The 129076-nt window shown below is 42.2% G+C and overlaps 1 protein-coding gene, 1 long non-coding RNA gene and 1 other non-coding gene across 5 annotated transcripts; 1 reads left to right on the plus strand and 2 right to left on the minus strand.

Moving 5' to 3' along the window:
* Positions 1-5853: 5853 nt before the first annotated feature.
* etaa1b (ETAA1 activator of ATR kinase b) lies at positions 5854-16880 on the minus strand. The gene is made up of 6 exons (XM_077614001.1): positions 16475-16880; positions 12356-12478; positions 12234-12298; positions 12054-12163; positions 11179-11963; positions 5854-6221 (listed from the first exon to the last, which is right to left on the minus strand). Exons 1-6 carry the CDS (start codon positions 16611-16613, stop codon positions 6109-6111), a joined length of 1335 nt encoding a protein of 444 aa, XP_077470127.1. The 5' UTR covers positions 16614-16880; the 3' UTR covers positions 5854-6108.
* LOC144085039 (uncharacterized) lies at positions 16379-64839 on the plus strand. 3 transcript variants are annotated; one of them, XR_013303996.1, is made up of 6 exons: positions 16379-16614; positions 18143-18948; positions 19036-19125; positions 21340-21457; positions 56301-56347; positions 64767-64839. It is a non-coding gene; the product is annotated as an uncharacterized LOC144085039 (long non-coding RNA). The 3 variants fall into 3 exon arrangements; XR_013303995.1 differs by lacking the exons at positions 56301-56347; positions 64767-64839 and adding an exon at positions 47457-47665 and having other exon boundaries at positions 16379-16946; XR_013303994.1 differs by lacking the exons at positions 56301-56347; positions 64767-64839 and adding an exon at positions 47457-47665.
* On the minus strand, positions 51648-51719 carry trnaw-cca (transfer RNA tryptophan (anticodon CCA)). Its single transcript has one exon. It is a non-coding gene; the product is annotated as a tRNA-Trp (tRNA).
* Positions 64840-129076: the final 64237 nt, after the last annotated feature.

The raw sequence follows: 129076 nt of genomic DNA on the forward strand, positions 1-129076 counted from the left end.
CTATCGATGACATTTTTGCCTTGTCTTGGAGGCACAGATAGGAAGACTGTTTGGAGTATTCTGCACATTGAAGCAAAAGTGAAAGACAAACAGTTTAAATATTCATATAATGTAGTAATTATGTAAATACTGTGTTTGTATAGGTGACAATACAAGCAATTTGTTTCAATGTCGAAAAATGATTGGGGAACAAAGTAATCAATTAATACTGTTTTCATGTCTCAAATCTTCTTTATTCATTAGTACTACTAATATAATGAACCAGAAATAACCTGTATTTATATATTTTACTAATTTAGAATGGTAATAATCATAAGAGAAATGTTGGAGGATTAAGTAAAAAAAAGACAAATCCATTAGTTTTGGAAATCTGGTTTGAAAAATGTTGAATATGGAAAGAAATTGTAAATTTAGACATTGTGTAAATTAGCTTTGTAAATTTCCTGAATGAGGAAAGCTTGAAGTTGCAATGCAAATTTGAAAGGCCTGCTATGGAAAATTGTGATTTTGGTGGTGTGAAATCGTTGGAATATGTCATGTATGATACATGAATAAAAAAAACTAGGATTTAAATTTTGGGGAAAAAAAATCTCAATTTATTTTTTATGATTTTGTTCTAGAGCTGGATTATTTATATATATATATATATATACATGTACATATACATATACATATATACATATACATATATACATATATATACATATATATATATATATATATATATATATATATATACATATATACATATACATATATACATATACATATATACATATACATATATACATATACATATATACATATATATATATATATATATATATATATATATATATATATATATCAGTAGCGGGCCGTGCACTTCACACATAGGCCTTCAGTAGTGCTACGTGTGAATCAATCCAATTCAATAAGTATTTTATAGCTATAAAACCTTTACTGCAGCTACAGCTGCGACACATAAAAATAATCAATAATAACCTGAAAAATTGAAATATTATTTAGGAAAATAGACATTTTACTCTCCAAAATTTATTTTTATTTATACACAAAATCCATCCTCCTTTCTTTTCTCAAGAAGATTTCAATTACTCTGTTGTACAGATTACCCATGCGTTTCAGGTCCATCAAGAAGTCTTTTTCTTTCGCCATCAAAGCTAATGCTGGAAGTCAAGTCTGTCCTGTTGTATTTCTGGCATAAGTTTTGATTCTATTTAGGGCTGAAAATGCCCGTTCGACAGAAGCAGTGGACAGGGGGATAGTCACTGCCAAACACAGTGTACAGCCGCCCCATGCTCTCACTCAAAGTTTTCTGCTGAAGGAAGTCAAGGAGATCAGTTGGAGATTTTCCTGCAAAATCATTCATGGCATACGTTACAATCAGTTCTGTCCTTAGCCGAGGCAAATCGAAAAGTGCTCCGTGGCTCTGCGTTAAGATGGAGAAGGCTGCATGTGGGAACGTTTTCTGGTATTCCCTAAACTTCGGTGGGTCGAAGAGAGAGAGAAACATCAGTCTTTCGTGGTCTTGAAATCTGGTCCGCGTCTGGCAAATAATATTGTCCAGAATCCTGTCGTGGAGTTGGTGGTAGTGCGCGCGAGAATCTTGCGCTTGACCTCTTCGTGCGCTTGGAGCACCCGCACTGCGTTCATTGGCCTTATAGATTTCCTCATATCGCCTCCTCTCGCGTTCAACTGTGTCACAAAACTCCTTTACTCTTGCAGGACAAAACTGTACATCCAGTTTGTTGTTGTAGTATTGGAAAAAGCACATCTGAATGCTCAGAAATGCCATTAAATGTGTGAAGCAAAAAACTAAATTCAAAATCATCTAGATGTGCTTTAAATCCATCAGCACACTGCACTCCTCGTCATGATGGTCCAGGATGTGATGAAACTGTTCCTTTAGAGCACTCTCTTCTCAAATACTGTATTGACCACTCTGGATGTGTAGTGCCACGTTGGTGCCACACGAGGCAGACGCCATTGGCAGATTTCGTCCAGCAGCTGTGTGCGTCGAGGTGATCTCGAAAAAAATACAGCAAAGCCATTAAGCTGAGAAAAAATATCTATCTACTATTGTGTCCTCGAAATGAAAGTTCCTGCTTGCCCCCCCAAAAATGACACAGTCTATCGAACTTTTTAAGATTTCCCTATTTTTCTTTATCTTTTCGTTGTGGCGCTCGGTTTCCCTGCGCACTTGCTCGCTGAAATGTAACTCCACTTAGGTTTCCCCAAAAGTTTTGGAGAGCACCGTTGCTTGTAAGTGTCCGGCAGTGCTTTGGTGTCTCGTTGCTGCTTTGGTTAAACAAGTCAAATTTGCAAATCCAGTGTGGCTCCAAACACCATGTCGATCTGTGGCAAATAACAAGCACTCCCAGCAATATAATTTGCAGTGTTCCTCGGAGCCTGTGAGCCGGGGATAGCGCTCGTAGTTATCGAACTGAAAGTGGCAGACAAACCCTTTTTCCGGTTGTAACGGACTTGCTAGCTTCGAAGTTGACCGCCCTTTCTTAATGATCTCAATTTTTTCTGGAAAAGTCCGTCTGGAAAATGGCTTTGTCAGCAAATCTTCAACACAGTCCATTTGTTTTCCTCTGTCGGTCACTGTGGGTGGAGTTTGCGAGCTCTGGCTTGCACACTCTGGCTTTGGCCCGCCTACTCTATTACTAGCCAATCATAGTTTGTGTAAGCGATGGCGTATCTCTACGCCTATGGCAAGGCTTTGGTGTCACCAAATCGAAATCTGATTTGTTAAAGCAACAGTTTTATCGACACTTGCTTTATGCAGCAGAGCCTGCAGAACTGATTGTGAAGGCCTTGAGGCAGATTTCTGACCCTGGCAACAAATAATGGCTGAAATGTGATTGGTTAAATGCTGCAATATGAAAACACACATCTGGAAGCAGTGCAACCAGGGGGAAAGCAATGAAAGGAAGCTAACAGACAATTTGGAATTATTTAATAAGTATTCATGGCTAAAATATAATTAGCATCAGTCTGTGATTCAGATATTTCTTAGGCCAGCAGAGAAGGCCCTGACGGCACACCACTGATATATATATACACTCACACACACATCGTAAAACCCCTATTTCAACGGCATGCCGCTCTATATTTCAAACTTTCCCCTGTTGTGCCGTTCAATTATCGGGTGCCGCTCTATTTTTGGACCAGCTGGTCAGAATTTTGAAAAGATGCGGTAAATTTTATGGCTGAAAAGGCACAAATACAAGTCGATTACTGATAAGTACAAATCCACTGCTGAAAATCAAGTGACACGTCGCTGTTGTAGCAGTCCTCGTCATTCACATCACCGTCCGCATCAGCGTTGAGTTTCTGAGTGAGTTCACGTTAATCGTCGCCAGCATTGGGTCGCGCTTGCTGGAGAAGTTGCAAACCAGTCTGTATCGGGCTGTCTGACATGAAACAATGGATCTGGCAATCCTTCGAGCTGACAAGAGCGTTGGTCAGTCCACATCCCTTGAACGACTTGATGATTAGATCCTTCGGCAGATGATCCCAAGCATCGGCAATCCATTTCAAATAAACTTCCATTGTTGGTGCTCGCATGTTGCCGGATTTGGTGTAGCTCTTCTCACTGTGCAACATCCAGTTCTCGTAGAACTGTCGGACTTTGGCCTTGAAGGCCAGAAGACGTCGGGGGCCTTTATGAATTTGGTGGAGCCTCCCGGAATCACGGCCACATCACTTCTTCAATCGCTTCTTGGTGGCATCGCTAATGTGACAACGGTATGAATCCCAGGCAAGAAGGCGCTTGCCAAACAGAAGAACCGATGATCCGTAAAACCTCTATTTCACTGGCATGCCGCTCTATTTTTCAAACTTTCCCCCGTAGTGACATTCAATTAGAGGGTGCCGTTCTATTTTTCAATTCTTCCCCCAAAGTGCCGTTTTATCAGAGGTGCCATTCAAATAGAGGTGCCGCTCAAAGAGGTTTTACGATGTATGTATATATATATATATATATATATATATATATATATATATATATATATATATACACACACATATATATACATATATATGTGTGTGTGTTTATACAGTAATACCACGAATATCACGGTTAATGTGAACCAGAGATGGCTGCGATAATTGAAAAAGGGTCACCCCTATTGAAAAAAAGTACAAATTTTCTTCAGTGCTGAGTCCTTCTGGTTACAAGTTTCAGCGTGGATTTTCATATTTTCTCATCTCATCTCATTTTCTGAACCGTTGTAGTTCGAGGACATCGTAACCAGAGGACTTATTGTATGTAAATAGGACAAAAATGCCTCTATTCATCAAAGTGATTAAGATCAGAGTCACCCCCTCCAAAAATTTCAAAGGTAGGAGTAGGGGGAATTTTGCAAAGGAGTGTTGTCATACCTGGGAGCCCGTGAATGAAGCCCCCAGGTGAAGCACTGTTGAAACAAATCTGAAGCTGCCTAATGTCACGCACTCTGAAAGCCGTCACAGGTCATTTAACAGCACTGACAGCTTGCTGCCTGCATGAACGTGTGTCTTTGAGTGTGCAAAACACGAGGATGGACTGACTTGAACTACAAAAAAAGATAAAGGGTATTTCGGCAAATGATGGTTATCAGCCCTCCTAGTCCAAATGGAGAGGATGTTCATCACCGTCAGCATTGAAAAAAAAAAAGTTCAAGTCAAGCCAATAATGTCACTGATGACCTGCTGCTGAATGACAATTTATGTCCCATCCACACACCTGTTCCCTACATCAGATAATGGAAATGAATCCGAGTAAAGCATAATGGTGTTCATAAAACTGAAAGTCTTTTGATGATGCGGCAAATGTCTCCACGTTGGGATTTACGGAAGATTTAATAGCCTAAAAACACCTGGTAAGAAGACTAAGGAGGCCTGTAGTAGGGCTCACAAAAGCGAACACTGTGATACGTCAAATTAAAATGATTCCCCATGTTTCACCAACTGACTATTCGGGTCTATCAAATGGTGCCTGAATAAAACAGGTGTCAGCGTGGACTCGGAAACACCTGCACTTGAGTGAAATCCACGTTTTGGGGAAAATTACATTAAGGAAGCATAAGATACAAGTGGAAAAAGTAAACCAACATGTGAGTTTTTGTGTTTATGAACAGAATGTTAAACTGAATCCTCAATGTAGTGAAAATCTTAATGTGAGAATACAATGTTCAAGTGTGAAAAGTCAAACGACATCCAAGTAGAGGCAAAAATAAAGATTTTCAGAACATTTGTGGAAATCTAAAGCAGTTTCCCAATTGTTTTTGAGCTGCGGCACACTGAAAAAATCTCAAGCTACACCACCGCATTGAAATTGAGTGGAGCATGTCCTGTGCCTCTGTTGCCAAGGCGGAAAATTGGCGCTGTGGCTGCAAGGTGATCGGTGCCTGTCGTGGCGGCAACCCCAGAACCCGCTGGTGGACACCGGCGGTAAGAGATGCCGGTGAAGAAGTCCTATTGGACTTTTTTGACCTGCGGGACTCTGGAGGCAGCTGCCAGGTCCTGGTTAGCCAAGTGGCACGAAGCTCTGGTAGTCGCTAAAGCAAAAACCCACACATGGGAGGAGTCCGGTGAGGCCATGGAGCCGACCCATGACACGCTAGGGGAGACTATGTCTCCTGGCTGGCGCGGAAATGCTTTGGAATACTCCCAGAAGAGCTGGATGAGGTGGCTTGGGAGAGGAAAGTGTGGGCTTCCCTGCTGAAGCTGCTGCCCCCACACCTGACCTCGGATAAGCAGTAGTTGAAACTTTACACACCCAATTCCCCGAAATAAACAAAAACGCACAAAAAAGAAATCCTTAGTAGTAAAAAACAAAGCATCATACATAAAAAAAGACGTACGTGTCGGCCACATCCATTTATTATCAAGACTCCAAAGTGTAAACAGAACAAATGAAAATGTTGCACTGGCACAAAATGTACATAGTATCGCTTAAATGTATAACATTATTTCTTGTACTGTACAGATAACAAAAGATTTGTGAAACCGTTAAACTCAAAATTTGTAAACATAGCTGAGAGAAATCAAACAAATGTCTTATAATGGTGACCTCTGTGACTTTGACATTAGCAACATGATGGAGTCTTTGCATGTTTTCTATAGTTTCTGTGTGTTCTGCATCCTCTGGCGTCTCCTGGCTAACGCTTCTTGCTTCTTGCGTTCGATTTCGATTGCAGAGCATTTGGCCGCCATCTGGTTGGTGACTAACGCTGCATCGGCAAAAAACAAAATAAATACATTAAGGGACGAATGTTCACATTTCTCGTTTTTATATTCATCAACAATAAGCAATAAACTATCAAAGGACTGATTAGGTTATCTTACAAATCAACCCTATCAAAAACAATTACAATAGTTAGGCATTATATTTGAAATATGTTTACTAAAACAAATGTCCCCACAATTACAAGACATACAGTCGTACCTCTTCTTAGGAAATTAATTTGTTCCAGAACTTTTTTCACAACTTGAAAATTTCGTAAGTAGAGGTGTACTTTATATGTAAATTCTCTAGTTCGTTCCAGGGTCCTCACACAACTACCAACTAAACCCTTTAAAGTTGGCCAAAGTGTCCCAATTTTGTATGAAAGATGTGAGGAAACACAAAAGTGAGAGAAAATTATAAGGAAATGATTTATTAATGTCTTAAAATAAATAAAGCATGTGAAAAGGTGCCCTCCACCGCTGAAATAGTTCCCTCCGGGGCCGTTATTAATACTCGTGTTTGTCCGATGGCGGCAAGAGCCCATTCTCCCAGGGCCGAAAACCGTCCACTTTGTACTTCATTTTAGACTTTTACGTGTGCAGTGTGTGTGTGTGAGAAAATATGCACCGCGTTGCATTTGGACGGTTTTAAATCGTTTAATAAGGGGAATTGCTATCATTAATAAGGGGAGCGTTTAGCTGAGGTGGAAGGGTATGTAAGAGAGAATCTTGAAACATGGATAATGGTTCTTGAGAGACAGCCAATTGAATTGAATTGAATGCTTTTATTGTCATATGCGATAGAATGAAAGCGATGAAATGAGAGCCCAGTAGAGGGTAGCGATGTTCTAAAGTGAGAATCAATGCATCTGTGACAATATTTTCAAAACAAAATAACGGATACGGAAAGGCATTTACTTCTTGGGGGATTTCAGAACTTGGATCTTTTTCGTATCTCGAGTCACTCGTTTCTTTGTAAAAAATTTGTGACCTGAAAATTTCATACCTAGAGGCATTCGTAAGTCGAGGTATGACTATAAGAAATAAATACTAACCCCAAAAATGACATTAAAATTTCAATTGAACTGAATTTCAACTGTTTTTCAATTGAATTTGAAATTCAATTTGGTATTCTGGGCAGGGTGGGACAAGAGAACATTTGGATTCTCAGGGGTAGTTCAGATTCATATTTTAATCTAAAAAAATATTTTCAAGGCTGGCCCCCTCGTGTAGGAGTCCACTCGCCACTCCAAATTTAAGCATTAGCAGCGGACAACTTGACAGGAAGCTGTGAGATCGTTTATTTTAGGCTAGAGCAGGCAAAAGAGAAAGGAGAGGCACGGCTGCATCTGAGCCGAAATAACCCAGTCTTAAATTGATTTCTTCAAACGAGCCATTTAAATTAAAAACAGACCGATACCAAAATACAGTCTCGTACCTCTTCTTAAGAAATTAATTTTTTACAGAACTTTTTTCGGCAGTTGAACATTTCGGTAGTAGAGCAGTACTTTATATGTAAATTCTCAAATTCATCCCATGGTCCTCACAAAACTACCAACTAAACCCTTTAAAATTTATCAAAGTGTTCCAATTTTGCAGGAGAGATGTGTGCAGACAAAAAAGAGAGAAAATGATAATATTATTTAATAAGCCATTAAAATCAATAATAAACATGCAAAATCTATTCGTGTTGAAGCGCAGGTGCACAAGTGTCAGGAAGGTTAACGTTAGACAACAGAGACAGAGAGCACACGAACACATCTAACAAACAAGTTAAGAATTCAAAACAGCATTCCATTGAACATTTAATCTTTTTCAATAACGTTTTATGATTTCTTTGCCATAATTTTTTTTAAATCAATTTTATTGATCGCCACTGCTTGTTGATGGACGTTTAGAGAAACATCGATCTGGAGACAATAGCCTTTGACGACTTTTAATAATATTTCCAAAACGCACAAGACACATGTCGTAAAAGTGGGCAATCGCACGTCTCATGACCACTTTTTCAGGATGTTTTTTCCATGAAGTCGGAAAGTTTTCTCTGTTGCCAGACAGCCAATGCGAGCCCAGCAGAGTGTAGTGAAATTGTCAAGCAAGAAGCAATGCATCCGTGACAATTTCAAAATAAAATAATGGATACAGGAAACTTATTGACGTTTTTGTAACTTGGACCTTGTTGTCGTATCTTGAGGCACTCATTTGCATCTCAAAAGGTTTCGTAACAGGAAAATTTCGTACCTAGAGGCATTCGTAAGTAGAGGTACGACTGTACATCAAATGTCTAAATATCGGTGCCGATAATCGGTTGATCTATACCAGGGGTCCCCAAACTTTTTCCTGTGAGGGCCACATAACTTTTCCCTTCTCTGATGGGGGGCCGGTGTCAGTTTGTAACAGAAAAAGTGTGACGATCGTAGAGGAGCTTAAATTTTTTATTGTTTTCCAGAAAGCCACACATAACCAAATAACCCTTTCCAGGTTTTTTACAGAAAAAAAGTCAGGAAACAAATAATAACACTATTAATCAAATAAATAATAACTAAATAACCCTCTCTGAGTTCTTCACAGAAAAAAACTGGAAATAAATAACACTATTTATGAAATAAATAATAACTAAATAACTCTCTCTGGGTTCTTCATAGAAAAAAAAAAGCCATGGAACATGAACTTTCTGTTGTGCCATGCACAATCTTCTCCCTTTGCTCTGAAGTTTATGCACGACACCACAACCGTCATTACAGAATCCCACGTCAACATTTTGCAGCACAGTGCTTGGTGGTGAATTCGGCAGTAGACTCGTAGCGGGGCGGTGAGACCCCTTTTTTCCAACTCCCGGTTCATGCGTCCCATTATTAGACCGCGAGTTTTGGCCACCATGCTAGGAGCCCCGTCAGTCGTGATGCTAGCTAGCTTTGACCAGTCCAGGTCCAACTTCTCCATGGTTTGGCACACTTTGTCAAAAATATCCTCTCCCGTTGTAGTCCCTTTGAGACTTTGGAGGGCTGCCAGATCCTCGCAAATCTCAAAGTTTGCGCTAACTCCACGAATAAAAATGAGCAGTTGCGCTGTGTCTTGCACGTCCGTGCTTTCATCCAGTGCTAATGAAAAAAAAGTCAAATTATTTCGTCTTCTCCTGCAGCTGGGCATATACAGACGCTCCCCTACTACAAACGAGTTAGGTTCCGAGTGATTGTTCATAAGTTGAATTTGTTTGTAAGTTGATTCAGTGCTATATTTTGTATTATAATTTATGTTTAAGGCCTATATAAGTATATTGAAGCCTATATAAGTATATTGAAGGTTTATATAAGTGCATTTGTATGTTTAAGGCTTGTATAAGTAACACGCATTGGTTTGTACTGAAAAAAACATTTAATAAAATGGAGAGAATATGTACAGTACTGTATAGAGAGAGAGAGAGAGATTTATGTATTAGAAACTGGCCGAAAGAAGCGATCTAACGACGATTGCAGTTTTCTTCTTTTTTTCATCATAAATGATGCGGTAGCACTGAATGGCATCATTCAATTGATTTGCAAACTTTGTGCAACGTTCAATATTTGGGTCCTGCTGCTCGATCTTTCTGTTTATAAATGGTACTGACGGTCGAACGATTCAAGTTGTATGCCCGTGAAACGCTCGCCACTCTCACGCGCATCAAGCTTCGTTATTATTGCCACTCGTTTCAAATGAAATGGCTTGCCTCTTCCTTGCAACTCCCTCAATAGAAGCCTTTCGCTTTTTACCAACCTTATTCAATAACGGATGCACGGGATATTTAATGATACAAATGAAAAAGGTTCTTTGCGCACTGGAGATACGTTCACGCACTTCCGCATTGCAACGAAGAAGGTAGATGCTGGGTGAGCTGAGCCCTCACAGCGCCAGGCGTATTAGCGGCGGAAAGAAGCACTACTCGGAAAAAAATACAAAATCGAAATTACGAACATTTTTCGACATAAACGCAATTTGCAGACATGTTCGTATGTACCGTTGTTCGTAAGTCGTATGTTCGTAAGTAGGGGAGCGTCTGTACATTACTCCTGATTTCTTCAACGCGTCTGGTCATTGTACTCACCGACAGACTTATGGCATTAAATGCATCTTTCTTCTCGGGACACACCTCCTCCGCAACAGTATCCATACATTTCTTAACAAACTCTCTGTCAGTGAAAGGCTTACCGCTGCTTGCTATCAATTTAGCAACCCGAAAGCTGGCCCAAACGGATGCCTGGTTCTGCTGAGATAGTAGTCCACTTTTTCGCTTTGAGAGTTTGTGTGCTCGTATTTGGCCTTGCAATCTATTGTACTTGTCTTTGTGACGGGATTCATAGTGTCGACAAAGATTGTATTCTTTGAATACCGCCACCGTCTCTTGACAAATGAGACAAACAGCCTTTTCTTTGCATTGAACAAAAAAAATAATCGTTTGTCCACTCCAGGTTAAATACCCTGCATTCTGAATCAATTTTTCTCTTACCTAACTTGTTCGCCATTATTCCGTTCTCAAACAGGTTGCACCATTTTTATATGCTTGAATAGTCCGCGATGGTTCCAGGGCTCCGCCCTCACCTGCGATCGTCCAGATGTCTCGGTAACACTGCTCGTGCATGCAACGGTGGACGTGCCCGCATGCATCAAAGGGAAACACTCTCCCCGCGCGTGTCACCAAAGAAGCAATGCGAAGCCCCGCTTCACTGGGATGATTTGTGGGCTCAGCAGGGGTGCAATGAACCAAACACAAGATTAAAACGTCCCAGTCTTCAAGGCCAAATAGGAAAAAAATCCGATAGCGTCTCTGGTATTGTTCAGAGGGCCGGTCCAAATGTGCCGGCGGGCCGTATCCGGCCCGCGGGCCGTAGTTTGGTGACCCCTGATCTATACTAAGGATCAATCAATTTATTTTGTAAAATGTCTTCCAGTTGTTTATTGTCAAGCAGTGGTAATTACCAAACATACCTTTTCTGTTCTTGTCCCTTGTATTGCCCACGCTCCTCTTGAAGGCCACCTGCGATGATTCAGCAGCTGGGAGACTCGTAGACATCGGATGGTCCCACTCTTGGTGGGTCTTCACAGTTTTCCCCGGCAATGAATTGGAACGAATAAAACCACGCGGTGACTTCCTGATAGCGGGCGACATTTGGCGGATAGGCAGAGGTGTGGTGCTGCTTTCAGCCGTTTGTGAGAGACTCTCCAAATTGTCGCACGCCTGGTAAAAGAGCACATCGTCGGCACAGTCATCCCATTCGGAAATGTCTATTTTGGGGGACTGTAAATGAGGCTTGGGGTTCAACTTGAAAGTGCTTCTGAGAGCGGGCTTGACTTTTGGACACATTTCCCGCAGGCTGCCCCGAGCAGAACGCCGAACCGGACCAGCGCCTCGGTCGGGATTATGTATCAGGGCCAGCAAAGAAGGATCGTCGAGCATGTCATCATTCTCCCAGTCGTCGTCAAAGTCGTCATTGATATTCTTGGGACCGGAAGTGAGCCTGCTGACCTGACTTGGATCCTGAGAGGATTTGGAGGAAGTCGGGCTGAGGCCTCCGCTGACTTTCTGAGTGGATGAGTCAAAAAGGGGTTGCAGCGCAGCCTCAGTTTGGTTTAGTGAAGACGACGTTTCTGCTGGGGTTTTGTTGATTTCATGGTTATCATTTTCACTCGGCTGCATCGACGCCTCCTTGTCCTGCTCCATGTACTTGTCAAACTTCCGCGCCAATTTTATGAGGTCGTCCACACCGTTCTGCCTGGAGAACTCACTATTAACTGACTGTATGCCATTGAGACCGGGCCCTGGACCGAAAGTCTATCGCTGCCTGCGTCGGTTAGGGACTCACCGAATGGACTTCTTTCTCAGTCCGGTTTTGGGTCTCTCAGGTGTCAATGATGTGGGACTGTCACCGATCCACTGCCACAGAGCTGACCGTGACCCTTGTGTTTTTGTCTCCTGTGAAATAAAAAAAGGTGACTATGCATGAAAACTTAACAACCATTTTTTAAACAGAATAAGAGGTAACCTTTGGCGCAATGCGATTGACAATGTCTGCTATTTCTATGTGTTGGACATTTTTCAGCAGTCCCCCTGAAAGAAAGATGATTTACACAAAAGTAGACATTCTGGTAATAAATGATGATTTACCTGGATGTGTGGGTGACGTGGAGTCCCAGACAATGTCTTGGGACGGGTCCACATCACCTGGAGAATACCCATGATTCAGTTCAAAAGGTCTGCTGTAACCTCGGTGAGGAGGACTCTGCAATTCTTAAGAGAAACCAAATGTTAAATACAAATCAACATCATATACAGCACAGTCAGGGTGTCACAAATGATTGTTTGTGATGAGTCGATTAATCGGCTCCTATACTGTAAATGACATTACTTTTATATTACACTCAGTTTTACATTTTAGATAGAAATGTGCAAAACCTCAGTGACGACAGTTAGACTATAACTGTTGTGACTATGCACAAGTGTATCATTGTATTCAAAAGTAAAAAAAAACCATTTTTTATGAATGTAAAATTTGTATTTATTGCAACGATAACTAGCGGTTTTCATAGAAGACAGCAAAAGTCAGCAGATATTTACTGATTTCCCCATCTTTTTTTGTGTTTAACTGTATTTTATTGTCAAAAAACAAATAATAAAAGTATAAATATTTTCTAGTCCAGGCGTGGCAAAATCTGGTCCTCGAGAGCCGCTATCTACTCTGTTTTCCATCTCTCCCTCAACCAACACACCTGATTCAAATAATCGGGATCAGTATCAAGCTTCTGGACAACTTGCTGATGAGTTGATCATTTGATTCAGGTGTGGTAGTGGAGAGAAATATGGAAAACAGACTGGATAGCGGCTCTCGAGGACTGGAGTTGGCCACCCGCGTGCTAGTCACAGGCTCCAAAAAGAGGATTTGTGCAATATTTCTGGTTAAGAATTTTTCCATCTATGGACTACAGTAATACCTTGACATGCAAGCAATGTTCCCTCTAAACTGCGCACGTGCGCAATTGCGCACTACTCTTGTCTTCTCTGCGCACAAAATCATATGGAGCGCACAAAATAAAATCCCTTTTTTTTAGCTGTGAGGCCGACGCGCGAACCACTCATCTGCCGGTCCGCCCATTCATAGATATTAATCATTACATTTTATTATTACTAAATCATTTATGTGTAGTAGACATGCACCTGCTTATGGCAGGTGTGATACTGGTGTGTGCCCATAGCGAGCAATGATGATGTTGCTCACACCAGTACTCAGTGTGCTCAGGGAGGTTGTCTTTCTGCCCAGACAAACAAAACATTAGAGGGAACATTGCATACAAGTGCCCCAACATACGAGAAATTTGAGATACGAGAAAAATTCCGATCAAATATTTGCCTTGAGATACGAGACAAATTTGAGATACAAGCATATGAGACAGCCTGGTGGCCGTGTACGCGGGAGACTGCTTATGATAACAGCGCACTGTCTTTCTCGACGCATCTCCCTCGCGTGAAGATACCTATGAGCACCAGGCCGTACGGGTTGCAATTTTTACTGGAGATGGTGTGGCCGAGTCGACAATCTGCGAAAAAGCCAGTGGAATCTATCTGAGATAGATCTGAGTAGGTGGTGAATTAGAACCAATAAAAAGATGTTTTTCCATTGTAATATCCTGTTTTTGGTGTTTTTTCAGAGGGTGGGAACGAATTCATTTGTAATAAGTTCATTTCTATGGGAAAAATTTATTTGAGATACGAGTAAATTGACATACAACTTTGGTACCGGAACGCATTAAGCTTGTATCTCAAGGTATTACTGTATATGCCACTGAGATCTGACCACATTTCCTTGTCATGCTTGACCACTGGTGTTTCTCTCTCGAGCAAAAGTAGTGTAGTAGCGTAGTGTATACGTGTTTGCACTCAGTACTCAATGTACCTGTCTGAAAGATGTGTATCTAATAATTCAAAAAATTCCTCCACATCATCTCCGAAGAACACAAAGAGTTGAAACTGTCAAATTACAGTCAGAAATATCAAGGTAGCATTCATATTTGTGTTTGGTAAGCTTTACCTACTAGTCGTTGGTGGCAACTAACATTCATGCAAAGTTATTTGTCTGTGTTTTTCTAAAATGATATACATTCAATTGTAATGTTATAGTTTAGTTTCAAACAAGGACTCGGGTGTTGTCATTATTTATGTCCATATCCATAAAGTGTTAGCGGACATTCTATCATTAATTAATCGGACATTAATGAATCAACTATGTGTAAATAATGATATCAAATGTGAAAGTTATATAAAACAACAAATCTGTCTCTCTCATGCAGGTCGACATAAAATATTAGGACCAATCACTGTTCATAGCTAGAGATTGTTTAAAAACAAGCAAAACAAAGCTGTTTGTGTATGAACACTGGAAATAGTTCTCTGTAGAACAGTGCTCTCATTTCATCTCATTTTCTGAACCGCTTTATCCTCATTAGGGTCGTGGGGGGTGCTGGAACGAATCCCAACTGTCTCCGGGCCAGAGGAGACAGAACTACCATGCACACACCCATACCTAGGGGCAATTTAGAGTGTCCAATCAACCTACCATGCATGTTTTTGGAATGTGGTGAGGCAGACATGCTAACCTCTCGTCCCATCGGGTAGAACAGTGGTCTCCAAACTACAGTGGTACCGCTACATATGAGCAGCTCTACCTACGACGAAAATTTCGAGCAAATAATTCGCTGTAGATACGAGACAAAATTTCGAGATGCGATAAAGCCAGGTGCCCATGACATGAGAGGCTGTTTTTGCCGCATCTCTTTCGTGTATAACAGATATCTACGAGCACCGAACGATTTATTCACACGAGTTTCTCCTACACATGGACCAGAAAACGGCATGCGCGTGCAAAAATAGGGCTTTCTGGGTAATAAAGTATACTCGTGCACACAACACCGATAGCCAATGGCACCCTTTCTCAGAATAAAACTTCATTACCCACAATCAATACGTGGGTAGGCTGAGCTGTTGCATTTCCTGTTATTTCTACCTTAGCCTGTTAGCTCCCGCGATCGCTCATTCTAAACTACATCTCGTTGGCAAGTGGTCGTGCGTTATCCTATTGTAAGGACATATGTGCGCATCATTTTCAGAATATTTTGAAGGGAATACAACAGCAAACAGGCCATCGATAGCGAACGGGAGGGTGGAGGCGTGGCAAACAGCCAACCCGGCCAGAACGAAGGTAAAAAAAATAAAAACAAAATTAGAATTCAGTTTTGTGTAAAGTTACATTAAACATATGTTTGAGTGTGTCTGTATATATTAATCCAAGTTAATTTAAATTTGTTTGTTCGGTTACGGTTGCATTGCCGTGGATAAAATCCCCCCGAACCAATCCCCCCTACCCCCGCTGCTTCTATGTGCGCCTGTGTATCCTCCGCGAAATGTGTCTAATTTTAGTTATATTAAACACATTTTATTACTACTAAACCACTAGTTATGTGTTACTTTGTTAATAGATTAATTATAATTAGAAGAAATAAAACATTTTTTTCCAATCCAATAACCTGTTTTTGGTGTTTTTTCAGAGGGTTGGAACGAATTAATTAGTTTTTAGTTCAATTCAATGGGAAACGTTCGCTCGAGTTACGAGAATATCGACATACGAGCTCAGTCCCGGAACGAATTAAGCTCGTATGTAGAGGTACCACTGTATTACACAAAGGGCTGCAGTAGGTGTGGGTTTTCATTCCAACCCATAAAGAGGACACCTTTTTACCAATCTGGTATCCTACAAGTGCAATCAGTGGATTGCAGTCAGGTGCTTATTGTTTTCTGCTGTAGAATTTACCCAATTAATTGCCTATCAAGTGCTGTTGATTACACTGATAATCGATAAACCTCAATTTGTCGTGGCAGCCCTACAACAATGTTAATCTTAGCCTTCATAATGTTTAACGCATTTTTTAGTTAGTTAGTTAAAGAGACAGCACATTTCTTTACATGGCTTCTGTTGCAGTTATAATATGCTGGAGAATAACAGGGGATTCTGTATCAAATTGAAATCCTAAAACGAGAACAAACAAAGGAAGAACTAGTATTTTTTTATTAGTTTGTTATTTGTTAAAATGTGTTTTTAAGGAAATTGAAAAAGTAGAAAAAACTGATATGCAAGGAAAGAGCATTGTTGTTAAATAATCCCATGTCGTGGACTCTTCTGCCCACGTTATTCAAAAAGTTTGTGAAACAAACAAGAAACAAGTTGTCAGTGTTCACCTTTGCAAGACGTCGTTGACGGAGCGTCGAGGTTCTTCTTTTCCTGACATTTTCTGTGACCAATTTTAGACGGAGACCCATTAGTGTCGAGGACTGATGATGAAGCGGTAACGGTGGACAGCACCCTCGGGTCGGACATGGTGGGTTAAACTGATTAGATCGACCTTAATCCTGATCAACATTTCTGTTATTTGTCGATTTGACACGATTCTAATGGGCGACGACACTTTTTTGCAGTGAAATTTTCCTCCTCAGTCGTTTGATTTCACGCGCGCCGCCATGTTTAGTTGTGATGTTGTACGGAAGTTGGGAGGTTCAAAACAAAGCGAACGGAAAAGTAAGAAGTGTAATGATCGATAAATCAGTTATTTTAGTATTCTCCTATTTTTTCCCCATTGGTGTTTCGAGAGAAACCTCAGCTTCAACGTTTTAAAAGATAATTGTATTTGGTATGCCCAAGCGTATGGACGTGGTAAGCCCTTCTACGATTGTCAATATATTGTATATTGTCAATTGCTGTGAATTCACACTATAACATTGAAAACGTCAGACTGTTATATAATAAAAAAGTGAAAGCAGTCAAAAAATATTTAAACTGCCCCATTATGAAATGAAAAATAAATAAGTTTGGTAGCGTTTTTATTCGTATTTTATTTTTTAAGAAAAAGGAATTTTAAAGAAGTGTAAAAATGTAATCAGGCAATAACACTATTGATGAAATTAGAGTTGAATAAAAATATTTAAATAACATGGTAAAACTTTAGTCTTTAATATAAAAAGGACATAGATAACATTCATTCATTCATTCATTGTGTACTGTATGTATGGAAGATGAATGAATGATTCATCTTCCATACATAGCGCATCCTCGAAAGGGTTGCATGGGTTGCTGGAGCCTAACCCAGCTGACTTCAGCAGACTACACCCTAGACCAGGGGTGCGCAAACCGGTCCTCAAGGGCCGCTGTGGGTGCAGGTTTTTGTTGCAACCGATCCAGCAAAGGCACTTTAACCAATGAGATTTCTGCAGAAAACAAGAAGCACCTGACTGCAATCCACTGATTGCACTTACAGGACACCAGATTGGCGAAAAGGTGGAATCTTTATGGGTTGGAATTAAAACCTGTGCCCACTGCGACCCTTTGTGGAATAGTTTGCCCACCCCTGCCCTAGACTGGTCACCAGCCAGCCGTAGGGCACACAGAGAGACAGACGACCACTCACTCTCACAATCACACTGCCACCGAAAGGGAATCAAACCCAGACTGCCGACCCCAAAGTCAGGCGTAGGAACCACTGCACTATCGGCTATGCTTTTAACCATAAACCATATGCACTCACAATCATACCACCACCAGTGGGAATCGAGCCTGTGCCTGCCTGCACCGGATTCAGGCGAGTGAACCTCTACACCTTTTTTTTCCTCATCATAATAATAATAATTGTTTTGTGCGTAGCAGTCACGCCTATAAAACCTTCTGGGGGCGCCTCTTCCCACCCGTTTTTGGCACACACATCTTCTGCATGACTCCTCAGCGATTCACTGTGAGGCCTGTGCGGCTTTTGGGTCTTTTCCAGCGACTCTCTTGTGTCTCTACCACCTTCAGTGACGCCTGGCTTGTTTATAGCCAATTAAGAAGCTAATTGTGCAAAATTTCTTTACGCGCAGGCTTTGCGTCGCTCCCCCAAAAAGTCAAGAATGCGTGGCTACTTGCCCGACCAGCTGCTGGTGTTTATGACGAGTTAAATTGGGGACCTGATCGTCGGGGGATCAGGACAAGTGTAGGTCTGGAAGAGGAGCGTGTTGGGTGAACGCCAGTTTTCCAAGAAGATAAGTAAACAAATAATAACTCCTGTGAAGCCTCGAAGCAATGCATCTCTAAGGTGTCAATCATAACTCATTCATCGCCCTTGTTATAGTAGAGATTAGAGCTGCCATAATAAATCACCTAATTGCTTATTAAATTACTCAACAATTATTTGGATAACTGAAGAATCATTTTGAGACATTGGTAACCTCAAAATGTTCCAAATGCTTATTTTCATTGTCTGATATATGAGCCGATTATTCGACAAAAACAATCATGATCAATCAAGTATCAAAAAATTGTAGCAGTTATAGTTTGAATGCCATCATCTCCTGCTTTCTGGGTTTGATCATTTATTTACTGTATACCGCTTGGAGATCTGAACTGGATCGTATCCCCCTGATAAAGCCAATGCTGTCTCCATCTCATAGTGTGCCAACAGCCTCAGGCTAATGGGTGACGGCTAAAATGTGGCTTCTCTGAAGAGGAGAACTTCGTGCCAAGTCAGTCTCCGAGCTGGGATTCTTCCCCAAGCTTCCCATCAGACGGAACGGATGGATGGCTATCAAGCAGAATCCTGGTGGACGTTTCACTGGCAAAGGAAGCGCTAAAGGCCTTAGATGAGGGAAAACCAAAGCACAAGTGTGACAAACAAAAGTCAACAATGGTGACTATTCAACATGTAGAGGGGTTTGGACCCCAAACCTCTAACTGGTGAGGCAGATATGATAACCACTGTTGTACCATTTTGCAGTTCGTGAACCAAAAACATCTTTGTGAAGAACGAGAGAAGCCCTTTTCATTGGACGCCTGCTTTATTGTGTTTATAATAGCACAGCTGATGGTAAATGTCCCGTAGAGTGCTCACATGATCAAATATTCAGATCCCCGCCTCTGTTGCGCCCCACCACCCTCATCACATCCCCACCTCCTTCATTTGCTTGGTTGAGGAAAAGCCATAAATTCCCATGTGGAGCGACAGTCATGTCATATTTTTATGAATATGCAAGAGCATGGCTGGCACATTAAGATGAATTTGGCACATATGCACTTTTAGGCACTTGAGATGCATGTGTGTTGGGTTGGGTGAGAAGGAGGTTTGGTCACGTGATCAGACAGATCATTAGGTACACGCCCATTCATGCACACACGTAAATGCGAGCAAGCACGTATGCACACACTATTTTGTCTGTTTGAATTCTGAGAGCTAGATAGAAGGGAAAACACTTTGCCATCACCATGATTTGTATAACTTTTTGGATGTTTTTCTGCCGTTTTGCCAAAAGCGTGAAATGTCACTTTATAATTTGATCAAGGTAAAGTTTTAATGTGATAATATTCACATCCTGTGGAAGTCAAAGTTACTATATATTAGATTAGATTAGATTAAATTTTATTTATCCCGTACTCGAGAAATTCACTGTTGCAGTAGCAAGAAGGTGAAAACACAGACACAGGAAAAGAAATTGAAGACTTATAAATAAATAAAAAATAATAGATGAGTAAATAAATAAATATGCAGTTTGTTTTGTGAGAAATTGTGAGAAATTTCAAATTTTAACGTTATGTTTTTCTCGGTCTACTTTGGTACAAACTTTGCAATGTAAAGTGATGAGTCTTACATGAAGTGAGTTTCATATTTGCATTTTCCTTGGTTGTGCTAGACCAGGGGTAGGGAACCTATGGCTTGGGAGCCATATGTGGCTCTTCTGATGGGTGCATGTGGCTCTTTGCTAACCTGTGAGGTAAACTATGTATTTAAACTGCTGGTGACAGAGCCGAGTCCTGAATGCACCAATAGGAGCGTCACGTCGGCACTATGGCGCTCCCACTTCCTCTAACATCAATCATCTTTTTTTTTTCATTAGACTTTTCTGCATGCATATTTTCATTGATTAGCAACTGGGTAACAGTGTTGTCAAAAGAATTCATTTATAGTACTTTAAAAGTGGTAAAATTACTCCCCCCCCCCCAAAATCACATCTCATTTTCACAGTTTTACTCTTTAATTTTGAGTATGGCTCTCAAGGAATAAAATTTGAAAATAGGAATTGTTTATGGCTCTCTGTGTCAAAAAGGTTCCCGACCCCTATGCTAGACCCTACACACTTAGTTGGTTGCCAGCCAATCGCAGGGCACAGGAGATGAACAAACATTCATGCTCACACTCATATCTAGGAAGAAGTTAGAGTGCTCAACCAGCCTACTGTGCAAGATTTTGGGATGTGGGAGGAAACCCAGGCAGGCACTGTGATAACTTGCACACTCCACACAGGAAGTGAGACGGATGTGGTAACCACTCGACCACAGTACCAAATGTTTCGTAGTGTAACATTAAATTTACTACTACGTTATAATGCAAAATATAACACAGAAAATGTATAGTGTTTATCACCTCAGGTCATCTTTATCATGTTTAAACGCTTGTGACATCATAACACGTAATTTATTTGAATTTATAAATAACAAAAATTTGCTACGTTAAATAAGTAGATTTACTATGTTTAAGGGTAAATATCACATTTAAAAAGAGAAACTTCCTACATAAAAATGTGAAATTCCCATTTTACTTTGTCCTTTTTAATTAATTTTACACTTGAAATTTACTACATTAAAATGATTACTTCACCATGCTTACGTGAAATTCATCACATTTAAATATAAACACTATTATGTATATTTACATTTAACTATTGTTATGTTGTACTCCGGTTTCCTTCCACGTTCTAAAAACATGCATGGTAGGCTGATTGGACACTTTAAATTGCCCCTAGATATGGGTGTGAGTGTGAGTGGTTGTCCTCCGTCTCGTTGTGCCCTTACGATTGGCTGGCCAACGTTTCAGGGTGTCCCCCGCCTCTGGCCCGGAGACAGCTGGGATTGTCTCCAGCACCCCCCGCGACCCTAATGAGGATAAAGCAGTTCAGAAAACGAGATGAGATGAGACGATAATTTTGTTACGAAATCAATAACAAACATTTTTCTACTTGCTTTGATATTCCAAAGAGAGAATAATTAAAACTTTTATATTTGGTCGTTTCTTTTTCTGTGTATGTAGGCTTCCCCCACAGATCCAACCCCTCCTGGTTTAATAATGACAGAAAGCGGGCCAGATGGCAGGGGCGCGCGACCTCCTCTCGGGAGAGTCGGCAGCTGAAGAGGATGAAAGATGCCAGGTGAGTGTTAACAGTGATACATACACTACGACAGGGGTCTCGAACTCAATTTACCTGGGGGCCGCTAGAGGCCGAGTCTGGGTGAGACTGGGCCGCATCAGGATTTCCACAAGAAAAGCACTGATAAAACTTTCCAACATTATCAAATATCTTTATTTTTTAACAAAAAATAATGAATTAAATAAATTAACTTAAAGATGAATAAAAATAAATCAATCAGTAATATAAAACCAAATAATACTAATGAGCATACAGTAGATATACACTGGCTGGCTAAGTAGAGAAAATGAATTATTTTTATTCCGTTTCAAATGTCTGTATTAACAGCTCTTTAACCTTTAACTTTCTGAACTTGAATGGAACATTGAACATGAAATATTCTGAACACGGCTTCTTTTGCCTACTCCTTGCTGCTAGAGACCTGGCAGCGCTTCTTCTCACATAGTCACATTTGGCTTGAGGGAGGAAGCAGTGGAGACCCTCAGTAGAGCTTGAAGATGCTCATCAGTAAGTCTGGACCTGTACTTGGACTTATTGAAGTTCAAGGTGGAGAAGAGCTTCTCACACAAGTATGTGCTCCCAAAAAGGCACATGTTCCGCTTGAACCTTCGGGAAAGTTCAGGGAAGCTATGGGTCAACTCTCTCAAAAATTGCCCAAGCTTGTCTGCTTCTCCACTCACCTCCCTGAACTTGGCTTTGAGTGCAGAGTTGCACTGCAGGTCAATGAGCTCCATTTGAAGCTCAGGAGGGGCATTTTGCACATCAAAGGAGAAGGGGTCCGCAAAAATTTGAAATGTGGCTTTGTGTGTCTTGAAGTCTGCAAATCTGTGATCAAATTCCTCCTGTAGCTTCGAAATGGCCTCAACATACTTCTCACCATTGAATGGTGTGCCTGCATCCACGAGAGCCTTGCATGCTGGGAAATGGCAAAGGTTTGTCTGAGAGAGCTGGGCTTTCCATAACACAAGTTTAGTGCAGAATGCTCTCACGTTGTCATAGGCAGCACTGACAAGTTGCCCCTGGCCTTGTAGCTTCTTGTTCAGTACATTAAGCTCATGTGTGATATCAACAAGAAAAGCCAAGTCCATGAGCCATTTGGGATCACTTAGCACAGGATCAATCAACTCACAAACGGCGTAGCTAGCTTTGACTGCTGCATTACTGTCTTTGGTAGCCTTCTTGAAGAGATCCTGTTGCCTCAGAAGACGTGTTTTAAGACTGCCAACCTGGTTGGCTCTCTCATCTCCCTGGTATTTTTCGTACTCCTCAGCATGTCTCATAGTACAATTACGTTTCAAATTGTATTCCTTGTGCACCGCAACTTTTTCAGTGTAAATGAGACACGTCGGGGTGCCCCTGTGTTCAACAAAGAAATATTGCACTCCCCACTTTTCTTGAAACTGTCTGTGCTCATCACCGACCTTTCTCTTCACGGCAGGCTTTGAAAGAGACATCTCTGGGGCTCTGTAATATGTTTTTCCACTTGGAATGAGTCTCGGGTTGATCTTTCACATTCAGTCGCGCGGGTTTGTGGCGCATGTGCACTTTCGCTCTCCGTTTCAATCGTGGAGATGGCTACAGACACTGACACAGGCTGGATCACGGATCATAGCGCCTCATTCAGTTCTATGCTGAGAGCAGCGGAGGAGTGTGCGCGCCGAGCGGAGGGATCGGCCTCACGGCTTCTCCTCCGCCCAGCTAATTGGAGGAATGAATGAGTGAGTGAGCGAGGCACTGGACAGCCCGGCCGATGTCCCGCCCTCCAGAGCCGTATACCTCACCGTGATTGGTTCATTCAGCTCCGAACCAAAGTTCCCTCTAATTTTTTGTTGGTCTGAGCAGAAAGACAACCTCCCTGAGCGCACTGAGTACCAGTGTGAGCGACATCATCGGTACTCGGATGATTCGCCTAAAGACGTTTCGCCGACGGCCGTTTGACAGACGGGCAGGTCGCCGAATGGACGTTCCACCGAACATTCATTCGGCCGAACGGAGGTTTCGCCGAAACGGGATTCGAACGCTCGCCCCGCCGGATCGTGTGTGTACAAGTTTTTCAACCTCAAAATGCTCTCAAATTCGGTCAAATCCAGCTGAAAACAGTGTTTAATGATTAAATACAAATACTAGTATTTGTATTTAATCATTAAACTAACAAATACTAGTACGACCTGTCCGTCTGTCAAACGTCCGTTGGCGAAACGTCTTTAGGCGAATCATCCGGTCACGACATCATCATTGCTCGCTATCGGCACACCAGTATCACACCTGCCACAAGCAGGTGCATGTCAATGTTCCCTCTAATTTTTCATGTAAAGCATGCTGTAAAACAAGAAAAACATGAGTGGACAGAGCTACTGCCACTGTCTGCCACTTAAACGGCGCCATCATGGGGAAAGGGGTAAAAAAAAAAAAAAAAAAAAAAAAAAAAAAAAAAAAACATCGATCTTTCATATTAAGACGGGGGCCGCAAATTATCGTCCCGCGGGCCGCAGTTGGCCCGCGGGCCGCAAGTTTGAGACCCCTGCACTACGAGCTTTGATTTACGCTCACATTTTTTTGTTTTTGTTTTTACCACTCCCCCTGCTCAATTCCATTTTATACTTAGTCTGTCATATATGTACTTGATAATGATGACTATTTACAACTTGATATGTGCATTACACTTCCTTCAGTCAGTCCAAAATTTGCAATTTGACACACTCATTCACACCACTCGAGGATGTGTGTGTTTCTCACACAGCCACACACCCAAACATCAAAATGTTAATTTGCATTAACATTTTGCCAAATTCATACTAGTTCTATATTTATTTACAGTACATGTGACTCGGAAAGCACCCGACATCAACGGCATCTAAATTGCTTCATGAAAATAAATTATATGTCACAATTATTAGCATGAACACACACACACACACACACACACACACACACACACACACACACACACACGCACGGTCTTGTCCATCCACTTTGTGTTTGATCTAAATTTGGCTCTAGTAGCAGAAGTCTTGTACCCACCGTGATGTTCATATTTTCATTGGCGTCTTTGATGGAAGGCCTTGCACAGGTTTTTTTTATCCTCCTGGCAAGCATATGGCACACTCCCCGCACTGGGAAAATCCACTTTTAACGTAATTCTTGGGGTAACCATGACGACAACAACCATCTCTGTCTCAATTTATGAAGCAAAACCAATATGGTGACTTATGTGGTGGTCCTTGTAGTACTCATTAGGAGGAATCACCTCTCTGTGAATCAGGCAAAAATTGCAATTATCAGTGCAGCGCTGTCAGATATATGTAATCTACACAGGAATTTAAAACATAAGCAAACTGTGGTTTTGATTTGCCTTAACTTTAAATGATCCATGTGTAAGATTGCACTTTGATTATGAATTAAATGTCCCATATATTCCCTTAGGCTTAGACATTAAATGGACGTGTTTTATTGCAAATAGTTCCAACCTGGTTCTCAATGATAAAGTCTTGATTTTCCCATTTGCAAAGTTACAAAGGATTGTTTTGATTTTACGTTTATGACCGATATGCCCTCCTCCAGCAATTAGCCAATTACAAATCAGTTCTGTGTATGCATCCAGGTAACGCTCATATATGGTAAACTGACATATGGGATATAAACAAATTTTGCATGCTTGAACTACTACATGCTTAACATGTGGATCTATCTACTGGAGCAAAGAAATGCATTGGGTACATACAAGTGGTTAGTAATTGAAATTAAAATGGGTTGATGCATAATATCGTCTTTGTTGCGACTATAAATGCATTACGAAGTGAAAAATTTGGCAGTGTGCCTTTTATGTTGAGAAAAGTAGTTCCAAATGTATTTCCACCTTTATACCTCCCTTCCATCTTCCCTCCTGGCCAGTTCTTTTATATTTGTGTATACTGTTGACACTTTGGTTTGGTGAGGTTCATTTTCACATTGCAATTCATGCAAGAACCCAGGACTTGACAAGAAACCCACACATGTCCAAACATTGTTCAATGATTGGGCAAAACAGTCTGGGAGGAGAAAATATGGAAGTAAAAAAAATTACAGATGCTAGCAAAACAACATTTCCCATTATGCCTGTGGCTAAGGAAGCCTATTTCATGCCAAAAGGTGTGTGATTTCAGAACTTGTTTGCACCACTGTGCAGACGCAAACCAAGACCACCCAAACACTGAGGTCTTGGACCAGCTGTGTTCTCTGCATCAGAGTTCACTGGTTTGTATTCACATCAGCGGCCTTGCTAGGTTAGCAATGTGGGTGTGAATATGCTCTTGACCTACCTTGATGAAAAAATACTTATGTTTGCATCAAACAATCAAACATTTACTCATATATTACCTGGCCCCTAAATTATTAACTTACAAATTTCAAAAAATAATCTCAACAACTAACAAAATAAGTACAACTGAACTTTTATCGAAGCCACTCGATGGTCCAGTGGTTCTTCCGCCTGACTTTGGTGCAGAAGGTCTGGGTTCTATTCCCACTCAGTAGCAGTCTGAGTGGTTGTCGGTCTCTCTGTGTGCCCTACGACTGACAGACGACCAATCTAGGGTGTAGTCTGCCTTTTGCCCGATGTCAACTGGGTTTGGCTCCAGCAACCCCTGCAGCCCTTTCGAGGAGGGGCGGTATGGAAGATGAACACATGATGAACTGGTGAACTGTTTTCACAAAGTTCCGTGTTCTTCTGCTGCTTTTTCAAGCAAGGAAAGGTTGTTCACTGGTCTCTCCAGTATACTGGTCTTGGTCTTTATCCTGACTCTCCGCACGACACGTCTCAAATCTGGTAGAGCCTCAACCACTCTTCCAAGGAACCAGTAGTCATGCAGGGAAGTGTTCTCCACAAGTAGCCCGATTTTACCTTCTGTGAACTTCCGTCTCGTCTGTGAGCACTTCTGGCATTCTTGCAGGAGGGAAAGATACTCACGAGTTCATCTGGTCCAAAACAAAGCTGGCAAGTACTGGACTTGCCTCCATTTGCTTCTGTTTTAGTTAGGGTCTTTCATGAAGGTCCCTAGTGGTATTTTGGGTTGTGACTTAACAACAGGTGGTTTGCATACCTGTCAGCCTCTGCCAATTGCTTCTCTTATTAATGATTGCAATTCCCCTTATTAAGCGATAATAAACCGTACAAACACAACACGGCACATATTTAATCAAAAGGGGTGCACTTCAGAGTCTAAAATTTTCCCCAAATTGGCCGGGAGGCCCAATCAGTCGGTGCGTCTTTTTATATGCACTAAATTCAAGATTCTGTAGCTGTCGCTGTATGATGCTGACGGATTGACTGTCAGGGTACATTGCTTGCTGAGACGATCCAGATCAGAGCCGAAATGGGTAAAACGAGATCGGTACCAAAGTTGTTATACTGCGTACACCATTTGAAATGATCAAAAACTTATAAAATACCGGAAAAACGTATAAGTTGACAGGTATGGGTTTGGTGTAAGACGCTCGAGGTCATTCACATCATCTTAGCTGATGATAAGCGGTCTCGAATTAATGATGCTTTACACTTCACACAGCAGTGTCTAGATCAGGTGTCTCAAACCGATTCCGGCGAGGGCCGCAGTGGGTCCTGGTTTTTGTTCAAACCGATCCAGTGGCAACATTTTAACCAATCAGGTGTCTTCTAAAATAAGTAGCACCTGGCTGCAATCAACTGAGTAACTGATTACACTTGCAAAAGGTATCCTCTTGTTGAGTTGGAATGAAAACCTGCACCCACTGCAGCCCTTTGAGGACCGGTTTGAGACCACTGGTCTAGATGCAGTCGTCGCTCATAACTTATTCCTTAACCAGAGCACTTATGTTCTATGTTAGGGAACATTTAAAGTGTGAACAGATAGAATGCGTTTGTGTCCACTACCTCGAATGTATCAGTCTTAAAATATCACTATTTCCACAAATGTCAATAACTCCCATTGGTATGTATATAGATCTCCATCCGCTTCTAATGCATTGTATGTAGAGCTTCGGACCCTACTTGGGGAATCTGACACAAGAAATGAAGTTTACTTGTTTGGAGATTTAAATATTAATTGGCTCGACAAATCAAATAAGAAACAGTTCAAATCACTGTTAACTAATTTTAACTTTACACAACTAATCAAAGGTTCCGCTAGAGCAGGGGTCACCAAACTACGGCCCGCGGGCCGGATACGGCCCGCCGGCACATTTGGACCGGCCCTCTGAACAATACCAGAGACGCTATCAGATTTTTTTTCCTATTTGGGCTTGAAGACTGGGACGTTTTAATCTTGTGTTTGGTTCATTGCACCCCTGCTGAGTCCACAAATCATCCCAGTGAAGCGGGCCTTCGCATTGCTTCTTTGGTGACATGCGCGGGGAGAGTGTTTCCCTTTGATGCATGGGGCACTTCCACCGTTGCATGCGCGAGCAGAGTGTTAGCGAGACATCTGGACGATCGCAGGTGAGGGCGGAGCCCTGGGGCCATCACTATTGCGATGCTATTCAAGCATATAAAAACTGTGCAACCTGAACTTGTTTGAGAACGGAATAATGGCGAAAAGGTTAGTTAAGAGAAAAATTGATTCAGAATGCAGGGTATTTAACCTGCAGTGGACAAACGATTATTATTTTTTTCAATGCAAAGAAAAGGCTGTTTGTCTCATCTGTCAAGAGACGGTGGCAGTATTCAAAGAATACAATCTTCGCCGGCACTATGAATCCCGTCACAAAGACAAGTACGATAGCGTGCAAGGCCAAATACGAGCAGACAAACTCTCAAAGCTAAAAGTTGGACTATTATCTCAGCAGACTACATTTCTACGCCAAGCTCAGCTGAACCAGGCATCCGTTTGGGCCAGCTTTCGGGTTGCTAAACTGATAGCAAGCAACGGTAAGCCTTTCACTGACGGAGAGTTTTTTAAGAAATGTATGGATGTTGTCGTGGAGGAAGTGTGTCCCGAGAAGAAAGATGCATTTAATGCCGTAAGTCTGTCGGTGAGTACAATGACCAGACGCGTTGAAGAAATCGGGAGTAATGTATATGCCCAGCTGCAGCAGAAGATGAAAGAATTTGACTTTTTTTCATTAGCACTGGATGAAAGCACGGACGTGCAAGACACAGCGCAACTGCTCATTTTTATTCGTGGAGTTAGTGCAAACTTTGAGATTTGCTAGGATCTGGCAGCCCTCCAAAGTCTCAAAGGGACTACAACAGGAGAGGATATTTTTGACAGTGTGCCAAACCATGGAGAAGTTGGACCTGGACTGGTCAAAGCTAGCTAGCATCACGACTGACGGGGCTCCTAGCATGGTGGCCGAAACTCGCGGTCTAATAATGGGACGCATGAACCGGGAGTTGGAAAAAAGGGGTCTCACCGCCCCGCTACGAGTACACTGCCGAATCCACCAGCAAGCACTGTGCTGCAAAATGTTGACGTGGGATTCTGTAATGACGGTTGTGGTGTCGTGCATAAACTTCAGAGCAAAGGGAGAAGATTGTGCATGGCACAACAGAAAGTTAATGTTCCATGGCTTTTTTTTTCTATGAAGAACCCAGAGAGAGTTATTTAGTTATTATTTATTTCATAAATTGTGTTATTTATTTCCTGTTTTTTCTGTGAAGAACTCAGAGAGGGTTATTTAGTTATTATTCATTTCATTAATAGTGTTATTATTTGTTTCCTGACTTTTTTTCTGTAAAGAACCTGGAAAGGGTTATTTGGTTATGTGTGGCTTTCTGGAAAACAATAAAAATTTTAAGCTCCCCTACGATCGTCACACTTTTTCTGTTACAAACTGACACCGGCCCCACATCAGAGAAGGGAAAAGTAATGTGGCTCTCACAGGAAAAAGTTTGGGGACCCCTGCGCTAGAGTCTAGCGGCTAGACTAACTGTTTCTTCTAAAACATGCATAGCTCATTCCACATGACTCTTCATTATTTGAGAACTTCTCTCTACAAAGGGAACAGTCAGCCAATCATTCCCCATTGGCAGAGAATGCAAATGATTCACTCCAAGAAACGTTACATTTTCCTCACTACACTCAAATTCATCAGTGTCCATTAAAAACAAATAATAAATTATTATATTTAAAAAAATAGGGCGACCTGGTGGAGAGAGTGGTTAGCACTGGGTTCAAGTCCAGGTCAGTCTAGCTGTGTGGAGTTTGCATGTTCTCTCAAGGCCTGCATGGGTTTCCTCCGGGTACTCCGGTTTCCTCCCACATTCCAAAAATAATGGTAAGCTGATTGGACAGTCTAAATTCCCCCTAGGGATTTTTGAAAAAGCTCCAGGCAGCCACTTGGGCCGCATTAAAGAGTTGCATGCTACTCTAGAACCCGCAGAACTCTGGCTTTCTTTGTAATACAAAACAAACAAGCGCGAAAACAGTTTTAAAGTGCACAATTTTAAAAAACGGATTTTAATTTCAGATGGTAAATTATTAGTTTTTCAATCACCATCCTTGCTTCTAGAGTCAAGGGTTGTAAATATAAGATGTTTACCATTCAGTAGATCCAATTTTAATGGAGTTCAATTTTTTTCCGTGTCGAGCTCTCCTCTTTCTCTCAATCATGGGGATTGTGTTATGGTGTTTCAGCCTCCAATATGAATTTGTACACTAAAGTCTCATGTTCTTCGGGACTTACTTCCTACTCTGACTCACTTTCTAGTTCGTATTTCAACACGTCGCATGATAAAGACACGGAATACCGTATTTTCACGACTATACGGCACATCGTATTTTTAGCCGCAGTGTCAATAACGAGTGCTATTTCTGTATTTTACACACACAAAGGACGCACCGTTTTTATAGACGCAGCCAGGCATGGCAAAACATATACCAGCTTAAACATACACGCTACACCCACACGCTAAAAAGGCAACGGAAGCAAAACTGAGTTCGGTTGTACTTTATTTAGGCATTTTACAATGTACTCACGTCATCATCACCCACAAATCCATCAAAGTCCTCATTTTCAGTGTCCGAATTGAACAATTGTCCAAATGAGTCATCGAAAACGCTGAGTTTTATACGTTCGTCCAGGCGGCCATAATCCATTTGCAAATAGTAGCTAGCTAGTAGCTAGCGTAACATTTCCAACACTGCTTTCCTTGCTTCCTAAGGCTGTGTTGATGTCGATCCGGATACGGCCCGCCGGCACATTTGGACCGGCCCTCTGAACAATACCAGAGACGCTATCAGATTTTTTTCCTATTTGGGCTTGAAGACTGGGACGTTTTAATCTTGTGTTTGGTTCATTGCACCCCTGCTGAGTCCACAAATCATCCCAGTGAAGCGGGCCTTCGCATTGCTTCTTTGGTGACATGCGCGGGGAGAGTGTTTCCCTTTGATGCATGGGGCACTTCCACCGTTGCATGCGCGAGCAGAGTGTTAGCGAGACATCTGGACGATCGCAGGTGAGGGCGGAGCCCTGGGGCCATCACTATTGCGATGCTATTCAAGCATATAAAAACTGTGCAACCTGAACTTGTTTGAGAACGGAATAATGGCGAAAAGGTTAGTTAAGAGAAAAATTGATTCAGAATGCAGGGTATTTAACCTGCAGTGGACAAACGATTATTATTTTTTTCAATGCAAAGAAAAGGCTGTTTGTCTCATCTGTCAAGAGACGGTGGCAGTATTCAAAGAATACAATCTTCGCCGGCACTATGAATCCCGTCACAAAGACAAGTACGATAGCGTGCAAGGCCAAATACGAGCAGACAAACTCTCAAAGCTAAAAGTTGGACTATTATCTCAGCAGACTACATTTCTACGCCAAGCTCAGCTGAACCAGGCATCCGTTTGGGCCAGCTTTCGGGTTGCTAAACTGATAGCAAGCAACGGTAAGCCTTTCACTGACGGAGAGTTTTTTAAGAAATGTATGGATGTTGTCGTGGAGGAAGTGTGTCCCGAGAAGAAAGATGCATTTAATGCCGTAAGTCTGTCGGTGAGTACAATGACCAGACGCGTTGAAGAAATCGGGAGTAATGTATATGCCCAGCTGCAGCAGAAGATGAAAGAATTTGACTTTTTTTCATTAGCACTGGATGAAAGCACGGACGTGCAAGACACAGCGCAACTGCTCATTTTTATTCGTGGAGTTAGTGCAAACTTTGAGATTTGCTAGGATCTGGCAGCCCTCCAAAGTCTCAAAGGGACTACAACAGGAGAGGATATTTTTGACAGTGTGCCAAACCATGGAGAAGTTGGACCTGGACTGGTCAAAGCTAGCTAGCATCACGACTGACGGGGCTCCTAGCATGGTGGCCGAAACTCGCGGTCTAATAATGGGACGCATGAACCGGGAGTTGGAAAAAAGGGGTCTCACCGCCCCGCTACGAGTACACTGCCGAATCCACCAGCAAGCACTGTGCTGCAAAATGTTGACGTGGGATTCTGTAATGACGGTTGTGGTGTCGTGCATAAACTTCAGAGCAAAGGGAGAAGATTGTGCATGGCACAACAGAAAGTTAATGTTCCATGGCTTTTTTTTTCTATGAAGAACCCAGAGAGAGTTATTTAGTTATTATTTATTTCATAAATTGTGTTATTTATTTCCTGTTTTTTCTGTGAAGAACTCAGAGAGGGTTATTTAGTTATTATTCATTTCATTAATAGTGTTATTATTTGTTTCCTGACTTTTTTTCTGTAAAGAACCTGGAAAGGGTTATTTGGTTATGTGTGGCTTTCTGGAAAACAATAAAAATTTTAAGCTCCCCTACGATCGTCACACTTTTTCTGTTACAAACTGACACCGGCCCCACATCAGAGAAGGGAAAAGTAATGTGGCTCTCACAGGAAAAAGTTTGGGGACCCCTGCGCTAGAGTCTAGCGGCTAGACTAACTGTTTCTTCTAAAACATGCATAGCTCATTCCACATGACTCTTCATTATTTGAGAACTTCTCTCTACAAAGGGAACAGTCAGCCAATCATTCCCCATTGGCAGAGAATGCAAATGATTCACTCCAAGAAACGTTACATTTTCCTCACTACACTCAAATTCATCAGTGTCCATTAAAAACAAATAATAAATTATTATATTTAAAAAAATAGGGCGACCTGGTGGAGAGAGTGGTTAGCACTGGGTTCAAGTCCAGGTCAGTCTAGCTGTGTGGAGTTTGCATGTTCTCTCAAGGCCTGCATGGGTTTCCTCCGGGTACTCCGGTTTCCTCCCACATTCCAAAAATAATGGTAAGCTGATTGGACAGTCTAAATTCCCCCTAGGGATTTTTGAAAAAGCTCCAGGCAGCCACTTGGGCCGCATTAAAGAGTTGCATGCTACTCTAGAACCCGCAGAACTCTGGCTTTCTTTGTAATACAAAACAAACAAGCGCGAAAACAGTTTTAAAGTGCACAATTTTAAAAAACGGATTTTAATTTCAGATGGTAAATTATTAGTTTTTCAATCACCATCCTTGCTTCTAGAGTCAAGGGTTGTAAATATAAGATGTTTACCATTCAGTAGATCCAATTTTAATGGAGTTCAATTTTTTTCCGTGTCGAGCTCTCCTCTTTCTCTCAATCATGGGGATTGTGTTATGGTGTTTCAGCCTCCAATATGAATTTGTACACTAAAGTTTCATGTTCTTCGGGACTTACTTCCTACTCTGACTCACTTTCTAGTTCGTATTTCAACACGTCGCATGATAAAGACACGGAATACCGTATTTTCACGACTATACGGCACATCGTATTTTTAGCCGCAGTGTCAATAACGAGTGCTATTTCTGTATTTTACACACACAAAGGACGCACCGTTTTTATAGACGCAGCCAGGCATGGCAAAACATATACCAGCTTAAACATACACGCTACACCCACACGCTAAAAAGGCAACGGAAGCAAAACTGAGTTCGGTTGTACTTTATTTAGGCATTTTACAATGTACTCACGTCATCATCACCCACAAATCCATCAAAGTCCTCATTTTCAGTGTCCGAATTGAACAATTGTCCAAATGAGTCATCGAAAACGCTGAGTTTTATACGTTCGTCCAGGCGGCCATAATCCATTTGCAAATAGTAGCTAGCTAGTAGCTAGCGTAACATTTCCAACACTGCTTTCCTTGCTTCCTAAGGCTGTGTTGATGTCGATCCGGATACGGCCCGCCGGCACATTTGGACCGGCCCTCTGAACAATACCAGAGACGCTATCAGATTTTTTTCCTATTTGGGCTTGAAGACTGGGACGTTTTAATCTTGTGTTTGGTTCATTGCACCCCTGCTGAGTCCACAAATCATCCCAGTGAAGCGGGCCTTCGCATTGCTTCTTTGGTGACATGCGCGGGGAGAGTGTTTCCCTTTGATGCATGGGGCACTTCCACCGTTGCATGCGCGAGCAGAGTGTTAGCGAGACATCTGGACGATCGCAGGTGAGGGCGGAGCCCTGGGGCCATCACTATTGCGATGCTATTCAAGCATATAAAAACTGTGCAACCTGAACTTGTTTGAGAACGGAATAATGGCGAAAAGGTTAGTTAAGAGAAAAATTGATTCAGAATGCAGGGTATTTAACCTGCAGTGGACAAACGATTATTATTTTTTTCAATGCAAAGAAAAGGCTGTTTGTCTCATCTGTCAAGAGACGGTGGCAGTATTCAAAGAATACAATCTTCGCCGGCACTATGAATCCCGTCACAAAGACAAGTACGATAGCGTGCAAGGCCAAATACGAGCAGACAAACTCTCAAAGCTAAAAGTTGGACTATTATCTCAGCAGACTACATTTCTACGCCAAGCTCAGCTGAACCAGGCATCCGTTTGGGCCAGCTTTCGGGTTGCTAAACTGATAGCAAGCAACGGTAAGCCTTTCACTGACGGAGAGTTTTTTAAGAAATGTATGGATGTTGTCGTGGAGGAAGTGTGTCCCGAGAAGAAAGATGCATTTAATGCCGTAAGTCTGTCGGTGAGTACAATGACCAGACGCGTTGAAGAAATCGGGAGTAATGTATATGCCCAGCTGCAGCAGAAGATGAAAGAATTTGACTTTTTTTCATTAGCACTGGATGAAAGCACGGACGTGCAAGACACAGCGCAACTGCTCATTTTTATTCGTGGAGTTAGTGCAAACTTTGAGATTTGCTAGGATCTGGCAGCCCTCCAAAGTCTCAAAGGGACTACAACAGGAGAGGATATTTTTGACAGTGTGCCAAACCATGGAGAAGTTGGACCTGGACTGGTCAAAGCTAGCTAGCATCACGACTGACGGGGCTCCTAGCATGGTGGCCGAAACTCGCGGTCTAATAATGGGACGCATGAACCGGGAGTTGGAAAAAAGGGGTCTCACCGCCCCGCTACGAGTACACTGCCGAATCCACCAGCAAGCACTGTGCTGCAAAATGTTGACGTGGGATTCTGTAATGACGGTTGTGGTGTCGTGCATAAACTTCAGAGCAAAGGGAGAAGATTGTGCATGGCACAACAGAAAGTTAATGTTCCATGGCTTTTTTTTTCTATGAAGAACCCAGAGAGAGTTATTTAGTTATTATTTATTTCATAAATTGTGTTATTTATTTCCTGTTTTTTCTGTGAAGAACTCAGAGAGGGTTATTTAGTTATTATTCATTTCATTAATAGTGTTATTATTTGTTTCCTGACTTTTTTTCTGTAAAGAACCTGGAAAGGGTTATTTGGTTATGTGTGGCTTTCTGGAAAACAATAAAAATTTTAAGCTCCCCTACGATCGTCACACTTTTTCTGTTACAAACTGACACCGGCCCCACATCAGAGAAGGGAAAAGTAATGTGGCTCTCACAGGAAAAAGTTTGGGGACCCCTGCGCTAGAGTCTAGCGGCTAGACTAACTGTTTCTTCTAAAACATGCATAGCTCATTCCACATGACTCTTCATTATTTGAGAACTTCTCTCTACAAAGGGAACAGTCAGCCAATCATTCCCCATTGGCAGAGAATGCAAATGATTCACTCCAAGAAACGTTACATTTTCCTCACTACACTCAAATTCATCAGTGTCCATTAAAAACAAATAATAAATTATTATATTTAAAAAAATAGGGCGACCTGGTGGAGAGAGTGGTTAGCACTGGGTTCAAGTCCAGGTCAGTCTAGCTGTGTGGAGTTTGCATGTTCTCTCAAGGCCTGCATGGGTTTCCTCCGGGTACTCCGGTTTCCTCCCACATTCCAAAAATAATGGTAAGCTGATTGGACAGTCTAAATTCCCCCTAGGGATTTTTGAAAAAGCTCCAGGCAGCCACTTGGGCCGCATTAAAGAGTTGCATGCTACTCTAGAACCCGCAGAACTCTGGCTTTCTTTGTAATACAAAACAAACAAGCGCGAAAACAGTTTTAAAGTGCACAATTTTAAAAAACGGATTTTAATTTCAGATGGTAAATTATTAGTTTTTCAATCACCATCCTTGCTTCTAGAGTCAAGGGTTGTAAATATAAGATGTTTACCATTCAGTAGATCCAATTTTAATGGAGTTCAATTTTTTTCCGTGTCGAGCTCTCCTCTTTCTCTCAATCATGGGGATTGTGTTATGGTGTTTCAGCCTCCAATATGAATTTGTACACTAAAGTCTCATGTTCTTCGGGACTTACTTCCTACTCTGACTCACTTTCTAGTTCGTATTTCAACACGTCGCATGATAAAGACACGGAATACCGTATTTTCACGACTATACGGCACATCGTATTTTTAGCCGCAGTGTCAATAACGAGTGCTATTTCTGTATTTTACACACACAAAGGACGCACCGTTTTTATAGACGCAGCCAGGCATGGCAAAACATATACCAGCTTAAACATACACGCTACACCCACACGCTAAAAAGGCAACGGAAGCAAAACTGAGTTCGGTTGTACTTTATTTAGGCATTTTACAATGTACTCACGTCATCATCACCCACAAATCCATCAAAGTCCTCATTTTCAGTGTCCGAATTGAACAATTGTCCAAATGAGTCATCGAAAACGCTGAGTTTTATACGTTCGTCCAGGCGGCCATAATCCATTTGCAAATAGTAGCTAGCTAGTAGCTAGCGTAACATTTCCAACACTGCTTTCCTTGCTTCCTAAGGCTGTGTTGATGTCGATCCGGATACGGCCCGCCGGCACATTTGGACCGGCCCTCTGAACAATACCAGAGACGCTATCAGATTTTTTTCCTATTTGGGCTTGAAGACTGGGACGTTTTAATCTTGTGTTTGGTTCATTGCACCCCTGCTGAGTCCACAAATCATCCCAGTGAAGCGGGCCTTCGCATTGCTTCTTTGGTGACATGCGCGGGGAGAGTGTTTCCCTTTGATGCATGGGGCACTTCCACCGTTGCATGCGCGAGCAGAGTGTTAGCGAGACATCTGGACGATCGCAGGTGAGGGCGGAGCCCTGGGGCCATCACTATTGCGATGCTATTCAAGCATATAAAAACTGTGCAACCTGAACTTGTTTGAGAACGGAATAATGGCGAAAAGGTTAGTTAAGAGAAAAATTGATTCAGAATGCAGGGTATTTAACCTGCAGTGGACAAACGATTATTATTTTTTTCAATGCAAAGAAAAGGCTGTTTGTCTCATCTGTCAAGAGACGGTGGCAGTATTCAAAGAATACAATCTTCGCCGGCACTATGAATCCCGTCACAAAGACAAGTACGATAGCGTGCAAGGCCAAATACGAGCAGACAAACTCTCAAAGCTAAAAGTTGGACTATTATCTCAGCAGACTACATTTCTACGCCAAGCTCAGCTGAACCAGGCATCCGTTTGGGCCAGCTTTCGGGTTGCTAAACTGATAGCAAGCAACGGTAAGCCTTTCACTGACGGAGAGTTTTTTAAGAAATGTATGGATGTTGTCGTGGAGGAAGTGTGTCCCGAGAAGAAAGATGCATTTAATGCCGTAAGTCTGTCGGTGAGTACAATGACCAGACGCGTTGAAGAAATCGGGAGTAATGTATATGCCCAGCTGCAGCAGAAGATGAAAGAATTTGACTTTTTTTCATTAGCACTGGATGAAAGCACGGACGTGCAAGACACAGCGCAACTGCTCATTTTTATTCGTGGAGTTAGTGCAAACTTTGAGATTTGCTAGGATCTGGCAGCCCTCCAAAGTCTCAAAGGGACTACAACAGGAGAGGATATTTTTGACAGTGTGCCAAACCATGGAGAAGTTGGACCTGGACTGGTCAAAGCTAGCTAGCATCACGACTGACGGGGCTCCTAGCATGGTGGCCGAAACTCGCGGTCTAATAATGGGACGCATGAACCGGGAGTTGGAAAAAAGGGGTCTCACCGCCCCGCTACGAGTACACTGCCGAATCCACCAGCAAGCACTGTGCTGCAAAATGTTGACGTGGGATTCTGTAATGACGGTTGTGGTGTCGTGCATAAACTTCAGAGCAAAGGGAGAAGATTGTGCATGGCACAACAGAAAGTTAATGTTCCATGGCTTTTTTTTTCTATGAAGAACCCAGAGAGAGTTATTTAGTTATTATTTATTTCATAAATTGTGTTATTTATTTCCTGTTTTTTCTGTGAAGAACTCAGAGAGGGTTATTTAGTTATTATTCATTTCATTAATAGTGTTATTATTTGTTTCCTGACTTTTTTTCTGTAAAGAACCTGGAAAGGGTTATTTGGTTATGTGTGGCTTTCTGGAAAACAATAAAAATTTTAAGCTCCCCTACGATCGTCACACTTTTTCTGTTACAAACTGACACCGGCCCCACATCAGAGAAGGGAAAAGTAATGTGGCTCTCACAGGAAAAAGTTTGGGGACCCCTGCGCTAGAGTCTAGCGGCTAGACTAACTGTTTCTTCTAAAACATGCATAGCTCATTCCACATGACTCTTCATTATTTGAGAACTTCTCTCTACAAAGGGAACAGTCAGCCAATCATTCCCCATTGGCAGAGAATGCAAATGATTCACTCCAAGAAACGTTACATTTTCCTCACTACACTCAAATTCATCAGTGTCCATTAAAAACAAATAATAAATTATTATATTTAAAAAAATAGGGCGACCTGGTGGAGAGAGTGGTTAGCACTGGGTTCAAGTCCAGGTCAGTCTAGCTGTGTGGAGTTTGCATGTTCTCTCAAGGCCTGCATGGGTTTCCTCCGGGTACTCCGGTTTCCTCCCACATTCCAAAAATAATGGTAAGCTGATTGGACAGTCTAAATTCCCCCTAGGGATTTTTGAAAAAGCTCCAGGCAGCCACTTGGGCCGCATTAAAGAGTTGCATGCTACTCTAGAACCCGCAGAACTCTGGCTTTCTTTGTAATACAAAACAAACAAGCGCGAAAACAGTTTTAAAGTGCACAATTTTAAAAAACGGATTTTAATTTCAGATGGTAAATTATTAGTTTTTCAATCACCATCCTTGCTTCTAGAGTCAAGGGTTGTAAATATAAGATGTTTACCATTCAGTAGATCCAATTTTAATGGAGTTCAATTTTTTTCCGTGTCGAGCTCTCCTCTTTCTCTCAATCATGGGGATTGTGTTATGGTGTTTCAGCCTCCAATATGAATTTGTACACTAAAGTCTCATGTTCTTCGGGACTTACTTCCTACTCTGACTCACTTTCTAGTTCGTATTTCAACACGTCGCATGATAAAGACACGGAATACCGTATTTTCACGACTATACGGCACATCGTATTTTTAGCCGCAGTGTCAATAACGAGTGCTATTTCTGTATTTTACACACACAAAGGACGCACCGTTTTTATAGACGCAGCCAGGCATGGCAAAACATATACCAGCTTAAACATACACGCTACACCCACACGCTAAAAAGGCAACGGAAGCAAAACTGAGTTCGGTTGTACTTTATTTAGGCATTTTACAATGTACTCACGTCATCATCACCCACAAATCCATCAAAGTCCTCATTTTCAGTGTCCGAATTGAACAATTGTCCAAATGAGTCATCGAAAACGCTGAGTTTTATACGTTCGTCCAGGCGGCCATAATCCATTTGCAAATAGTAGCTAGCTAGTAGCTAGCGTAACATTTCCAACACTGCTTTCCTTGCTTCCTAAGGCTGTGTTGATGTCGATCCGGATACGGCCCGCCGGCACATTTGGACCGGCCCTCTGAACAATACCAGAGACGCTATCAGATTTTTTTCCTATTTGGGCTTGAAGACTGGGACGTTTTAATCTTGTGTTTGGTTCATTGCACCCCTGCTGAGTCCACAAATCATCCCAGTGAAGCGGGCCTTCGCATTGCTTCTTTGGTGACATGCGCGGGGAGAGTGTTTCCCTTTGATGCATGGGGCACTTCCACCGTTGCATGCGCGAGCAGAGTGTTAGCGAGACATCTGGACGATCGCAGGTGAGGGCGGAGCCCTGGGGCCATCACTATTGCGATGCTATTCAAGCATATAAAAACTGTGCAACCTGAACTTGTTTGAGAACGGAATAATGGCGAAAAGGTTAGTTAAGAGAAAAATTGATTCAGAATGCAGGGTATTTAACCTGCAGTGGACAAACGATTATTATTTTTTTCAATGCAAAGAAAAGGCTGTTTGTCTCATCTGTCAAGAGACGGTGGCAGTATTCAAAGAATACAATCTTCGCCGGCACTATGAATCCCGTCACAAAGACAAGTACGATAGCGTGCAAGGCCAAATACGAGCAGACAAACTCTCAAAGCTAAAAGTTGGACTATTATCTCAGCAGACTACATTTCTACGCCAAGCTCAGCTGAACCAGGCATCCGTTTGGGCCAGCTTTCGGGTTGCTAAACTGATAGCAAGCAACGGTAAGCCTTTCACTGACGGAGAGTTTTTTAAGAAATGTATGGATGTTGTCGTGGAGGAAGTGTGTCCCGAGAAGAAAGATGCATTTAATGCCGTAAGTCTGTCGGTGAGTACAATGACCAGACGCGTTGAAGAAATCGGGAGTAATGTATATGCCCAGCTGCAGCAGAAGATGAAAGAATTTGACTTTTTTTCATTAGCACTGGATGAAAGCACGGACGTGCAAGACACAGCGCAACTGCTCATTTTTATTCGTGGAGTTAGTGCAAACTTTGAGATTTGCTAGGATCTGGCAGCCCTCCAAAGTCTCAAAGGGACTACAACAGGAGAGGATATTTTTGACAGTGTGCCAAACCATGGAGAAGTTGGACCTGGACTGGTCAAAGCTAGCTAGCATCACGACTGACGGGGCTCCTAGCATGGTGGCCGAAACTCGCGGTCTAATAATGGGACGCATGAACCGGGAGTTGGAAAAAAGGGGTCTCACCGCCCCGCTACGAGTACACTGCCGAATCCACCAGCAAGCACTGTGCTGCAAAATGTTGACGTGGGATTCTGTAATGACGGTTGTGGTGTCATGCATAAACTTCAGAGCAAAGGGAGAAGATTGTGCATGGCACAACAGAAAGTTAATGTTCCATGGCTTTTTTTTTCTATGAAGAACCCAGAGAGAGTTATTTAGTTATTATTTATTTCATAAATTGTGTTATTTATTTCCTGTTTTTTCTGTGAAGAACTCAGAGAGGGTTATTTAGTTATTATTCATTTCATTAATAGTGTTATTATTTGTTTCCTGACTTTTTTTCTGTAAAGAACCTGGAAAGGGTTATTTGGTTATGTGTGGCTTTCTGGAAAACAATAAAAATTTTAAGCTCCCCTACGATCGTCACACTTTTTCTGTTACAAACTGACACCGGCCCCACATCAGAGAAGGGAAAAGTAATGTGGCTCTCACAGGAAAAAGTTTGGGGACCCCTGCGCTAGAGTCTAGCGGCTAGACTAACTGTTTCTTCTAAAACATGCATAGCTCATTCCACATGACTCTTCATTATTTGAGAACTTCTCTCTACAAAGGGAACAGTCAGCCAATCATTCCCCATTGGCAGAGAATGCAAATGATTCACTCCAAGAAACGTTACATTTTCCTCACTACACTCAAATTCATCAGTGTCCATTAAAAACAAATAATAAATTATTATATTTAAAAAAATAGGGCGACCTGGTGGAGAGAGTGGTTAGCACTGGGTTCAAGTCCAGGTCAGTCTAGCTGTGTGGAGTTTGCATGTTCTCTCAAGGCCTGCATGGGTTTCCTCCGGGTACTCCGGTTTCCTCCCACATTCCAAAAATAATGGTAAGCTGATTGGACAGTCTAAATTCCCCCTAGGGATTTTTGAAAAAGCTCCAGGCAGCCACTTGGGCCGCATTAAAGAGTTGCATGCTACTCTAGAACCCGCAGAACTCTGGCTTTCTTTGTAATACAAAACAAACAAGCGCGAAAACAGTTTTAAAGTGCACAATTTTAAAAAACGGATTTTAATTTCAGATGGTAAATTATTAGTTTTTCAATCACCATCCTTGCTTCTAGAGTCAAGGGTTGTAAATATAAGATGTTTACCATTCAGTAGATCCAATTTTAATGGAGTTCAATTTTTTTCCGTGTCGAGCTCTCCTCTTTCTCTCAATCATGGGGATTGTGTTATGGTGTTTCAGCCTCCAATATGAATTTGTACACTAAAGTCTCATGTTCTTCGGGACTTACTTCCTACTCTGACTCACTTTCTAGTTCGTATTTCAACACGTCGCATGATAAAGACACGGAATACCGTATTTTCACGACTATACGGCACATCGTATTTTTAGCCGCAGTGTCAATAACGAGTGCTATTTCTGTATTTTACACACACAAAGGACGCACCGTTTTTATAGACGCAGCCAGGCATGGCAAAACATATACCAGCTTAAACATACACGCTACACCCACACGCTAAAAAGGCAACGGAAGCAAAACTGAGTTCGGTTGTACTTTATTTAGGCATTTTACAATGTACTCACGTCATCATCACCCACAAATCCATCAAAGTCCTCATTTTCAGTGTCCGAATTGAACAATTGTCCAAATGAGTCATCGAAAACGCTGAGTTTTATACGTTCGTCCAGGCGGCCATAATCCATTTGCAAATAGTAGCTAGCTAGTAGCTAGCGTAACATTTCCAACACTGCTTTCCTTGCTTCCTAAGGCTGTGTTGATGTCGATGTATACAGGCCACAATCCATTCGCAAATAGTAGCTAGCGTAACATTTCCAACACTGCTTTCCATGCTTCCTAAGGCTGTGTTGATGTCGATGAATACAGGCCACAATCCATTCGCAAATAGTAGCTAGCTAGTAGCTAGCATAACTTTTCCAACGCTGCTTTTCATGCTTCGTAAAGCTGTGTTGATGTCGATGTATACAGACCACAATCCATTCGCAAATAGTAGCTAGCTAGTAACTAGCGTAATTAGCCCGGCGCTGCCTGCCACCCTTCGTAAAGCTGTGTTGATGTCGATGTATACAGGCCGCAATCCATTGGGTGTATTGACAAAAGAACAACATATCCCAGCAGTCACTGCACAGTAGTTTTTCTACAGGGAAAATAGTAGAGTCGGGGGCTGCTTGCCGTAGTTGTGAGAGCTGTAGAGGATGGCGTACCCTATCGACTGATCTATTTGGTACTCAGACGTTTCGTCGAAAGACGTTTGGTCCCAGGACGTTTGGTCGACCGGCTGATTTATTTTATTTTATCGTGATAACAATTTTAGTATTGGTCCATATATAAAGCGCACTGCATTATAAGGCGCCCTGTCTATTTTGGAGAAAATTTAAGACTTTTATGTGCGTCTGTCTTATAGTCGTGAAAATACATTCATCTACATACAATTTTTTCATCTTCAGGGTCCCCTACACCACTGATTCACAATTTTACACAGTGACCCCAAATAGACTTATTTTTTCATAATCAATATGAAAATTGATTGTATATATTTTATTATGGAGTTATTATTCTAAGTATGCAAAATAGCACGTATTGTTTCCCCTTATAAATTGAATTACATCCATTAGAAAGTTATTGTAATTCATGAAGAAAATGTTTGTTCAATCTCATGAGAAGAGAACTACAATGTAAACGTCTAAACATTATAAACAAGTGTACACTGGAGGGCCTCCTCGAGTTATCTGATTAGCATTTGTAAAATGTTTACATCTATTCAAGCACGCGACTTTGTTAAAGAAAGAAAGAAAGAGTGCTGCTGGGCTTGTTTTGCTGCTTTTCACTTTAAATACATTCATATCCAGATTGTGGAGCCCCAGAAATGACTCATTAGCATATATTACCACCTGCGCCAGTTGCCATGTTTGATGTAATTACATCACTCCCTTGTCGCCACCACGTTCTCTCCACAAAGTAATCCTGGAAATTTGCTGGCAATAAATGATCATGTTTCAATGTCATTTGACAGAGATAGACGCCCGATCCATTTGAATTGAAATGACTGGTTACTGATATCTATTGCAGTCTTTGAACCTGTGACTTCAATAACAAAGGTTAGCTATTATCGATTTTAATGGGCTAACACTGTTTAAAACTGTTTAATTTGTTTAATTTAGCGTCACAGTGATTTAATTATTTTTTTGCAACACAAGCCACCATTCAGGCCCGGTGGATGAGAGGTTAGCATGCCAGCCTCACAGTTCTGGGGTTGAGGGTTTGATCCCAGGTCCTCACTGTGTGGAGTTTGCATGTTCTCCCTGGTCTTGGACAAACAATCATGCTCACACATGACTACCAAGTGGGAATCGAACCCAGAAGGCCTGCACTGAAGTCAGGTGGAAGAACAACTAGAACATCAGGTGGTTGGGTTATATTTTTCGTTCATTTTCATTTTCTGAACCGCTTGTCCTCACAAGGGTCGCCTGGGCTACTGGAGCCTATCCCAGCAAACTACGGGCAGCAAGCGGGGGGCACGCTGAATTGTTGGCCTGCCAATCACAGGGCACAATGAAATGAACAAACAATCAAGCTCACAGTGGGAATTGAACCCATACAGCCTGCATGGAAGTCAGGCAGAAGAAATACGTGGGTTATATTCAACATTTTAAAAATTAACTTATGCACTGGTTTTGTGATGGTATGTTCGATAGTGCACCTGACAACCATCAACTCTATACCAGTGCATACTTTTTCACAATAAATTGAGGTTAGTGTCAGTTGCCATTAAAAAGCCCCAATCTACAAATTCGAGCATCCTCATGCTTAAAAAACACGTGTTTAACAAATTAAAACCTGAAAATGTGGGAAATGCAATTTAAATCAGTCCTTTTACATTCAATGCATCAAATTCACTCCAAAGGTTCATTGATGATCTATGAATTATCCAATGTTGCATGTGCGCGAAAACTGTGTCATGCCCATCATTTTTTGCTCTGTTTGTTAGGAAAAGATCACAATAGCGACAAGACCACTCGTCAGAACTTAATTGATAGGGTGCAGTTAAACTATAAAAATATTGATCCTCCGAAAATTAACGATTAATAACACATTCAAACATGATGGAATCAATGTCACAGGTTTTATTTTCAAGGAGTTGCCATCCCTAATAGGGAATAGGAATTTTAAGTAGAATGGCTCTGCTGCAAGCTAATAAGACAACACAAGCACATATTTTTGATGTTGATAAAAAAAAAGTTGCCTTTGCTCCTCCAAGCACTCAGAACTCATCACATAATAATAAAGCCCTCCTGAGTCACACTTTACCTTGTCTCCCCTTCACATGCTCATTTGCAACCCCCCAGCTTATAAACTTTACATGCTGGCTCTCGAGTCGATTGAGGCTCCGAGGGCCAGATTTTTGGCAGTTTGCGGCAGTTAATTTATGAAAAACAAATGTGCAGTATGCAGATGTCTTTTGTTTGAAGCAGCTGTTTGTTGCCGTTGCCAGGTTTCAATCAGGCAAACTGCGCTGCCACGCCTACCCCCCCTCTGGCCTCCATATTTGATGTGTGACAGCGATAAAGGGACAATTGGATGAAGTGTGAGCCATCTACAATTACTGTACTCTAGAGAATACGCACATTTGTTACTGATAACATTGAAGGCCTTGTAGCACTCTTAATACGAAAGAGAAAAAGTTAACTCACATTTATTGTGGGGTTAAAAACTCACTTGCTATATTTAAAAAAAAGATGACGAAACTGTATTAAGGGGTTCTTCATGTTCTGATTCTCCTCTATCTTCTGTCAAGCTGCATAGGAGCTAATTGATGGCACTCATTAAGGGTTGTGCACAACATAAAAAATGGCAGCCATTATCATTTATCTTGATAAATTATTTAGCGGGGATCATTTTCCTTCTACTTCAGCGAGCGATAGGCGGGACAGATACACTGCCTGGCTCATTCCAATGATTTTTACATTGTTCTCTAAACGAAATTGATAGCAACTATGCTTCTTTTCATCTATTCAGGTGGAATCCGCAACCTTTATCGCCTCCCACAGGACTGGGGTGGAATGGTTTATTTGCAATAAACAGAGCTCTGCTGTTACATATTGATTTTTGTTAATTGCAGCGCAATAACAAGCCTAATGGAGGTTTTCACTATCATGGAAGGCCTTTTTGCTGTTCGGAGGTTGATACCTAATACAGCAATCCCTCGAATATCGCGGGTAATGTAGACCAGTCATGGCCGCGATAAACAAAAAAAACGCCATGTGGGATCACCCCCATTATCACTATCACAATGCATGTTTTCGTGCCTATACATAAATACAAGTAAACAAGTACAATGATCAAAAAGTGTGTATTTATTAAATATTACAGCTATAAGCTTATCAAAAGACTGCAATGCATTAATATCTTAATATATTCTATATAGAATATAGAAATATAAATAGTTTAAATACTGTACTCAGTGAAAATAGTTCCTCTCCGCTTGATATAAATCCCCAAAAACAGGCTAATGGGAGTTTTAGTCCAAGTTCTTTGTCTTCTTGAGGCCGTGGGTCCATTGTCTGTGATATTCGAGGGATTGCTGTACTCGCCTAACTAAGGGTGGGATGGAAACATGTCAAGTAACAAAATGACCTAAAAACAACAACATTGTCTGCTCTGAATGAATCAGTCAAAACATAATTTGTTCTTGTTTTTTAAAGCATGAGGATGGTCGAACTTGTTGATTAAAGCTGGCTTTACCATCAAGCCAGGCAGCAGCTTTCCCACACATGATGATGATCTTCACGTTGAGTTAGTATTTGAATAAAAATGGCCGGGGAGGAAGCCGCTTCCCAAAAAACTTGTTACTGCCTATTCCGGCCGGGTGCGGGACATCTCGCTCGCCGCCGGCATGCACCACCGGATCGCCGGCCGACGCGGCCGTCAGCCAACTACCCGTCCCGCGTATGGAATCACACCTTCCACCGCGGGTCTGTTTTCAGACAAGGCCGATTCCATTCACTGCAGCGTCACCCGGGGCTTGCATTTCTCGCCCCAAAAAATCGACCGCTGGTGCTCTCTACCGTCCTATTTGCCGAGCAAACTTTATTTTCAAATAAGCGCCACAACGTATGGTCGCAAGGGCTCGCAATTCTGATGAAAATCCACCCTCACACAGGCTCCCGGCCACTCACAAAGCTCTATTTTCGCCATTTTTATATCTTAGTTGAGTGACTTTGACCTTCTTATGCCTTGCACCATTTTCCTAGTGCCAAGAGGAAGACAGGGGAGTGGCTTCTGCTTGTGAGTTTCAGCGTGGATTTCTACATTTTAATGAACTATTTTTTTCTGAAAAAAGCCGCAATGTAGTGAAGCCACAAAGAAGGATCACAGTATAACCAAATAAGCCCGCCACCCCTAAGTTTCACCTATTCCGATTCTCTTTTCATCTGTGCAGCATTGACATGAACCTTAATGAATGATGAATGTCCCTTTTTTTGCTAACATTCCCTAATTAAACTTGCGGTTCTCCCGTTTGGAACGCACCCATGTGGTGGCACCTGATTGGTGGTGGGACAATGGGGTTGTTGCGAATGGGTAGCTGGCAATCTCCATCTGTTCTCACACAACACACGGATACATACAATGTTGCAAGCGCCTTTTTTTTACACTTCTCAGCAAATTATGACTGTTGAGGGGCAAAAAAGATGCATTTTTAATTATCTGAGCGTGTTCTTGTCTTTTATGTTTTGCTCTTGTTGTTAAGACTGGTGTTATTTTTAACACCCTCACATTGCACATATGCTTTAAACCCCCACAGAAACACACCACATAGTGACCTGACAAGGGGCCGGGCAAGATGCATGCTTCTTCTGTGAGTGACAGGTGTGGCACTGAAGATGGGGGTGATTGAAGGCCAGAGAGCCTCGTTAATCAACAAGCTGACAGGTGTCATTCAGGGATTGCAAGACAATCACCACCCAAACACACACACACACACACACACACGCGTAGTATATGACAATGTTTTGTAATTTAAAGCCACATACCCAAATGTTCCAGTTGTGTTTAGTAAAGTTGTTTCTTTACAGTGAAGAGTCATAATGATTTTTATTACCTTTTTATCAGTGTGCATAATTTCGCTTAGTATTACAATTAAATTCGAAGCATTTGCTCGTTCACACAAAGAAAGGGAATAACACAGTTGCTCATCAAGGATATAAAGTGCCTGCAGTACATGGATAAGAAAGTGGAATCCTTATCTTATTGTGACACAGTGCTGCTTTATTTTTATTGGTTGACAGCATTTCCACATTCAGGCTTAGTAACTATCATTAATCACCGCCAACAAATTTTTGTTCTACCTTTGCACATTTAAATTGTTATAAATTTTTTATTTTCAACCAATATTAAGATGAATATACTATATCTATTTTTAATTACCTTTGTAAAAGATGACAGGCAATTATTTTAAATTGGTGACAATGTATATTTTCTTTTGATGTTTTAAGTCATAGATAGATTCATATAATACTACTTTAAAAATGAAACACCATTGTCAGTGGAGTTCCTCAAGGAAATCCCAAACATCTACATTTATTTTAAGGTTAGACCGAACAACAGCATAATAACACAAGAGAAACAAAACTCAACAAACATATTAAAAGGCAATGAGCATTATCATTGTGTGTGAAAAGTGTACACAGAGTTGATATTTTATGAGCTAATAATTGCAGGGCAGGTTGCTAATTAGTGCGGCCGTGTCATGTATCATCATTAGATGCTGGCGTTACACTTTTCATCTTCATTACATGTCGTTATTCATGCTCTCATTAGGCTTTTTGTTTTACTTTTACGTGCACACCCCTGCCGCGGGTGTGGTCATTAAGAGGTGGGGCAATGCTCTCTTTATTGGCCCGTATATATAGTATATATATATATATATATATATATATATATATATATATATATATATATATATATATATATATATACATACATATATATATATGTGTATGTATGTATATATATATATATATGTATGTATATATATGTATATATATGTGTGTATATATATATATATATGTATATATATATGTATATATGTATGTATATATATGTATATATGTATGTATATATATATATATATATGTATATATATTTCATCTTTCTGAAAGCCTCACAGTGCCAAATAACAAGAATATTTAAATTTGTCTTTATCGATGATGCTGACATGAGGGGATCAGTTTAAATGAAGTTGAGCATTTGCTGCGTTCATTTTCTGTAATCGATGGAAGCCACTACTGATGGCCTCTGACCCCAGTACTGACCTCAAAAGGGCTTTAACGGCACCCATTAAAACATTTATTTTTGGTGTTGGAATATTTTGAAGCCTCCTCAACTCACTTCAACATAAATCTGATCGATTAGTACTTCTGATGTTGTAAGTCTACTATTGGAGGGCAGTGAACCTTCAAACTTTTACGTGTTGCAAATTTTTATTTTTAAAAACCCTTTAGCCTTTAAATTGACTGGTTGCCACCAATGACGGAGCCATGCCCGGGTGACCGTGTGCGCTTGCCATCGCCATTTCCTTTCGTGTTATCTTAATTGTCCCGCCAAGTATGTTCAATGGTTATGTCATGGATTTACGGCCACTTTTGCCACCTCATTAATCCTGCCGTTAAAACACAGTAACCGTGCTGCTCCGGCGCATAAAAAGCGGTCTTGCCGTCGCCTCGAGCTGCTTCATCTTTTTCTTTTTTGCTCCTTTATAATTTTTTTTAAAGCTGTCTCCTTGAAGACGAGTTATTTGTATGGTATAATAATAATAATAATGATAGTAATAATAAATAATAAAAGTAAGTAAGAGGAAATTAACTGTAAAAATGTTTTAAAAAAATAATATAGAGGATGACACAAAAGACTGAATTGTTAAAATAACAATCCCATACACCAAAAATGAAGGAATAAACTATTTTATTCATGGTAAATGCAACCTTTTAAACATTTGATTTCGGAAACTATGGAATTTTCACTTGTTTAAAATTACCTCCTGCAGACAGCGTCTTCCTGTACGAATGCATTCTTAAAATCTGCTGTTGTGATTACTCATTGATCGCTGTAACATCTCAGCTAGGATCATGTGAACTTCATACTGAATTAACCAACTAAAATGGCAGCATGTTTACTTACTTACTCATGTCTGCCAATACCTACAGAATTTAGTTTAGTTTTTTTTTGAGCAAGGGTAGTATATCTGAGTTCAGATAAGAATGTGAGCGCATGTGATTCCCGTTGTGAGTTGAAATCACATCAGGGTGATTTGAGTGTCAGCTATTGTTTGCATCATTTAAGCACAGCCATTTGTGTTGGCTACACATCAGAAAATCCAGCATTATTATGTACTATTACTACTTTAAGGGTGTGTTACTCATTCATTCATTTTCTGAACCACCAATCCTCACAATGGTCGGGAGGGGTGCTGGAACCTATTCAAGCTGACTTCGGGCACCAGGCGGGAACTGGTGGTGAACCAATCGCAGCTCACGTGGAGTCAGATAACCATTCACGCTCAAACTCAGACCTAAGGGCAATTTAGAGTCTTCAACCAGCTAACATGCATGTTTTGGGGATATGGGGGGAAAGCGGAGTACCTGGAGAAAACCCTTGCAAGCCTGGGGAGAATGTGCAAACTCTACACAGGAAGGACGCACCTGAGATCAAACCCTCGACCCCAGAACTGTGAGGCCGACGCGCTACCACTCGATCACCGAGCCGCCCCGTAAATTACACAATTAAATTGAATACATTCTATAATCACCGTCTCTTATTTCAGGCCTAAATTTTACAATATTTTTATGTGTATTAGCCACACCACACTAAAAATCACAGGTGTAAAAAAAAAAATAGGTGGGGCGGTGTGTGTGTGTGTGAAGAAACGGCTAAAATGAAAATCTGAAATTTATATATGTCTAAATTTGAGAATTTTATAAAATCTTAAATTACTTTAAATAGAACAATGATCAATAATTAAAACATTAAAAATAGCATAATAATACCTGAGCCGCCTCGTGGTGTAGAAGTTCACTTGCCTGACTTCGGTGCGGGCAAGCGTGGGCTCGATTCCCGCTGGTGGCTGTTTGATTGGGAGTGCGGGTGGTTGTTTGTCTCTCTGTGTGCCTGATGACTAACTGGCGACCGGTTCACGGTGTTGTCTGCCTTTCGCACCAAGACAGCTGGCAATCCCCGCAACCCTTTTGAGGATGGGAGGTATGGAAGATAAATGAATGAAGGAATAATAGTCTCATCTCATCTCATTTTCTGAACCGCTTTATCCTTATTAGGGTCACGGGGGGTGCTGGAGCCTATCCCAGCTGACTCCGTGCCAGAGGCGGGGGACACCCTGAATCAGTGGCCAGCCGATCGCAGGGCACAAGGAGATGGACAACCATGCACACTCACCCATAACTAGGGGCAATCTAGAGTGTCCAATCAGCCTACCATGATTGTTTTTGGAATGTGGAAGGAAACTGGAGTACCCGGAGGAAACCCACACAGGCCCGGTGAGACACAGGTGGACATGACCAGGATTTGAACCCAGGACCCGAGAGCTGTGAGGCCAACGCGCTAAAACAGAGGGATAACACATAGGATATATTATACAATGTGATTTACTGCATTTGTAATGCAAAAAACAAAATAAAAACATCAGTCAATTTCTTTGATGGAATTAATAGTATACGTTCACATTAAAATAGGACAAAATAGTGTATACATAAAACAATAATAATTACTGTTACAAAAATTCTCAACATTAGTCATTTGAATATTTATACATTTGATCAGAACTGTCAAAAAGTTAATAATAGAGATGATCCCTGACCAAAATACTTTCAATATTTTCAAATATAGAAGTGACAGAGCAGAGTTGAAAATGTCCACCCTGACCTTTTTCAACATGAATGGTTTTGCTTAAACAACACAAATACTGCGGAATCTTGAATTAAATTGACCCTGATGTGATTTGAACACACAACCTTCTGATCTGGAGTCAGACGCGCTACCATTGCGCCACAGAGTCACATTTACAGTACCTGCAAAAGTATGAATTCTCCTCACAACAGCCTGAAGAACTGAGCATCCCTGCTTCTCTTCCATCTTCAGGTCTCAAAATAACAATACAGAAAGACTCTTAAATAAGCAGAAGGGCAAATTATCCACAAATAACAAAGGTTTTACTGTATCATATTGCTAATGAGCATTAGGTAATAGTTCAAAGGCAATCAAAGCTTTATCCAATTACAGGCACGCCATATATAGGGCCCTTTTGTTCCTTTCGAATACTGAAAAATGCACCTGTTAGAAATCAAAAATCTAACATTCTGAATATAATGCTGGACCATTGACGGCGGTAGACGTCAGTTTGAAGTGGGACATGCTAAGACTGAACGAGTTGAAGGCAACCATTGTCAATGTGTGTGCATGTGTGCCTGTGTCAGAGGCGGAAAAACTGCAGCAGCAGTAATTGCCTGACCTTTACGGCAGGCAGGATAGTCTCATTAAGCCTGATGGATAATGATGGCGCTGCTTCGTGAAGCACCGCGATAATGAAACAACAGCCTTCATGCTGGAGGCCGTACGTGTGTGTGTGGGTGGGTGGGGGTGCGACAGAAGGCTGATAACCCAGCGAGAGCGGCCCTTTCTGGGATAACGATGGCATGCCGTGTACCAACCCCTCCACCCGACTCCCGGCAGTGTCAGCCTTCTGAGGCGCCTGGGCCGGGTCAGGGCCATGTGTCAGTCGTGTCGGTGACGTCTGCCGTTGATTGGACGCCTTCATGTGGCTAAATTGGCACCTGTTACCATTAAATTTAATGAGTAGGTTTGTATGCAAATCAGCTTCTAGTGGCTTTTTGAAAGCATTTTATTTTTACACACAAATGTTGCTGTTTGATTTTTTTTATTATTAGCAGTGACATAGATATATGTTGGATTCTAATATGGTTCTATATCTGTCTGTCTGCATCCATCTATTCCTTTTCCAATTTCATCTACTAATCATTGAGAATTTTAACTCATCATCTATTCTCTCTAAATTGACCATATATATAACAACAAATGCCTTTATTGTATAAATAATTGTTCATTAAATAATATGAATGCAAATCCAAATGAATAAAAAGTTGAATTAATTTTACATTGTAACATTTGAAAATGTAATTACAAAATATATATAACATTCATCAATTCTTACATATGAAAATTATCAACACAATCACCTTCTTGCTACTGCACCAAAGTGAATTTCCTGAGTACCGGATGAATAAAGTTTAATCTAATCTAATCTGATCTCAAATTAAGAATTAGTATTAGTCATAGTAGTAGTATGATGGAAATAGAAGCAGGATAATAATATCAAGAAACATATAGCAATATAAGTAGCACAAATATCATAGAATGAGTATGAATATGAACATATAGAAAGAATATCAATACAGCAAATAAGAATTTTTTTTCTTGAATGTAAATTGTTGTTATTGGTTCATAATTTTACACAATTTTTCCATATGAAAGTTGAAGAATCATCAACATTGTCAATGGTTCTATGGCAATGATATTAATTTTCCTCCTAATTTCAAATCCAATCAATGGTCTATTGTCATTCAACAGGAAAAACACTGATCAAACAGGGAAATTGTTCAATTCGTGTTGGAATTCCACAAATAGAAACAATAGATTCATTAGTTCATTTTCCGTTCCACTTATCCTCACAAGAGTCACGGGGGTGCTGGAGCCTATCCCAGCCAATAGTGGGACTGGGACTGAGTTAGTTTCTAGCTAATCGCAGGGGACAATGAGACAAACAACCTTTCACACTCACACTTGGTAGAGTTTTCAACCAGCCTACCATGCATGTTTTCGAGATGTGGGAGGAAACCGGAGTACCTGGAAGAAACCCACGCAGGCACGGGGAAAGCATACAAACTCCACACAGGAAGATAGGAACCTACCGGGGTTTGTACCCTCGATCTCAGAGCAATGAAGCGGAGATGCTAACCACTCTTTCAACGTGTCCCCTAAAAACAATACAATTTATTTCAAATGTGCCTTGTGATTGGCTGGCAAGTGATTCAATGGTTACCCCACCTAATACCCATAGTAAAATGGGATTCCCAGCACCCCCGCAACCCTTGTGAGGATAAGTGGCTTGGAAGATGAATGAAAATGAGGATCCAGTCCATCCGCCAAAACCAGCAGGGGGTGCTGACACCTTGACAACCATTTTCTCATTCCAAGACTAGAAGACCCCATTCTCTGATCACCCACCCACTTCTTCTCTTCACTCTTTCTTTCTTTCTTTCTTTCTTTCTTATGTTTGCACGATTTTGCAGCATGACACAAAAAATAAGCAGAAAGAAACTTAAAGCACTCAGCAGCAAAATAAGTTTTGCGTATTTAAAAAAATATATATATTAACAAGGGTGACCCGCCGGCGCGAGTGGTTAGCACGTCGGCCTCACAGCTACGGGGTCCTCGGTTCAAATCCAGGTTGGTCCACCTGGGTGGAGTTTACATGTTCTGTGTGGGTTTTCTCTGGGTACTCTGGTTTCCTCCTACGTTCCAAAAACATGCATGTAAGGTTGATTGGACGCTCTAAATTGCCCCTAGGTATGAGTGTGTGCGGGGTTGTCTGTCTCCTCATGCCCTGCGATCAGTTGTCCACCGATTCAGATTGTCCCCTGCCTCTGGCCTGAAGTCAGCTGGGATAGGCTCCAGCACCCCCGCGACCCTAATGAGAATGAAGTGGTTCAGAAAATAAATGAATGAATATATATTAACAATAAAGCTTTAAAAAGACAAAATGTACGTGCACGCTGATGCACATAATTTGACAATTGTCACATTTTGTTGCGATTAAAAAGGGCTTTTTATTCACCACGTTGAACTATTCGGGTCACATGAAATGTCCCATTAATTACACAATCATAATTATTATAACTTTCAATCATCCCCCAATTATTCAACTTGTTCCATTATGTATGCTGGTAATTAATTCAGGTTCTTAATTATTATCATCCACGCTGTAGATGCTCAAATGGAACTGCTGTGTGACATACGAGGCCATTGATGATTTGTCACATTGTTTTAGAAGATTCATGTAAAGAATAGAGGCAGTTGAATTCATAATAATTAAAACTAGTGACTAACTTTTTACTCAGTGGATAAAAAATACACAAAATTGGAACAAGTGAAAACTAAACCTAAACTCACGTTCTTAAAAGGAAAGAAAGACAAGTAATAAGACCCATTGTAGTAAATGTTATGATAATTCCTAAGATTTAAGCGTGACATATTAAATTATAAATGGGAAAATGAGTGCGAGGATGACTTATTAAATTTTTCTCATGTAAAAATAAGAATTTAAAAAATACAAAATTAATATGAATACTTAATAAGTTCTATCCTTTTTTGACTTACTAAAAAGCGCTCAGTAAAATATTATTACCTATGTTAACTAGATGATTTAATGAACAATATAAGTGGATCAGTATGATACAATATATTGCTGCCTCCAAGGTTTGTGTTTGACAAATGTTCCTTCCTTTCAAAACCAATTGTTTCTAAGCATCTCTGCTCATACATCTCATATCTCTCCTCATAATGTACAAATGTCCACAAGTCTCTCGTGTCAGTTATTTCCACAACGATACAGCCACACTACAATCTAATAATTGATGTTTGATGACAATATTACCTTTATGACTTCATTTGCTCTCAACTAAAATAAATGTCTACCCACTCTTGCACCAGCTGATCGACGATACGCCTTTAATAGAAGTGGGGTTGTAGGTATCCAAACTCATATTTTGAGTTGTAGCTATGAAGATCTAATATGAGAGATACAGAAAAAATAGTGCAGTTATGAGGATAATATTATGTTCTCTCTCTCTGTCTCTCTGACTCTCTGACTCTCTCTCTCTCTCTCTCTCTCTCTCTCTCTCTCTCTCTCTCTCTCTCTCTCTCTCTCTCTCTCTCTCTCTCTTGCTCCTCTCTCTCTCTCTCTCTCTCTCTCTCTCTCTCTCTCTCTCTCTCTCTCCTCTCTCCTCGCTCCTCTCTCTCTCTCTCTCTCTCTCTCTCTCTCTCTCTCTCCTCTCTCTCTCTCTCTCTCTCTCTCCCTCTCTTTTAAATGATATTCTATTTTTACGTCTAGTTTTATTGATTTTCATTCAAATTTAGACTATATGTACATGTAGAATTGTTGAAGTTGTCTAAAAATTGTAGCATTTCATTTGACATCATGCATAAAATGTTATTACCTTTAGGTATTTATTTATTAAGGTTTTTAAATTGTGATTGTAATATTGTAGTACATACATTTCTATATAATATTACAATCACAATTAAAAAAAAAAACTAAATTATTATATAACCCAAAGAAAACCCACGCAGGCCCCAGGAGAACATGGAAACTCCACTCAGGAGGACCGAGGTGGATTTTAACCCAGGACCCCAGAGCTGTGAAGCCGACGGACTCACCACTCAAGCTGCCGGGCCGCAGTATCAGTTGTGATACAATAAAATGTTCACTAGTTTATTTTTTCCATTTCTTCTACATGTTTCTTTCAGCATGTAACATTTGGTTGTATCCTCTAATTTACAGGGAAAAACAACAGGAATGAAAATACAAATCAACCATCAGCTTGTGTGGTAAGTACACTTTGTGCTTCTACGTGCTTTCTGAGAGAGGCTGAGAGGGCATGTATGGTGTGGATCAGCACTGTGATAGCGGAACCCCCCCCACCCCACCCCTTCAAGATCCTGCTGGGCCTCCCAACCCAGGACCCAAGGGGAAGGTCACAAGTTCAGCTACCTTTTTGTGCAGCAACACGTTTTAATGCAACTTTTCTTAACATTGCGTCGACTGTCTCCACCTAGCTGCAGTGGCAGCCAAGTAGTTAAGATTGTTGACACAAAATGTAAAAGTGTAAGGCTGGCCAAGTTAACGCGTTAACTCTAAGTTAAATTGCAAATAAAGGAATCGTAATTAATCATAATTCGAATTGGAATCTTTGTCAAGCTTTTGTAAAAACACTACTTTTGCACATGATTGTATTTGTCCCTAAACTTATGTGGATAGAAATGTCACATGCCATGAAATGTCGTTTTAGCAGTCTGCAGTCTCCACTTTGTTGCAGCACTCTCTCTGCTTGCTAACACCAACATATCAACCTCGGAATTTGGACGACATGCTGAATTTCATCATCTATTAGCGGTGAAGCAGATTTATTCAGCTTGGTTTTCTCTCAGTGTGCTGGACTTAGGGGATCAGACGGTCGTGGTTATCAATCTGGGAGGCTTTAAGGGAGCCCGCTGATGGATTTTCCCCATATTTCACGGGCCAGACCTCTGCAAACAGAATAGCCTGCTGTGCTAAAGAAAACAATGTGCTCCTGAGCTGCAAAATATCATCCATCAAGCCACCAGGCAGCAGAACTCGGGTGGAAATGTTAGAAAGCGTGAGACATGTGGCTTGGAGGGATACCTGCTTTTCACATCAGACGCATAGGCCTACTCGCCGACTGCCATCGCTCGCTTCTGAAAGTCGCCCGCGTATCCTGAAACCCGAGTTTTGGAGCGGCTCTGACGCGCCGACTGCCATCAATCAGACGTTGGAGGCCAGTCGAGGAGGTATTCCGGGAGATTAATTGTGTTCCGTCATTCATGGCCTGGTGTAAACCACTGAAGGCTCCAGCTAAGAGGGATCCTGTGGAGGGGGTGAAAGTGGGGTTTCTTCCGTAGCAAGAAGATTAGGAAACACATATATTTTACTATTTAATATAGATGAAAATTCCTGGAAAATACATTTCCCCTCAGAATTTGCACCTTGTGCATATTGTGTAAAATACAACTTTTTACTGTGTTGCTACTGTGTGTAAAAATATTTTCTCATAGAAAGGCCATTTTGACCTGTGTATTTCCAGGATTTAAAAGGGCTAAGCCCCTTTCACGCAGGCATGTAGGCCAGGTCAAGGTCAACATTTTGTTACTTTAGTGATTTGGACTTTCCTTTTACTTGAAGTAAGGTATATAGGGTTGTATTTCAATTGACATATTCCTTTCGCAGTGTAACGTCATTAGGCCCTTAGAACATCTTGATATAAATTTTGTCATTTCCTCATTCGGCTGGACCACACAAACTAGAAACAATTTGCGAAATCTCTATTCTACTGCCAAGAAAAGGCTGTCTACGCTGATAAAGAAATGAGTTTCCCCCTCACTCCAAAGAGCAAAAAAATACCTTATGGTCAAATTTTAATAGCGGTTAGTTAATAGTGGTTAGTGTGTCGGCCTCACAGTTCTGGGGTCGAAGGTTCGATCCCAGGTTGGAGTTTGCATGTTCTCTCCGGTCAATGTGAATGGTTGTCTGTCTCCTTGTGCCCTACTATTTGCTGACCACTGGTTTGTGGTGTCCGCCACTTGGTGCCCGTAGTTAGCTCGGATAGGCTCCAGCACCCCCTGCTACCCTTGTGAGGATAAGCGGTTCAGAAAATGAATGAAAGAATGAAAAAATGAACGAATGGACGATTGAACGAATGAACGAATGAACGAATGAACGAATGAACGAAAGAACGAACGAACGAACGAACGAACGAACGAACGAATGATTGAACGAACAAACGAACGGATGAATGAATGAATGAATGAATGGATGAAAGAACGGACAGACGAACAAACGAACGGATCAAGGAATGAATTACATTTTTATGTTTGAAGAAAAAAAGCAAACACTAAGGAATACACCCCCCAAAATTCCCTCAGTGCCAAACAGACAGTGATATTTAGGCTACGTTTACACTGCCGAGTGTGATGCCCAGTTGGATTTTTTGTTAATTCTGGTATTTTTGTGTAGCTGTTAAAGTTGCACAAACATATGCCACTCACAGTGTGAAGGGAATGCATCTGTGTCGTTACACTCATAGTTCTCACGTGTCGCAGTTATGACAGAAGTAAATATGGCCGTCGGGAGTTATTTTTTGGCAATTTTTTTTGACAGCATTGTTTTTCAACTGAAAGCTTCATGTGCGGTATAAACAAAATAAAAAAGATTTTTTTTGTGCCTGTTTGTTTTGTTGAACAATAGTGATGTATTTTACTTGTTGATGACATATAGACTGGATGTGTAGGGATGAGTGTTCATATTTTAGAGACATTGAATAAATTTTCAATTTTTATCCACACAAAAAATAGGCCTAGGTCAGATTTGAAAACATCTGGATCTGCACATATCAGATATTTCACTAATGAGTAAAAAAATAGGAATTGATGTTCGGTTTGAACAAAGCTTCACCTGTCCTTGCATAAGTGGGTTACTGCCAAAAGAAAAGAGTTGGCTGCATGGAAATGTGGCCACTCCTTTTTTTTAGTCTTTTAGTACCTATGTTGATGCCCAAAATTAGAAGTCCTGATATTAAAAAGGAAAGGTCCAAATCAGTTAATAAATTTGCCTGTACAAAACCACCCCTCCCATACTTCCTATCAAAGAAGTAGTTTATCTGTGTTGCTATTTTGTGTAAGAGGAACGAATATAAAAATGGGACAGTCTAAATTGGACCACTATTTTCCCAGTTTCCAAATGTGTAGTGCTGTCAAAGATAGCCAATGAGTTAAGATACAGTAATACCTTGACATAAGAGTGCCCCAAGATATGAGAAATTTTAGATACAAGTAAAATTTTGAGCAAATATTTGCCTCGAGATACGAGACTAATTTTGAGATACGAGCAGCCAGGTGGCTGAGAGGCGAGAGGCTGCTAATGATTTCTTTCTCGCCACATCTCCCTCGTGTAAAGATATCTATGAGCACTGGGCAGATCATTGCATTTTTCCGTGTTTTTTTGCGTTACTAGTCAGTGCAGAATTGAGGGAAAAACAATGGGTCCAAAGCAAGAAGGTGCAATGAAGGGTAGAGCAAAGAAAAGGCGCATGGTGACAATCGATATTAAGCATTGAATAATCGAAAAACATCAGAGTGGTGTACGGGTGACGGCGCTGGCCCGCCTGGACAAGTTGGCAAGTAGTCATGCGTTATCCTATTGTAAAGGACATTTGTGTGCGTCATTTTCGTAATATTTTGAAGGGGAGACAAAAGCAAACAACCCTTTATAGGTTCCTTTAAAACCTTAGGCTTAAAGTGAAGGTGAAAACGAGGCAAAACGAGCCGGAAGAAGAAAAGTAATAAAATGAAAACAAAATTAGAATTAAGTTTAGTGTAAGGTAAGATTAAAACTTATTTTGAAGTGTTTCTGTATCGTAATCTAAGTTAATTTAAGTTAAATTTATGTTTATGTTATGTCACGAGCGCGTTGTCGTCCAAAAAGTCTCTCTCTCGCTCTCTCCCTCTCTCTCTCCCTCTCTCGCTCTCCCTCTCTCTATCCCTCTCTCCCTCTCTCTCTCCCGCTCTCTCCCTCTCTCTCTCCCTCTCTCCTTCTCTCGCTCTCTCGCTCTCTCCCTCTCTCTCTCTCTCTCTCTCTCTCTCTCTCTCTCTCTCTCTCTCTCTCTCTCTCTCTTCTCCCTCTATCCCTCAGCCTCTCCATCCCTCTCTCTCCCTCTCTCTCCCTCTCTCTCCCTCTCTCTCCCTCTCTCTCCCTCTCTCTCCCTCTCTCTCCCTCTCTCTCCCTCTCTCCCTCTCTCTCCCTCTCTCTCCCTCTCTCTCCCCCCTCTCTCTCTCCTTTTCTTTCTCTCTCTCTCTCCCTCTCTCTCTCCCCCCCCCCTCTCTCTCCCTTTCTTTCTCTCTCTCTCCCTCTCTGTCTCTCTCCCCTCCACGCACTCCGCGTTGTACTGAATAATGTCTCATTTTAGTATTGAACATCATAACCACTAGATAGTTATTTGTTACTCTGTTAGTAGATGGTGAATTAGAACCAATGAAAATATGTTTTCCATTGTAATATCCTGTTTTTGGTGTTTTTCAGAGGGTGGGACTGAATTAATTTGTATTTAGTTCATTGGACCTCAGTGTTCGGATTTAGGTTAACGTGTTTTCTTGTCATTGGTACTGAAAAAGTTAGGGACATGTACACAGACATTCAATTCCCCCTTGTCTCTTCATGTACATCCTCATTGACTTCTTTATTTGAGCACCCCTAGGCAAAAGCACTGCTGTGATTTTCCTTATGATGACCTGCAGGGACAAGCAAAGACACCTGGCACATTACCAATGATAACTAATCTATTAAATTTGACTGATGGCCTCATTAAAAGGTTCAAATATAAGTCTAAGCCTATGTGTTAATGACCTGTTAATGTTTCTGTCAATTACCAGGCGTGCTAATGAAACCTACAATGACACCGTATAACTGCTAATAGTTAAACTTGAATCTCCATCCCAACATCACACTAGAGGTTAAGTGGGCTCTTGATGGTGGTTATGGTTGGACATGGTAGAAGCCTATCTTAGCTGACATCTTTGGAAAGGTGGACTACACTCTGAACTGGTCATCAGTCAATAATAGGTCCCACATTGAGATAAACAACCATTTGCTGTCATACACACACTGTTTCTGATCAGGACTTGATCCCACTTGCCTGCGCCAATTAAGGCAAAGGTAACACTACTCCATCAGAGACTTCTGCAACACCAACATTTAAGAAAAAATACACATATTAATGAACTTGGGCTCTCAGGCCTACGCCCGCCTTACAAACTCGGCTAATAGCTTAGCTATGCTTTGTTATAGTGATGTGTATGTAACCGTGGGGGTGCTGGAGCCTATCCCAGCCAACTACAGCCAGAAGGTGGAGCTCATTCTGAATTGGTCACCAATCAATTGCAGGGCACAAGGAGACGATCAACCATATGGGGACAACAAGAAGTTCAGAACCCACTTGTGATTGACCTGTCCTGTCCAGAACTGTGAGGCAGTGCGATACAATAGATAAAGATTCAATTTCCAATAAACGTAATGGATGGTGGGATTGAGTTTCGAACAACGAGTTGATTTTGTTTCCAATGCAAAGTTTTCGGAAAGTGCACTTCTAAACTTTACCCTTATGCTTGCTTCTAAAGTTGCATAATAATAATGTCTCTTTTGCATTTGTCTTACCGCAATAGGGATATTTAGGTCATTTCATTTGTAATCCTATTTGAAAATCCAAAATTATCAAGAATTTTTTTTCTTAATGATTTTTTTCTTTATTTTTTCTGTAATTTGAGACAAAGCAACTTCCTTTTCCAAGGAGAGTAGGTAGATGAAGAACAGGGGGCCTTCCCAAAGAGGGGGTTATTTACGTTGCCACATGCAGATGTTAATTACGTGATTATTAGGTTTGTATTCAGATTCACTGTTATGAAACCTCAGCACCATACTGAGCCCTCCAGAAACGGGCTGTCGCCTCGTCGCTTGGTGTTCATGTCACTCTCCTTCGCCAGCTGTGCCATCCAAATGGTCCATAACTTTGTCTCTTGCCACCACCCCCTCCCTTCTGACATCTAATATGCCCTGACAACCTGACACAGCGTACAATCCAGACCCTGGCTCCATATGCTTTCAATTGAATTTAGCGAGAGAAGTGGGGGGCCGGTGCGGTAGAGGAAAGGATGGAGGACTGGGACAAGATGAAAGCTCAGGGCCCCAATCGCCTCACCATCCTTCATTCTTCCCAAATTGTATGCCTGCCCCCCATTCTCCCTATCCTTCCCCTCCCATAATGCATTAATACCCCCCAGAAAAGTTTCAAATGATAGCTTCGCCATCAAAAGACTCCGCTAATATGTTAAAGATCTGTAAGGGGAAAAGGCCATTATTAAGCCAATTAGAAGGCACAAGTGGAAGAGTAGGCAAAGTATGGCCCAAGGGTCTCATTGGCCACATGTAGCCAATACTTGGGTTAAAGTCAATATTATTGTAATTTTATATATTCAGAATTACTATATATAACATATTGAAGTGTGTAGTCAATTCTTTCCCAACAGAGAATGTGATGATGCTAATTGTGTCGTTCCCCCAGTCTCACAGAGTTAGTTTTTTTTGTGAATCCTGTTATCCCAGTACCTTCTAATGATCCTCACAAGCGTCACGGGGGGTGCTAGAGCCTATCCCAGCTGACTTAGGGCCGGAGGCAAGGGACACCCTGAATTCGTGGCCAGCCAATCGCACGGCACGAGGAGACGGCCAACCATTCACCCTCACACTCATACCTAGGGGCAATTTAGAGTTTTCAATCAGCCTATCATGCATGTCTTTGCAATGTGGGAGGAAACTGGAGTACGTACTTGGAGAAAATCCACACAGGCTCGGGGAGAACATGCGAACTCCACACAGGTGGACCGACCTGGATTTGAACCCAGAACTGTGAGGCCAACGTGCTAACCATTCACCCGCTGGGCTGCCGGTAACCAATTTAATTTTTTTTTGCAGTTTTGCAAGTTAATTGTAAAACTTCTTTGTGTGTCTTAACGTCTACATTATACTGCCCTCTTGTTTCCAAAGTGTACATGCTAGAAGGAGTATCACAGTAACTCATTGTCTACAAGTGCCGTCAATGAACATCCAGTTTTTGTCCAACTTTACGTCTTTTTGAGTCTATCCGTTTTTGCTACCGAAACTCGTAGCTCGTTTTGTGTTTTTGCTGCTTTTCTGTCTTAATGATTTGGCGATTCTTAATGATCCCATTGACTTTGATTTGCTTTGTACTTTGTGCTTTTTGCTTTTGCTTTGTTGTTCTGCGGCCTTTGACTGTACTGTCTAACTTATAACTATGCCTTTTCTTGCTACTGTCACAATGAAATTTCCCGAATACGGGATGAATAAAGTCATCCAATCCAATCCAATCCATTTGAAATTGGAATGCTGGTGGCGGTCACTCACTGCCAGCTGATACTGTCCCAATGTACTGGACATCCATCACTGCCTATGTAGAATTTGTTTTCAACCACATCTGCATTTTAGAAAATATTTTTGAGCAATGGTTTGACTTCCCCAGTTCGCACATGGTGACTGTCCGACCCTGGTGCTGGATTTTAAAGGGGGAGATCTTACAGTATGCTCTGGTGGCAGCAAGATGGAAGAAATGAGACTAATACTCTAAGAGCAATTTTCCTAATTATGCAGCATGGAGCGGCTGGTTTGTCCGTGGGATTGGAGAGACAGAAAGTATTAACTCTTTAATGTGACTAACTAAGTGACTCAGGTTGGGCCAGGCCCTTAATGACTTAATGGAAGTCATGATGTAAGGTAAAGCCATATGTGCGCATGCTGGAGGTCGGTAGAGTACGAGGCTGGACTCGCTCCAACAGTAAAGCAGTCTGCTAAAACATTTGTTAGAGGAGACAAGTTATCGATTCTTTTTTCATATTTAAAACCTCTGGTGATTAATGTGTAATGTTTTCCATTTTTAATAGCTGTGTCAATGCAATTGTAAAGAAAAATATATACTTGTTTTTCCACGAAGGTGATATTAATAGAAATCTCAAGTTTTTAGTGGGCACAGATTCGTAAAAAATAAAGTTTCCGTTCAAGTCTTATTTTAGTACAAAACAGTACACTATCACGGACCTGTCTATAAGCAGCAGGTGTCCAAATTTGATTATAGATTATTTACCTAATAACTTAATACAATTTTATCCAACCGCCTGAGTGGTTAGCGCGTGACCCACGCTAATGCCCGCAGTTAGCTGGGATAGGCTCAAGCACCCCCTGCCACCCTTGTGAGAATAAGCAGTTCAGAGAATGAATGAAGGCTGATTAGACGACCAAACGTCCGGCGACCAAACGTCTGGTGACCAAACGTCCGAGTACCATCTCATTGTGCCCTGCGATTGGCTGACCACCAATTCAGGGTGTCCCCCACCTCTGGGCCGGAGTCAGCTGGGATAGGCTCCTGCACCCACCGCGGCCCTAATGAGGATAAAGCGGTTCAGAAAATGAGAGAGGGAGGGAGAGAGAGAGAGAGGGCGGATGAAAAAAATATCCAGAAAGATTTGAGAGAACAAAAATCTAATCTGTTACAGTATGTCCTCCTCCCCAAGATCCCCTAGTATCATAGAGCTGATCCACTGTTCCACAGCCAGGACAAAAACCACAATGTTCCTCTTGAATTCGAAAACTACGAACTCCTCCTATCTTCAGGTTTTGCTTCAGAGAACACCAAAGCCGCTTGTACCCATCAGCTGTCTTTGGAGTACCGCTCCCCAAAAAGGCCTGACAGGACATCCACGTGTCGTTATTGACAATCCACGATGAGTGCAGAAGTCCAACAATAGAACACCGCTCGAGTTCTGATCAGGGAGGCTGTTATTCCTAATCAGGCCCCTCCAGGTCTGACTGTTATTGCCCACGTGATCATTGAAGTCGCCCACCAAGAACAAGGGAATCCCCAGGAGGGGCACACTGCAGCAGCTCATCCAAGGATTTCAAAACGGGTGGGTACTCTGAGCCGCTATTTGGTGCAGGCCCAGCCACCAGGCACTCACCATCAGCCGCTTCCATTCTTTAATTGTGTTATTCGTCATTAAATGTTTCCTGAGTCATTCTTTGTCTGGTCCCTCACCTTGGACCAGTTTGCTATGGGTGACCCTACCAAGGGCAGAAGACCCCAGACAAAATAGGTCTTAGGATCATGAGGACACACAAATCCCAACATCACAATAACGTAATGACTCATTGTGGGGATATTTTGAACAATTTTATTTCGATCTACAACCAATCAAGAATAAAGGGTACTTACTGTATTTCATCCAGTGAGTTCTTGGTTGTCTCCACATGTACTGCCATTAGCTGTCAAACAATGCGCCAAACATGTACCCTATTTCTCTCACTCAAAAACAAGCATGATGTACATTTCATAGATAGTTCTTAGGGCTTAGAAAAGAGCTGGATTTGACATTTTTGGCCAGAGTATCAGAGAATTGTCTATGGTTTGTCACTTCATTGTGGAAAATTCAGTGCAAATTGTCAATTCATTTGTCGTATGCATAAGACAACAAAAGCCCATCAGATGAAGTCGATGCTAAGTGATGACTGCTACTGATTTTGCAGGTGAAGCAACACATTAGGTTTTCTCTGATGGAGGTCAGAAAGATTGAGATTCACTCTCATCCATCACACTGGGGCCTGACTCTGTTGAGAAATAGTGATACCGGTTCGGGAAGCAATTAATTTCATGCCACCTTCGGTTTATGATGTGTTTAAGCAGCAGCGGATTGTCAAGTACTTATTTATACATATTTTCCAACTGCTCTCGTCAAACACCTGGTGCCATTTCTATGCCGTTATCGGGTCAATGAAACCCGGTGACCTCAGACAAGCATAAAAAGGCTCAATGCAAGAGAGCAAGCAGGGGATCATTGATTAAGTTCATAACTCGATCTAAACTGCCACGATGAAGAAAAAGCAATAAGTGTAAATCTAACTCTGACATAAGCGCAAGAAAATCAACATGGTAAAGTCAGAGATTTTATGAGCTTCTTATGCAGGATGACTATTGATTGTCCGGATGTGCAACGCAGCAATTTTCAGCTTGGAATTGTGCTGCCTTTTGCAAATTGTCTAATTATGGGAACTCAGGTGAGCTGGGAATCAACATGTGATTTATGGATGATCCTTAGACTGTTTGAGTTGCAGTTGGGTTTTTAGCAGATTACCTGCTGATGTGTACTTAGATGAAAGCAAAAATGGCAGAAACTAAGAAAGAAGTCAGATTAAAAAAGGAGAGACGACCAAATGTTCTAATTACATTGGTACTTTGACTTTCAAATTTGATTTGTCCTGTGACCAAGCTCATAACTACAACTACTTGATTTTGATCTTTCTCACTGAAGAAATGAATTTAACAATTCCGCATAAAGCTATATCATAAAAACCCTGTTCTTTGTTTTAATATTACACGAAGTGCTGTACTTGTTACGAGGGGATGTGCAGAGAGCATAGTGCAACCGAAATGCAGGGAACCAGGCAGACACGGGGAAAGAACGTGCACTAACGTAACTTAGACTTGTACGCGAAAACCAAAAAGCGGAGAAAGCGACAAAACACAAGGGGAACGAGGAGCCTGAACGGGAACGAGGAGCACTGGATGTGACCGGGGAGCAGGAACATAACTGAACAAGGCAGGGTAGAAAATGGCATAAACAGCAGACGGTCCGACAAGAACTGACAAAAACACAGGGTTTAAATAGACAGACATGGTTTGTTGAGACAATTAGAAAAACCTAGGTGACACAAGAGGCAGCGAGCAGGAGAGACACCAGGGGTGGGGAAATGACAGGTGAACTTAATGGGCAATCACAAGGACAGGCCACACAAAACAAAACATGATATAACCAATACCTAACAGTACTTTATAAAACATGTATATCAACATATTTTTTTTGAAAATTAAACACTGAAATCTGATGCTTTTTATCTTAATGATTTTTTTTAAGTTTGTGGATTTAGTAAACTGTACAATATTTTCTGTGTGCCGTTATGTTGCCTTTTGTCAATATGCGTGTCCTCGTCTGTGTTCTCCCATTCAGTGTTTCTTTGTTTTCCCCAGTTTTTGGTTTGTAAGGTTTATTCTGTTAGCATTTTTGTATTAAACATTACATGTGTGCACGAGCCCTTCTTTGGTCTGCCTCAGTTTTCTGCATGTGGGTACCACTCCGTTTCGCAACTGAGGCGATCATAACACAAATGGTGAAAGAATTGACAGAAAATTAACATTATTTAAATTCTGAGCCTTTAAAGGTGCCTTAGGACAAAAAAAACATTTTATCTTATTGATCAGTTTACATCAGCAAAAAATATCCCACTGTTTAAGATGCATGCACGACAACTACTACCAAAAATATTTCAACTCTTTTAGCCCATTTGAAATGGATTGGACGTCCATCTCCATTTAATAATTTTTTTTTGTCAGTCCAAACCAAATGGATTGGACGTAAACTTGATTATTCACTGTCACATTATTCATATTTTTTTACTTTAAAAAACAAATGAAGCCAGTCTCTTCTGCACAAAGAGATTGGTCATCTATACCCGTTATTGGGATTAAATAATGTTAAATCACTGCCAGCCCATTTAAATTTTGACGCGTTTTTAATTTTTCAATTAAATATACCTATATATAGTACATATGATACGTAGTATGTAAACAAACGTATCTATGTTCACGGTGTTGAAATGGTATTTGTAGTATAAAAAATATTCTACCATTTTCTTTTTAATTATCACCACCATTTCTCCCTAAAATCTATCATGCAGATTTATTTACCAGAAAAAAAACAATATTCATGCATTAATGCCATTTGCTTGTGGTGTTACAGTCAAGCTTGAACTTTACTGGGAATCAGGGTTTTTCTCTCCCTAATTACTATAGTCATCAATGCCAGAAAATGTTTGGGTCATAATTGATCAAATTTTCAATGATTAAGTTTTATGCAATGTAAAGAATTAAGAGATCGCGTGTCAGGATTTCATGATTGAAATCTTTGGGTGATATTGGTGGCAACAGACGTCCACTCCATTATGACTGGCACAGGCTAACATTGACGGACACAGACTCTACTTTATGAAAATCTATTCTAAAATTAGGCATGGAGATTTACCTTAGGAGCTCTCCTCGGCCCGTATTTGGAATGTAATAGTGTTTCAACATTGCACTGTTGACAGAAAACAGTGAGAAATTCACAGCAAACACATTCCCATATGGACCATTTGGGGGTGCGGGGGCCTTGTTGGCAGAGAAGTGCCAGGGCGCACACCCACTCGCCGTGCCTCTTTGGCCGTCACAGACGCCGACAGATGGTTGCTCGCTCCAATGGCTTTCTGGTGTTTAATTATGGCTCTAATGAAGATCAATTAAGAGGCACCCTGATGCGAACCAAGTGGACAGTTGTCCAAAGTGTTTGTCGTCATGAATGAAAAATAATTGGGAGGTTTTTTTAGTTTTCTTTAGAGCGAGTGGTTAGCGCCCCGGCCTCACAGTCCTGAGATCGAGGGTTCGATCCCAGGTCCGGACCTTCCAGTCTGGAGTTTGCATGTTCTCCCTGAGCTTGCGTGGGTTTTCTACAGCTACTCCGGTGTCCTCCCACATCCCAAAAACTTGCAGGGTAGGCTGGTTGAACGCTCTAAATTGCCCCTAGGTAGCATGAATGGTTGTCCGTCTTCTTGTGCCCTGCGATTCGCTGGCCACTAATTCAGGGTGTCCGCGCGCACCTGGTGCCCAAGGTCAGCTGGGATAGGCTTCTAGGAAAGTGAATGAATATAGATTAGCTAATTAGTCATTATTTTATATTAGATTTTCTCTGTTTTCATTCATACAAATTATGAATGAGATTTTGAAGCTATTATTTATTGTGGCAGCAAGTTCTCCTAACAGTTCTGACATTAAGGGGTCAATCGCTGGTGGGTTCTGACTTTTATGTGTGGAGTTTGCCTGCTGTGTCTGTGTATCATAGTCCGGACCAAAGAAAGTGAACTATGGACTTTGCTGTTGTTTGCCCATAGCCTTATTCCTGTTCCGAAATCGCAAGTGGCCTCGGAGCACAAGTGGCGGTGCACCGTGACTTAGCAAGAAGTTGCTTTAAATATGCAATAATATCCATGAACATTTTTGTGCATCCTTTGAGGTTTGTCAAGCGAACCTTGCCCATGTATTGAAGAACACAAGATCACATTTGAAGGACTTTGCACGTAACTCCATCCAATCAGATCATTCGAAAGTTACATTGGAGGCCTACCAGGAACAAAGGACGGGAAAAAACACAGTTTTCTAGGTGTAAACACCAAGACTGCTCTGGCATGAATTATCCGAAGGAGAGTGGAATCCAAGCTTGACTTCACAGGAGTTATTTTTCCCTCCATTTTTTGGCTGATACATTTATCATTCCAGTCGTGCCCCCTCCTTTGTGCTCTTTATGTTTTCTTGTAATTGTCCTCCTGTTTCTACTAATTCACATTCTCAAAGAGCAAAAGGGAGGTGAAGGACTTGCTGATTTGAAAGAAGCTCATATTTGGGGGGAACAGAACATAATATTGGCAAACATTTCTAGCTCTTGTGTTCCCTTGGAAAATCCTCCTGAGTACAAACTGTGTGAAACAGCGAGACTTCTGACTGCAGGGCTAAGCACTCCCTCCCAGACGTGACAGTATCACGGCAACGTTAGGGATTCACTTTGTAATGATATTCTGACACTTCCAACGCTAAAGACAAAGGCTTGGTGCTCAGATGCATCCAGTAAAGAAAACATATTTGGTATTATCAACCACACTCTACCAAGCAAAGCTATAGCCTATAGGTGTTACATATGCAGAGTAGGGAGCGTGGTAGGACAGGGAATACAGGAAAGCAGGCAGGTGCACTAACAAAACTTTCATAACTTCAGAAAGTTCTCAAAAAAACAAGGACTTTACAACCAAAGAACAAAACCAAACCTGACAGGGAAGACACGAGGGACCGCGGAATACTAGACATGGGGAGGGCACACGCGAACACAAGGTGATTCGACAATGACTGAAAAATATACTGGGTTTAAATAGACCTGGCTTGACGAGACAATCAGAAACACCTGGGTCACCTTAGAGCAGGGGTCTCAAACTTGCGGCCCGCGGGCCAACTGCGGCCCGCGGGACGATAATTTGCGGCCCCCGTCTTAATATGAAAGATCGATTTTTTTTTTTTAAATTTTTTTTTTTTTTTTTTTTTTTTTTTTTTTACCCCTTTCCCCATGATGGCGCCGTTTAAGTGGCAGCCAGTGGCAGTAGCTCTGTCCACTCATGTTTTTCTTGTTTTACAGCATGTTTTACATGAAAAATTAGAGGGAACATTGACATGCACCTGCTTGTGGCAGGTGTGATACTGGTGTGCCGATAGCGAGCAATGATGATGTCGTGACCGGATGATTCGCCTAAAGACGTTTCGCCGACGGACGTTTGACAGACGGACAGGTCGTGCTAGTATTTGTTAGTTTAATGATTAAATACAAATACTAGTATTTGTATTTAATCATTAAACGCTGTTTTCAGCTGGATTTGACCGAATTTGAGAGCATTTTGAGCCGTTTGGCGAATGGACGTCTATAGACATTTTTTTGCCTCCATCGCGATATCATCCAGTATTTGTATTTAATCATTAAATGCTGTTTTAGGATGGATTTGACCCGATTGCTGTCATTTTACGGCTCGGTTCTGCTACATCTGCCTGCCCAAGAGTGCTTATTCCCGGACTGCCATTGATGGTAGACGAACATTGATTTTTACTATAATTTGGACAACACCGGCGGCGGGCCGGATTAAAAATCCTAACGGGCCGTATATGGCCCGCGGGCCGAGGTTGAAAAACTTGTACACACACGATCCGGTGGGGCGAGCGTTCGAATCCCGTTTCGGCGAAACCTCTGTTCGGCCGAATGAACGTTCGGTGGAACGTCCATTCGGCGACCTGCCTGTCTGTCAAACGTCCGTTGGCGAAACGTCTTTAGGCGAATCATCCGAGTACCGATGATGTCGCTCACACTGGTACTCAGTGCGCTCAGGGAGGTTGTCTTTCTGCTCAGACCAACAAAAAATTAGAGGGAACTTTGGTTCGGAGCTGAATGAACCAATCACGGTGAGGTATACGGCTCTGGAGGGCGGGACATCGGCCGGGCTGTCCAGTGCCTCGCTCACTCACTCATTCCTCCAATCAGCTGGGCGGAGGAGAAGCCGTGAGGCCGATCACTCCGCTCGGCGCGCACACTCCTCCGCTGCTCTCAGCATAGAACTGAATGAGGCGCTATGATCCGTGATCCAGCCTGTGTCAGTGTCTGTAGCCATATCCGCGATTGAAACGGAGAGCGAAAGTGCACATGCGCCACAAACCCGCGCGACTGAATGTGAAAGATCAACCCGAGACTCATTCCAAGTGGAAAAACATATTACAGAGCCCCAGAGATGTCTCTTTCAAAGCCTGCCGTGAAGAGAAAGGTCGGTGATGAGCACAGACAGTTTCAAGAAAAGTGGGGAGTGCAATATTTCTTTGTTGAACACAGGGGCACCCCGACGTGTCTCATTTACACTGAAAAAGTTGCGGTGCACAAGGAATACAATTTGAAACGTAATTGTACTATGAGACATGCTGAGGAGTACGAAAAATACCAGGGAGATGAGAGAGCCAACCAGGTTGCCAGTCTTAAAACACGTCTTCTGAGGCAACAGGATCTCTTCAAGAAGGCTACCAAAGACAGTAATGCAGCAGTCAAAGCTAGCTACGCCGTTTGTGAGTTGATTGATCCTGTGCTAAGTGATCCCAAATGGCTCATGGACTTGGCTTTTCTTGTTGATATCACACATGAGCTTAATGTACTGAACAAGAAGCTACAAGGCCAGGGGCAACTTGTCAGTGCTGCCTATGACAACGTGAGAGCATTCTGCACTAAACTTGTGTTATGGAAAGCCCAGCTCTCTCAGACAAACCTTTGCCATTTCCCAGCATGCAAGGCTCTCGTGGATGCAGGCACACCATTCAGTGGTGAGGAGTATGTTGAGGCCATTTCGAAGCTACAGGAGGAATTTGATCACAGATTTGCAGACTTCAAGACACACAAAGCCACATTTCAAATTTTTGCGGACCCCTTCTCCTTTGATGTGCAAGATGCCCCTCCTGAGCTTCAAATGGAGCTCATTGACCTGCAGTGCAACTCTGCACTCAAAGCCAAGTTCAGGCAGGTGAGTGGAGAAGCAGACAAGCTTGGGCAATTTTTGAGAGAGTTGACCCCCAGCTTCCCTGAACTTTCCCGAAGGTTCAAGCGGACCATGTGCCTTTTTGGGAGCACATACTTGTGTGAGAAGCTCTTCTCCACCTTGAACTTCAATAAGTCCAAGTACAGGTCCAGACTTACTGATGAGCATCTTCAAGCTCTACTGAGGGTCTCCACTGCTTCCTCCCTCAAGCCAAATGTGACTATGTGAGAAGAAGCGCTGCCAGGTCTCTAGCAGCAAGGAGTAGGCAAGAGAAGCCGTGTTCAGAATATTTCATGTTCAATGTTCCATTCAAGTTCAGAAAGTTAAAGGTTAAAGAGCTGTTAATACAGACATTTGAAACGGAATAAAAATAATTCATTTTCTCTACTTAGCCAGCCAGTGTATATCTACTGTATGCTCATTAGTATTATTTGGTTTTGTATTACTGATTGATTTATTTTTTATTCATCTTTAAGTTAATTTATTTAATTCATTATTTTTTGTTAAAAAATAAAGATATTTGATAACGTTGGAATGTTTTATCAGTGCTTTTCTTGTGGAAATCCTGATGCGGCCCAGTCTCACCCAGACTCGGCCTCTAGCGGCCCCCAGGTAAATTGAGTTCGAGACCCCTGCCTTAGAGGCACGGTGGTGGTACATAGAAAAGCAACCATTCATACACACAAACACTACACTCACACATGCATGCACACAGAAATTCATTCATTCATAGGGGCAATTTAGACTGTTCAAACAGCACTACCCTACATGTTTTTGGGATATTCGAAGAAACCAGAGTACCCGGAAGAAACCAATGCAGGCCTGGGGAGAACACGCAAACTCCACACAGAAAGTTCGGAACCCACCGGGGATTGAACACTCCATCTAAAAACTGTGAGACAGATGTTCTAACTCTTTAACTCACTAGGCCCAAATTTAAGGTTTAAATGATTATCTCAGGCGGCCCAGCGAGTTGAGTGGTTAGCACGTCGGCCTCACAGCTCTGGGGTCCTCGGTTCAAGTCCAGGTCGGTCCACCTGTCTGGAGTTTGCATGTTCTCCCTGGGCCTACGTCGGTTTCTTCCGGGCACTCCGGTATGCTCCAGGTACTACGGTTTCCTCCCACATTCCAAAAACATGCATGGTAGGCTGATTAGACACTCTAAATTGCCCCTAAGTATGAGTGTGAGTGTGCATGGTTGTCCGTCTCCTTGTGTTTTGCGATCGGCTGGCCACCGATTCAGGGTGTCCCCCGCCTCTGGCCCGGAGTCAGCTGAGATAGGCTCCAGCACCCCCCACGATCCGAATAAGGATAAAGCGGTTCAGAAAATGAATGAATGAATGAATTATTATCTCAATTAATCTCATCTCAAGAAGCAGCTCCACAAGGAAGCCCAGATTTAGCTCCAAAGAGAAATTCAGATAATTTCCTAATTCATAATTTCCTGAATCTATCTGATTTAACTTTTACCCCAAATCCAAAAGTTGCCACTTGCAACGTGTGACTGAACATGTTTATTATTACTCAAATTTCAAACATCTTAATAAGATTTATTTCTTTAAACCAAGTTCATAACAATCTCTCACTGGTTTAAGTGTTAAAAATAGTTAACGGATTCCAACAGATGATTAAAAATATTGGTTACTACTTTAAATATTAAGCCCATACATCTAAAAGTTGGTCATTTCAGAAATAAATTGTTCCATATAATATTTAGAATAATTTTGAATTTTTAATTAAGGGTCACATTTATTTCCCCCCTCATAATAAAAAACTATTCAATACTTGAAACAAAACATCAGCAAACATCAGGGTGCCAATCCCAGCTAACAATGATCACCAGGGAGGGGACACCCTGAATCAGTGGCACAAGAAGACGGACAACCATCCAGCCTACCCTGGATGTTTTTGGGATGTGGGAGGAACCCAGAGTACCCGGAGAAAATCCATGCAAGCCCGGGGAGAACATGCAAACTCCACACAGTGAGGACCGACCTGGGATCAAACCCTCGACCCCTGACCAGTGAGGGCGACGTGCTAACCATGCGTGCTATGCCTCTTTTGACTCTTAATGCATACAAATCTTGTCAAAAGCCTCTCATAGCACTCATTCAGTGAAATCCTACAGGCAAACACACTTAGCTCAAAATCAAACTTCAGGGACGGTGGGGCGTGTAATCCCAAGAGGGGGGGCCCCCCGAATAGGCGTGGATGTGGGTTACGTTGTCTCATCTGGGCGTTAATGGGGGATTACATGTGTTAACATGGCGCTCACAGTGGGCCCGGCCAAAGGGGCCGCGGTGGTGCGGTTAGGCCTTTAACATATGAATAAGGCCAGGAGGACCTGCCTGAATGCATGAGAGCTGACACTTGACGTGATTGCGCAACAAACACGGGCACGAAAAGCTGTTATTAGCAGCTTGACGGGTTCCATCTCTATTGTGGCCAATCATTGAATGGATTGGCAAATACAGCGTTACATTCTAATTGAACTATTCTTTACAATGAAATCATTCATTTCATAGGGAAAATCAACAATCAACATCTATTTAAATGTCAGAAGTGATGAATGGATATATGGTATATATTCAAATATTTACATAATTTATTTTAATAGAATCTAATTAGTATACAATTCATATTTATAACATAGACATGTAGGCGTATAGAATACATTTTAATCATAAAAATATTTGTTCTACTGACCCGGTGGCCCAACAGGTCTGGGGTTGAGGGTTTGATTTTAAGTGTGGAGTTTGCATGTTTTCCCCTTGCATAGGTTTTCTCTGGGTACTCCGGTTTCCTCCCACATCCCCAAAACCATGCACGGGAGGATGGTTGAACACTCTAAATTGCCCGTAAGTATGAGTGAGTGTGAATGGTTGTCCGTTTCATTTTGCACTGCGATCCAGTGGTTCAGTGTCCTCCACCTGGTGCCCGTAGTTAGCAGGGATTGTCTCCAGCAACTCTTGTGAGGATAAGCGCTTCAGATGAATGAATGAATTAAATATTTGTCATTAGTATTTTAAAGTTATCAGCAAAAGCTGAACAAAAACTTGAATTTTGGGGAGCATGGACCTAAATAATACAGTTAATTGATAAATATATTATTGTCCATTTGCATGTAAAGAGATATTTTTGTTGCACTTTAGACTTACTTACAGATAGATAGAAAGAACAAAGGACCGCCAATGAATGTTGATGACACAAGTCATTGTATTCTATGTATCTACTTATTCATTCATTCATTTTCTGAACCACTTATCCTCACAAGGGTTGCGGGGGTCCTGGAGCATATAAAATTCAATGAAATAATTATTGACATGTGACATGTACTACAATGACATGTTGTCAGTGATAATTTATAGGCACATCATTACATATTTGCATGTTAAAAGATTTTATTTTCTGGGAACAATACAAAGTGGCTATGATAATATCATGTTTAACATCATAATAAACATAAAATCCAATATTCTAGGATGACATAGAGGAGAAAACAGACACTTGTTTTCCACATACGACATGAAGTCCAAACACGGCAATTGCAATAAACCATGTTTTTGGTAGGGAACATCTTAAAATGTTGACTTAAGACTTCTCATGCGGCCTATGGCTATGGTAGTCTGCGTTTTGCCTTAAATTGGCTGGGATAGGTAGGCTTCAACCCTTGCAAGGAAGTGCGGTATGAATTAAAAATAAAAATAAAGAGTTCGTTTTCTCATTCCATTTTCCAATTATTTTTGCATGTCTTTTTCTCTACAGCCATCCACATCACGTGCACTCCCCCTCCATCCTGCCGAGATGAGTAGAGTAAGCGTTGGCACGGCATGTGATTTATGTCCCTCTCTCAGCCACACTCTTATCAGGCTCAGGCTGCTGCATGCGGCTGAATGACAATGGAAACTTGCTTGCATTATGCCGGCCGGTCTCGCCCCTCACATTCTGGACACTGCAGATTACATCCAGGCAAATGATTTATGGAGCCATTTTGAGCGAGGTAGGGAGAAGGGGGTGGTGCGCTTTCCGAGGTTGTTCATTTCAAAGTAAGAAGCGGGCCCCAGTTGGGCCTTGCCTTGTAACATGCGGTCCCGCAGTTTAGGCCAGTCACGATGATAACGACTATATCTACTAATTGTCCTATTAAAAAATAAAAATGTGTGTATATATATATGGGGTTTTGGGATGGATGTGTGTGCCTTCTGTGTGATTATTGAATGCGTTTCGCCTATTGTGTCCCTCGTGTGAACAGGTGTCTCTATATTGTAATCAACCCCTGTCTGTCTATCTAAACTCTGTGTGTTTGTGAGTCTTGGTTAGATCGTCTGCTTTGTCTACGTTACTTGATGTACCTACGCCATGTTCCAAGTTCCTCTTTTCCCCCCATGTCTTCATGTCAGGTTTGGTTTTGTCATTTTAAGTCCTTGTTATTGACACCCATCCTGCCTTAGTTATTAAAGTTGGTGGTAGAGCACTCCATGTCACCTTGTCCCTGTTTCCTTTCCCGTGTTTGGGTCCTTCAACAACGTTCCAGGCTCGACGCCGCACTTAACGTGATATTCCGAATCCACAAGCACGCATAATGGGGTAAAAACTAATAACTTTATTCGTATATATAAGTATTAAAACCAGGACTTTTTTGTGGGTCAACAACATCGGCCAAAGCCTTCTTATTTCGGTTCCTGTGTCATTGTTGAACACATCATTTGTCACTCAGACAAAGCAGTCTTCACAGTCTACAGTAAAATGTTTTCATCAAAATGACAAAATAGGCCACTCACTGCCTGGTCAACATCTTTGTATGGGCTTTTATATGTCCACTCAGCTCACGACTTGGTTAGACGGAAAAAAGGCCTATGTTGGCAGTGTTTGTGTTGAAGCAATTTCCTACGAAATATATATTGATCCTTATTTTTAATAAAATGATTAAATTTTGTGGGGAAAAACTACTATAAAACCTCTGGCCACAACTGCAATGAAACTAAATGGATGAGGGTCCAATGTGCGAAAAATCCTTCCTGCTGCTCCATCACTACTGGTTCCTGGCCAACATCAAAATTGGATTAAAATGTGTTTTTTCAATGTATTGAATTCAGTGGTAATATTTGGGCTATAAGTTAGCTAGCTGATTAAATCTATACATTTTATTTTTGGAAGTATTATATTGTAAGATAACCCCAGTTGGTAAAAGAATCAGTGATAATAACATTCATACAAATAGTTTTCTGAGGAATAGATTGTGCAAAAAAATTACCATAGGACACCTACAGCAATGTCTCTGACTGCGATAGACGCGCAATCCATTTTTGACTGGGAGGGTGATTGAATGCCAGCCCTTCCCCAGTCAAAATGAATTGGACGTCTATTGTCGTCAAAGGCATGAATAAGTCAACTCAGCCATCCTATTTAAAATGGATGAGCTATCCCATTTGCTCGTATTTTATAAATATACCGTATATGGTGTTATCAAATAAATAGGATCTAGGATAATTATACATATTTAACTCATGCAAAATATGCATAGTATTAAAACGTAGGCGGCCCAAAAGCTGAATGGTTAACACGTCGGCCTCAGAGTTCCTGGGTTCGATCCCAGGTCGTGTGGAGTTTCATGTTCTCCCTGGGCTTGCGTGGGTTTTCCCTAGGTACTCTGGTTTCCTCCCACATTCAAAAAACATGCATGGTAGGCTAGTTGAACACTATAAATTGGCATGAGTGTGAGCGTGAATGGTTGTCTATCTCCTCGTGCCCTGTGATTGGCTGGCCACCATTTCAGGGTGTCCCCGCCCTGGTGCCCGAAGTCAGCTGGGATAGATAGGTTCCAGCACCCCCGCCACACTTGTGAGGATAAGCGGTTCTATTTTTTTCATCATCTCCTTTTATGAACCACTTTTTCCTCACTAGCGTCGCAGGGGGTGCTGGAGCCTACCCTAGCTGACTTCGGACCAGAGGCGGGGGACACCCTGAATTGGTGGCCAGCCAATCACAGGGCACAAGGAGACAAACAACCATTCACTCTCACACTCATACCTACATTTAGAGTTCCCAATATGCCTACCATGCATGTCTTTGGAATGTGGGTGGAAACCAGAGTACCTGGAGAAAACCCACTCAGAACATGCAAACTACACACAGGTGGACCGACCTGGATTTGAACCCAGGTCTCCCACTGTGAGGCCGACGTGCCGACTCAACCGCCGGGGGCGCAAAAATGCTAAAATGATATATTCATTCATTTTCCGAACGGCTTATCCACACAAAGGTCATGGGGGTGCTGGAGCCTATCCCAGCTGGCCGTGGGCACCAGGCGGGGGATACCCTGAATTTGTGGCGAAGGAATTTCAATTGTTAAAATTGCCCCCCAAACGGACAGCCAAACATGTTGTCATTTATTATTTTAAAAGAATCAATGTAAAATAGCATTGGGAACTTTATTTATGTATGCACAACACTTTTAAACACTAAAGTAAACATTTTCCCCATCATTGCATCTAGGATAAACATTGTGACTTATCACACATTCTAATGTCCATGCGTGCACACACAGACCAACACACACATGGCTCAGAAGGGGTTCTGGACACTGTCATGGGTCCACACATCAAATGAGCCGAACAACAACAAAAACAACAGGAGACTGTGAAGCATATGGGCTCAGTACCACCCACATGGGTCCCCTGAGTAGGTGTTTGTGCCCTTCAGAAAGGGTGCTTCCACATTATAGCAGTCACCTCTCAATGTCACAAAGACAATGATACACGTGTGCATCATCATCATCAATAAGGCTAATATCTGTATAATAAAAAAATACATAATGTTTCAATATAATGCCTGTAATAATTAAACTACAAGTCATACAATGTCATCCCTCTTCAAGAAGCAAGTCATTGGCTCTCATTGACAGCAATAGAAATCCAGTCTATTTGGACTATGTGGGTTGCAGTGAATGATCTCTGCCAACCTTCCCAGTAGAAATGGATTGAATGTCTATATTTGTAAATGTTAGCCAATGAGAAAAACTGTTATTGTAGCATAATTCCTGGCGTTAGAAATTGTACCTAAGACTCAAAAACAATTAAGTAGGTGTTGACATCTGGGCTTCAAGTCATTCATCTCAGGGGTGACGAACACTTAATTCCTGGTGGAGGTTAGAGCTCTCGTCACGTACACCCCACAGAAACTAGACTAGTCAAGAATAGTTTTCCCACATGGTGTAATCTTCACATATTCACCGTGCCAGTCACGCGGTGTGTAATGCAGCATATTGCAAGTGAAAGGCCCAGATCTAACACTATCACTTTCCAGTACCACTTTTTTGTACCCAGAAACCCAAATAGAGGAGTCATTATGCATGATGGTTAAATAACTGCGCCTAAGAAAAAAAAATATTGAGTGTGCTGTTGGTTTTCTGCATTTCTAGGCACGGAGGCTACAAAAGGAAAGCAGAGGCTTGTGAATCTATACAATACAGCGTGTTTAGCTTGTAGATAGATAAGTGTCCAGCTAACCACCTGACGGTGTATAGGTTCACTCACCTGACAGCGGTGCGGGAGGGCGCGGGGTTGATTCCTGCTGGTGGCAATATGATTGTGGGTTCGAATGGTCGTCTGTCTCTCTGTGTGCCCTATGGCTGACTGGCGACAAGTCTAGGATGTAGTCTGCCTTTTGCCCAAAGTGAGCAGGGATTTGCTCCAGCAACACACACAACCTTTAGGAGGATGAGCGGTATGGAAGATGAATGAATGGAACTCTGTAGTGCGCCGCACAGGGTGAAATAAGCAAATTTGCAGGTGATTTTATTTATTAAATAATTTGGTTATATGCATAATATTTTAAAGATCAACTATATATCTATCTATCTATCTATCTATCTATCTATCTATCTATCTATCTATCTATCTATCTATCTATCTATCTATCTATCTATCTATCTATCTATCTATCTATCTATATGTGTATATATATATATATATGTATATATATATTTATATATATACGTATATACATATATATATATATATATATATATATATATATATATATATATTTGCAATACTCTCTTATTTAACCTTAAATTTGAAACACTATTATATTGTAAATATTTAAATGTTCTCGTAATGTAAAATGTAAATATATGTTAATACAATTAAAACAATTAATTATTATATATTTATAATCAAATGTTTTATACAAATACATCACTGACTTGGCCCACGAGTTTCTTTCCAAAATCAGAGTAGCAAGACTTTCCCAGTTTGGGTCGTAAATGCGTTACCAAAAGGCTCTCAGCCCCAGGCGCACTCGCCTAAATGCTGCAAAAACGGAGCATGTGAAGTCATTCCCGCGGTACCGCTTGGCACTCGGGATGCTGGGGTTTGGCTCCAAGGGCTTGTTTTCCATGTGATCGTCTTCTTCTCTTCCTGCGATGCTCTTTGACTAAGTGTGGCAATTTTTCTCTAATTGTAGAAATGACTGTTAGCTCATGTCGTTAAATGTGGCCATTTATACATGCTGTCATCAGACTCGGAAGGCACCAAAATGGTAATGAGTGGAAAACATGAGGAAACATCAATACATTTTTGTTACCTAATGCTTTTTTTAAAGCCAAAAGCAAATGCACAGTGCTGCTTGTCCTAGACGTCTGATGCTACGGTACAGCATCTCAGAAGATCAGACCAGACAACACCGGCTTTGACGATCTTGTTTTTTGTCTTTGTCACTAGGCCTATTGAGTCAAGACCAGCACTGATATGTTATTTATCAACTTCATTAACTTAGTATGCACAGCCATTGATGCCTAGACATGAAATTCATTTTCATTGAATGTTTATGTTCATTTTAAGGAAAAGCATTTTTAAGAAAATAAGTTCATTCTTCTAGTTACTGTCATTTCAACACCACTCTAAATGACTTAGACATTACCAAAATACATGCAAAACTCAAAAGGTTTACTCCCCTTTCATATATGCAACAAAGTATGATAAAGTTCCAGTACTTACGCATCTTGAGCCTAATGACCTTAGTCAGTTGATTGGGACATTATCCAAAATTTATTCACTTCGCAAACTAGTCACAACTCCGGATAAGTCCTGGGTTGGGTTATGTCTGAAAGCATCAGGTAATGTTCCATTTCACAGCATCTAAATTGATATTGTAACTGTCCTGTGACTACAACTCGCTTTAAAGCATTTCCTTTCGTCACTATACGATGCAAGAACAAATTGGTATATTTTCCATTCTGATTGAAAAAACAACACTGAAATAGCTTTCTTCTACCGTATTTTGTCGCATATAAGCCGCATTTGTAACAAAAAATGATAACTGAATAAAGGGTATGGCTTATATGTGCACCAATTAGACTTGACATGCACGAAACTGCAAGGTGATAAAGACGAAACACCATAAGGCGAGACAATGCGGCCGATATGGTCATTTATTTCAAAATAGAGAAAAGACAAACAGATAAAACGCTGCATTAAATTAATTTTGACATCTTAATGAAATTCCCACCAAAAACGTATTTTGCAGAAAACGTGAAAATTACTTACTACTTACTTGTGCCTGCCATTGCTCGCTCAGGGCGCCGCCATCTTACCTATTACCAGTAGTTAGACGTGCTCTGACTAGCCAGACACGAGTAGCCTTGATACATGTGTTCATAGTGTTTACCATGTCAGCACATCCCAATAGTTGTTAAGGCTGATCGAAGGTCTTGCGGTCGATCATTAAACTACCGGCCTTGATATCAGCATAATGTGTATCTCATGCTATTATTGCACCCAGAGACATGGTGAAAACTAGACCCCTACGGACACACTTCCTGGTTGTACTGGTCACGTGACTTCCTTTTTGAATTCGTCCCCATGTAGGCAACAACCTTTCGGAACATGCAATGAAATGTGCAATCCGGCAGATAATTCTTTCGTTTTTTACAGTATCTCAGAAATACCACGTGCGATGATTTTTCTTAAGATTTTCCCTTCAAAGTAACACATTTGTATTCCCTATCAAAACCATGATTCCCCGCACCAAAGTCAGGTGGAAGAACCACTGCACCATCAGGTGGCCCGACAGTGTGCATGAAACTTAAAATCATGGTCAATATTACTGTTTAGCATGCACACTGCACACTTATTTGCCATTTAAAGTGTGGTCCCATACATCAAAAATATGACTGCCAAATGAGCACATTCAACAACACTTAACAAAATAAAAAGTATTCTAGCCAAAAAACAAACAAACAAAAAAAAGAAAAAGCAACACAAGCACCCTTTTTTGTAACTACCGGCCTTTTTGGGAAGGGCAACAGCCGATTGGAAACTAAATCTTGAAGAGTTCATATTGTGCAGTGTGTTATTTCTTAGTACTAGCCCATACTGCTGGCTGCTTTTTAATGGCGTATCAGGGCAAGTATCGGTAATGCTGAGACATTACACACCACAGACCACAATCTCATGGGTTACTTAGTTTACTATTGAATTGTTAATTAATTTACCAAAGTTTTTGTTGTGTGGTTCCTTCACTATATGCCCCCCAGCCATCCATTTGCACTCTCCTTTCGCCCTGCTTTCCATCTTCTACCTCATCCTTCATTCTCTTGCCTATCTGATGCTGTGTTTTCCCTCTTTGAGTAAATCCCAAAGAGTCTACCTGGACAGGGCCCCCTCATATACCCCCCTCCCCCACCCCCCTCTGTTATTACCCTGCATCCCGGCGGCCGTTCCCCAGGCGGTTGGGTGCGGAAGGCGCAGGCTGGCTGGGGTGATGGATGACCATTAAGGCAGCTTATTGGAAAGCGTCTGATTTATGGGCGAGCGCCGCCTCGGCCTAATGGCTTCATTTCTTTCTGCCGCCACATGATGTCACAGCCAAGGTCACCGCGCCAACTCTGCCCCCACTCCCCCTACCCGCCCGATCCCCCTTTGTTGTGGTTTCTCCAGCTGATGACCTAAGAGCGATGAAGAAGCAGAGACGGGTGGGGGGTTTGTTTGCCAACGCATAGAAGTGATGTACGAGCACTCGCCGGCGAAATGCTTTGCGTTTGCAGAAATACTTGAGTACAAATTCTGTTTGCGAAGGTAAATTAGTTTTTATTGCCCACGTTCCTTTCTAAAGTCTGCCTCGCTATATCCCACAAAATAAAAACTCTATCCTTTTCCCCTACTTCAATGACAAAGAAAACAACACACATGCACAGACATGAGATTTTACTGCTTCACTTCAGACAGCCATTATTCATTTCTACTTTAAATGAACGCCATCCAGTATACGTGGGCCGACCATTAAGTGGCCGATCAATGAAAATGCCATTACAGGTAATGTCAAAGAAGGAGAGAAAATGCTGATATTTGCACTGTGGAAAAAAATATTTGATTGTAAACCGGTTCCTGGATCAAGTCAGGGAGCTTCTGTTAGGAAGTCGTCATGTTGATTGAAGTTGTTTATTTTCTTGTAGATGCTTAGTCAACATTCCTGTTGATTCTCGTCTGATTAAGGTCTGCATTGGCTGAGATTGACGTCCATTCCATTAGAATTATGAGTGCTGGTGGGGAATGATCACCGCCAACCGTCAAGTCCAAATGAATTAGACAACTATTGCTGTCAATGGCACTGCCAGCATCACACAAGCACAAACAGAGAGAACTTAGTGGCATTTGCAGACGAAGCAAACATTAAATTTCAGGCTGCTTCTCCAGCTGCCGAGCAAGCACTTTGTGTTTGGCCGCTTGTGATTTATGATGAATCCTTCCCTCCATTTGTCACTCCTGGCAGAAACGGATAATTCAAAACATTCTCCATTTTGTACCCCCTCACATAAAGAGAGAGAAAGCGTCTACCTGCAATATGTACTTTCACTGACTTAATTAGTTCCTTGCAGGGGTTGGAAATAATGGGCTTATATTCGTAAATCATTAAATATTTATCATGTTTAATTCTTTTTTTTACTAGAAGCACTGTATGATTTGTTTTTTTTACTATAAAATGTTTTTCTGAGTATTATGACCATTTAAAAATATGTAAAATCATATTTAATTAATAAAAGACCTGTTTACATTTTTTTTATCAGATTGGTATCACATTTGCAATTGAATTTATTTTGCAAATGGTAGGTTTTCAAAGTGGTCACCATCTGAAGTTAAACTATTACATATTATGCAAGTACCTTTCCTTTTCGTTATTTCTTCACATCCACTACTATCGGTAAGGCTGAGCACTCTCAGCCCTGAGAAAACACATCTGGACAGTATATAATTAAAGCATGATTTATATCGTTACAATTGCTTTTTGTTGTCTAGTACTATGCTTTTGTCACTTTCTACCTTTGACTTCCTAACCAAGAGGCACTTTTTTCTCGGGTTGTGCCCTGTAAAAGGTGGCCTCTTTGCTTGGTCTACGATTGATTTTTAAAAGATTTTTGGTGTCCGTTACTTCTTGATGCCTGCAAGAGAGAAATGATCTACAGCCTTGATGCACAGTGTAAGAGGTTAGGCGTCATGTAATTGAATCTTTTATTTGAAAAATAAATAGGAATATATAAGTATTTTGAAACCAGGATCTCCAAACGAAAGCTTGCCTCCTGAAAGAACAATTCTACTCACCATTTCACCAATGTGTCAACCAGTGGTGTGCCGTCAAGGCCTTCAAGGCCTTCTCTGCTGGCCTAAGAAATATCTGAATCACAGACTGATGTTAATTATATTTTGTCCATGAATGCTTATTAAATAATTCCAAATTGTCTATTAGCTTCCTTTCATTGCTTTCCCCCCTGGTTGCACTGCTTCCAGATGTGTGTTTTCATATTGAAGCATTTAACCAATCACATTTCAGCCATTATTTGTTGGGTCAGAAATCTGCCTCAAGGCCTTCACAATCAGTTCTGCAGGCTTTGCTGCATTAAACAAGCGTCGATAAGACTGTTGCTTTAACCAATCAGAATTTGATTTGGTGACACCAAGGCCTTCTCGCATGCGTAGGGATACGTCATTGCCTTGTCGCAGGCGTAGGGATACGTCATTGCCTTGTCGCAGGCGTAGGGATACGTCATTGCCTTGTCGCAGGCGTAGGGATACGTCATTGCCTTGTCGCAGGCGTAGGGATACGTCATTGCCTTGTCGCAGGCGTAGGGATACGTCATTGCCTTGTCGCAGGCGTAGGGATACGTCATTGCCTTGTCGCAGGCGTAGGGATACGTCATTGCCTTGTCGCAGGCGTAGGGATACGTCATTGCCTTGTCGCAGGCGTAGGGATACGTCATTGCCTTGTCGCAGGCGTAGGGATACGTCATTGCCTTGTCGCAGGCGTAGGGATACGTCATCGCTTTCACCAACTAGCCAGAGCTAGCAAGCTGTATCTGTAGCGAGCTGCACAAGCAAATATATTGTTGTGTTGATTTAATAGCGGTTTTGTCAACCAGCAATGACTGAAGAAATATATTTTTTTGCGCATTTACTGTCAAAGCCATTTTCAAGATGGACTTTTCAAGAAAAAAAAGCTAGGCATCATTAAGAACTCCAAAGGAAGCAAGCCTGTCACAACCGGGAACGAACAGTTTCAGCACTAAATCGAATAAAACGTATGCCAGAAACACGACAGGACAGGCTCGACTTTCAGCATTAGCTTCGATGGCGATAGAAAAGAATGAGGAAAGAAAGGAGAATGGATATGTGTACAGGTAAAAAGGATTTTTGGTGAGTAAAATATGGCTATATTCCTAAATAATATTTCAATTGTATGAGGTTATTATTGATTATTTTTTATGTGTCGCAGCTGTAGCTGCAGTAGAGGTTTTATAGCCATAAAATAGTTTTTGCTGAAGGCGTCACCAGAAAATGCACGGACCACAACTGGTGTCAACGTTACTACACGTATTGTTCACGCCCAGGAGCTTTCTACTGACAAACACCTCAAGAAATTAAAGGAAGTGTAGAAATTTAAAGAATGAATATTCAAATTTGGTTGTCTGTTGGCTAGGATAGGCTTTTGCACCAGTCAGCTGCATTTTAATGAAAATTCCAATTTTGCAGAACCCAAGCAAAGAGCACCAATTTAAGATTTGAAAAATGATATTCAATGCACTTTTAATTCAATTTTTTTATAGAGAGAAGATGAAATACCGTAATTTTAATTCTATATGGCGTACTGTCTGAAAGGGTGCTGTCTCAGTTGAGGTTGCAATTTCTGTATTTTGTCCATACACGAAGTGCTTCGGCTCAATGGACGTAACATATGGTTGTTTAGTGTAACACATGCATGCCAACGTATGTTTTAAAAGGCAACAAGAGCACCAACTGAATTTGATTGTGTTTTATTGATGAAATGTGTATTCGTGGAAATATAAGTCATTCATTCATTCATTCATTCATTCATCTTCCATAACTCTTAAGAGTTGCAGGGGTTGCTGGACTCTGGGCAAAAGCAGACTACACTCTAGACTGGGTAATATAAGTCAAAGCATTCAAACATCTAGAAATCCATCAAAGATCGCCGTCCATCTCACTGTCAGGGTCGAGGAGTTGTCGCCGTGGGGTACCGTAATCCTGATTCCATCTTTGACGAAAGCTCAAAATACAGTGCTCGCAGCCACTTTAGCCCAGGAATCCACAATCCATTCCAAATCGTCACGTAACTTGTGCGACACTGCTAGCTAGCTAGTCTTTGTATGTAACTATGTTTGCCATCCGACATCCATCGTTTCCAAGTGTCTGGGATGTCTTGAATGGATTTACTGTAATGCTTAGAGTACACGGGTGGGCTATTTTTAGAGTCTGCTCATTTGAGCACGAGAACACGAATGTCCGCTGAGTTGTCCGCAATAAGTAGCGGGTTGGCAAGAAATGAAACCAGTCAGTCAAGCAGTCAGGGTCATTCATTCATTCCATACCGCCCAATTGCGTTGCTTGGAGCCTACCCCAGCTGTCTTCGGGCGAAAGGTAGACTACACCCTAGACTGGTTGCCAGTCAGTCGTAGGGCACACAGAGAGACTAACGACCATCTGCACTCCCAATCATACTGACACCAGTGGGAATTGAGCCCACACTTGCCCGCACAGAAGTCAGGCAAATGAACCTCTACACTACTAGGCAGCCTGTATGGGTCATACAAAAAAATACTGCAACCCACAAGGCGTCCATTTTAGAGAACATTTTATACAGTTGTACCTCTACTTACGGAATGAATTGGTTCTTTCGTAAGTAGAGCAGTACTTTATATGTACATTCTATAATTGGTTCCACGTTCCTCAAAAAACTACCAACTAAACCAGGGGTGAGCAAGCCGGTCCTCGAGGGCCGCTGTGGGTGCAGGTTTTTGATCAACCGATCCAGCACAGATACTTTGCACCACTGCAGCCCTTTGTGGAATAGTTTGCCCACCCCTGAACTAAACCCTTTAAAAATTAGCAGTGTCCCACTTTTGTAGGAAAGCTGAAAGAAATAGACAAAAATGAAAGAAAAAGATAAGAAAATGATTTATTAATGTAATGAAATGAATACCAAACATGCAAAAACGTGTTCTCTTCTCATCTGTTTTTAGATGAATAATGGGCTTATTCATTTAATTGAAACCAATAATTTTAAATAAAGAACTGATTATAAACGGAGGTAAAAAAGAGTTGTTGGAGTTGTTGCATTTATGTTTAGAGGGATTTCGTAACTTGGATCTTGTTTTCTTTTGTTGGGATAGTGATTTGCGTGACCGGACGTTTCGTCGACGGACACTTCGTCCCCGGACGTTTTCGTCGAACGGACGTTTGGTCGCCGGACAGTTCGCCGACCGGACACTTCGTCGACCGGATAATTCGTCGCCGGACACTTTGTCGCCAGACAGTTCGCCTAACCTTAACCACTAACCTTAACCACTATTAAAGAAGACAGAGGAAATTCACATATTCTTTATTAAAGAAAATAAAACAGCAAAAACTCGCTCGACAACAGAAACACATTAACATTTGGCCGTGTGCGTAACAAATGGGCTCGTCTCTAAACACACTACGCATGTTAAACGGTTCCTACGTTGAGCGCTCCATTTTTTAAATAAAAGGCAATAAATAACATTATTTTATTAAAAAAAATATTAAAAAGAAGACAAAGGAAATTCACATATTCTTCGTCGTCTTCTTTTTTTTTTGCTTGGTATTCCCATAGGTATCGTGTATACAGACTAGATTTCCAATGCGCGTTATGAGGCAACGGAGCTAGACATTGTTGCTTGTCGCCGGACTCGCGAACGTTTTTAAAATAAAAGGCAATAAATCAAATTATTTTATTAAAAATTTTATTAAAAAGAAGACAAAGGAAATTCACATATTCTTCGGCGTCTTGTTTTTTTTAGCTCTAGCTCTGTTGCCTCACAACACGCATCGGAAATCTAGTCTGTATACACGATACCTATGGGAATACCAGGCAAAAAAAAGAAGACAACGAAGAATATGTGAATTTCCTTTGTCTTCTTTTTGCGCCTGCGGCATTCGTGAGTAGAGGTACGATTGTACTTTTAAGTGTGCCCTATACATGTGTGAAAATATGGTAAATTCATTCGTTTTCTCTACCACTTATCCTAACAGTGGTCGCGGTAGGTGCTGGAGCCTATCCCAGCTGACCTAGGCACCAGGCGGGTGACACCCTGAATTGGTGGCCAGCAAATCGCAGGCCACAAGGAGACAGACAAGGGAGGAAAACTGGAGTACCGTGAGAAAACCCACGCAACCCCGAGCAGAACATGCAAACTGCACACATGGAGGCCCAAACCCGGGATTCAACCCTCGATCTCAGAACTGTAATACTATTATGAATTAGTCATGTCAAATTATTTTTTGCAACTCCACTAACAACGTCTTGTTAGGCAGATTATACTAGCATAAGGACATTTTACACTTATTTCCCCATAGAGTATTCAGCGAGCGCTTTTCTTTAACTAAAGGTTCAGCCTTCAAAATAAGTTTCATTTCTGAATTTGTGCTCCAAAATTGGGTTTGGGCTTCAACATATGGTTTCGAAACCTTGGTCAACAAATAAAAGCACTTGCACATGTTGAGCTAGTACTCTCACTACTTTTACTAGTGAATGGCTAGTAATATATATACAAATAAAAGTACTTGCACAAGTTGAGCTAGTACTCTCACTACTTTTACTAGTGAAGGGCTAGTAATATATATATACCGTAAAACCTCTATTTGAGCGGCATCTTTATTTGAGCGGGACCTCTATTTGAACGACACCTCTAATAAAACGGCACTTTGGGGGAAGAATTGAAAAATAGAACAGCACCCTCTAATTGAACGGCATCTCTAATTGAACGGCACTACGGGGGAAAGTTTGAAAAATAGAGCGACATGCCGGTGAAATAGAGGTTTTACGGATCATCAGTTCTTCTATGTTTGGCAAGCGCCTTCTTGCCTGGGATTCATACCGTTGTCACATTAGCGATGCCGCCAAGAAGCAATTGAAGAAGCTCCAGATTGATGTGGCCGTGATTCCAGGAGGCTACACCAAATTCATACAGGCCCCCGGCGTCTACTGGAACGCCCCATTCAAGGCCAAAGTCCGACAGTTCTACGAGAACTGTATGTTGCACGGCGAGAAGAGCTACACCAAATCCAGCAACATGCGAGCACCATCAATGAAAGTTTATTCGAAATGGATTGTCGATCTTTGGGATCAGCTGCTGAAGGATCTAATCAAGTCGTTCAAGGGATGCGGACTGACCAACGTGCTCGACGGCTCAGAGGATTGCCAGATCCATTGTTTCAGGTCAGACGGCCCGATTCAGACTGGTTTGCAATTTCTCCAGCAAGCGCAAGCCAATGCCGGTGACGATGAACGTGAACTCACTCAGAAACTCTATGCTGATGCAGAAGGTGATGTGAATGACGAGGACATCTACAACAGACGTGTTACTTGATTTTCACCAGTGAATTTGTAATTACTTACCAGTAATCACCTTGTATTTGTGCCTTCTGTTTAATAAATATGCAACCCTATGTTACCTGGTTTCTCTTTTCATCTATAAAATTTACCGCATCTTCTCAAAATTCTGACCAGCTAGTCGAAAAATAGAGCGGCACCCTCTAATTGAACGGCACAACAGGGGAAAGTTTGAAAAATAGAGAGGCATGCCAATGAAATAGAAGTTTTACGGTATGTTGACTGAAGAACAGAGTATAAGGACTCAGGACAAGCAAATATTGTACAGTATTGAATGGTATTTATGTCCTTGGCAGGACATGTTTATGGGTTCTTAATGTCCAAAATGCATGTGGCTGCGACTTGAATGCAACCACAAGTGAGGCCCACACCCTGCGTGGTCCTGAATCCAAGTGGTGCTGTTTCGTAGCCCGCCCGTCTCCATGCCTGTTTGTCTGGCAAAAGTGTTAATAAAGGTGCCTGCTCGCAACTACACTAGACTTCAAAAGGGATACAATATAACCCAATATTGTGTTGTTGTTTAAATGTGTGAGAATACAAAAATCTCAGAAAACACTTCACCTAAATGTTGGCTTGCCTAGCAACCATAGTATTGTACTCCATTGTGTCCATCTTTTTGCTCTTTGTAGTCTCTTCTCAACATGAAATATTTTTTAAAACCTCAACCATTACACAGTCTTATAACCTTCCATTGAAACCTTAATCATGGCTGAAATCCTTTTCAGAACCCCAAACCGGGCTTGAAACCAGGAATTTAAAACACAAACTCTGACTAGAAACCTAAATTTACAACCCTTACCCTGTCTTGAAACCAACATTTTAAACCCCAACATTGTTTAGAAAATCTCAAATATAAAAGATTTTCAGACTCAAATCCAGACCCTGAATCCACAATTAACTGGAAATCCTATCAGTGGTCTAAAAAACAAATTTGGAAATGTTAGCCTTGTTTGACACCCCAATTTTAAACCAGGATTATTTAAAACGATATCTCAGACTTTAAAACCTAATTTGTAACCTCTTTTTGACATTCTAAAACATAACGTGACACCCGGATGATGACCCCCCCTTTTTTTGTCTTTCTGAGATGACCCGAACGGATGTCCGTAACCTACATGTTGCCCATGCACATAGTTGTCTCATGACATCTATTTTTCCATTCTAACCAAACCCCTGACTTGAAATCCTCATATTATACCCTAATCATGACTCATCACCCTAATTTTTCAGAGTTGGCACTGATTGTTCATGCTTTAGAGTCCAATGACAGCCATAGATAGATATGCAATCCAAATCAAACTGGATTGCGCATCTATCATTGGCAAGTGCAAGCAATGAGTTGAGAGTTCAGGGTTGAAAGTCTGATATTTTAGCTGCCAGCCTAGTTTCCTGCTATCATTGTAAAGTGTGTGTGTGTTTGTGAATAATGGCGGTGCTGGCTGTAAATGTCAAGTCTTTAAATCAACACAGTGCAGCCAGTAGATAGCACAACTCTTCATCACGGTTTAAAATGCTTTCACTTTATTTACTTACACAACTGTGTATATGTGTATACGTGTCTTTGTAAATCACCAACAGGAACACACTTACCTCAAGCATAACCAGGGGAAGACGGTTTCATGGCGGTGGTGGGAGGATGTGAAGAAGTTCAAAGTTAGGGTGTTAAGATAAGTTTAGGGTTTCAAAGCTGTAGATAGGGATTCAAAAGTAGAATTTAAACATGGCTAGTTTATGATTCTAAAGTAGTGTATCCTTGGCTAGGGTTTGAAATGAGTTTTTGGTTTATAAACGAATGAACTTATACACTACGAGGCGGCTCAAACTAATATTTCAAGGCCTTATTAGAAGTCTTAAGTGTGTTCCAGTTAAAAGTATACATCTAAACACTCTCTCTCTCGATCTCTCTTACTCTCTCACTCTCACTTTACCACTCCCCTGTCTCTCTATATTAAAACCATTGCAAACTGTCGTTCGTGTTTGCTACCGCAACCTCAATTTGAACTTTGGCTTCAAACAAGGTTTAAGCAAGGCCTGAAAAAGACTAAAAGGTAGTGACAAATTTTGATAAAATGTTGAAAATGAATCCCTGTTCCTGTGTGGAGTTTGCATGTGTTACACCCTGCATTCGATCTTGACACACAGGGGGAAATAATCAGAACAGAGAGATGTTGTTGTTAGTTCAATCCAAACTTTTACTGTAATCAATTAACACAAAAACCCATAACATACAATTACACCCATATATATACATTATCAACACGTTAGAACCCAAAACATAATGTACAATTACACCTATATATATAAATATATATATATTCAACACTTTAGAACCCAAAACACAATGCACACACACACTCGTTCAACACACGGTCATAACTTGTCATATCTTTTCCCATTACAACTTCCAGTAGTCCTACTATTATTCAACAGGGCAAACAATGCAATATCAACAATATAACATCCTTTCTATGACCGTTATAGACACTGTCAACGATAATGGTGGCCGAAGGTAGCGTGCTAAATGCTATTCCATGTGCGTGACCGAGACTCTCACATTCACGCCCGTAATTCAAAAGTAAATAAACATTAATAACCATTATCTCTTTTCTCACACGCTACACAGTGTATATTACAAACCCCAAACTCAAACAGCCTTTACAACAAACAGCATACCTTGAGACACAGGGGGAAATAATCAGAACAGCGAAATGTTGTTGTTACTTCAATCCAAACTTTTACTGTAATGATTCAACACACCTCCCGTGCTTCAAGCTACTTGCTAAGACATAAATAATCGAATACCGATCTACTTTAACATGCCCCACACTTGCCATGTGGATCCAAGGATCACCAATCGAACACCGATACACACATTCAATCCAAACTCGTCATAGCTTCTTTACATGCAATCGTTAATAAATCAAACACTCTAGCATGTCACACTAATAAATCAAACACTCTAGTATGTCACACTAATAGATCAAACACTCTAGTATGTCACACTCTCCCCCACAAAAACAAATGTCGTCCCGACATCAGTATATTCCAAATATCTTCCCCTTGTTGGTTGTTATGCTGAACAGTCTAGCGAACTTGTCATTTCACATCCTCTTCTGTAAGCTGATACTCATGAAAACTCCAGGCGGCAAGGGCCACAGTTCAAATATAATCCACAACTCGTACGGTCCACGTTCACTGGATGGAAACTGTAATCACAGTCGTAACAGTCCATGTTCGCATAATACATGCCACCCTTGTAGGCTCAAGCCCGTTGGAGTCCATACATAAAGGGTGGTTGAATGTAATATGGCTGCAGGTGTACTAACCAAGGAACCACTCCTGGTGCAGGGTAAGGAGGTAGCAGCTGATGTGGTGACTGAGTACTATAACAGGAGGGGACACCAAGCTGATCATAGGTCGTTCGTCGTGGTGGATGTCTCTCCCTTCTTGGCCGTTCATAAGTCAACGCCTCAGGTTCATTCACAGTGGTTGGCGGAGAGGTCTCTGATAAATGATCATCACGAGGATCTTCAACAGCCAGATTTGTTCCCTCACCAGGCAGGTCCTCCCGCTGATAGTCATCTTCTCGTTGTACTGGTCCGGAAGCAGGGCCCTTCACTCCGAGTCTCTGATTTGCTGGCAGTGGCCTGTGCTCAGACTCCATCCCTTGTCTTCCTTTCTCCACTTTGGCCTTGTATAACTCCAGCTTGTCAGCTTTGATTGCGCGTTCTCTCAGCGCATCCAGTTCATCGCGATAGGCGCGGGCTGCACGGGCGTCTACGAGCAGCTTCAAATTCTCCTGCTGGAGCCTCTTTATTTCTTCCTCCATGTTTTCCTGCTGGTGTCTGTTGTCTAGCAGTTGTTCATTCCTCTCTTCTAGCTCTTGTCTAAGTCGTCTGATCTTTGCCTTTGAATCGGTAGGTTCCACCATCAGGTGTTGCTGAGTTCCCACCTGCTGCTGTTGCATGCTGGGAGGATTGACGATGGCCAGTGGACTGGGTGTGCCACAAAGCACACGAACCACACCTTCCCTTTCCTGAGTTAGCTCTGCTATTGTCTCTTCTTTTAGTGGTCTGCCTCCTCGGATTTTACATCCAGCTTGGAAATGTTCTCCACTCCCACACCGATAACAATGTGTGCACTTCACATCTCGCCCTCCCTGCTGACAAGCAAAACACCTTCTTGGGACATAAGCAGGGCGGCTAGTGTTCCAGGGGGGTGCTGGGGGCTTGCTGTAGTAATTTTGTTTTGCAAAAGGTGGCTGGGGCTTCCGAACTGATCTTCTAAATGAAGGTGGGAGGTAGGACTGAGGCTGAAACATAGCCTGCTGTAGTGTCTCTCTGATCTGAGCTATCTCTGCACTGAGATCTTTAAGAGAAGCAACACTTGCCTTAAGTTCAGTCAACTCCGCTCGTACCTCAGGGGACACTTTTGGTTTTTCTTCTACAGGGCAATTGGTAGGTCGTAGTTCTTCTGACTGCACCTTGCTAACATGTGTCGCTGCCTGTGGGGTACTAAACTTCTTTTTATTTCTCCTTTCCACTTCATTAGCACAGGCTATATTTAACTGCTCTAGTAACAGTTCATCTGAAGTCTTACAGTCCAGCAAGAGAGGCTGCATATCTACCCTAACACTGTCACTCTGGAGACCAGTGAGTATTGTGTGCAAGCACATACGCTGGACTAAACTTGGGTCATACTGGAGTCCTGATTCTGATTCTCGAGATGCAAACAATACCTTCTGCCTAAGACCCAAGACTCGCATTAAGAAACTTTGAGGAGTCTCTTTGATCTGCTGCACTTCTGAAGCTAACTGCTTATAGAGGTCGGTAGCACTCCTCTCCTGAAAGTGAGTGCGTAGGATGCATTTGAGTGTGGGAAGAGTGAGGTTAGGTTTCTCTTCCAAATAATTACGTAGCTGCAAACTGGGGGAGATAGCTCTGATAACTGCATCAATAATTTCCACATCTAAGTAACCCCTATTCAGTCCATTTTCAATTTGATGAACAAGGCTGGAGAATGTCAGCTTGTCCCTCTGGCCTGGTTCACCTATTTGGCCGGCAATTTTGAAGTCCTTGCGCCAGTATGAGCTTGGCTGGGGCTGGGGAGACACACCCCCTTGAGGGTCCGCAGCATCTGGTAGCTGGGGCAAAGTTATTGGAGTCTCTTCCAATCTTGATCCTTGCTTTTCGTTTTCATCTATTTTGACTTCATGCTTCATATCCGATATTTTATCTTTCAGTTTCAACAATTCAGACATGCCTTCATCCTCTACTTCCTCTAGTTCTTCTCTTTCTAGGTACTTTACAATGTGAGCCACTAATGACAGACGCGATTTCCGTTTAACACTTCTTAATATGTTAAGAAAATCACATATTTCCAGTAGGTTATTTTCCGTCAGGTTGTTCAATGTTCCTACCACCTCTTCGAGTAACTGTTCCATTTTGTTGACGATCTAGGAGCTCTGTTGACTGTACAGGAGTGAACTCTGAACTGGCACGTCTTTACTGTCCCTCTGATGATCTCGTAGGCCTCAGATGACAAGTACTCAACCGCCAACTTCCAGTTCTTCTTAAACAGCAACACCTCCTCTCACTGCCATCTGCCTGGTTTGTGGGGGGATTTAGCTGGCTCAGAATTCAGGGAGCAGGTCATGGACACTGGACATCTGAACAGCAATCCCAGCGGTGCCTCCAAAATGTTACACCCTGCATTCGATCTTGACACACAGGGGGAAATAATCAGAACAGAGAGATGTTGTTGTTAGTTCAATCCAAACTTTTACTGTAATCAATTAACACAAAAACCCATAACATACAATTACACCCATATATATACATTATCAACACGTTAGAACCCAAAACATAATGTACAATTACACCTATATATATAAATATATATATATTCAACACTTTAGAACCCAAAACACAATGCACACACACACTCGTTCAACACACGGTCATAACTTGTCATATCTTTTCCCATTACAACTTCCAGTAGTCCTACTATTATTCAACAGGGCAAACAATGCAATATCAACAATATAACATCCTTTCTATGACCGTTATAGACACTGTCAACGATAATGGTGGCCGAAGGTAGCGTGCTAAATGCTATTCCATGTGCGTGACCGAGACTCTCACATTCACGCCCGTAATTCAAAAGTAAATAAACATTAATAACCATTATCTCTTTTCTCACACGCTACACAGTGTATATTACAAACCCCAAACTCAAACAGCCTTTACAACAAACAGCATACCTTGAGACACAGGGGGAAATAATCAGAACAGCGAAATGTTGTTGTTACTTCAATCCAAACTTTTACTGTAATGATTCAACACACCTCCCGTGCTTCAAGCTACTTGCTAAGACATAAATAATCGAATACCGATCTACTTTAACATGCCCCACACTTGCCATGTGGATCCAAGGATCACCAATCGAACACCGATACACACATTCAATCCAAACTCGTCATAGCTTCTTTACATGCAATCGTTAATAAATCAAACACTCTAGCATGTCACACTAATAAATCAAACACTCTAGTATGTCACACATGTTCTCCCAGGTCTGACTGGTAGGCAGGTTGAACAGTCTATATTGCCTCTAGGTATGAGTGTTAGCGTAAATTGTCATCTCCTTGTGCCCTGCGATTGGCTGGCCACCGATTCAGGGTGTCTCCCACCTGGTGCCCATAGTTAGCTGGGATAGGCTTCAACACACTCCGTAACACTTGGGTTAGGGTTATGGATAAGAGGTTTGGAATGAATGAATGTTGAAATATATAATATATAATATTAGAATGCATCTTGATCAGATGCCCAAGCCACCACATCTGGCTCCTCTTGATCCGCAGTGTGTGATTGGTAATCGCACTTTGTGTGTGTATTTAAATCCCTGTGTCTGACATGTCTGGTATGGGGGTATTACCTAGTGTTTTCCCATCCACGCAAGTCATGTTTTGCCTGTTTGTCAGTGTGCGTCCTTCCCATTCAGTTTTGATTTTAAAAACTTTATCCTAGTTTTTGTATTGACCGTCTTTGTATTAAATTATCTGCTTCTCGCATCCTGCGTTCTGTTCTTGTTATGTCTTGAAGGGAGAGCCTGGACACCCTATGGATGAAACACATTTTGGTTGCTTGTATCCAAAATCTTGTTTTTTCACTCACAGCTCATTAGCAGAGATTAGTGTAGCAACATACTATATCGACTGGTAAATAGAGAGTTTCACTTTCTGGCTCACCTCCTTCACTAGGACGGACTGATGCAGACGTCTCAGTGCTTGCCTGTCAATCTTCTTCTCCATTCTTCTCTCACTCATGGACAAACACCCAAGATACTTGAACTCCTCCACCTTGGGAAGGACATCATCCCGGCCCTAGAGGGCATGGTAGCTTTTTACGACTGAGGACGTGAATTTAGAGGTGCTGATTTTCATTCCGACCGCTTTACACATTTTCATTCCGACTGCTTCACACTAGGTTGTGAATTGCTCCAGTGAGAGTTGAAGATGGCTTGATAAAGCTGGCAGAACTAAGTCATCTTCAAACGCAGAAATGCAATGCTGAGGCCATCAAACTGCATCCCATTAATGCCTTGGCTGCGTCTAGATCAGGGGTGGGAAAACAATTCCGCAAGGGATGCTTTGGGTGCAGATTTTTGTTCTAACCGATCCAGCATAGATAGTTTAACCAAAGAAGTTTCTGCGGGAACAAGAATCGCCTGACTGCAATCCATTGATTGCACTTGAAGGACACTAGATTGGTATAAAAGTGTCCTTTTGATGAATTGGAATGAAAACAACCACCCACTGTGCCCCTTTCTGGACTAGTTTACCCACCCGTGGTCTAGATATTTTGTCCATAAAAACTGTGAACAGAGTAGATGACACAGGACAGCCTTAGAGGAGTCCAATTCAAACGGATCCAATTTACGGCAGGCTATGCAGACCAAATTCTGACACCAGTCATACAGGGACCGGACCCCGCGTATGAGGGGTTCCGGTACTCCATACTCCTGGACCATTCCCCAAAGGACTCCCTCGGGACTTGGTCAAATGCTTTCTCCAAGTCCGCAAAGAACTCCTGTGCTTGAGGTCAACTGGTATAGGTTCCAGCAAACCCCCACAACAAGTGGTTCAGAAAATGAATGAATTAATGAATACATACTGTAACTATTATCTTTGTATTAGCCTCAAAATATAATGGTCCAGCCTGAGTGCATTTGAATATAGTGGAAAGCAGCTGTTTTTTAATGAATATTTTCTGCATAATATTATAATGCAAATGTTGAATGGAATAAAAAAAATGAATATTTTTGCAAAAAAAAATATTTGTCTCGGCAAGTAAATCAGTTTAATTTTGGCCGCAAAAAAATAATTAATTTTAATTTTAGCCATACAAGTTATTGTATTTTCCAACTCCCCCCATCTTTTTTGAAAATCTTAACTCACTTATTTAAACAAAAGTCTGGTAAATCTAGACTGCATTTTCGGCATAATATTATACTGCAAATGTTGAATTGTTTCATCCAACTTGGCCAGAATGCTCCGTTTTCTCCCACTTAAGGCTTTTGGGGAAAAAAACTGACAAAGAAATCCAAGGCTTCTGCCTGCCACCGATGCTGTAATGGACGTCCGGAATGACTATCTGTCGGCGATAACGGATGACAATAATGGCAACGTGTCCCCAAGCGCTCGTTTGGAGTCCTGCTGCTCATCTACTGATAGCCTTCATATTTAATTCGCCAGGAAAACAGACACATCCGCACCATCTACAGGGAACGCGCTTACAATAAAAGATCCGCCCCATCCTCGGCTCACGTTTCCGACTGACGACGGTGGGACATAAAACGAAGGGCCAGACCTCATTTTCTCGGCGCCACGAAAATAAAGAAAAGAAAAATCAATACCACTGCACACAAGCAGCTTAATTTGTAAAAATGCCCCCCAAAAAATTCAATTTTTCATTGTCTTTTGTTTCAACCCTCATCGTCCTGAGCTTGGATTTCTTTGCAAGCAATTGCTACAGTAATGTCTTAATTTAACATAACACATTTGCTGCCATTGATGGAAAAACATAGATGTTTATTACATTTAAACTGAAAACACTGGTTTACATAATAAATCAGAAGAAAAAGCCATGAATGAAAACATTTTGTACTATTCCCAAAAAATAATATTACGTGAATTGAATTGAACTTCTTCCTCTAAAATAACTACTGTAAACAGTGATTTTGTGTTGTTACTTAATTGGGAGTTGAAAAACTGGTGACCCATAGATGGCAGTGTCATTTGTCGTGTAAGAACTTAAGGCTTCGGCATGTTAACAATAACATAGTAACTGAAGAAGACAATGAAATGACCCTGAATTGGTGGCCAGCCAATCGCAGGGCACAAGGAGACAAACAAACATTCACATTCGGTGAAAATGGTGGCGGGAAATGGCGGAAATCAGGGTACCGCCTCCTCTTATGCAGTGAAATGATTGCTTCTAAGAACCAACAATACCACAGAAGAAAAAAGCAAAGTATAAATACCGCTGCTAACACGTGGTCCGGTCCTAAATTCCAGCTTTCTTTGTTTCGATTTTTCAATTATACATGACTAAAAATAATGGCCCCCAAGCGTCCAGGACCACCCAAGGCTTCTTTTGATGCGAAGAAAAAACGGAAGATGATGACGGTAGCTGAAAAAGTTGCTCGACATGTTGAGGGGAAAAAGTATGTTGATGTCACACGCCATTATGGCAACAATGAATCTACCGTGCGGTATATAAAAAAAGAAGACGCCAACATTCGTAAGAGGGCCAGACTTTCCTTTACCAGAGAAACCAAGCGTGTGATAACCACGAGGAATAAAACCCTCGTCAAAATGGAGAATGCCCTCTCAGTCTTGGTCTCGGAATGTAGGGCGAAAAACGTTCCTCTGGATCACAACATCATCCGAACCAAAGCCAAGAACTTGTATGATAGCTTAGCTCCAGACGAAGACCCTGCATGCGAGCTTCAGCCAAGCACGAGTGCCGCGAGTAGGCATCGTGAATTTTCAGCAACCAAGGGTTGGTTTGAAAAGTTTAAAAAGAGGCATTGGTTTACACAGTGGTTCGGTCGGTATCCACCGAATGATTTCAATAAATATACTTTTTGACGATTAGACTTGTGTCCTTGGCCCAAAAAGCAGGTAAAGCATGTATTGTGCTAGTTATAATAGTGGTGACCCTACTTCGCAATTTTTCTATTATCGTGCCCATGTCTGCTCTACATTAACCCCGATAATCAACAGATCACTGTATACAGTAATACCTTGAGATACATGCTTAATGCATTCTGGGACCGAGCTTGTCGATTTACTCGTATCTCCAATCAACGTTTCGCATAGAAATGAACTAAATGCAAATCAATTCGTTCCAACCCTCTGAAAAAACACTAAAAACAGGATATTACAATGGAAAAACATTTTTTATTGGTTCTAATTCACCATCTACTAACAGAGTAACAAATAACTAGTGGTTATGATGTTCAATACTAAAATGAGACATTATTCAGACACACTTAAAAATAAGTCATAATCTTACCTTACACTAAACTCAATTCTTATTTTGTTTTTATTTTTTTACCTTTCTTCTTCCGGCTTGGCTCGTTTTGCCTCACTTCAAACTTTTAAAAGGAACCTATCTAAATTCTAAGAAAAAATGCATCTACATCCATGATTAACACAGTTTATACACACTCATGTATAGAAAGCGTTTACAAATAATTGCTACTAACCCTACCAGTCAAAATAATTCGGCTTCTGTTGCGCCAATGACTTAAAAACACATCCACACATACAAGCACACCCATGCTAGGACACCAAATGTAACCAGATCAATCTGTTCTATTCTAAAGACACTCTTGAGAGCGCCTGTGGGAAGAGTTACAGCACAACCATTGTGTTCTCCTCCTTGTGTGTGTCTCTTTAAATGAGCTGCATGCAATATTAAAGAATGCGAAATTAAGTGAGGATGTGGTGGTAGCGCAACGGGTGCAAGCAACCCGCCAAGACCATCCTGGGAAATAAGAAGTCCGGGCATTCGCTTCATTCGTCTCAGCTGGCCAACATTGGACATATTGAACACATTGCCATGGTGACTAGGAAAACTATGAAAAATCAAATCACTTGTGTTCAGAAGATAATGTTAGTAATAGTAATAGGTCATTTTACATTTAAAAGGGGACAAAGGACGACGGCATTGTCATTCTCTATGAGCTCGGTGCTCACCTTTCCAAGTCCGACTGTGGCCATGAATTTGGAAAAAAACTTGGTGTTACATCTCGTCAAGCAAAAAGGGCGAATGAACAGTGAGAAAACGCTTGTTGTGAGAGCCGCTAGGTGCTTGGCTTTTTACGAGGCCGTTACTGGAGATGGGCTACATCAATCTTTACTCGGCCGCTGGGATGAGCCCAGTTTAAGGTAGAAAGAACGTGTGAATGAACAACAGAGCAAGTGCCAACATTGTACAATGTGAAAGTATAACACACAACAAACTAATAAGGCGCAACCGTAGTATATATACAGGGGCGGACCCGCCGGAAGAGTGGTTTCCGTGTTGGCCTCCCAGCTCTGGGGTCCTGGGTTCAAATCCAGGTCGGTCCACCTGTGTGGAGATTGCATGTTCTCCCTGGGCCTGGGTGGGTTTCCTTTGGGTACTCTGGTTTCCTCCTACATTCCAAAAACATGCATGGCAGGCTGATTGGACACTCTAAGGCACAGGTGTCAAAGTGGCGGCCCGGGGGCCAAATCTGGCCCGCCGCATCATTTTGTGCGGCCCGAGAAAGTAAATCATGAGTGCCGACTTTCTGTTTTAGGATCAAATACAAATGACGAGTATAGATGTATATTATATTTCCTGATTTTCCCCTTTTTAGATCAAGAATTGCAATTTTTTTTAATCCAATTTTTTTCTTTTGTGTTTTAGTTCAAAAAGCATTTTGTAAATTCTAAAATATATATATTAAAATATTACACAAAATACACATTGTTTTATATCTATAAAAAACGGAATACTTAGGGCTTTTGATCCAGTTCTTTTAATCCGATATAAAAAAACCGAAATATTATATCTAAAAAGGCCCGAGTGAAATTGAGTTGACGTTAATGCGGCCCGCGAACCAACTCGAGTTTGACACCTTTGCTCTAAGGTGTCCCTAGGTGTGAGTGTCTATGGTTGTCCATTTTCTTTGTGCCCTGCGATCGGCCTTTCATCGATTCAGGGTGTCCCCCGCCTCTGGCTCAAAGTCAGCTGGGATAAGTTCCAGCACCCCCCGCAATCCTAATGAGGATAAAGCGGTTCAGAAAATGAATGAATGAATAAAAGGTACAACAGATGTTCTGCTTCAAAGCAGAGATCAGATTTTCCGCTAAGGTTTAAAAGATGGGTTGGGGTTTTAAATTAGGATATCAAGTTTAAGATGTGTTTGGATGTAAAACTTCATTTCCTGATTGGGGTGTAAAAAAATGTTTGAGGAAGGGTTTGAAATGTTAGTTTTTCTTTAAATTAAGGTTTTAAACTTCGGTTTGACTTTCAAATGAGGTTTTCAGGAAATTTTAGATTCAAGTTAGTGGTAAGGTTTCAAATGAGGCCTTCAAACCTGTGTTAGAGTTTTAATCCCAGGATGCATGACCAACCAATTACCAATTCAGAATAACAGGGCTTGGAGTCATTTGTGACCACACGTAGGAATCTAAGGGTTAAATTAAGTCATTAAGTAATGGCCAGTGCCTAAAGTGAAGATTTAAAAGTAGGGTTTTAGTCAAGGTAAGAATTTCGAATCAGGCTTAATGTTTCAAATTCAGCTTTAAACCTGGTTTAGTTTTTCAAATGAGGTTTGAGCCTTTATTTTGAAGTTAGGGGTAAACAGTAGGGTTTATAACTGAAAACATCTTTAAATGCTAAAGTTCAGGGGCATTCTAGAAAATTGGGTTTTATGTCACTTTTTGATTTTCAAGTCTGGAGTCTATGGGTTGCAACACCAGACAAATTAGGATATTAATCCTCAATTAGGGTACTGAAGTAAGGTTGCAAACGTATAATGTATGTGACCTTAACTGATATGTACGTTATGTCTCTTGGAAAACTTTGACGTCCTCCAAGTCTGTATTTGCTTCTGAATTAGAAAGGAGCTGCAGATCAATGCTATCGATCTGTGCGCGCATATGTCTATATGGGATGCCCGAATGAGCGATGATGTTGTCTCGGGCCAGCCGATAACTAGCCGGCCTCGTTTGTTATAGTGCCACACAACGCAAGACGCAGGTGATGACGATGACTCATGAGGAGGAATCTGAACCAATTAAATCACTTTGGAATTTTAGCGGGCGGCCCGGCGGATTGAGTGGTTAGCATGTCGGCCTCACAGCTCTGGGATGCTGAGTTCAAATCCAGGTCCACCTGTGTGGAGTTTGCATGTTCTCCTAGGGCCTGCGTGGGTTTTCTCTGAGTACTCTGGTTATGTCCCACATTCCAAAGACATGCATGGTAGGCTGATTGGACACTAAATTTTCCCTAGGTATGGGTGTGAGAGTGAATGCTTGTCCATCTCCTCTTACCTTGTTATTGGCTGGTCACTGGATGAATAGGCTCCAGCATCCCCCGCAACCCTAGCGAGGATAAAGCGGTTCAGAAAATGAATGAATGAATGAAGTTAACTATGAGATACTGTGTTAAGGCTTGCAAGAATCATTTCGTGACAATAGATTTTCCAAATTTGACCCTTAGAGCTTTTGATTGTTTGAAGTAACCTCCCTAATTAACGATTGTTACAATTTGGGGTGACATGTTCTTCTCTGCGATCTAATGGTGTAGGCCAGGAAACGGCAATGTTGAAAGAGCCATAAAAACAACACCCAAAAAACAAATATGTCTGGAGCTACAAAAAAAGAAAAAGAAAAGCCTTATCTCATCTCAAGGCAACACTTGCTGTATCGATATTGTATCTATATTAGCCAACTATCAAAATGACTAAATCGTCTACAAATATATCATGAGGGTTCATGATGAAATTTTTATTTTCCCTGCAGTGCATTCTGTAGAGAACAATGCACCACGTCACTGCTCTGTTGTACGATGCCGACTCAAGTTTAACTTCATTACAATAGAACAGTTGTTCTCTCTTTCCCAAATGGCTACTTGGCTGCAAATGTAACATGCCTTACCTGGAAATGTCTTTCCACATGACTCTTTCTGTTAATTGACAACTTCTCACTACAAAGAAAACATTCAGGCAATCCTGCCGCATTAGCAAAGAATGCAAATGATTCCATCCAAGAAAGTTGAATCCTCTGTTTTCCTCAGTTATATTTCTCTTTTTGCCCTTGGGATCCATCCATGGCCTATCACACAGTCGCCGGTTTGATTGCAATTGGCACCTGCTTAGCATCCCACCCTGCTAATAGAAACGTGTGTCTCAGGCTATTACGCAAATCTTCATTGACAAAAATTGAGAAATGTAATATTTATTTTAAACATTCGTACAGCATTGAAACGTTAAGAATGTTTATGTCATGTTTTCCTCCTACAGTAACCATATTAAAACTAAATATATAGTATTTCTCTTAAAATATTTTTGAAAAAGCTTCAGGGAGCCATAAGGGCAGTGCAAAAGAGGCATATGCGGCTCCAAAACCTATAGTTGCCAACCCCCGCCTGACTTCATTGCGGGCAAGTGTTGGACTGATTCCCACTCGGTGGCGGTATGATTGTGAGTGCAAATGGTTGTTTCTCTGTAGGCCCTAGGTTTGACTGGCAACCAGTCTAGGGTGTCGTCTGCCTTACGCCCATAGTCAGAGGGATGTGGCCAGTGTGGTTTGGATGATGATGATGTTTCTGTCTTTTGGCAATTTATTGTTTTTAAAGAGTTAGGTTTTTATTTTCAAAGCAAGGTCTCAACTTCATCATAGACCCCTTTTCTCCTAATCGTTCGACAAGGCCTGTCCTGCTTACGACCCAGAGCATCCTTACCGTCCTCATTTGCCTGACGTCCCTGCACAGAGACCGCCTTGTTCAACAGCTTGAGTAACAGCAGAGTTCAAGGGCGCTGATAGTAACAATGTGTAATTACAGTGCCCCCTCCCTCATGCCTCCTCCACATAATTCTCTTTCTAATTTTGGGTAGTAAGCATCAGCTGGGAAAGTACCCCATACAAAGACGTGACTGAGATGTCAGTGTTAACTTTCATCCGGGCTGAATTATGTGTTAGTCGTCAGCCTCGTGATAACCAAAATGGGGACTGGAAAATAAAAGTATATCTCAAAGCCTGGTGAGTTTGTCTAAGTCAACTGCTTTGAGGAACCAATTGCATTGATTTAAGTCAAATAAACAGACTAAAACAACTGTTATCTGGATATCCTAGGGTTATGCTTTCAAATAACGGCTTGAAAATCCCCCTCATTAGTTTGTATCGCCGGATTATAGCAAATGAAAATGTGCAATGTGACAAGAGTCTCACGAGCTGGATGGCTTAATGGTAGAGTATTCATTCCCAAACCCCGAGGTTTTGGCTTTGTTTCCCCCAGCTTGGTGATCACCAAGTCAGAATGCCTCTGAGCAAGATACTGACCTTCATGTTGCTTCGAATGCTGCATTATTTGGTGGCGGAATGAGGAAATAGTGCTTTGAGTGCCTTGAAAGTAGAAAATCACTATAAAGTATACTCTATGCAAGTCCATTTACTATTTGGTCATCACCTTTTCAATAGGTTCTCCTCATATGTGTGAATATATATAATAATTAGGATAATTCAGTGTGGGCTCGATCCGACCACACTCCCGGTTTTGCTCACAAAACCAAGGTTGATGTCAACGGCTAATACCACATCCGTGTCGCAAGCAGCTGCAGAAAATTAGCACGCTTTCGCTCTTTCCCAATTAGCACATTTTGGTGACAATTAAACAAATGGGGGCTGCTGCAAAACTAAGGGATAACATGGATCCTTTTAATATAAGACTATATATATTAAATGCATTTGTGTCAGTGAATTTGTATCCGTACTTGATGCAAAGAAAGAGGTCAATTCAAGGACATCGCTGCGATTCTGATACATAAAGAGAGGATATAATACATAGCATATAATTGTTCGCATAATGTGAGTTAAAGCTCTTTAATCATACCTTATAAAAACATTTTATATAAAAATATTATTAAAATATTCATGCTGCCAATCATACCTAGGGGAAATTTAGAGTTGATCGAAGGCCCTGCGGTCAATCGGTAAAATATCAGCCATGATACCAGCACAATGTGTATCTAATGCTATTATTACACCCACCCACAAAGCTGGTGAAAAGTAGACCAGACACACCTCTTGTATATACCGCTCATGTGAATTCTCTTTTGAATTTTTCTACGTGCAGTCAACACGCCTTTGGGAACACAGAAAGAAAAGATTCCATAATAATCATGGTTGGAGAAAAAATATCAAGAAGAATGTCTTACAGAACTAATTTCTATCCACTTTGATTTTTGTTTTCGTTTTATTTCTTGTTCAATATTGAAAAATATTGCAGTAATTTGAACCATCGAAAGAATCGAGATATTTTCACAAATGAGTCAATATGGCTTCCACAACATCTTAAACTTCTGGTAAGAAAATTTGAATTTCTGTCATTAAAAAGCATCAGGTTCTCATTAAGATAGACATTTCTTTTTTCAAATTGATTAATATGATATTTTGGATTTAGAAAGACAACCACATTAACTTCCTTATGATATTGACCCTAACAATGCACTTTTGATTCATACAGTATCTGAGAAATACCAAGTGCAATGATTTTTTTAAAAAAAAAGATTTTCCCTTCAAAGTAACACATTTGTACCCCCTATTAAAACCATGAGATTGTAGTTGAAAATTGTGAATCAGGGGGTGGCATATCTGCGAGAAATCGTAAAATTCAAAAATTTGAAGGCAATTTTAAGGGTACGGCATATATGAGCGTAAATACGGTAATACAAAACAATCAGCAGTCAAATTGGTTTAGCCACATTCGAATGGAAAATCTGGAATCCAAATTTTATTTAAAGAAAAATACAATATAATAAAAATCAAACAGTTAAAAAAATTGATGTGGTGGCATCGCATTGTCAGGCCTATTTGACGCGAAGTTGTTTTGAATTCATAATTTGTAGTAATTTATGTGTTCATGTGCTTTGTCTGTTGCCTAACGTAACCTTGCTCCCTATACTCTTTGTACCTTATGCCAATAGAAAAGGCATGCTTGTTATTCATTTTAATACATACATACATATTTTTTTTCTCATGTTTGTGTGATTCTCACATTACATACAAAATTGGGGTGCTTTGATCATTTTTAAAGGGTTTCGTTTATAGTTTTTTTGAGAAACGTGTAACGAATTAAAGAATTTACTTATAAAATCGTGCTATATTTCTGAAAAATCCAAGTCTCAAAACAATTTCTGGAACCAATTAATTTCATAATTAAAATTTTACGAAAATGCTGATTTAACATGAAATAAAATTTGAAAGAAACCAAACTAACAAGAAAAAAAGTCATATTCATATAATTTTACTACATTCTAGAAGATTGCTTGTGTGTTTATAAAGTATAAGCATTCAAAGTGCCAACCCAATGAGAAAAAATTTTAATCATGGCGTCTACCAGTGCATATTAATGGGCTTTCTCAAATAAATTGAAGAAGAAGGTCGAATAAACTCCAGAATATAAATGAAATGGATTAAATGAACACCTTACAATAAGAGTAAACCAGTTATAAAATCCAATCCTAAAATAATGTTGCTGAGAATGAGTGAGTGAGTTTATAACAGTGATGAAATCAAATAGAAGTAGTCCAGCGGTGTGATATATTAACGTTGCGCTTGGAAGTGAGGGGGTCCCCTCAATCACTCTAAGCAGAGTCTCTCACATTCAAAGCAGCGGGCTCACTTGGCTGGCTGCTGTGTAACGGCCTGTAAGCGTCTATCCAACGTGGCTTCTTATTGCTACCCACAGTCTTGGTCTCCTCGGGGAGATTGGACTTAATCATTTCTCTCTCTTACTTTTCACAGCGTGAGAGCCAAGAAGATAAAGAAAGAGGAGGAGGAAGAGGAAATAGAGTGTCTGCGGGCGAAAAAGAGAACATTCCAAAGTGGTGAAGACGACGTTGGAGCAGATATTTCCGCTACAGATGAGTGAAGAAGCAGCAGCACGTCACTCACAGAGCATAACCTCAAATGTGTCTTAACACATTTCTCCACCAACTCTTACTCTAAGAACAAGGGTTAACTTTACTTTTGAGGAGATCACATGATGAGTTCAATTACTTATGTCAAGTATTACTTCTCAACCAGTGTCTGTAAATTGATAAGTGTAATTGGACAAATATTTTTGTGGTTCGATAAACAATTTATATTCAGTGAATATTGTATGTGGAGCCTCAAACCGTTTTCTCAAAACTTGAGCGAAATAAAGTTTAAGTCATGGGGAAATTTCCCTCAAAAGCCCAAGCTGATTGGGCCAAACAGCTGGGAATGGTGGCCACCTTCCATATCTGTCATCTGTGTGTCTATAGCCTTCCTCTCCTAAAACACAAGGTTCCCACAGGCCGCCCGCTGCGCTGCTTTGTGCCTGCTTGTCTTCTTACAGTTCCCAGACATGGCCTTTCACGCCGCCAAAGCTCATAACTCTGTCACTGGCCTCAGCAGGGGTTCTACAATAGTGCTACCAATGTCTGTGTATATATATATATATATATATATATATATATATATATATATATATATATATATATATATATATATATATATATATATATATATATATATATATATATATATATATATATATATATATATATAGTTTTTCAGTTGAAAAAAAAGAAAGCTAATGCCACTTTCTCAATTTATAAAAAATGTGTTCGGAGACCGTGAGTGTATGTATACACTAGGATTTTTTCGATAGTGAGGGCAGAAATACATTTATTTTCAAATACATTTTAAATTATTTTAAATGTATTTAATTTAAAAATAAATGGTTTTTGAAAAATGATTCTACAATATATCGCAATATCACGTTGACCAGTTCTTGTATCGATTCAAAATCTGAAATGTACTCTTCCGCACCCATCCAATAGTTAGCCGCACACACCCATCCGCAGAAATTACAACTCGCTTTAAAATGGACATTCTGGTCAATTTGTGTTCCTTCAAAATAATCTTGCTTGCACACAATTGGTTTCCCAGCTTAACTCCTATATCAGAGTTTACTACATATACACATATATTCAGTAAATAAATACAGTAATGCTCAAACACAAGTGAGACGTCAATAGTCAAAACAAATGAAGGTCTGGAAGTCTTGTGGAGTGTCTGTGGTGGATGCAGGTGCAGTTCAAGGCGTTCTGGATCCTCTTTGCTTTGTCCACTACAAGTATTCCAAGGCGTTTTCGTTACTCTCTTTGTTTAGTCTAACCAAGGTTTTCAGGAGCTAAGCTTTTACTTCGTTGCAAACAAGTATGATACTAATAATGATGAGCAAAGCAAGTTTATTAGTAAAGCAAAACATATTCTTCGTTGCAAGCAATTGTATAATAATATGAAATAAAATCCTGACAGAAGTAAAGTTGGTTTGCTCTAAAGCAGGTCTGCACTAAAAGCTGGGAAATGCTAGAATATAATATAATAAAGGAGCTATATTGTTCATTCATCCATTCATTCATTTTTCAAACAGCTTATCCTGACAAGGGTTGCGGAGGTGTTGGAGCTTATCCCAGCCAACTATGGGCACCAGGTTGGTGGCACCTGAATTCGTGGCCAGCAAATCGCAGGACACAAGGAGAAGGACAACCATTCAAGCTGTTTTTTGAGTAAAAAGATTAACCAGGAAGTAAATTGTTAAATCATAACCAAGCAAAACTAGAGTAAGATTATCTGCATGTGGGAGATACATATGTAGATAGATCAATATTAAATGAATGCAAGTAGCTTAACCTCCGTCTCCATTGTCTTATCTGGTTGCCATTTTTTGCTCTCCTGGAAGTTCTGGTATTGGATTTAGACAAGTGCAGGTGTACCTAACGAAGTGGCCGCAGAGCATACACTGCATCACAAAATCAATTTTAAACATATTTGGACTTTTCAAGCGTATTTGCAGCAAGCGTCACTTATTGAGTTGTCTTGACGCTAACCATGATAAATGAGCTATAACAACCAAAGGTCACTGCATTATAAAGCGTAGTGTTTTTTACATTAGCTCAGTCTGACATTATCAAGAGGCGCTCCATTTGTTTTTCATTGATCCCATACAATAGGTCACTACGGGTTGATATCAATGCTTATGTCGATCGGCTCATTCCAGGGCCTCCTTCAAATTTAACCGTGCCTGGCAAGCGGCGATCATCGCGACAAGTATCATTTATGCAAATGTAATTAGTAGTGAGAAATATGATATGGCAGCACGGGGTGCTAGTGGAAATTTATCACCGAAGCAGTGCGCCATCTAAACATTCAATTAAAATATTGGATTTCATCAAGTTTAATCTGGAGGTGATAAATTAAACAGGGATGCACTGCAGGAGAGAGCAGTGCTGATTCTGCTGATAATTTACCAGAGAGGTAGTATGAGACAAGTGACGCTACTTGATGGAGATAACGATATGGCCTTAAATAGGAGGAAAAAAACAACTTTTGGGAGAGTCCTTTGGGTACGCCAGTCCTTGTCAAAAAACAGTATTCTGACTGATACTGTATTTGTGTAATAAGAATTATACAAAATATTTCATCACTCCCAGTGTGTGCCTCTCATCTCAACTTCTTCCGCTTATCGGTTTTCGGGGCAGCAGCTTCAGCAGAGAAGCCCAGACTTCTCTCTGCCCAACCACTTTATACAGCACTTCTGGGAGGATCCCAGGGCGTTCCCGGGCCAACCGGGAGACAGTCTCCCCAGCGCAACCGTGGCCTCCTCCCTGTGGGACATACCCGAAACACCTCACCAGCGAGGCGTCCAGGGGGCATCCTAATCGGATGCCCAAGCCAACACATTTGACACCTCTTGATCCGGAGGGGCAGCGGCTCTACTCCGATCCCCTCCCGGATGACCGGGTTTCTCACCTTATGGTCTTAGATTTGGAGGTGCTGATTCTCATCGCAACTGCTTCACACTTGGTTGTGAATCGTTCCTGTGCAAGTTGGAGATCACGCCTTGATGAAGCCAACAGAACCATATCATCTGCAAAAAGCAGGAATGCAATACTGAAGCCACCAAACCGGAACCCCTGAATGGGCCTGAGGGAACAGCAGTCATCTTTCACTTGGAGACGAGAAGTCAGTGAAGCAGTGGTAAAAGCCAGCTACCTAATTGCTAGTGAAATAGCATTAGCATTAAAGCCGCATTCTGACGGTGACTTTGTTAAAAGATGCATGATGAAGGCGGCTGAACTCGTGTACCCCGAGAAGCGACAAGCTTTTGGCAATATTAGCCTGATGAGGAACATTATAGCAGAGAGGATTTCAGAACTATTGACAGATTCAGACAGCCAATTGAAACAGAGAGTCATGTCATTTATTGCATTTTCCATTGCAATTGACACCACGGAGGTGGCTCAACTGGCCATACTAATTCATGGAATTGATGAGACATTGACTGTTAGTGAAGAGTTTGTTGAGTTGGTGCCTATGATGACACCAAAACAGCCAAAGACATTTTCGGGTCTGTCCTTGGTGCACTAGAAAGAGTTGGAGTGGACTGTTCCCGCGTTGTCAGCATGGCAACAGAAGGCGCACCATCCACGATCGGAAAGAAAGCAGGTGTCGTGACAAAGTACAGAAAGTACAAGCCCTTAATGGAGGAGATAGTTTCTGGACATTTCACTGTATTTTGCACCATGAGGCATCGTGTTGTAAGTCCTTGAAAATGGACAACGTCATGGAGGTGGTTATCCGCACTGTAAATTTCATACGATCCAGAGGTCTAAAGCACCGTCAGTTTGACACCCTTCTTTGCGAAAGCAACATTTGACACAGCCTGCCATACCACACTGAAGTGAGATAGTTAAGCCGAGGGTCTGTGTTGAGGCATTTCTTTGATCTAAGAGAGGAAATCAGACAGTTCATGGAGAAAAAAGAAAAAACGGTGTCGGCATTGAAATCCCAGGAATGGCTAAAGGACCTTGCATTTTAGGTTGATAGTACTGAACGCTTGAACAGTCTGAACAAAATCTTGCAAGGCCGCAAAAATGTTGTCACACAGTTTTCTGACAAAATACATGCATTTAAGTTGAAGCTGACTTTCTGGGAGAGGCAACTGGCAAGTGGCGACCTTCTTCATTTCCCCTGTCTGAGAGATGTGCATGTGACCACATCTGATGCGGACGTGAAATGGTACAAAGACAAGATTGTAGGATTACTGTGGAAGTTTCAGAAATTATTTCAGGTATTTGGTAAACTAGAGACAGAATTTTCAGTTTTTCGCTCACCTTTCACAGTTAAAGCTTCTTATCTGCCGGTCGAGATCCAGCTAGAGATAATTGATTTGCAATGTGATGCAGATTTGAAGAGCAAATTTGCCTCCGTAGGTCTGGACACATTTTATCAGTATCTACCAGTGGCGGGCGGTGCATTTTCTGGTAGCGCCTTCAACGTATCAATCCAACCCTCAAAAACTATTTTACGGCTATAAAATCTCTACTGCAGCTACAGCTGCGACACATAAAAAATAATCAATAAATTAATGCACAAAAATGGGGTAAAATCCACTTCCTAGCAGCATTTCATGATTAAATACAAATACTGGAGCTTTTCAGACATTAAAACCAGGCCAGGGGGTGATTTTCCCGGGAAAAGACAGCGATGAACGTCAATGGCGTACAGGCAAACATTGCCCAAAAATGGTGTAAAATCCAGCCGAAAACAGCATTTATTGATTAAATACAAATACTGGAGCTTTTTAGACATCAGAACCGGGCCCGGAGTATAATGTCCCCGGTAAAAAGACAGCGATGAACGTCGATATGTCCATACGTGAAATGACAAAAAATGCACTAAAATGAGGTAAAATCCACTTGCTAGCATCATTTTTTGATTGAATACAAATACTGGAGCTTTTGAGACATTACAACCAGGCCAGGGTGGTGATTTTTCCCGGGAAAAGACAGCGATGGACGTCAATGGTGAAACGCCAAAAATTAAACTGGGGTAAAATCCACTTCCTAGCAGAATTTTGTGATTAAATACAAACACTGGAGCTTTTCAGATATCAGAACTTGGCCCACAATTGAAATATTATTTAGGAATATAGCCATATTTTACTCACCAAAAATCCTTTTTACACAATATCCATCCTCCTTTCTTTCTTCCTTCTTTCCTATCGCCATCGAAGCTAATGATGAAAGTCGAGCCTGTTCTGTCATATTTCCGGCATAGTCCGTTTTGAAAATAGCGTTAAATCAACACAACAATATACTATTTGCTTGTGGAGCTAAGTTAGCGCGCTGAAAGTGCCCCACACACCATTTTCCCGGCTGTAACAGGCTTGCTAGCTTCGGAGACCGCCCTTTCTTAATGATGTCCATTTTTTTCTGGAAAAGTCCGTCTGGAAAATAGCTTTGTGAGCAAACAGAATCAATTTGTTTTTGCTTCTGTCGGCCATTGTGGGTGGAGTTTGCGATCTAGGCTGCCTCGGGTACTGCTTTGGCCCGCCTACTAGCCAATCATAGTTTGTGAAAGCAATGACATGTCCCAGCCAGCAAAATGCTAACTCCTATGAAAAATCATTGTGGGGTTGCCAACTCAAACTACCGGGGTACCCCAAATTAACAGCCCTGGCTGCTCAAATTTTGTGCATGTTTGGGACAACCTACCTTTGTGAACAAATTTTCTCAGTAATGAATATCAGTAAAACAAAAATGCGTTCAAGACTCACACACAAGTACTTAAATTATGAAAGTGACAGCTAGTCGGGACATGACACCTGATGTTGAGGCACTTGTACAGGCCAAAGGATGCCAAGTTTCTGGAAGAAAAACAAGTCCAGAATAGATTAACATCTTTAAAAGGCTGCCATGAATTTTATTTTTGCAAATACTATTTGCATTAAAAGAATACAGTTCTGTGAAAATGAATATGTACTTATTGTTGTGATAAAAATGTGTCATATAATGTTAGTCTTTCTTACTAAGTCTCATTTAATCGTAAAGTTCATTACTGTATTTTTCAACACGTGTTACTTGTTAAAGTTTGTGCAATTTTGTGAAATGTTTTGTAAAAGTGTTGTTCAATAAATTTTAAGTTAAATTTCAAATTTCACAATGTTCTTGTGCTTCTTTACAGCAAAACAAAGGTAATACATGATTTTGGGTTATTTGAGCTAAGTATGCTATAATTTCAATGGTCCGGCCCACAATATCTACCTAGGGGTCGTATGTGGCCCGCGATGTGAAATGAGTTTGACACCCCTAGTCTAGATGTTCTGTCCATAAAAGTTATGAACATAATCGGTGACATATGGAAGCCTTGGCAGAGTCCAACACCCATGGAAATGGATCCGACTTACTGCCGTAGGCCAGATTCTGTCGCCGGTCAAAGAGGGACTGGACCCCACGTATCAGAGAATCCGGAACCCCATACTCCATGAGTACCCCCTACAGGACTCCCCGGGAACATGGTGAAGCGCCTTCTCCAATTCCACAAAGCACATGTAGACTGGTTGGGTGAACACCAATGCCACTCCGAGAACCTCACTGAGTGTATAGAGCTTATCCACTGTTCCACAGCCAGGACTAAAGCCACACGGCTCCTCCTGAATCTGATATTCGACCCCCCTGGAGACCCTCCACTCCAATAATCCCAAATAAACCTTCCCGGGGGAGGCTGAGGAGTGTGATTCCCCTATAATTGGAAAACACCCTCCGGTTTCCCTTTTTAAAAAGGGGATCCACGACCCCGGTATGCCAATCCAGAGGCACTGTCCCCGATGTCCATGCGATGTTGCAGAGACATGTAAACCAAGACAGCCCTACGCCAGAGCCTTTAGAAACTGCGGGTGGATATCATCCACCTAGGGTCCTTGCCAACTAGGAACTTTTAACCACCTCACTGTCATCAACCGCAGAGATCGGAGAATCCGTCTCAGAGTGCAGACCCATGCACCCTGAGAACATCATTGTGAAATTTGCGGATGACACAACGATGGTGGGGATGATCACAGAGGGGAATAAGACGGCCTACACAGATGATGTCCTTTGACTCAGCGAGTGGTGTGCTTTCAACAATTTGGCACATTTCAAAAACCAGGGAATTCATCCTGGACTTCCAGCGAAACAAGGCCGTTCCTGCTCCCCTGTATATCAACGGTGAATGTATGGCGCGAGTGGAGACTTTAAAATTCCTGGGGGTCCATATCTCTGCTGACCTCACTTAGGCAGCAAACACCACAGCCCTGGTAAAGAAGGCACAGCAGAGGCTACATTTCCTGAGAGTATTCAGGAAGGAGCAATTCAACACTAACCTTCTGGTGACCTTCTACCGGTCAGCCATTGAGAGCATGCTGACCTACGCTGTGTTAGTGTGGCACTCAAGCTGCAGAGAAGCTGCCAGGAAAAGACTGAAGAGGGTGATCAACACAGCTAAAAAGATCATCAGATGACCCCTACCTGCCCTGTCCATCAGCTACAATTCCCGGTGCCCAGAAAGGGCAAAGAGCTTTACAAAAAACACTATACCCCCCGGATTCCCCCTCTTCAACTCGCTGCCCTCTGGCAGGCGCTACAGGATCACACCAGCCAAAACAAACAGACTCAGGGACAGTTTCTTCCCAAGAGCCGTCACCATACTCAACTCGAGTTTTGCAACTAAGAAGACCTAATCTAGACTCAATTAAGTACTGTTATTGCATATGTAAAATGCCATAACACTGCCAGATGCACATCAATAAGGAATATTCTCAGATTTCTACTTCAGTCTTAGCACTGCAAATTTTTATCGTGCACTTTCACACTTGCACCAAAACTCCACAGCTACCTCACCTGCCGCTAACGGCAGCTAACCATTTTAGTCACTTTTTTATTTTTACCTCACTTTTCAATTTTTACCTCACCTTTTTATTGTATATAAATCTTTTTATGATTACTTATTTATGCCTGCACTTCATGGTGAAGATTAAAATCTCATTGTACTTGTATAATGACAATAAAGGCATTCACCCTCGTAGCTGTCACGTTTTGTTGCTGTTTTGGCTGAGGTCTATGTGTTTTCCTTGACTGGGTGATTGAGTGTGTTTCTCAACTCTTGTGTCCCTCCTGGCTTCCCTTTCCTTGCGTGGCCAGCTGTGTGTATTTTGTGATTAGCCTCTGTCGGTGTATTTAAGCGTGAGCCTCTTCGTGTTGGAGTATTACCTTGTGTTTCATTTGGTCCCCTTCACGTAAGTAATGTTTTTGTCTCTTCGTCGGTGTGCATTCTTCCCCATTTATTTGTCACTTTTGTACAACCAATCTTGTCATTAAAATCCCAAGTTGTGCACCAGCACCTCCCTTGGTTTTTCTGCCGCCCACATCCTGGGTTCTCTCTCGGCACGCACCCAAGGCGATCATGACAGTAGCGCCTTATTTACTACTACAGTGGTACCTCGACATACGATCTTAATCCTTTCCGGGACTGAGATCGTATGAGATTCTCGTAACTCGAGCGGACGTTTCCCATTGAAATGAATGGGAAACAAATTAATTCGTTCCAACCCACTGAAAAAACAATAACAGGAAAATTGGATTGAATTTTTTATTTATTTCTTCTAATTCGCCATCTATTAACAAAGTAACACATAACTAGTGTTTTAATAGTAATAAAATGTGTTTAAGCTAACTAAAATTGGGCAGATTTCGCCGACGAGAGACAGAGACGTTTGGGGGCGTGGGGGTGTGGGGTTCTTTTTTTTTTCCACGACAACGCACTCGTAAACGGAACAAACTAATTTAAATTAACTTGGATTAATATATACAGACACTCAAACATACGTTTAATGTAACTTTACACAAAACTGAATTCTAATTTTGTTGTAATCTTTTGTTACATTCGTTTTCCGGGTTGGCGGTTTGCCACGCCTCCACCCTCACGTTCGCTATCGATGGGCTGTTTGCTGTTGTACTACGTATTCCCTTCAAAATATTCCGAAAATGATTCACACAAATGTCCTTACAATAGGATAACCCACGACCACTTGCCAACGAGAAATAGTCTTGTAGTACATTTTAGCGATCGCTCCGCTGTTCATAAAGACCGGCTCGCAACTCCCTTGTCGTAATGGCTCTGGTTGCAACCGCTTTGAACGGCGCCTATGAGAGAGAGTTGCGACCAGAAATATTACAAAGAGGGAATTGCGAGCCAGTGCCGCTGATGTTCTTAGGAGCAGCGAACGAGAAGTAATATAATACTCCTCGTATTAGATAATAAAAATAACAGGAAATGCAACAGCTGAGCTTACCCACGTATTGATTGTGGGTAATGAAGTTTCATTCTGAGAAAGAGAGCCATTGCCTATCGGCGTTGTGTGCACAAGTATACTTCATTACGGAGAAAGCCCTCTTTTTGCCTGCGCGTTGTGCATTTCCTGGTCGGAACTCGTCTGAATTAATCGTTCAGTGCTCGTAGATATTGTTATACACGAAAGATATGCAAAAAAGGCTTGGTCGCATCACGAAATTTTGATCGCATGACGGGCGAATTATTCGATCGAAATTTCCGTCGTAAGACGAGAATATTGTGTGACGAACGGTCGTATGACGAGGTACCACTGTACTTCATACTAACTATCTTTATCAATTTTGTGATTTTTTTCTGCATTTTTCCTAATACTAAATACGCCTTTTTCCCCTAAAAATTATTCATTCATTTCTGTACTTTATCATCACAAGGGTCGCAGGGTTTCTTGAGCCTATCCCAAACAACTATGGGCACCAGGCGGAGGAAACCCTGAATAAGTGGTCATCCAATTGCAGGGCACAAGGAGACATATACAACCATTCATGCTCAGACTCATACATAGGGGCAATTTAGAGTGTTCAACCAGCCTACCATGCATACTTTTGGGATGTGGAAGGAAACTGGAGGACCTGGAGAAAACCCACGCAAGCCCGGGAAAACATGAAAACACCACCCAGGAAGGTAGAAACCCAAAGAGGATTCCACTCTCAATCTCTAAACTGTGAGGTGGACATTCTAAGCACTCATCCACTGAGCCACTTTTTACAAATAAATGAATATAAAACAATCAGCAATATAATAGAGTTAGGCATGTTCAAATGGAAAATCAGTTTATCCCGTTTTTTTTCCAGGTCTCATTACAATGATTATTTTTTCAAGATGGAGGTCGAGGGGGAAGTTTTACATTCATGTGTAATAATATCAAATGTGACCTTATTCTAACTACATTCTCATAAGAGCCCTCTAGATCCTTTTGCCTTTTTTGAGAAATGGAAACTTTGTTATTTTTTCTTAGACATATTTGAGACTCAAAAAAGGATTTATCTGTTGTAATCCGACTTTTAAATTCAAGGTACACTATCTACTTTACTTTCTTTTGCATGTACCCAACATCGTCAGCATGTGAAAGTGTGTCAATATTCGAGATCTATAGTATACATCTATACGGTATTTAAAGAGACATTTCTGTGTGTTAACGACAGCTACCAATTCTGATGACAGGGGTGAGGTTGCACCCTCACTTCCCTACCAAAGTGCTGGCAGGAGTGACTGTAGTGTCAGCAAGTAAGCACCTTTCACCCCATAACACACATGCTCACGCGCACATCCAGGTCATTAATTTTTGCGTTAACAACAAGGCCTCTAGACAACTTGAAAACAAGCAAATGGCAACGTTGCGCATTTGCCCGGATATCTGGAATGTTAACCAGATTTGCATTGGTTAAGCATGGATTTTTTAAATAATGTGTCGCCATTTTAATTAAAGAGCATCTGGAAGCATCTCAGGCTGTGATCGCACCTCCATTATGTTGCAAAGACTGAGAATAAAAGTTCTGTAAACAAGTCGAAATGCAGTGCTTCTTAGTAGCAAGTGTTAACTCATTCCCTCTCTTGAGAGTTCAATCCATTTTGAACTGCTGCTTATCCTCACAGTCTAAATGTATTAGATTTCTATTGTTGTCAATGGCAGCCAATGAGTGAAAAGTTTGCGGCACCATCTCTATGTTCTTTGACACGGCCTTCACCTTCTAAAGATATTGATTCAAAAAATATGATGTTATCTTTCCATAAGGGAACCTTCCACCTTCTGATGGACCACAGTGGTGGCTTGATTATTATTCTCGAAACACTGTGAGCACATGTGCAAATGTATATTTAACATTTCACTAAATGTTACTTCAATCAATGGATCTGACGCATGCGTTATACAAGTTAAACAGGTGGCTAAAATCTCTCCAAGATATCTCCAACATTTCAGAGGATTTATTTATGCTGTCTGTCTTTGAGTACAGTGGTACATCGGTTCTCGAACACAGCCTGTCCCAGGCTTTTCAAGAAGTGATTGTTCGAAATCTGAATCCATTTTTCCCATTATAATTAATGTAATGTAGAAGAAAATAGAGGCAAACACTCAGTGTTTGTGTTGTAGCAATTTCCTACATAACATTCATTCATTTTCTGAACCGCTTTATCCTCACAAGGGTCGTGGGGGGTCCTGGAGCCCATTCCAGCTGACTTCGGGCACAAGGTGGGGGACACCCTTAATTGGTGGCCAGCCAATTGCAGGGCACGAGGAGACAGACAACCATTCATGTTCACACATACCTAGGGGTAATTCGGCATGTCCAAACAGCCTACCATACATGTTTTTGGAATGTGGGAGGAAACCGGAGTACCCGGAGAAAACCCATGCAGGCCCGGGGAGAACATGCAAACTCCACACAGGTGGAGTGACCTGGATTCGAATCCAGAACTGTGAGGCTGACGCAGTAACCACTAAGCCGTCGGACTACCCCCCAGCATAACATGTTTCACAATTTTTCCGATAAAATGATTGAATTTCTTAGAAAACAACAAAAACAAACTACTACTAAAACCTGACTGCCACAGCAGTGAAACTAAACAGATAAGCCTACCATCGGCTACATCGCTTCCGGTAACTGACTACGCCTGATGGGATAGTGGGACTTTAATGAACTATAATTACATTTTTTCCTGAGAATCTGCCTGGCGACTTCCAATTTATTTTACCATGGCAGGTTACATATTTCTTATGAGGTTTTCCTGAATTGCTTGACCCTTGACCCCGCCCCAGCAACCAAGGACAGAGACGCCCCGCTCGCCGCCCTCAATGACGTGTCGGTCGCCGTCAATTAGCAACTGCCGAAGACGTTCTGTTAACCTTGCATAAATACACTGATGGAGTTCAGCGACCATCATAGCTGACAAATAAATTGGACGGCCAGCAAGGGGTCACCATTTATCTCAACTTGTCATACTTGTTTATGCTGCTTGGATTGTGTGTAACTTTGTGTGTGTAGGGTTGGTTGTGAGTATTTGTGACAGTGAGTGTAACTTGTTAAACCATTCGTGCTTTTACATGCGTAACTGTCTTTCTTTATATGTATATGTATTTTATGTGAGTGAATCTTAAGCTCTCCAAATTTTTTTATAAACGGGTGTTTCATTGTGTGGGTGTTAAACATTTTACTCACTGTAAGTGTGTTATTGTGTCTTTTGTGCATGTATTTGTGTGTGTTGTTTGTGGCTGCATCCATGTGTACGGTGTGTGAGTATTTGGGTAATAGTATGACCATTTATGTTACTATGGAACTACATGTGTATATATATTTATATATGTATGTATATATATATATATATATATATATATATATATATATATGTATATATATATATATATATATATATATATATATATATATATATATATATATATATATATACATATATATATATATATAAAATATCGAGCGTGGAAACGTAGAGTGGTTGGACCCAAATGAAGGGAAGCAGGCAATGGACAAGGATGGAGTGCTCTAACAAAACTTTAATTCTTTAGGCAGGAGAGGTTTCATGAAACTTATCAACGACTTAGAATTAAATAACAAACTCAAACCTGACGGGGAGGACGTGGGGAAACGTGGATCACGGGACATGGAACATGGAACGCAGAAAATGGAACGTGGAACAAGGAGCATAGCAAAGCAGCGAGGCATGAAGGAAACAAAGCAGGCGATCTGACAATGAACTGACAAACACAACAGGCTTAAATAGAAAGAACAAGGAACTGATTGCCAATCACACGCAGCTGGTCAACGAGAGGAAAAGGGAAGCCAGGAGGGACACAAGAGGTGAACAGCAAACACGCACACACAGGGAAAAAGGAATAACAAAACCCAACCAAACCGAACAAATGTTTTATAAAAAGGTTTTCTTTGTCCTGGTGGTGGTTTGAGGGGTAACAGAAAATAATTACTGCTTTAGCTGAAATGTGACTGAGTGTTTTTAATGTTTTTACAATATTCTATCAAATTGATGATTTTCCCCCCTTGTTGTGTGCAATGTGCAAAAGTGGAAATACTAGAGACAATAATCTATGATCTCAGGATAATTGTATGTTTTCAGTCCTGTCCTAAGCACGTGTTTATTTGCATGACTGCGTGAAGGGAGTGCACATTTGATATGTATGTGTATATTTGATGGCAGTGCCGTCACGTTGAAGGCAGTTGGAACCCTGAGCGATGACCTCACTTGTCTTTGACAGTTTCCTAAATACTTTTGAGATGTTGAGAAGTTCCTTTCAGCATCATCATCATCAGCGTTCACTTTTGACACCACATAAGCAAATTCCGGCTCACTTCAACACGTGTTTGCTTTGACTGGACATTGAATGGAATTTATTCTTGAATCCATAGTCAACTCCGTCTTCCTCTCACATCCCCAAATCATGCATGGTATGCTGTTTGAACACTCTAAATTTCCCCTAGGTATGAGTGGGTGCGTGAATGGTTGTTCATTGGAAAATGAATGAATGAATCTATAAGGCCCTATTTATTTTGTGTTCCCATTATTGACTTGTGTTGGCTGGTGTATAACCATTTTTGTAACCAGCTTGCCCTCTTGCTGTCTTATGACCCACTGTGTGCCCTGCACCTTTGGTGGAAAGATTTGTCATCGGCCCCCGCCATGCCACCCCCTTTATCCCTCATTGTTTGTCTCTGACTGCATACAAAACAAAAGCGTTGGCCGTGTGGACGCCAGCCGAGGCAGACTTGATCCGTATTTACATATCAATCAATGTCAACACTTTTTTTCTTACTTTTCCTTCACACTTGACTGAGTAGTGTGTGTGAGCTTGGGTAATTAATTGTGTGTGTGAGTGAACTTTTTGGGCTTCATTAATAGTGAGTGACCTCGTGTATATTTCATTTCAAAAGGGCACCAAAACAAAACATAATTGTTGCCTATAAAAACAAATTATGGCTAAAATGCAGACTCTCTAATTAGCACAAGCTCGCTTCAAACTTTTGCTTGGCACCATGAATTAATTGCTGTGGATTTAATTGCTGCCATAAGAGCAAAGCAGCCGTGATAATGAATTGAGAATATTTGCACATGGCACGCAAAGTCATTCATCTTTCACTGTGTTTGGGTGTGTGCGTATACTAAGCCGTAGTTAGCAGGGCGTCCACGCTTGAGTGGTCGCGTGTTGAGCAGCCGATTGGACAGTCGCTAATTAACCGTCTTTTAGATTAAGGGTGTGTCTATTTATCCGTGTATTTCACTGCATCTCAGATGACCACTTGTGTTTTGTTCTCACGCTACTCCTGTTCTGTGAGTGGGTAATTTGCGATACGTAAGACAAAGCTAATCACAGACAAAAAAAATAAAAAGGATAAATTTTACTGGACTATGGGAACCCAAAAAAAGGCAAAAATGCTGTTTTTCATTGTGTGTATTAGTCATTGCAGTAATTGAAAATGGAAACTTTACTCCGAACTCAATTTATTAGGTTTGGCATCAGGTTTATTTTTATTTTTTTTACCTTACAATAATTTGAAATGACAGCAATGCACTCAACGATATTATTTCATTCTATTATTAGGTTTGGTATGACACACATGCAAATTCTCTTCAAACTAGTTACATATTTATACATTCCTGGATTAAACAGTTTCTTCAATAATCTAACTAATTCAGGAAACACATTTATGTTCAGGAAGATGTGAAGTTGTGCTTTTTAAAATATTTCATATGATTTAAGCACATCTGAAAGCTGTTAGTTATAAGCTCCAAGTTACGTTTCGACTTTTGCACCAGTTGTGTCAGCTTTACCTGTGGAATTTCTTCAGTGAAGTCATCATCTTCAACAATGGTATCAGCGTTCATATGTATTTTATGGACATTGTCTTTTTCAATTTTTTTTATATAGGAATATGTTCAATCAACAACAAATGCATTGCACCCACCTAATTTTCCACAAGTTTTAATGTAAGTGTGAAATTTTGTTTGTTTCTAGCTCAGGGGTAGGGAACCTATGGTTCAGGAGCCATATGTGGTTCTTGTGATGGGTGTGTATGGCTCTCTGCTAACCTGTATGGTAAAATATGGGAACCGCTGGTGAGAGACCTAAGTCCGGAATGCACCAATGGGAGTGTCATGGCGACACTATCTGCAGTGCCTTTTTAATCATAATTTTTCTTCATTATACTCTTCTGCATGCATACTCTCATTGATACTCATAATAATAATCGGACATAGGCCCTGTCGTCATTATCAACAACACAAAAAGCCTACTTGTCATCACACCCAGAAACTGCGTGTGACGAAATTGGTGGTGCTTCTCCATAAGCTGCGTTTACTCAGCAAAAGACCTAAATAAGTGTCAGGAGTGCCCTTTTGGCCCTCCTGGGTTGCCGTCGACACGTACCGGCTGTAGCCAATCCAATGATTACTTTCGGTTCCTGTATTTAAGTAAGCGACGCGTCATCACACGTCGCCGGATCATCACTCTACCATTGACTGTAGTAGCAGTTGCTAGCGGTAGCTAGCGGTCGTTATGCTGCTGCCTTTCTGTTCGCCTCTGTCCGTATGCGCGCCGCATGCGGCCACGCTTGTTGCACGTTTTGGTTGATGCATTAAAGGACTCGTTATCACGCTAATGCCTCGTCCTCTCCTGCCTCCTGCATTTGGGTCGACCTACTTCCACGATCGCGTCACACGACGCGGCGCGATCATAACAGAATGATCCGGCCATAATGGACCCAGCGGGAGGCTACCCACGCTCGAGCCGACGCGCTCGTCGACGCCAGCCTCCCTCGGCCCCTTTGGAACGCCAAGTTTTTGTCCGCTGGGACACGGACTTTTCTGAAGGTGAGGACGACGGGGGGCTAATAGACTTAGAGGCTGGATATTGGGGCTCCGACCTTTCTGAAGAGGAGGACGGCCAGCGGCTAGGTGAGCTGGATGCTGGAGATTCGGTCTGGGACGGCTATTTTCTTAGCCGATACGGAATCCGATACGCTCCAACTAAAGACGCTGAACGTTATGCCCCACTGGAGAAGGATCGCATTTTCCCCTCCGACTACTCAGACCCGGATTACCCCGCCCAGCATCTGCCAGGTCCGCGGGCCATCTACACAGGACCACCGCGTGGCGGCCGGCGGGGGGGCTCCGGTAGGAGTTTCGAACACCGCCCGTCTTGTTTTTTTGGGGAGGCGCAGCAGCGAAGTATTTCACCTGGTTGGCTGGCCAGCTACGATGGGCCACCACGTGGTGGTCGGCATGCTGTGACGCCCTCCCGGAGGCGGCGGCGAGCGCCACGTCGCAGGGAGAAGCAAAGGCAGGGCCTGGACGCTCGAGCCCCTGATCAGGCTTCTCGGCCGACCTCGCCGCTCCCAGCTCCTCTGCCGACCACGCCGCCCCCAGCTCCGCGGCCGACCACGCCGCCCCCAGCTCCGCGGCCGACCACGCCGCCCCCAGCTCCGCGGCCGACCGCGCCGCCCCCAGCTCCGCGGCCGACCACGCCGCCCCCAGCTCCGCGGCCGACCACGCCGCTCCCAGCTCCGCGGACGACCACGCCGCTCCCAGCTCCGCGGACGACCACGCCGCTCCCAGCTCCGCGGACGACCACGCCGCTCCCAGCTCCGCGGACGACCACGCCGCTCCCAGCTCCGCGGACGACCACGCCGCTCCCAGCTCCGCGGACGACCACGCCGCTCCCAGCTCCGCGGCCGACCACGCCGCTCCCAGCTCCGCGGCCGACCACGCCGCTCCCAGCTCCGCGGCCGACCACGCCGCTCCCAGCTCCGCGGCCGACCACGCCGCTCCCAGCTCCGCGGCCGACCACGCCGCTCCCAGCTCCACAGATTCCCGTGCCCAAGCCACGCACAATACTCCCATTGCCACCGGGGCCGCCTGTCGCACCCGTGCCGAAGCCACGAACCAGGCTTCCGGTCCCGGCGGGTCTGCCGAGCTCCGTTCTGCCGAGCTCCGTTTTGCCGAGCTCCGTTTGGCCAAGTCCCAGACTGATAAATTACATCCTTGCCGGTTTCGGCCGGCCCGGTTTCCGCCTCACCCCGGCTGATTTCCTCGAGCCCAGCTCTCCCCCGCCCAGCTCTCTCCCGCCCAGCTCTCCCCCGCCCAGCTCTCCCCCGCCCAGCTCTCCCCCGCCCAGCTCTCCCCCGCCCAGCTCTCCCCCGCCCAGCTCTCCCCCGCCCAGCTCTCCCCCGCCCAGCTCTCCCCCGCCCAGCTCTCCCCCGCCCAGCTCTCCCCCGCCCAGCTCTCCCCCGCCCAGCTCTCCCCCGCCCAGCTCTCCCCCGCCCAGCTCTCCCCCGCCCAGCTCTCCCCCGCCCAGCTCTCCCCCGCCCAGCTCTCCCCCGCCCCGCTCTCTCCCGCCCCGCTCTCTCCCGCCCCGCTCTCTCCCGCCCCGCTCTCTCCCGCCCCGCTCTCTCCCGCCCCGCTCTCTCCCGCCCAGCTCTTGCCCGCCCGGAAGTGGCGGCGACGCGCCGGGGCCCCTGGACGAGGGGTTCGGCGAAGGCAAGAGCGACTCTCCGGCGCCCCTGGACGAGGGGGCCGGCGAGGGAGAGAGGGACTCTCCGGCGCCCCTGGACGAGGGGGCCGGCGAGGGAGAGAGGGACTCTCTGGCGCCCCTGGACGAGGGGGCCGGCGAGGGAGAGAGGGACTCTCCGGCGCCCCTGGACGAGGGGGCCGGCGAGGGAGAGAGGGACTCTCCGGCGCCCCTGGACGAGGGGGCCGGCGAGGGAGAGAGGGACTCTCCGGCGCCCCTGGACGAGGGGGCCGGCGAGGGAGAGAGGGACTCTCCGGCGCCCCTGGACGAGGGGGCCGGCGAGGGAGAGAGGGACTCTCCGGCGCCCCTGGACGAGGGGGCCGGCGAGGGAGAGAGGGACTCTCCGGCGCCCCTGGACGAGGGGGCCGGCGAGGGAGAGAGGGACTCTCCGGCGCCCCTGGACGAGGGGGCCGGCGAGGGAGAGAGGGACTCTCCGGCGCCCCTGGACGAGGGGGCCGGCGAGGGAGAGAGGGACTCTCCGGCGCCCCTGGACGAGGGGGCCGGCGAGGGAGAGAGGGACTCTCCGGCGCCCCTGGACGAGGGGCCCGGCGAGGGAGAGAGGGACTCTCCGGCGCCCCTGCCCGAGGGGCCCGGCGACGGCGAGAGGGACTCTCCGGCGCCCCTGCCCGAGGGGCCCGGCGACGGCGAGAGGGACTCTCCGGCGCCCCTGCCCGAGGGGCCCGGCGACGGCGAGAGTGACTCTCCTGCCCTCCCGACCGAGGGGGCAGGCGACCCCCCGAACAGCCAGGGTAAGGTACCCGACGACCATGCTAAAGTTCCGTTGTCTGTTAAGGGGAGGGGGCTTGGCCAGCACCCAAAGCACCAGCAGGGAGGCCCGCAGGACCGGCTACTCCCACTCCTCTCCAAGCGCCAAGGTCTGCTGGAGAGGCCTCTCCTACGTCTCGTCACCGGCCGGCGCGGACGCCCGCCGGACCGACCATGCCCACGCCTCGTCATCGGCCGGCGCGGACGCCCGCCGGACCGACCATGCCCACGCCTCGTCATCGGCCGGCGCGGACGCCCGCCGGACCGACCATGCCCACGCCTCGTCATCGGCCGGCGCGGACGCCCGCCGGACCGACCACGTCTTCGCCTCGTCTCTGGCCGGTGCGGACGCCCGCCGAACCGGTCACTCTCCCATTGCTTCACGGGCTGGCGCGGACGCCCGCCGGACCGGCCAACCTCTCGTTGCTTCACGGGCTGGCGCGGACGCCCCCCGGACCTAGTGTACGGTTCCCGCCCGCCCTCCCTGGCTGCTTTTCCGTTTTTTTTCATGGACATTTGGCTTTGGGGCGTCTGGAATCCGTCCCTTAGGGGGGAGGTACTGTCAGGAGTGCCCTTTTGGCCCTCCTGGGTTGCCGTCGACACGTACCGGCTGTAGCCAATCCAATGATTACTTTCGGTTCCTGTATTTAAGTAAGCGACGCGTCATCACACGTCGCCGGATCATCACTCTACCATTGACTGTAGTAGCAGTTGCTAGCGGTAGCTAGCGGTCGTTATGCTGCTGCCTTTCTGTTCGCCTCTGTCCGTATGCGCGCCGCATGCGGCCACGCTTGTTGCACGTTTTGGTTGATGCATTAAAGGACTCGTTATCACGCTAATGCCTCGTCCTCTCCTGCCTCCTGCATTTGGGTCGACCTACTTCCACGATCGCGTCACACGACGCGGCGCGATCATAACAATAAGTGATAGTTACGGACTTGTAATTTGGCATTCTGCTGTTATGGATACAGGTCGCTTACCTCTCACTGTCTTTCACTTACCTTCAGTCAGCTAGTAGAAGGCAGATCACCACCCAAACATCTTTTCATATTACCGCAGAAGGGAATGTGTGTTATGTCACCGCAAATTTAGAGTTCTGGATGTGGGGAAAAAACTGTCCTTAAGCCTATTTGTCCGTGCTTTGTGGGACCTATAGCGTCTGCCAGAGGGCAGCAGCTGGAACAGATTGTGACCAGGGTGGTAAGGGTCCCCTATGCTGTTCCTGGCTCTGCTGAGGTAACGAGGGCTGGCAATGTCTTCCAGTGAGGGCAGAGAGCAGCCGACAATCCTCTGGGCAGTGTTAATCACTTTCTGCTTGGCCTTTTTGTCTGCCGCCATGCTTCCAGCGTACCACACTGTGATGCCGTACGCCAGGATGCTCTCTACAGTGGTTCTATAGAAGGTTATCAGAAGCTTGGTGCCCAAGTTGTTCTTCCTAAGTAACCTGAGGAAATGGAGTCGTTTCTGAGCCTTCTTCACCACTGCCGTGATGTTTGTAGACCATGAGAGCTTATCCGTGACGTGGAATTTAAAGGACTGGACCCTGTCTACACATACTCCATTTATGAGGAGTGGGGCCAGATCTGTGCGATGTTTGCGAAAGTCCAGGATTATTTCTTTAGTTTTTGTGGTGTTCAGTGTGAGATTGTTCACCGAGCACCACAAAGACAATTTGTTGACCTCATCTCTGTAAGCCGACTCATCCCCTCCTGAGATGAGTCACAGTGGTGTCGTCAGCGAATTTGATGATGGCGTTAGACTGGTGGGTGGGTGTACAGTCGTATGTGTACAGGGAGTACAGAAGAGGACTCAGTACACAGCCTTGAGGGGAGCCAGTGCTCAGTGTAATGGAGGAAGAGCGGTGGGGACCAAGTCTAACAGTCTGTGGGCGGTTGGTCAAGAAGTTCTTTATCCAGCAGCAGATTGAAGAGGATTCTTTTGTATGTATTATATGTATTTGCACAAGGACATGACAATGCCAAGACGATTGGCAAA

Source organism: Stigmatopora argus, chromosome 11, assembly GCF_051989625.1.
Source record: "Stigmatopora argus isolate UIUO_Sarg chromosome 11, RoL_Sarg_1.0, whole genome shotgun sequence".
NCBI classification, from domain to species: domain Eukaryota; kingdom Metazoa; phylum Chordata; class Actinopteri; order Syngnathiformes; family Syngnathidae; genus Stigmatopora; species Stigmatopora argus.

What these genes read in the sequence shown, in the direction of transcription:
- etaa1b (XM_077614001.1), bottom strand. Translation starts at nt 16,613, where the DNA reads ATGTCCGACCCGAGGGTGCTGTCCACCGTTACCGCTTCATCATCAGTC. An exon ending in CTGAGAAAGAAGTCCATTCG is followed by an intron (nt 11,964 to 12,053) that starts GTGAGTCCCTAA and finishes TGAGTTCTCCAG; the next exon opens with GCAGAACGGTGTGGACGACC. An exon ending in AAGGGACAAGAACAGAAAAG is followed by an intron (nt 6,222 to 11,178) that starts GTATGTTTGGTA and finishes TTGCCGATGCAG; the next exon opens with CGTTAGTCACCAACCAGATG.